A 110,824-nucleotide genomic window follows, 5' to 3' on the forward strand; every position below is an offset into this window, starting at 1 on the left:
CGATTCCATCTCACCTTCTTTTTATCTTCTCACGTCGACTGATTAAATCACAGCAATGTTTCTTTATGTACGTTAGCTCTTGCTTCTACTTTTAAGGGAGCGTTCATTTATTATGGCCGAGAGTGGGCCGGCAAATTCTTCTATTAAAGTAGGTAAACCCTCTGCCCATTCAAAAGTTATAGAAGATTATCCAAGGCTTCTCAATCGCGAGCAATTGCTAGAGCCAATTTTGATGACTTGTCAATACCATGTTCTTTGCATAATCGATAATCATATTATTATAAGCAATATTTGGACCATCATGACACTAGCAGTATGATGGATTTGCAAATGGAATGCGTCAATGACTCGCTTAAGGTAATATGCACCTCGAAAGTGAAAGACTTAAACTTTTGCTCTAACTTTCCTCAAGGAATCTTTCAATCATTCTCTTTCAAAATCAAGCATAAAAATAGGGGGTCACCGTGCAAATTTTTGTCCTAGAGAAACAAATTACCCAAGATTTACCGATATTAGAAATTCAAAATGGCCGCCATCCCTGTGTTAACTCTATGGAGAAAAATAAAAAATTTTGAATTTCGAAAAACTAAGCCGGTGAAAAGTTTTCTTTCACCAAGAGCTTTAAAATGAACCCCCACATGTGGTATATCAGAAGAGAATTGTAAAAATTTGAGAGTCCCAATGTCTGTCCCCGAGGTGCGTTCTACCTTAATACGGAGAATCAAACGTGTTTCCCGTAATATTTTTGTGCCATGAAAACAGGGCTTGTATACTGGGTGAACATTTTGACACAAATTAAGCGACTAGCTCCTCACGCTGTGCAGTTTGGGAAAAAAACATGCCCTTGGCACTTTTTCCTTTTCAGTTGATCCCTATGGCTTTGCAGGCTCACTCCCAGTCCATAATAACGGAATGCGTATGGCGCATAATCAGGGCCGAAATTAGCACCTAACATTCTGAGTGAAATGCATCCGCTTTGAGCCAACCTCAATGCAACTCTCGTGAAATGCATTCCCTTTGAGCCAACCTCAATGCAACTCTCCTGAAATACATTCGCTTTGAGCCGCGACTCACTTAAATCGAACTCCCTGGATTCCATTTGAAGCTCAACTCATTTGAACTACACTGCTTTCGTCTTGCTTGAAACTCATTTTTAGTTGAACACATTCGAGTCGGGGCACAGTCCCTGTGTGTGTGGGCGGGGGGGGGGGACTTGGTTCGGGCAAACCATTATTGGATTGGGTTCCCTGCACTCTGCATTCGATTGAAATGAAGGCACTTTTGAGTTGAGAAAACCACATGTTCATTGGAGTACATTGAATAAGCTTAATAACTTGTGTGGATGGCATTCTTTCTTACTTTATTTGACTTTGAATTTACTTTACTGTAAATTGACGGTGCCAAAATGTGGTTGGCAATAAACCAACCCATCATTAACGTGACTAACTTTGGTCAGACAAAATGAGACGTCACAACGTGTCATACCGATGTCACATGACGTCATTAATATATTCAGGTGTTTTCTGTCGTTGCTGGGGATCTGAAAAAATGACCCGACAGTGCAGTGCTAAATTCCAGTTTTACGGCCGAGTTAACGTTACACGAGGCAACTTGTTGAGGAACGCGACAAGCAACGCCATGTTGCCTCGTTTGTATGAAGTCGTCACGTCGCTCGAGGAGCTAGGTCAGGTAAGGTCGCCTGGCAAACCGATATGCCAGCGACCCACGCTGGTCTCGGGTACCTAGACTGCTCTGCGGGGCTCTCTCCAGCCGTCCGGCCGGAAGGGAGCCCCCAGAGCAGTCTGAGTAACCGAGACTAGACTGGCGATACAGTCGCCTGTCGCTTGGACAGTTGTCTTTTGTACATAGTGCTTCGCGTAGCCTGAGGCAAGCTTGACCTCTACTTATGTTCAGAAAAGTGATTCTCTTTGCGCTCATCGATCGTAACTTGTTAGTACATGTAGTTTACCAAACTCGGACAGGAACGATACATACAAAAATTGCAAAAAATTCGATCAATCAATCAATAACTAAAACAATCAATCAATCAATCTATACATAAACCCCAAGCAAAATCGGCCCCTCTATTAATTCTAATTATTCGGGAAAATTAGTGAATTAGGCCAGAGAAAAAAAATCTTGCTCATGGGAATTTTTGGACGAAGGGTCAAGAGCGGCGAGCGAAATGGTTTTTGTTATTTTAATTCTTTTAGGCAAAAGGTAACCGCGGTTCCTTGAAATTTTTGCCGAATGCTGGCGATCAAATTAATAGTCATGGTGTACTAACAATCAAAAAAAGGAGAAATTTCAGCCAAAAATTGACCCAGTTTGTGTCGTGATTTGCAAAATTCAGACGTCGCAACAACGTGTTGACAGAGCTCAGTGCAGACACGTCGGAAGTCTCATTCAGAATCCCACATGGCCACGAAAACCCGACGAAGTGTAGGGCGACAGGGGCGTTTCTAAAGTATCTCCAATGCAGAAGTATTAATTTGCCGAAATAAAAAAATCCAAACCGGGCAAAGTAGAAGCGGCGATTACGATGAACATTTTTTTCTTTGTGGCCTTACCTTTTAAATATTAGATCAATAAAGTTGCTAGAATAATGAACATAACATTCATTTTTCGACAATATTTTTCGCACGTTAAGCTTTACCATGAGCTGATTATTTACATGTTAATGACCGATATTTTTTCAAACTTTCAAATATTATATTAGGCGTGTATTTCCAAAGTTCCCCTAAATAAACTATGCTGTCATTCAAACGTTAGCCACTCCGGGTTACGTGTTCGTAACAACTCTTGACAAACCTCAAATTGTCGAAGTTATTTTGTATTCATTAAAACCTATATCACTCTGTGCACGTTAACATGACGTTATTTGCATTACTAAATGATACGCATACGCAAGGACGTGCTTTAATCGATACCCGTGAGGCATTTCTGTCATTAGACGTATTTGACCCCCTCCCCCTGAACACTGCATTGTTGCATTGCACCACTATCTGTCACAAAATATCAATCCTTTTTTCAGTGTTGCAGAACAGTTAAAATTGTAATTTCTAATTTATGGTTTGCACATGTCTAAAATCCACCCAAAATGTCACAATATGACACCATTTCAATAGCTAAATTTTCAAGTTACTACAAAACGGGGCGTGCATGACCACCTTTCACATGACCACTGCACGGTTGCATCGCTCACGAGAGTCATCCCTTTTTCCAGTGTCACTGAAAATTGATTTTGAAATTTCATATTGCTTTCACGTTGCTTTACTGTGCTGTAAAATGTTTATCTTTAAATAAAGTAATCATAGCTTTGTCAATACAGAGATTTTTGTGACGTTATCCCCAAGATAATTACTGATAATGTCTCTAAATGTCCCGTATTGTGGCCTCAAATGTTTTCGACATCTATAAATTCCCTAGCATTGCCAAAACTATAAACAACCAAATTACTCCGGACCTTAATGGACTCAAGTAAACTTTCCACGCCATAATGTACACGGCTTAGTTTCTTACATTATTTTGTGCAAAGTTTCCTTTCGTCCCTTGTTGCCCTTGAGAGGGACATTATTCCGTAAATATTTAATTATTAACAATAGTTAAGAAAAAATAATTATCACTTTTACATATGTAGGCCTACTTGCATTAAATCAAAGCGAATGTCCTTCGGTTTTCATAGTAATGAGTCTGTGACTTTGAAATGTGTTGTTACCTCCAGGTTTATAGTTTAGATGTAAATTGTATGTTTACGGCGCATAATCAGGGCCAAAATTAGCACCTAACATTCTGAGTGAAATGCATGGCTTTGAGCCAACCAGTGAGACTGAGTATGGCCGTCAGTACCTGTGATCACAACTTTTCATAGATTAAAATTTTGTTGTCAGAGGCGCTTACGGCAACAGTGCTGTTTGTCACAACAGCTGGATATGATCGGTTTTGTATTCTCAGCTATGTGGAATGCCACACATGTTGCTGCACTTCACTCGCCTCGAGACTAACGCATTATAGCATAAAGGTCACTACAGTACGGGTAAGCCTAATTCAAGATTCACGATTCAAGATTCACGATTCATGTTCTGCAGTTTAAGCTATAAGTACATGCATTTTCACTCAAATTGACTTTTTCGATTCATAGACACTGAGAAATCATCATTAGGGTTCAACGGTGCCTTCTATACGCATAAAGTAGTACCCTGCAATATGATTGTTGACACATTCTACATACAGAGGGATTGGAAAGAAATTACAGGGAGGGACGGCCGGTGTTTTTACAAAAGTGTCCCGTCAAAAGTATTTGCAAGAAAAAAGTGACACTCCCGAACGAAGTTTACATGAGCAACAAACAGTGACCCTCTCCCTATGTGGCGCAATCCATATCAATTATATTTAGACCCTTTCTCTTGCGGCCGTCATGGATTTTAACTTAAAAACTAACCTCATTAGCATCAAAATTAACAATCAAATTTCCCTGCAAATACTTTGTTGATCAAAGAGCCAGGTTCCTATATGCCAAATTTCAAGGTCAAAAGTCCTGTCAAGAGAAAATTTTTAAAGTATTATTTTTTCGAATTTTCTATGACCTTTGACCTTCCCTACACCTCTGCGCCTGAGCTATCGCTTTATCCTATCCTACCTAAGAGTTTTAGAGGACTAGTGTCTATTGAAAAATGACTTGTATGGAACCAAACTGCATACCCAAATTTTGGGGTTTCCCTGACCTTTGACCCTTACATCATTCTGTACATCATTAATTATGCACATATCTAATTCTAGGTTAGCAAATAGAGCCAGAAGTCTGATTTTTGGTGGAAAGGGATAATTACTGGGCCTATAAATCAGTTAACAAATTTCAGTTGCGTGTGAAAATTTGACAACTCTTTATTGGTTCTTTATTGTATATGGAAATAATCACACATAAACTTAAGTAATAAACAATCACGCACAAACAAACAAAAAACAAACAACCAGGAGAATGAGTTTCCTATGGGAACACTTCACTGTTTTTCACAGTAATGAGTCTGTGATTTTGAAATGTTTAGTGATGTCCAAATTTATCGATTACTTGAATGACGCCTTTTTCATAAGCCGTTGATTGAACACGGTAGTAGACTGATTAGGGGACACAGGTCTGTCGTTTATGAGTGGTGGAAGATGATATATGATCCGTTGACATTTCACTAGTTTGGCGCCACATGTTGCCACACTTTATGGACCAATGCAAACACACATGTGCACAAATGAATCAAGCAGAAATCTCAAATTTGTACGACTTTTGAATTAAAGAGAATTTGTCCCGCTTAAAGAGAATCGTGTACATATTTTGCTCGTCAATCTTCTATTGAGAGCACTGGAGGCATATTTAGGGACTTGTCAGTTTCTACTGCCTGGGGAGCGGTGGAATCATGGCGGTTACTTTGTTTTTGACTTTAGTGATGGGGGTCACCATGTGTTTGAAATGCCCAAAAGGGGGGGGGGAGCAGTGTGTTTTTGAATTTTAATACAGGCTCATATTTGCCTAAAATACATCACACATGCTACGAATTTCATTATTCGATTTCGTTTTTGGCGCGCCCTTCGGGCGCCTAACTTTAACATATCAGACATACATTTTTCAGCACGACCTTCGGGCGCGTGACTATATTATATCAGACATATATATCAGAGATATCTGGATGATTTAATATTTTTCGGCGCGTCCTTTGGGAATGGAACTTTAATATATCCGAGATATGTGTCAGAGATATCTTTATGTTGGCAAATTGAAAGTATGTTTTGCAAAGTGTACTAATCATGAAATCGGCAGTTCATATGAAAAGCATGACAAAGTCCTGATCCTTTTCATTAAGGCCACCAAACACTAGATATCCCTATAAGAGATATTTTACTCAAAAACATTAAATATGCCTTTTCACAGATATTCATAGGAATTTGATTTCTGACATGGAAAAATGCAAAAATAATAGAAAATGTTGTGGTCCCGTCAAACAAAATTATTCTATCAAATTTACAAGGCAGGCACCCGTGCATTGCTTTTGCTTTGTTAGCTTCAGATTTTCTCCGCCATACTTCAGTAGAACACCGGAGGAGGCTGCATCAGTGCAAGACAGTGTCACATTATCCGGGGACCGCGACGATGTGTTGAACGGAACCAACGTTTGTAGTTTTGTCGGCGTTTTGTATAAAGCTGCAGTTCTCTTTCTGCATTCATGTTAGTATATAAAAGGGCATTTCAAAACACGTGTTACATGGTTCGTATCTACTCTCATGGAATATTGCAATGTTGACACGCTGCACCTGTTGCCTTATGTCTGGGATGAGATTATCGGAATTAACCAAAGTAGAGGCTATCGAAGACTTGAAGTGTGGTTCAGGCACTCCCGTGTTGCTCTCTATGTTTAAAAATGTGGTGTAGATTTAAAGCTGTTCATGATATGTTTACTTGAATATGACATTGCAGGTAAATCAAAGATCGAAAGAATTTCTAGCAATCATAAACACCAGAACAGCTCTTTGTTGGTTATAGCAATGTTATAAGTTGAAAAACCCGCACAATATCCAAAAAAGTTTTTGCTCTGTGACGCTCAATGGCTAAACTACCCTGTATGCTCTGGAGAGTATGTGCGTGAATTCAGTTTTCTTTTGAAAGTTTCCAAGTTAGGGGATTCTCTGATGTTGAGTGGTAGTGCCTCCCATAGTTAAGGTGCAGCGTATGAAAATGCACGGCCGCCATAGGCGATGGTTTTGTAGGTTGTACATGTTAAAAGTTTCTTGGTGGATAAACGGAGTGTACGAGTTGGAATACAGGAGTCTGGTTGTGAATAGCTTTGAAGGTTAACAGCAAAATTTTGTAGTCATTGGACGAACTGGTAACCAATGGAGATGGGTGAGAACTGGGGTGATTGGCGTAAATTTCCTAGTGCGTGTAATTATTCTCCCTGCAGCATTTTGAGCTCGTTGTAACAGGCCTAATGTGTTATCTAGGAGTCCATATAGAAGTGAATTACAACAGTCAATGGTGGCTGACATGGTTGCATGTATTAAGGTTTGGTATGCTTGATTATTATAGTGAGGGAGCGTCGTAGAGATCTAATGCGGCGGAGAAGGCTGTATATTGATTACCTAGTGTACATGTGATCATTGTTAAAAAGACTGCCGATATTGTGAACAGATGACACAGGTACGATAGGAGCAGAACCACACCAGGCCCAAACAACACTAGCATTCATGACTACTACACCATATAATGTTTATGTAGTGTGAATATATTATATATATATATATATATATATATATATATATATATATATTATATATTGTTATGTAGGTCATTTCCCCCACACTCATCATGACCTGAGTTCAATTAGTCTAGAACATTCTCAAGGTCACTGCCCTTGATGACCTCACAACCTTGAATTCAATTAGTCATGTTTGGAATGTTCTGAAAGTTGATTAGTTGTGTAAGGGAGATAATTTTAGAACAGTAATTAGCATGTCAATAAAAGTTCTAGATTGTTCTTATATGCCTTTATAAAAGGACGTGCACAGCTTCCAGTCAGACTTTGGGATCGTGTCTCTTGTGTGTTACATAAACTCCAGCAGTAGTCATTCTCAAGACTTTTCAAGACCTTCACTGTCAACGCTGGATTTATACTGTGGTCTTTGTGCAGCTTCAAGCCTGCAAGCCAAAGGACTGTTCATTCATCCAACTGACTGTTACAACTCTGAGACTGGAGCTTTGCCGTCCCAGCTGAGATAAGTAGTCTGTACACTTTAAAGCTTGTACTCTATCCCTAACTTAGCAATTAGTTTTATTTTCGTAATAAATTTTGTTTAAACGTTAACTGCTGAGTTCACCCTTTTGTTCGTTTTCTCTGCACGTAACAAATTGGGGGCTTGTCCGGGATACGAATATTTTGAGCCGTTTGACAACATTTTGACAGCCTTTTCAAAACTACTGTATACTGTGAACTCAGCGAAATTTAATCATGGCGGAATTTAAACCAGAGGAAATGGATGACCTTGATCAGGACACATTTGATTCCCTCAGAAAAGACGACCTCATTGCACTGGCCAATTTCCTTAAAGTAGAAGTCAAAAGATCTATGCGCAAGAGGAAATACAGTACCGTATTGCCAAACATCTAGTTGATTTAGGCCAATTTGAGGAATCCACCCTGAAAGATTATGAGCCCGAGTCTACCTCTGAACTCAGAAAATTAGAATTAGAATTGCAGACAAATTTGGAGATCAAGAAACTAGAATTACAAATGGAAAAAGGAGAGACAGGCATTAGAAAAAGAAAAAATACAAATGCAATTAGAAATGGAAGAAAGACAGAGAGAGAAAGATAGGCAGGAAAGATTAGAAATGAAACGTTTAGAGCTTGGACAGTCAGGAAAATTCTTCCCTTCAGACAAGTTTGACATCACTAAGCATTTCAGGTTAGTTCCCCCTTTCCAAGAAAAGGATGTTGATAAATATTTCCTTCATTTTGAGAAAATTGCTCAGAGTCTGAATTGGCCTAAGGAGTCCTGGTCTATGCTTTTGCAGAGTGCTTTGGTGGGTAAAGCCAGAGAAATTTACATTCAGTTGTCAGTAGAGCAGGCTTCAAATTATGATTCTGTGAAGGAATTAATTCTCAAGGGCTATGAGTTGGTGCCTGAAGCTTACCGTCAGAAATTTAGGGATTGTGAGAAGGTGAAGGATCAAACTTATGTTGAATTTGCTCGAACAAAAGAACAACTGTTTGATCGTTGGTGTTCTTCTGAAAAGGTCAGTCAGAATTATGACAAATTACGACAGCTTGTTTTGATTGAGGAATTTAAAAGGTGCATCCGGAGTGACATCAAGACGTTTATCAATGAACAAAGGCAAAAATCAGAGATTGCTAAGATGGAGTTTAATGTTACAGGAGTTTATCTTGACATTAGACATATCAAAGGCAGAGACAATTTAATTGCAGACTGTCTCTCTCGTATTTAGAGTTTATTGTTGTTCACTTTCAAGAAATTTTACTTTAGAGTAAAACAAAATTTGAGTACTTAAATCCTTTCAAGATTACATTTGTAAAAGAAAGATTTTCTTTGAAAAATTTTCTTTTTTTGAAGAGGGGTGTGTTATGTAGGTCATTTCCCCCACACTCATCATGACCTGAGTTCAATTAGTCTAGAACATTCCAAGGTCACTGCCCTTGATGACCTCACAACCTTGAATTCAATTAGTCATGTTGGAATGTTCTGGAAAGTTGATTAGTTGTGTAAGGGAGATAATTTTAGAACAGTAATTAGCATGTCAATAAAAGTTCTAGATTGTTCTTATATGCCTTTATAAAAGGGACGTGCACAGCTTCCAGTCAGACTTTTGGGATTGTGTCTCTTGTGTGTTACTAAACTCCAGCAGTAGTCATTCTCAAGACTTTTCAAGACCTTCACTGTCAACGCTGGATTTATACTGTGGTCTTTGTGCAGCTCAAGCCTGCAAGCCAAAGGACTGTTCATTCATCCAACTGACTGTTACAACTCTGAGACTGGAGCTTTGCCGTCCCAGCTGAGATAAGTAGTCTGTACACTTTAAAGCTTGTATCCTATCCCTAACTTAGCAATTAGTTTTATTTCGTAATAAATTTTGTTTAAACGTTAACTGCTGAGTTCACACCTTTTGTTCGTTTTCTCTGCACGTAACAATATATATTATATATATTTTGAAAGTCGCCTACTTTTTAAGACCATGTTTTCTTAGCTCCGCTGTCAGCAACGCAGAGCTTATCAAAAAGGCTGATTTTCCGTCGTCGTCTGCCGTCCGTCCGTCCGTCCGTCACTAATTGCCTTAGCCTCTGAAACCACAAGTTAGATTGATTTGAAATTTGATATGCAGTTCATTTGTTGTGACCTTACTAAAGTTCATTTAAAATCGTTGTGAAATTTGCATATTTGTAGTGTTTGGCCAGTTTTTGCTAAAAAGTCTTCTTCTCTGAAACCGCATGTCCGATTGCTTTGATATTTGATATGCAGTTTCAGTTATATTTCTTCAAATCGTGGTGAAATATGTATATTTATATTTTTAAGGCCATTTTTGTCATTTTTGGTCAAAAAATCATTTAAACTCGTTTTCTTCAAAACTACAGATCAGATAGCTTTGATATTTGGTACGTAGGTCCCTGGGGATGGTCTTTTCAAATTTATTCAAATTGTGCAGAAATATGCAAATTGTATTTTTAAGGCAATTTTTGTCATTTTTGGTCAAAAAAATTGTTTTTACCAAAACTGCTTGTCTGACAGCTTTGATATTTGGTATACAGGCTCATAGGGATGAGCGAATGTGATATATATAAATTATGATGAAAGCTACAATTTTGTAATTTTTGGGAATTTTCCGCTATATCTAGGCTTTCAGAAAATATATTATTTACGGGGATCTGAGCTATTAATCACTAGAGAATTGTTAGATTTAAAAGGTCAATTTCTTGTCTTTGAACCTTAAAAAGGAAAGTATAGTTTGTTTCGTCAGAAGAGGCATCTGATACACTTAATCATATTGAATAGACTGAAAGATTCGTTGTTCGAGGGTACTGTCTACGCTACCCCTTCCTAAGAGAAGGGGAATAGTCTATACCTCAAACTGCTACAATCTTGTCTGCATAAAATTTCAGTTCGCCGTTCAAATTAGCTGTGCATGCTAGCGATGTGGCTGCTAGTGCTGTTCTGTTGCAAAAGGATAGTCAATAGTCATGGGATAGATCAACCTGTCTGCTACTTTTCATGAAAGTTTACAAATCCCAGAAATAGTACTCTACAATTGAAAAAGAGTGTTTATCTCAGATATTAGCTTTACAGCATTTTGAAGTTTATGTTACTTCTTCAAGTCAGGTGATAGTGGTTTATATTGATCACAACTCTTTTGTTTTATGCAGAAATTAATAGGCAAAATCAGATACTGTTAAGATGGAGTTTATTGTTACAGGAGTTTAACCTTGATATAAGACATATCAAGGGCAGAGACAATTGGATTGCAGACTGTCTCTCTCGTATTTAGAGTTTATCTTTGTTCACACTTGTAATATCATTTGTAAAAATGATATATTTTTTCTTTGATAAATTTCTTTTTTTGATGTACATCATTCTCCGCCAACAATAACCTGAGTTTAATTAGCCTAGAACATTCTTAAGGTCATTCTCCTCCATGACCTTAGTCATGTTTACTACAAGTGAAAATATTTTAGAACACTGATTAGCATATCAATAGAAATTCTAGATTGTTCTTATATTCTCTACAAGAATCACTTAATACAAATATAGGACGGTACAGGTTTTCAGTCAGACTCTTTGAGATCACAATATGTGTTTAAATCAAGACCTTTGCAATCACGCTGACTTGTTCTGTGACCTCTGCAAGCCTCACCCATCAGTTTGGCTCTCTGACTCAACTCCGGAGACTAATCAGGGAGTTTGTTCCACCCGAGCTAAGATAAGTAGCCTGTACATTTTTACAGCTTGTGCTTTATCACTTAATTTAGTGATTAGTTTGGATAAATTTCTTTTAAATACAATCGCTTACATCGTCGCCTTTTTTCTGTCATCACAGTACACATATCGTACATGTGAATGCATTGCTATTATAACTCGCTAATACGGCTTTTGCTTTCAAGCACTATTTCGCACAGTCAACGATCGAGCGAAAGTAAGCCACGATTACTTTTTCAGGATGTCCTATGGACTGCCATTAGCCTCTGGGATACTAATATTTTAAACTTTGCACAGAATGCGAACGGACAGTTTATTTTTTACTTGGATTTCGTTTTGCCTCCAACGACAAATGTGGTGACGTAATGCTATCTTAAACATTCTGGAAACCAGACAAGTATACATTGAAATTTTAAATTAAAAATTAATGACGCAAGACAATTCTCATAAAACTTTCTGTACAGTGGTATTGCCATTCCTAATTTTAGATCTCAACGAAAATAGCAAAGCGCTTTGTAACATGGGAATGAATTGTCTAGTATACCTAAAGTTCGTATTATACAATGGCATGAAGCGATCGTTTGAAAGAAATAATAATATCGGTACTTTGAAAGTTCAGCTTCGGCAATCTTTGAAAATTATACATAGAAGAATTCAACCGTCTTGGTATTAACACCATCCAGGCGCCCAGGCACCTCCAAAATTTTGTGGGTCTGAAAGTAGCGCTACAGAAATGCCTCGATCCAATGTGGGCACAAGTTTCTTCTTGTACTCTTCTATCCGTGTGTTCATTTCTTTTACTCTCTGCGGCATTTTCTCTGCTAGATTAAAACTTTCGGTCGGGTCGTCTTCCGGCGCAGTAAGATAGAAAATAAGTAACGTCAAAAATTAATTGGTAGACTCAATTTGTACACGAAGTTATAGTAACAAAAATATGAATTTGCTGTCTTTTAATGTTCTGTCAGTCGACGAAAAGTTTATTTTTCCCTTGTATCTGTTTCTGATATCACAATGTGTTATCTTCTGCATCTTATCAGGGTTCATAAGATGACAATATTGATTGACTTGTGCACAGGTGTTCAAAGCCTGGTTGCTAAAGAAGTCACCATTTCCACAGAAAAGGTAATACAGGAAAGGGGATAGAGGACAAAAGAAGACCCGTTGCCTATATCTTTCAAATAAATTTGCTACTCTGACTCTATATTCTTAAATTATCATAGACGACATATTACAATATTATGTCACTGGTATGTACGCTTATTATAATAGCGATGACATCGATTACCTATAAAACGACACCGTCATCGCTTCATTGAGGCCAATAACATGTTGATGCTAATAAGTTTATATACTATATCAGTATGCTTGTACTCCTAAAATTAGTGTGAGAGATGCCATGTGACACTGCAAAGTGTTTTTATTGGGCTTACTTTTTAAGTCGTACAAATAAACGCCGTTTCTTATCAAAGATGTACATTCAATTTCAAATTTCAATTTGGTCTCTGGGGGTGGAACTCTGCATGCTACAGAAAACACAGAAAAATGAAAGATAAGATAAAAGGTTTACAAATGATCAGAAAAAATAATATCACACACATGTGTATGTACATGTATGTATGTTTGTATGTATGTATGTATGTATGTATGTATGTATGTATGTATGTATGTATGTATGTATGTATGTATGTATGTATGTATGTATGTATGTATGTATGTATGTATGTATGTATGTATGTATGTATGTATGTATGTATGTAAGGGATTGGTAGATGGAGACATATAAAAAGGTGCGTAGTTTAACAGGCTAGAGAAATTAAAGAGTATGATATGCTGGATATTGCAATAGCTTTATTTCAAATGGTCATAAACGGCGCCACTCTGCCGATGTTTCGTCCATTATCGAGTATGCAAAACCCAGCTTTAAAGGAAGGTCTCGTCTTCTACCTGAAGCTACTATGTCTAATGCCTCACCACAACACACGTTTTGTATTTAGCACTTTTCTACAATTAGAAGACAACTTTCCATTGCGCATGATTGGTGACCTACCTGAAAAGTGAGAATTACCCACTATCAACTTGTAGTCATGAACCCTGCAGAAACAGAAAACCAAACGTGAATTACGCAGGTGTAGATAACAGTAAGCCATTTCCTTTTCATCATTTAGGCAATCTTGTGAGAAACCTGTAAACGTTAACGAAAACGATATTTCACGACAGCTTATGCATAAAATTAAAAAATTATATAATTTCAATTAAGGTAATATGCACCTCGAAAGTGAAAGACGTAAACTTTTGCTCAAACTTTCCTCAGTGAAACTTTCAACCATTCTCTTACCAAAGCAAGAATAACCAGATATGAACTGAAAATGCTCACGTGTTTCATACAGTTATGTGTAAATTTGAACCTTTGCCACATGTTTGCAACTTCATTGAAAGTATTATGATCAACATAATGAACAATAATCACCGCTGATTAATTCTCAAAGGTCATGAAGTATACAAATATGTAATTAGCTGAAATAAAAATATTAAAGTTCTTTGACTGCTGTCATTGTATCACCATTTATATAGCAAGTGTAATTACCGTTGGCCAAGTCCTTCAAGCCATATATGCCAAGCTGTGAAAGCTCATTAGATATGCAAATTGTAAATTAGCTGACATGAAAATGTGAAATGACTTTCGATATTGTTTTAACCAGGTATAATCATCAATGTTGTCATGTTTTGCCAACTTTGATCAAGTAAATCCCAGTATATATCCCTAATAAGCAAAGTTCATTAAATATGTAAATTAGGAATTGACTTAAGTAAAAATGCTTAATGATTGTCAATAATGTTGTATCATGGTACCTGCAATATATGTAGCAAGTTTTGTCAACTTTGGTCAAGTCAATTCAGATATATATCTCTAATTAGGAAAGTTCATTAAACATGCAAATTAGGAATTTGCTGAAGAGAAATCATTAATGACTTTCAATAATATTGTATTACAGTGTCTGAAATGTACATAGCAAGTTACATCAATTTTGATCAAGTCATTTAAGATGAATATCCCTAAGTATGAAAATTCATTTAATATGCAAATTAGGAATTGGCTGAAGTAAAAATGTCTTTTGACTTTCAATAATGTTATATCACAGTATCTTTGATGTATATAGCAAGTTTCAATGACTAAAATCAAGTTAAATTGTGTTGCTAAGTTATCCCTATATACCAAAAATCAGACCTCTAGCTCTATTGGCTGGCTCAGAATTAGATATGTGCATAATTAATTAGGTACAGGATGTGATGTCATAAGGTCTCCCATCATACCAAATATGAAGGGTGTAGCACTTGTGGTTACTTAGTTATGGCCATATATGTATATTTGAGGTCAAAGGTCATCGGGGTCACCTGACATTTTGTCAAAAAATTGTATTGCTGAATTATCCCTATATACCAAAAATCAGACCTCTAGCTCTATTGGCTGGCTCAGAATTAGATATGGCATAATTAATGAGGTACAGGATGTGATGTCATAAGGTCTCCCATCATGCCAAATATGAAGGGTGTAGCATTTGTGGTTACTTAGTTATGGACATATACTCATATTTAAGGTCAAAGGTCATCGAGATCACATGACATTTTGTCAAAAAATTTGTATTGCTAAGTTATCCCTATATACTTATTTTCACTTTGTTTAGTGTGATTAGATATTATTTTAGCTGAAAAAAGGGTCCAGGGAAAGTAAGGAAAATCCAGTATTCCAGAGTGTAACAATTGGCTGAAAATATAAAATTTCTTTCAGTCTCTAGAATCCGAAACTGAATCCGAAACCGAATCCGAAACCGAGTCTAATTTCAGCATCATCTAGCCAGAGTGTAACGTGGGGATAGCGCCCTCAAACCACAGATACCGGCTTCCCATAGACTACCATGTATCAGAAAAATTAAAACTGTGATAACTTCATTAATATGCAAGCCACGCCCACCAAAACCTTTTCAGTTCTAGCCATTTGAATTCTGAAGATGTCTACCAAATTTGACTGAAATTCGTTCAGCCGTTTTTGAGATAATGGGGATACAGACACACGGACACACACACAGACAGACATGGCTAAACCATATGCTCACGTGTGTGAACACGTGAGCAAAAAATCAGGGGTCACCGTACAAACTCCGGTACTAGAGAGACAAATAACTTGCGATTTCTCGATATTTGAAATACAAAATGGCCGCCATCCCTGTGTTAACTCTATGGGGAAAAATAAAATTTTCGATTTTCGAAAAACTACGACCATGAAAACTTTTTTTTTGCCGAGAGCTTCAAAATGAACCCCCACAAGTGGTAGCCTAGGTCCGAAGAAAATCGATAAAATTTGAAGGCCCGAATTTCTGTCCCCGAGGTACGTTCTACCTTAATAGGTAATAGAATACTGGTGGCTGTAAGTTGAGTATCAATACTTTTATACCGAACTACTGAAGTACATCAGTGATATTCGATATATCGTTACCTCGATCCAGTGCCTCATAGTTATTCTACACGTTTAAAATTGGTGAAAACTTCTATATTCTTAAAGTTAATCTTACTTTGAGTCAACACATTGTTGTCCCCGCTAGGAATACCTGCTAAATTATAGAACGTAAATTGAACAATTGTACCGATTTCTCGATCTTCATTTTTTCATGTGTTTTAGTTTCGATTTCTAGCGAAATAAACAGAAACTAAAACTAAAATAATCTGTTCCAATCAATAAGTTAAGCCCTTATAAATTATAGTGTGAAGTTCACTTTATAACCAGCTGTACTGCTGAGTACTTTGCTGATTATGTGTCCTACACCACTACGCCATCACTAAAATTAATTAATTTATGTTCAATAATTTAGATCAAAAGCAAATCCGAATAGTAATCTACCTTATGCCAGCGAGAGGTTTCCTTTCTAAGATATTGTACACAAATTCCGTTCTTGGTGATGGCTCGTTCTTTCTCAAGGTATTCCACACATTTAAACCATCCATTTCAGGATCTGAAGGAATGAGTATAAAGAAATTGTTGTTACGCTGTCCCAATATCGTTTTGAAAGGGTATGCACAAATAAGATCATAACAACGTCTTGAAAACCCTTTCAATATATGGGGCCTCATGTATTTGCGCAAAAAAACCCCCAAATATATTATGTGGCACACATTAATACACATAAATCAATGTAAAGGGGACAGAAAGACAAATAGATATATACATGCACAAAGAAACACTCATTTATCCATCAAATACGACCATGCATCCATCAATCAAGTCATCCATACTTACATGTGTACGTAATATCAGAGTACTTATACCAGTTCACACACGTACACAAAGGTAAATACGGACAGACATACAAACGCTCTACAGTCGTTTTCAATACTTTGTACCCACACATTGAAGCTCTGAAAGACAGACATGGCGGACTGGATATTATAGAAGCTATAATTTACCTAACGTCTCTGCCCCTGCAACAGTCGATAACGTTGGATACCAGTCAACGGCATGTATAAGTCTAAGGGAGGAAAAAAATGTTTGAATTTAATATTTTTGGATAACTGAAGAATTTGTCGGTGGTATAATTTAAGTTCATACAATATGGTTGAAACGACGATCGTATATTTTTATCAAATGCCCGGTTCCTTACTGGTTGTTGACGTAACCCGTCTTCTCCAGCATACTACCATGAATGAAACCGACAGCCCGGGTACCTCCTTCGAACAATGATCCCTTACCTCCGCGAAGAGGCCAATTGTTACCTTCAAATCTTTCATTCTGTGGTGCCCCGTTCTGTTTGGTCAAAACAATGAAGAAAACCATCACGACTTTTAAAATAATTTTAACATTCATATAACGGTTTGATTATCACATTTGTAATGATGATGGTTATGATGATGATCCTCAAGCAATATGTCAAGCAATCAATACAGGTATTGTATCATGATATTTAATCGTTCTTGCCATCAATTAAAAAAAATTATAATAGGAAGACTAAAACGTTATCAGCATGTAAGCATGCAATGTTTATTATCTTTCACTGTACGATTCCAATGAAAACATTAAAGCCTACGATTTCGCAGAGAATAGAGTTTAATATATATATATATATATATATATATATATATATATATATATATATATATATATATATATATATATATATATATATAACATTCGTGAAGAATATGTCAAATTACTGACTGTTGGCTACGCATCTCTGGACAAAAGGCAGGTATAAGATCATGTAACTTACATCAGAGGAAAACACAATGAGCGTGTTATCCAACAATCCGTGCCTTCGAAGAGCGTTTACTACCTTTGCAATACCGTCATCCATGGCTGTAATCATACCTAGAATAGTATAAAGAATTGTGGGAAGACCATAACCAAGTTTGTAAACGTCATGTGATTTTCGGCATGGAATAGAATTCAGACTACACGGGGATCATAAATCTTTCAGATATCCAGTCTAATGAGGAATTAATCGAATCTTTTGCTCTTTTGCCTTTGAAAATAAGTTTTGTATTGAAATGTCTCTACACATGCCCATTATCATTATTATTAAATAACCATGACGTTACTGCAAACATGGACGCTGGCGTTTTGCGTTAAATACGGATTCGGGTTTAACTGTTCTAGCGATCAATATACTCTTGCAATTCACATTTACGATACAAAGAAAGAAATGACCATCGTTCGTCACTGAAGGAGTTAATCACGTCGGTAGGCGAAAGGAATGGGGATTGGTCGTGAGTAAAGCTTATTGCAAGGCGTTTGTAGTTATTCCAATGTCAATTTCTTCATATGCATGTTCCTTTGTGCATGACAGTATCCATAATAACTAAAGATCTTACCCTTGTCATAGAGTAATGCAATTATCATATGGTCATAAGACAATTATCACATGGTCATTTGAACGATTCCACATTGCTTTTAATGCAGTCCGTCAAGTGGTTCAGTCAACGTCACTATACTACCAGAGATATCATAGTAGCAACGAGCATGAATACGTAAACGTGTTGCTTTTCACACAGTCCATCAAGTGGCTTTAGCTGGCACGTCACGACCTATCTATCATACTTCTTGTGCCCTGAGCCATGTACGTGGATGGATATCGGATGGATCCTGGATGGATGGATTAAATGATCATAGATAAATGAAAGAATGCTGGAGAGAGAGAGAGAGAGAGAGAGAGAGAGAGAGAGAGAGAGAGAGAGAGAGAGAGAGAGAGAGAGAGAGAGAGAGAGAGAGATGGAAGAACACCATTCATTTGTCCATTTACGTAAGATTCGTTGTGTATTTACATTTTCTTGCAATACCTACCAAGTTTGATTCTTCGGTTTTCATTGGCAACTGATGGATACATATCAGTGTATATTTCCGGAACCTGGTAAAACATGTTTGAAATGGATGAACGCTCATTAAAGAGACTTTGGTACAAAGTGATTTGGTATTTCAGTATGATTTATATAATCAGTAGGGAAAGACAGCCAGGTGTGTTTATTATTAAGTGAGTATGTTTGATGTCGCCCTTAACTTATCGAATAGTTTTTTACCAGAATCATACGACACAGAATGACATTTTGCCTTGTATTGCTATTTTTGACAGTTTCACAAAAATGAGGCACTCTATGCTCTTGTGTTTTTTAGTCAAACACAAGATCGACAGAAAGCATGCCCGGTGGTATTGAGACACAAAGAAACATAAACTGTCAATCACCAAAACGTATTTACCGACCTGAAGTGGACTGTGGAAACTCTGAAAGGCCAGGTCAGAAAAAATGGCTTGGACTTGTCGTGAGTTTTAATAAACTCAACAGCTTTGCCACTGAACAAATACTAAAAGAAGAGGATGACACCGAAAGGTACCGTTATTCAAGTTTGTTTGAAGATCATTGAGAGGCTTCGAAATGACACGATCAGGACTGTACTGCAAAAGTTCAGGACTATGGTATTACTTATTTTTAATGTCGTTATCCAATTAAGAAAGTCTTACAAGTTTTTACGAACATGGAAATAATTGAGACTGTCTAAAAGGGTGTCTTGGGGTGCACAAATTTATGTCTTCCTCTGCAGCCATAGCATGTGCATTTATTTGCTCGATGTCTAGGATGTCGCATTCATGTTAGAATGTCGAATATACGTACCGTTGAATAAGTTCCGTTTTGTGTTCTGTCAGGTTCAAAGTCATATTGAAGGTCCAAGCCACGTCCTTGTTAATTCAAATGAGAAAAACGACACGCAAAGTTTCGAAATTAGAAAAACGACACGCTAAGAAGCTCCTAACAAAACGTCCATCACAATTTAAAGTTCATTAAACCCCCGTGCGGACTAAATTCAAAAATCTAGCAACATATTTATATAATGAAGACAAAAGACAGAACCGCCTCATGATCTTCTTAACACCTCAGTTAATCCTAATCCCGGGCCTTTTCGAGCCGGGGTTTAAATAAATTATTGTCCAGCTCGTATACGACCAATGGGAAATTTGTGGTGACTGTCGTTTCCGGATGGAGTCACGGTGAAATTATTCCGAAATATAATTTTTACATGATAACATGACACTAGATAAATGTTAGCATTTTACATGTAATGGTACAATGCGGAAAGTTCCATATATTATTTTTTCTCTTATGCAGAATGACTCTTATAGTTACTGGTGTCAAATTATCTCTAGAACTCTACCTGGATACGTACCAAGAACACCTGTTACAACTCTATGATCAGAGAGAAATGGGCCGGCATTAACTGTATGGATGTCAGTACGACTCACATTTTCGGTGATTATTAAGTCAAGATGATGACCCTGCGATGTAATGGCGCCGCGTGAGAGCGACATACAACCACGACGTGTAAAACTTCTTTGGATTTTTCCTCTAAACAACGATTACTAGACACCATTTTCCAGACTCAAGGTACTATGAATATGTTGTGATAATATTCTTGTATTTAATAGTCCAAGTCTGTGGTTTTGAAATGGAACGAAGATGGGAAAGAAACGACGTGAACATCATGGTGGTTCAGCAGCAGAAGGAACGATGTATCGGTGAGAGAATTCAATGGTCGAGATTTGAGTTATTGGATCTGCGGAAAAACCGAACATATTTATCACCAGAACAAGTAAGGTTATTGAAGGAACTCAAAATTCATAAAAGACGTAAGAGGGGGCGACCTGGCGGAAAGAAGACCAAAGAAAAAAATGGGAGTCAACTTCGCAAATCTCCGTTTGATTAGAAGCAACGAATAACTGGTCATGAATAATCCTGCCAAGTGAAAATATCCACCTGGAATGCACACTCAATCAAAAACACAACCTGATTTACTACGAGACTATTTGTTTGACAACAAAATAGACATCTTTGTGATTTGAATAACAACGGCCTGTGCATGTTGTCTTCTTTTCGCGGGGATAACAGGAGAGGTGGTGGATTGAGCTTGGTCACGATGGCCCCATTGGTTTCGGAATCGATAACATCAGCCACGTTAAAATCATTTGAATATCATCACTGGCGGGTGAAAGGTAAAGATCTGGAGTTTAATGTATTAGGCATCTATCGACCACCGTATAGTCAAGAGAATAAGTCAACGGTTAGTGATTTCATAGATGAATTTCTAACCTTACTGGAGTCTTGGCTTCCAGCAAATGATAATATCATTATTGCGGGAGATTTTAATATTCATATAGACAATAAAGAAGATCCTGGTGCGTGTAGTTTCATTGACAGTGTGGAAGCGATTGGACTGAAAATCGGGGTGGATTTTGCAACCCACAAAGAGGGTCATCATCTTGACTTAATAATCACCGAAAATGTGAGTCGTACTGACATCCATACAGTTAATGCCGGTCCATTTCTCTCTGATCATAGAGTTGTAACAGGTGTTCTTAGTAGAGATCGCGAAGGGGTTATGAAGAAGAAGGTTGAGAGCAGAAACTTTAAGAAGGTGAATAGAGACGATTTCATTAACGATCTACACTACATCAATTTAGCTACAAATAAGGATGCTGACTCTATATCTAACCAGCTTCGTAACGAATTGGTGACGATCGTGAATAAACATGCCCCAAAACGTATAAAAGCTGTTGTCGAGCGGAAACACCACATCTGGTACAACGATGACATAAAAGATCAGAAGAAATTACTTCGAAGTAGAGAAAACATTTGGAGAAAGTATCGCCAACCTCACCAGTGGATTGCCTATAAGCGATGTAGGAACACTCTGCACTATATGATCAAAGCTGAAAAACGAAAATCGATAAGTTCTAAGATTTTGGAGTCAAGATCAGACACTAAGAAATTATACCAAATAGTAAACAACCTAATTGGAAAAAAAGATATCAACCCAATGCCAGAAGGGAAATCAAACGAGGAACTAGCAAATGATTTTGCCGATTTCTTCCTGCAAAAAATACTTAAGATCAGAGAGTTGTTAGCAAATAATAACAAATACATCCCGCCATATAGAGAAGTCCCGTCTTTCCACCAATTCGAACCAGTAGATGAGGATACTGTTGAAAAAATCGTCAAAGAAATGCCGACAAAGTCCTGTGAGCTGGACATCATACCAACAAAATTCCTAAAAGACGTGTTAAAAGGAATGGTTCCACACATTACCAAGTTGATTAATGCATCTCTACAACAAGGTGTGTTTGTGAAAGAGTGGAAGTATGCAGTGGTCAGGCCGTTGCTTAAGAAGACTGGACTAGATTTGATTTCATCTAACTATAGGCCGGTTAGCAATTTGGCATTTCTGTCTAAGGTCTTAGAAAAAATAGCGTTACAACAATTTAACGAACACTGTGAACGGTGTCAACTCTTTCCAGAATATCAGTCAGCTTACAGAGTAAATTTCAGTTGTGAAACTGCCTTGCTCAAGATAACTGACGATATTCTGTGGGGAATGGAGGAACAAAAAATTACAGCTCTTGCCGCAATCGACTTAAGCGCAGCCTTCGATACAGTGGACCATGAGGTACTGCTTAATGTATTAAGACAACGGTATGGTATCGACGGACATGTATTGGAGTGGTTTTCGTCCTATCTGAGACCTAGAGGTTTCAAGGTATGTGTAGGCAATGCCTACTCTGACATTAGAAACATCGACTTCTCCGTACCACAAGGCAGTTGTGCTGGACCAACATTATACAGTGTGTATGCGAGTACTCTGAGAAATGTGATACCAACATCAATCGACATACATGGATATGCAGATGACCATGCCTTGAAACGTCTATTTCCAGCTAAGTCTAGGAGTCGGGAAATCGTGGCATTGAAAGATCTTGAAGACTGTTTAAAGGAGGTTAAAATCTGGATGGATGAGAATCGGTTGAAGATGAATGACAGTAAAACAGAATTCATATGCTTTGGGTCAAGAGTACATCTGCAGAAGGTTGTGTCGAAGACGTTAACGGTCAATGAATGTAACATCGAACGGACGCCGGTGATAAAACACCTTGGTTTTGATCTCGACGAACATCTGTCGATGAGGAAGAACATCTCGAGGAAGTGTGCAATTGCCTCAGGAAATATACAAGGATTGAAGCTAATTAAACAGTACTTGAATCTTGATGCAAGGAAAATCCTAGCATCAGGCATGATTCTTTCACATTTGGACTATGCTAACTCTCTTTACGCAGGAATTCCTGAATACGACATAAAGAAACTACAGCAGTTTCAAAACATGGCAGCTATTAAAGACCATCCTGGACAAATAAATATGAAAGTGCCACAGAATGCTTGATGATTCTACATTGGCTACCTGTGCATCTCAGAATTGACTATAAAATATGTTGTTTAATGTTTAAATACGACCGTAACGAAGCACCAGAGTATTTAATATTTATGCTAAGTCCGTCTGTAGTCAGGCGTGTAGGACTTCGGTACGGTAGTAATTCTGAAAGTTCGTACGAGATTCCAAGAACATTTCGTAAAACCTTCGCAGATAGGGCATTCAGTGTTCAGGGTCCAAGAAGGTGGAATGGATTACCAGTAGGTTTGAGGAAAGTAGAAACGTACAAACAGTTCAAGGCAGACCTAAAAACTTACCTTTTTGGTAAATTCTAGGCCTGTATCCATTAGATGCAGTAAGTATATGTACACGGGAGTGGTTTCAGCGTTGGACAGTTAACACTTAGTGTTATGAACACTGTTTGTACCTTTTCATCCGATGTTACATTTTCCTACTCTGTATTGATTGTAAAGCGGGTTGGATAATGGTTTTCGTTGACACTCCGCTATATAAACTAACTAATTGTAAAACTAACTAATTGTAATACCTAGCTGACGAAAATGGGTATTTTGTCTAAATGTTTCATAAATGACTCCCAGATTTACAAGGAAAATTCATATTTTATGCTGTGGTAAACGTTATTTGTATTCCTCGTCATGTTGTTTATGAACGTAAATGTTACTTTGCAGTGTGCAAAATGATGTCTCAATGACAAATAACCTAGAAACTTACCTAATACATGTGTGTAGTGTTTTTCGCCACCGCCATAGAATCCATAAAAGTGGTCAAACCCTCTCCCGTTTGGTGTGTATTCTTTCTTACAAAAACCCAAATGCCATCTGTAGTTGAGATGAGAAGATAATGAGTTCACCCTTTAATGACCTGATACGTGTTGTTTTGTTAGTTTCTTTTAGTTTTTGTTTCATCAAAAGCGAGTTGAAATAAGCATTCCTCATCTTGTCAATATCGACTGTATATTGTGTTCTGCACAGTTAAATGATAATCGAAGCTCAGGTTCGGACTTGTATTCAACTGCCGACATTAACCGCGCACGTGATAAACTGACTAGTTGCACTGCCACATAGAAGACTGGGTATTTCAATGGAATCTGTAATTGAAACACGGCCCTTCCTGAAGAAAAATCGTAAAAAATAGTTACTGTAAACCTTTGAATCGAAATTCATGTACGATCGAAAGTAATTGAGAAATGAATGGAACAGTCATTTCAAATATTTTAAGGCAGCGTTTTTCTCACTGCAAAGCTTGCTATATCTCTAATATGTAAGAAATAGGAATTGCTCATTGCCCTCAGTGAGTTCGATTTACAAGAAGACAAGCCTCAGAGTTGCCGAGGCAAGATGTTCATGTGATAGATAATTATACTTTTATTCAGATTGACAGTTGAATCACTTCAGAGAATAAATTTAGCGAATCATTTTTATTTGCCATGACATTTTTGAACACTGAAACTGCTTTTGAACAATGACCCCCCCCCCCGTCTGTGCTGTTTGCCAAATACATGACCCCCTTTGCAGTTTTCAAATTGAAGGTGACCCACCCCTCGATTTTGCCGGCCCACATCGGCCGTAATAACTAAACGCTCCCTTACGGCGGATCGCCGCTTTTTGACCCTACTTTTACTCGTTTCAGGTTGTTTCGACACTTGTTCGGATCCTTTTGGGTCGTTTTGGATCGTTTTTGCTCGGTTAGGGTTGGTTCGGGTCAATTTGGGTCGTCTCAAAATCTACAAACGCCCGGTTATTGAACCACTCTTTTTGAGAGCGGGGATTTAGCCGAACGGTTCTGTCTGTTGCTTCTCTGCTAGGTACTGCATGGATACCGCATGTTGTGAGTTCGCACGCGATTGAAAACACCGTATATTGTATGCATACATACATACATATTTATATACATGCATAAATACATACATACATACATACATACATACATACATACATACATACACACACACACACACACACGTACACAACACACACACACATACATACATACATACATACATACATACATACATACATACATACATACATACATACATACATACATACATACATACATACATACAAACATACATACATACATACATACATACATACATACATAGCTGCCTATTATGCTCTTACTTTCCCACCATGTATGTCGAATATCCCAGTTTTTGTAATTTTCTCGGCAGTAGCGTGAGATGCAACGGCACCCCAGTTGGCATATTTTGTGTCAAGCCGCCCTCCTATAAGAAAATGAAGGATGAATTAACGAATAAATATACTAATAAATAAACCATAACAGTCTTATGAAGAGTAAAAAATAAAATTGCTGAAAAGGTGAGTTTTACTCGATAAATAGTGCGTGGAAAAGCACAAGCAAAGTAATTACAGCAGAAAAAAATGTTTAAGTTTTTATTTACAGAAAAAAGTGAATTTTTATGTGAAGTTTAGTCGCATTTTCCCTGGACAAAGTCAGAGCTCGGGAAAAAATCAAACCTGGCTGTGTGACTCACGTCAGTGGGAGAACCCCTAGTCTGTGCTTGGCTGGAACAAAAAGGCGGGTTTTTGTCGAGTACCACGACCAGGACAGTGTTTATTCGTCCACTGTTGACGAACAAATGTTAACAGATCATGTACGTCGGTCCGCACATGTATGTACCAGATGCCGTCGAAAATCCCCAATACATTGCACCTCAACGAGCCGATCTACTATGGCGGCTTGATCCAACAAGACTACCATATGGTAGCTGCAATAATTGCAGCCCATGGGCCGTGCGCAGGCTTTTTCTGACGTGTTGACTGTATAGTGCTGGCCCGTATACACACGATTGTGCACTACCTTTGCCAAAGCTGGGTCCAATGTTCAATGAAGCTTCGAGTCAAGGCTTCGCGCAAGGGTTTGGGCGCCAACCTTTACCGAAGATATTGACACCCAAGCTTTGCTGAACCTTTGGCGTTCTGACCTTTGTGAATGCTTATGTTTCAAAGATTCGGAAATGATTGACAAGATTGTTTACGCAAATGTTGTTCCAAGCTTCGATGACTACAATTTTGTCACAGGATTGGTTAGCTACCTTGGACTAGCCCATAGTGCTCAAGTAAGATTAAAACAAGCTTTGTGTTTCCATGGAGCTTCAGGTCGCCGTTGTTGACCTGCACTTCGGGTCAATTGCGATTTTTGTTCAGTTTAATTGAGTAAATTTTGCTTCCGAATCTTGGTAAGTCAGTGGTTTGAAAGTTAAGCTTATCATCATATGCTAATAATAAAGTAATAAAATATATACCAGTAATCAGGCTTTTGATAAAGCAAACGAACGCGTTGAACATTTGTATTCATAGGCTTATATTACGGCCGATATCGCGACACCTTTCATCGTTCACGGTCCTGTACGGTGATTTCATATCGCTGCTGAAGAGTACGGTCCTGGTCGACTGCTTCATGACATACGACAAGTTTCTTGTTTACGATGTTTAATATCGATGTAGTGAAATATATCGAGTATCGCCATAAATGAGCCACAAAAATCCGACTTCACCAATGAAGTGAAAATACACGACAGAGAAGGTGCGCACATTTTACGATTCTACATAGTGTCAGACTCAGAAAGGTCGTGATCCTGTTACAGGTAAGTTTCGGACACAAAGCATATTAAGATACTTCCAATAAATTCAACCTTTTGTGTAGGTCGTTGAAACAAGTTTTGTTATATTTAGGCAAGCTTGAGACGAAAATATACGAGCAGACTATGTAAATTGTATAAGCTTAGGCTACAGTATTACAAAGCCGTACTCACTTCAAGTTTTCCCAAATTCGCTCACAATTTCCTTTCTGAGATGATAATTTCGGCATATTATTATTATTTTTTAAAATAGGACGTGTAAGAAAGGGCATAGATAATTCTTGAAGAAGGACAGACTGGTACAACTAATAACATATCCACCTTGCATTGCATTCGTGGTGTAGATATACCGTATGCAAACTTCGTGCGCGCGCTGAGCGAGGTCGATCTTGTCCGATATTCTGGTGGGACTCGTAACTTTCGTGAAGAGCCGAGTTTATTTTCACAACACGAAAAATTATTCACATTACCCGCTCCAGCCTATATTTCACATCTAACGTCGTATTTGACTTAAAAATAAACATCCTTTAAATAGTAAAAATGGACTATAGGCTGCGTTTAGGCATGAGAGAATGCACACAAAAGCTTTGGCGTGAATAGTGCTGGCGGTCAACGTTCTGCAACCGACGTCATACCCAACATTTGCCGAAGATTACCGAAGATTTGTATCTTCGTCACCAAGGTTGTTGCTAGTGCCTTTATTCGAAACTGGGAGCGCAATTTTGAAAAAATTCAAAGTATTTTTTTTGACCATTTTATTCGTCAAAATAAACAAGCAATAAAAATTTCAGTCTTACTCTTCACAAGACCTTTAAATAAAATCTGAAACTACAATGAATCAGATAAAGGTTGCAATTCTTTCCTGGGATGTTGTTACTGTCGGAAAAATCAAAGAGTTCCATCTGTAAAATGCAAATACGATCAAGAGATTTCGATGCACACATGTTATGTATCATATGGAACGCGTGTAAACGTTATCCTTTGAGTAATGTTTAGTGGAAATGTGACCTTTTACGATCTGAGCAATTTCAGTCCTTTTCCAATAACGATTTATGCCGTCGTGAGGATTTCTGACGATTGACAAAAAGTGAAGTAAGCGCTGCAGAGGCATTATAATGCTTTAATTGTCAAACATTTTGGTGTGATTGTTTATCTGTAATTATGGTATATGTTTTAGGCTCGATTAGACCAGTGTGTTTATCTTTGAACAGACTTACCTGGAAGCCTAATCGGTACGGGTAATATCCACTCATAATAGCTGCCCTGGACCTGAGAAAAGTGCGATACAACTGACGTAAGTCTTCGCAGGCATTTTTTCAACTTTCCAGTAAACTGTTATCCATTAAAAATGTTTTACAAACTGTATCTTGCATTAATATACCGTTCAATGTTTTACACGTAAGACTAATGGGGAATTTTGTATATTGTTGATATACGGCCTGTAACATGTTAAGCTTCGCGGCGTAAAATTGAATTATCTTCTGACACGAAAATGCATGGTCATATGCATATGGAGAGCGTTGACATGCATGTCCGAGAGGTTTTGTGTACATGTGTATAGAACATAATGCAAAGAGAATAATAATAAACAAAAGGGGTAGTTGATAAACTTACTGAAATAATGACACAAAGCTAATTGAAGTCACAGCTATTTCTGTCAGACATGTTGTAATGTCTCAAAAAGTGACAAACAGTTGTGTACATATTTATGTCACCTTCCCCATGAGAACCTGTTATGCGTAGAGTGTTCCAAAATACGCTTTTGAATTTAGTACCAGTTTACCCGACAGTCAGTGCATCAGTGAAAATGTCAATAGTGCAGACTTGTTTGTTCAATTATTCATTGTCAGAACACCATTTTTGCACAAATTCGATAGAAAGTTCAAAGATATTTCTTTCAAACAATTGTTTAGTTTTAGGACAAATAAAATGACGGTAGACTAATTGATAAATTACATATAACACTTACGGACTGCAGGACTGTGAAACATAAGATTGGTTTAGAATGACGCCCTCTCTGGCCAGTTTATCGATCGTAGGTGTGATCACCAGAGGATTGAGGTAGCCAACATCGCCCCAACCTAACGAACAACAAAAGGATAGAAAGGATAAACATTGCACAGTGCAAGTATGCTTATTTTCATAGAAAAATTATTCTCCCCTCATTATTTAATTAAATTATTTCTCTCTCTCAGTAAACAACCCTTCTTTTGTTTACCAAGTTATAAAGTACGGTAAATAAATCTAGGTATGAGATTATCTAGTGATAGTGTGACGAAAAGACCGTGTTGCCTTAATACAAACTTTCACTTTCAAATCGTAACACAGCCGTATGTTCACGTAAGTTTCCTCGCTGATTATGAAATTGTGAGCCTCATAACAAGGCAATCCTGATAATTTTGTATCACAGCAAAGCCAGAGAGGTATTAGAATCGAAATCATCAACAGTGCACTATATTTCTTATCAGAATATATAATTGTATTTCAGAAATGTGTCTTCTTCAAGAGTGTCTCCTTCAAGTTCTGACAATTTAGTGCCATGATTTTTTTAACGTTTTTTTTTATCATTTTGAGGAGGGGGTGTTAAACATCTGATTTAGCGGTTAGTGTAAGGTGTTTTTATAATTTTAATTAGGTCGAAAGTTTTTTAAAGGCCATCCATAGGATAATGGTGGTTTTGCATTTTAAGAGTATTATCCCTATGTTTAGATTTTTTACTTAGTGTTAAATTGGGTAAGATCTACAATCTACTAAATAACGAGGCATCAAGTACAGAGCCCTGTGGGGTACCCCAGGGCTCTGTACTTGATCCTGTACTTTTCAGTCTGTACACCGCCCCACTTGAAGACATCATAAGCATGGTTTACAGTCTCTGTTTTACGCTGACGACTCCAAGTTATACATAACTTGTTCACGCAATACTGCTCCCATTTCTAAAATTGAGAACTGTATTGATGAGATCCGGCTGTGGATGCACGACAACATGTTGGCACTTAATGATGGTAAGACGGAGGTGATAAGATTTTCCTCCAAGTTTGGTGGTGAGAGTCAACCCCGTGCTTGTGATGTAAACGTAGCGGGAGTCAGCATTCATGCATCAACTGAAGTTCGGGATCTTGGTGTTATATTAGATTCATCTGCAACTATGTCAGCCCATGTGGCAAGTTTATGTAAATCAGCTTCATTCGCCTTATGGAAAATTGGTAAGATTCGCAACCTACTTGACCAGAGTTCTACGGAAAAATTGGTACATGCTTTTATTACGTCCAGACTCGACTACTGTAATAGTCTACTTTTCGTCTTCCAAAGTATCAGATTAAGAAATTACAACTTATTCAAAACTCAGCAGCACGTCTTGTTTCAAAAGCTAAGAAATCAATTCATATACAACCAGTATTGCATTACCTGCATTGGCTTCCAGTTCACAAGCGCATAGAGTACAAGCTTTTATGTTTAACATACAAGATTCTGCATGATACGGCCCCATTATACTTGAAAGAACTTTTAAGTGTCCGTGCTCCGGGTCGAACCCTTCGGTCAACCACGAATGATTCATTCAGTCTGTATCAACCAGTATGTAATACAAAGTTTTACGGTGATAGAGCTTTTGCCATCTGTGCACCACGGCTGTGGAATAGGCTTCCATTAAATCTTCGTAGTTCGACAAGTTTTAATGTTTTTAAGTCTGGACTTAAAACACATTTATTTTTAGAAAGTTTTTAATGCTATTTTTAGAGTTTTTTAGATTGTAGCAACATTTTATCAACTCACTGTACTGTACAGCGCCTTGAGATGTCTTTTTTACATGGAAGGCGTTTTTTAAGAAATAAATATTATTATTATTATTATTATGCATATTTTAAATATGAGGAGCTTGTCAGGTCTGGTTCGTCTGGAATCATATTATCCTACTTGAGCATTTGCAACACTGTAAACTATAGGCTTTTAAGGCATTTTCAAGTTTATGCCGGTTACCTTGATGGGATATATCTTAGAGGTGTCAACATAGTTTTTAATAAGTATTATATATATATATATATATATATATATATATATATATATATATATATATATATATATATATATATATATATATATATATATATATATATATATATATACACACCCGTGGCCACTTTAGTGTTTATCAAGGCTACTTGATACAGACAGAAATTCTGCTCGTATAAGGAAAAAAACAGGCCCTGCCAAGGGTTGTACATGAGGGCTAACGATTGGCAGCCCGTTTTAAAAAATTGAGACACGTGATACCACTTCCATTCATGTAAGCCTCTACTATAATTAATTAGTTTATTGAGGCAACACACTTTTATGAGCTCACTGCTATAGCATCAAGTAAAATTGTATGTCCCATGCAGACAGTGTGTCTGGGGAAATTGAAATAAACAAGACTTGTACATGGACCAGTGCATGGTAATGTTACATTGTATCTCAATCTTGAACACAGGGTGCCAATTGTAAACTCTCATTTACAACCCCAGACAGAGCTAGTTTTGCCTTTGTACAAGCAGAATTTCTGTCTGTATCAAGTAGCCTTGATCAAAACTAAATTGGCCACGGGTGTATGTATATATATATATATATATATATATATATATATATATATATATATATATATATATATATATATATATATATATATATATATATATATCACATACATAGACCCAGTTATCCCTATAATATGACGTCACACTATAGGTATACGGTTTACAGGATTTCCGTATACGGTTGGCACTTTTTTCTACTGAAGCTGTTTGTATAAAGCATTCTCGTGCAGATGAAAATTGAGTTGGCACAAAGGAATTTACTGAAAAATGCGGTAAAGGTAATATGTAGCTGAAACGTCAAAGCTTTTGATAGCGATGATTGTGAAAGTTTGTCTCTTTCTTTTCAACAGGAGAAAACGAGAGCGTTCACTGTCGTGTGCTCCCTACGTTTACTACTACCACTGTGTTAGCTCGTCACAAGCCGTAAACAGCTGAGTCATCGCTCAAAATCGACAAATTTATCACCGAACAAGAATCCAATATATATTAAGAATGTGAATTATTAAAATCAACACATCATCCTGTCAGGTGATGGGTTAGGTTCTTAGCATCGGCAAAGTGTTGTATTGCTGTTGAACTTCTGCGGTAGGCTGTGCTAAAGAGAGAATGTTTTACTGTCGCTACTAGTACGGCCGTTACAGACTAAATTTTCTTTGGGGTTTTGATATTGTTTTGTAATTTCGGAACCTGTATAAAGGTCAATGAACGAGACGGCTGAACTCTCAAAGTCTGTGTAAGGGTTAATGATCGTTACGAATTTTCCTTCATCTTGGTTAAAACTCCGCTGTCAGGGACATTCAATGTATTTACGTCATCGATACCTAAGTATCAAGGATACAGGTAGAAACTTGCAGTAGTGTCATCTAATTGTCAAGGTAGTAGAGTGATTTCGATTCATTAATACCCAAATCCCAGACAGGACCCTTGGACGGTTACACAAGGGAAACATTATACAACATGATGTAACAGATGCAGATTGTGTAAAATTTTATATGATCAATGCCCAATGAAAGGAGGTTTAATAATATATTTCTCGAAGGGAAGAATATTTTAATTACTTTAGCCAATCAAGAAATACTAGTTGATTGGTGATTGAAGGCTTGACTAATTCAAATTAATTAGGATGCTACAATTTCTTTTAAAAAAGGGATGATCGCCCACTATTTTCAGTGGGAGGTAGCTGGGCATCTCTGATGTGTAAACTTTACACTTCAGCAATAAACCACCATCGATTGACACCCAACCACTTTGTGAGTCTCTACTCTGTCCAAGATCTCAAAGTACCTCTCAGCAGCGAGTAAACTCCCCAAACCAACGAGATAAGACATAACATGGCAAACGCGGTTTTCAGCAGCTTGTGCCACTTCGTCGACAGCTCGATTGGAGCCGCGGCCACAATGAAGTGTTTTTCATAAGACACAAGTAAAAGCGAGATCGAATGAACGTTTACATGAAAAATATATGTTAAAAGTTTCCTGTTGCGCTTTGTTTATTGTGATTGTTTATGATTTTAGTTTCATTCATAATACGACGAACGGTGATACACTTTTCTTCTCAACTCAAACAGCGTCCAGGCGCTGAGAATATATGCGCACGTGACGATCTTCAAAAGTACTCCTCCGGCCCTCGCCAGTTTCGAGCAATTTAATTTTCCTAGGTGCAGTGTGGTTGCATAAATGACCAACAAGAACGATGTGATACAGTTCAGTGGTCGTTTTATTCATATATTATGACCGAAGTCAGGATTTGACACGATTTTTAGATAGTAGTAAAAATGTCGACTGCAGCATTGCACAGTGTGTTCGTTCGTACAGTGTAAAAGAACGTACAAGCGCCGCTATGAACAGCAAGACAAGGTTAAATTTCTATGCTTTTTTACATTATCACTTTACCTTCAAACACAATTATGCATCTGAAGATACTATATCATCCTCCTTTCCCTTGTCCTCGATGATAACGGTTATATCCATTCAAGTTTTGCATGGAAAATCCGATAGCGAGAGACTACTCTGACGCATCGAGAGGAACGTGCGAACGAATTAATGTGAACGGAAACAGCTGGAGCCGAACAACATCATCCGCCACGCTGACATAATAAAGGTCCAAATTACATCGCACGGGAAAGTGAATTTTATTCGAATAAAAAAGTGGGTCTATGCATGTAATAAATATATAATCTCCCAGTAATTCTCACTCATGTGACGTCATCGAAGGCTCGTGTGTCCATCAACATAGCTGTATCCCTCCTACCGGCTCGGAGGGATACTGTCGCTATGTTGGGGGGTACCCTCGTCCTCGATGACGTCACACTCGTTCGAAATACTGGGATATATATATATATATATATATATATATATATATATATATATATATATATATATATATATATATATATAAACTTACCGAGGTCGTCGGCTAAGATGAAGACGATGTTAGGCTTCTCGAGAGGAACAGCTGAGGACGAATCTCGCTTAAGTTGAACACTATTATGATTTCTCATGACGAAGTAACATGTAAGGGCCAACAAAAAACATACCACAAGACGTCCTTTAGCATGCATCGCTTACTGTTATGCTTATATGCATAAGTTGTGAACGTGAAAGATATTTTATGATCTCAGAGTGAGGCTATGCTAAATATCAGTGAAAACGTCACATTAGGGTAGGATTTCAATAACATATGGCACGAAAGATCATCTCCTATAAAATATTAATGTGTTTTGTGCCTTTTCAAGTGTTTGTTACCAACGTTACCAAATCAGCTAGCAACGCGTATATTTAACATTAACGTGACAGAAATTTGGCTCCAGTCAGGTCAGAAAGACTTCTGACGAGAACTGAAATAGGACAACCCTAGGACAACCCCCCCAACTCCCGCAAAAATAAACAAAACAAAATACCAATAAAGGCAATCGAACTAAATTGAACATTCCGCAACAAATGATTCCAACTCAGCTTTATTAACTTTCCACGTCGACTGATTAATCACAGCAATGTTGCGATTCCTACGTTAGCTCTTGTATTTACTTTCGGGGAGCGTTAATTATTCTATTAAAATAAGTAAAACCCATGCGAACTGCAAATTCCATGACCTGCCTTAGAAGATTATAAAATTCAAAGATCCTTCTCCCTCAAGCGCCATTGCTAGAGCCAATTGATGACTTTGTTAATACCCTGTTCTTTTTGTTTTCTATAGTCAAATTAATATAAGGAGTATTTGGACCATCATGATACCAGCAGTATCATAGATTTGCAAAGGGAATGTGTTAATAACGCGGGTAATACTTTCATTCAGATCATAGTGAAATGGCATCAGAGATATAGATCACATGCGGAGAATTACCTGTATTTACCGTAGTATTTTTGTGCCCTGAAACACGGCTTGTATACTTGGTGAACATTTTACAAATTAAGTGACCGCCCCCTCACTCTGTGCAGTTTGGGAAAAAGAAACATGCCTCTCTAGCACTTTTCCAGTTTCAATTGATACCTGTTGCTTTGCAGACTCACTCCCGGTTCATCATAACTGAATGCACCCTAAATAAGCTGTTACCATCACAAGCGACTAATGGATTTTCATCATCTGATGGTGATAGGCAGATCGAGAATTCTGCAACGTAACGTCAGAGAAGCGGAATTTAAACATCCGTTCTGTTATTTTGATATAGATGGAACAGATTCATATGTCTTTTCAGTGACAACAGCTGGATGTGATGGTTTTGTGTTCTCAGCTATGTGGAATGCCACACATGTTGCTGCACTTCACTCACCCCGAGACGAACGCATTATTATAGCATGAAGACCATTATAGTTCATTTTAAGTATTGCATGTATACCTTATGGTTATCACAATCTAAAATGAATTTGATGTCAGCTCCACAATTTGTTGTGTGAGACAAGCACATTCTATGTGCGATATAAACGATTTAAACCGTGTGTATCACAACACATTTAGACGCTTACTCATTAATTGATTGCTATAGACCAGCATGGGATAAGTAAAGAATTTAACTCCACTCTGGCTAGGTCAAATTTTCTTAAATTTTCACATTATGTTCTTTGAATGCTATATTACAAAACAGCTACTTTGTTTGGCAATAAAATTCTTACATTGTAAATAAGAGGCATTTTAATCTTGCTAATCATGATTTTAATCACTTTTTGAGTGTCAGTCTTTCAACCTTTGCCATTTTAGAATGAGGATAGATCATGCAGAATAAAATATTCGATTTTTTCTACATATACTCTTCTTTCATGTGAAACATTGCATTTTAGAAAATAGCTTCAAGTTTTCGACTTAAATTAAATTTTATCATTAATACCAAAATTGAGGTTTTTTACCCAAAATATACACCCACTTCATCCTTCGAGTAAACTACTGCTACCATACTAAATTTTAGGGTCTTTGTTTTTTGAAAATATATTGTATGAGGGGGTTTCCTTGTCTCTTTGATGAAAAATATTGCTTTGAAAAAACTGTGGTGGCAACATGCAGCTCCACCTTAAACTATGTTCTGACCATTTTGGCGATGTTGAAGTGGAGCTGGCCAAGATGCCCCTCTTTGAATATTGTCATAACGACTTTGAACGGCTTGTGAAGCATCAGGATCAAAACAAACGCTATAATAATGTTATGGACATGATCAAATTGCTTCATGAACTGGATGAGGAAGACACTCCAGGCTTTGTTGCAAAAAACCTTGCTAAGCTACATCCAATTGACATCAACCACGTAGATATTCCTACACTAATGAGAACTGAAGTTTGAAAGATAACAATGCTCGGTCTGAGGTTGGTGATTTGGCGGATGAACGGCATGTTTTGCGATAAGAAATCTGCGAGATGAAAGGCTGTCTTGGTAATTTACATTTGGGAGTTGGAAAACGTGATAAAATCTCACAGGTGGTCCGTCAAGATTCCGCTGAGATATCGATAATGAAATTAGCACCTCCCCGTTGTAATGAGACCCAACGTTCGAATACCAATTCATATGCTGAAGCTGTGCAGTCGCAAGTGGCTGTTGGTAACGTAACATCTAATACAACATTGTTGCCATTTCGCCGGGTACCTACCGGGAATCTGGAAAATCCGTCACCAAACCCGAAGAAAGTGATTTTAAATTGGTAACGCGCCGGCCCAAACGACGTCCCAGCATGTTATTGGGACAGCAAAACCCTGAAGGTAGTTCGTCAAAATCCTCCATTAAAACCGTTTATCACAAGACTTTCCCCGACTGCAACTCAGATGATGTTTGGCTACGTTCGTAAATAACGGTTGGGGGTGGGCTGGAGGAATCGCCATTGAAATCTTACTTTTTTTCAGATGCCCCTTCAAGTCCCCCGTCTATAGGACAAAGAAATTTCAAGTCCCCCAGTTATCATTAGCCGCATATTTATTAGGGATGCAAAGAAAAAATAAATGTATCGGGCAGTGCTGCTCGCAGATGTCCAGCACAACCTGTTATTAGCAGTTTGTAGAGCCATATTCCTAAGGTAAGTTCTTATATTGATTCATTTTTAAACACAGTGGACATTTTTGATTTATCAGTCTAAGCCGACTTGAGTTGATCCAACTCTAACCAGATAAATTGCACCTGTTTACGAGCACACAAAATGACGATCATGAGAGAGTGTGCAAATTGTGAATTCCTTGGTACATTAGATGCCACTTATAAGTTTTACAAATACTGGAAGGTTAAAATTTTTTATCAAATAGTAAATTTAATAATAAATTTGGTAAATTAAAATAATTCCATTTGAAATTTTTTTCTGGCAGCATTGGAGGAATGTGATGTATTAGTATTGTCAGTATTTTTTTATAATTTTTATAATTTTTAAATTGTTTTATGTAACGTCTATTTTTTTAACATTTGTCTTTAGTATGGGTCTAAGGCCTGAAATAAAAATGATAATAATAATACGATCCTTTGGCATTTCAGTAGTTTGGCGCCAAATGTTGCCTCACTTTATGAACAAATGCAAACACACATGTGCACAAATGAATCAAGCAGTAATCTCGAATTTGTGTGGCTTTTGATTTAAAGAGAATCTCTCCCGCGTAAAGAGAACGTGTACATATTTTGCTCGTCAATCTTCTATTGAGGGCACAGGACGCGTATTTAATGCGGTGCGACAAGGGTGCGCCTACACGTAGTGGCTTGAAGTAGACTGAGACAGTGGCACTCTTTTGTAAAGGCCCCCTTACACTGGACATCCTCAAGAAATTTTACTCACAAAGAAATTTAACGTTGCCTTTTCACAGATATTCCCAGGAACTTGATTCTTGACAAATGCAAAAATATAGAAATTGTTGTGGCCCTGTCAAACTAAATTATTCCATCAAATTTACAAGACAGGCACCCATGCATTGCATGCGTTCTGTTAGCTTCAGTTTTTCCCCTTGTTGCCGCCATTCTTCAGGAGAACACCGAAGCTTCAATTTGCATACGTCACACATGCAAATTAGGAGGCTGCATCAGTGCAATGACAGTGTCACACAATCTGGGGACCGCGACGATGTGTTGAACGGAACCATCATGGGGTGTCTCTTGTAGGTTTGTCGGCATTTTGTATAAAACTGCCGTTCTCTGGACTTCCCTTTTCATGTTAGTATATAAAACGACATTTCAAACACATGTTACATCGTTTTTATCTGCTCTCATGGAATATTGCAATGTTGACACACTACACCCGGTGTCCGGGTGAGATTATCGGAATTAACCAAAGTAGGCATTCCAGTGTTGCTCTCATGTCGACAACTGTACAATAGATTTAAATTTAATGTATTATTTGAATATTACATTGCAGGTAAAGCAAAGATTGAAAGAATTTCCAGAAATCATAAACACCAGAACAATTCTTCGTAGGCTGTACGAATGTAAATTAAAAAAAACCGCAAACATCCAAACAGTGTTTTGCTCTCTGATGCTCAATGACCAAACCACACTTTATGCTCTGGAGAGCACATGTGCGTAGATTCAGTTTTCTTTTGAAAGTTTCCAAGATGATTCTCCTATGTTGAGTGATATTGCGTTCCATAGGTAAGGTGCAGCTTATAAAAATGCACGGCCACCGTAGGTGATGGTTTTGTAGGTTGTACATGTTAAAAGTTTCCAAATGGATGAACGGAGTGTACGAGTTTGAATTCAGGGCTGATACGCAGGAGTCTGGTTGTGAATAGCTATGAAAGTTAACAGCAAAATGTTGTAGTCAATCCTGAGACGAACTGATAACCAATAGAGATGGGTAAGAACAGGGATGATTGGCGTAAATTTCCTGATGCGTGTGATTATTCTCATTGAAGCTTTTGAGCTCGTTGTAACATGCCTATTGTATTAACTTGGAGTCCATATAGTAGTAAATTACGATAATCAAACTTAGCTGATGCATGTATTCAGGTTTGGCATCCTTGATTAGTGAGGTGACGTCGTACAGACCTAATCCGGCGGAGAAGGCTGTAGATTGATTTGCAAGTGTACTAAATTTGCTGACTGAAAATGTGATTATTGTTAAAACGACTTGCTGATATTACGAGCAGATGACACAGGTACGAAGTTGAACCACACCGATAATGATGATGAAGACCTCACAAAACTAGTATACATGACTTTGAGACGATGTAATTTTTATACAGTGTGAATATATATAATCTGTGTTTACACACACACATACACCACACACCCCCCCCCACACACACACACACATATATAAATATATCATGACAGTCACATTTGTGAAAGTTGCCCTATTTTAAATGCACTGTTTATTTATTTTATATTTTCTCCATATAATCAGACATGCCAATGAAGCTTTGATTGAATTCGTTCCAAGGTCCATTCCTAAACAACGCCCTCCAAATATCTTTTACACCCAAGTGGCAACCATTTCAAAGTAGCAGATTTCTTGGGGTTGATATGGAAACTTATATAGTTAGTAAGTTAGTTATAGTTCATTTATTTCTCCAGAAAATAACCAACATCGTACATAACACAAGGAGAAAACACAAAAAGTATATCTGGTGAGGGTCATAGAAATAGTTCAGTTTGAACTAGTCATGTCCACTCTAACAAATGGGATTGTACAACAGTGAGTTTATAAGTGTAACGTTATGAGAAACCATCAAACAAGCATTATAGTAGTTTTACAAAATGCCGACTGCAAATAATTGCAAGAGCAAGTACGCCTTTCTGGCAGCTGCAAATAATCGTCTATCTGAATTACATAATTTGGTAGAGAGTTCCAACGAAGTTTGGCAGCATACGTAAAGTTGTGTTTACTCTGTGTCAAATGAACTTTGGGAAGAGAGAAATTGTTTAGAGAAGCAAAGCGGCAGGTATAATCATGGGGAATGGGAGTAAGGTAATGATGTATATCATGGGCAAAATGATCTTTACGCAGATCAAATATGAACAAACATGTGTGAAGTGTACAGAGTTGATGAACATCTAAGATTCGAAGCTGTTTGAATAAAACGGCAGAGGAAGCGAGGAAGTCAGAAAACGTAATCAGACGGACAAGTTTCTATTGTAACAAGGGTATTTATTGGCTCTAGATACGGAGTAAATGTGATGCCCCGCTTTTCATTCGAGGGCTATTCATACCACGCAATTCACTTCTAGCATTTGTATCCATGACATAATTTCGAATCCATATCAAAATAGCCATTCACTGATAAGTATGCTGCAGTATGGTGGATGCGTAGTTGTGTATTTAGAATGTGACCATATCTGCATTTTGGACAGTTTATGCTGCGAAATAACCACTGACAGAAGTGCCGTAACTTTGTGTTTGTGATATAAAGACCGTGTCATCTCTCCTCTTTCACACATGTCGATTAAGTGTCGTATTTTCCTTGGCTGAATGATGAAAAATATTCAGGAATAATTTGTAAAAATGCAAGAAACTATTGTATTTCCTGACTCTTGACACCGACCCTTCGCTGTCACTTGGATAGGGCGATAGCCTCACAGAGTTTTGCTTAAGGTGAAGTACTACAAATTACGTCAAAATTAGGTTGTGGTGTCATTTTCTTGAAACTTTGCACAAATATTCTTGGAAGTTGTGCAAGTGCAAAAATGAAATAAAAAATGGGGGTCACAACGCTCGTTTCCATGGAAACGGACGTTAAAATGGCGTCGTTAGAAATAAATGAAAATGATATAATTCACTTAAACTAAAGAAAGCAATTATAAAAAGCTTAGCAAATGAGTTAAATTTAATAAATACCGAGACTTAAGATCCATATCTATTGAATGTATAGTTTTCATGTTGTTTGTAAAGAAATTTTTACATAAGTATCGATTACAAAATGACGATATCGAAATTATATCACTACATAAATTTCGAACTTTCTTCCTGTCGCTTTGAATGGTTTCATTTGACCAAACTTGGCGAATAAAATCCTGACATAATACCATTTAGTTTACCCTTCTAATAAAAGGGTGTCACCAAGCTACTTTTTACAATATCTCCAGGTGAATGGGTGGTATGCGCCATGTAAATGGGAGAGAAATGTTAATTTTTCGCTCATATTGAATAAAAACCAGCTTCCCAGGGGGTCAAAATATGACAAGGTTATAGGTCACATGTATCTCTAAGAGACTGGGTCAAAAAATAAGGTAAAAGCGCAATTTCAACAATGAGAGGTGATGTTAAATACATGCTATAAAATGTCCCATATTGCGGCAGGCTGGAGTTAAATCTGCGCAGAAACGTTCTAAAGTGTGTGCGCGTCTGAATTCTTCGCACTTTACCTTAAATAATGAACAGTCTGTTAATGCTAACGGTAAACATTCTCAGCTTATCCACTCTGTACGTTTATATTTTGAATGAGAGGGGTAACTGTCCATCTGTAGATTGTCTGGGGTGACAAATTCATATTATTTACGTAAACTTCTGATAGTTATTCAGGGGTTACATTAAGTTTTGAAGTAGGGGGCTAGAATGGAAAAGTAGGCGGCTTGCCACTGCCATGACCACAAAGCGGTCGTCGTCGGGGGAGGGAAGGCCGGAAACCCTGAAAAATGAGCTAAAATTTACTTTTTACAGCTTACAGTCACTTTTCTAGTATTTTCAGCAGAATTGTCAGCAGTGTTCCAGGGCAATTTGTGTTCATATCATAAAAGCCATTTTCTTGGAGATTAGGCTTAAATATGATAATTCATAATTAAAAATGATAAAATGTGGTAATGTTGACTATAATTTGAACAAAGAAAACAAGTCCTTAGAGCATGTAGAGCCTTTATGCTTTTAGGAGGTAAACTATATTAATTCACTATTATTAATGATATAAATTTGATATGTAGATGATATTATACAGTGTTACATCTAGACAGGGGGATAGGGGATTCCCCCTCTGTTGAAATGTTGGCACCCCCAAGTAGTTAAGTAAACGTGGTCAACTGTGATAAATTTTGTTTTTATTCAACTACAGAAGGGGGAATTCCCCTCCCCTTACGCGTTTGCGCATGCGCGTAAGAGGGAATTCCCACTGAGTCACTCCTGTTTACAGATGACCCAGAACATGTCGCTACACGTTCCGATAGGTGTCAGTAACCATAGCAACCCCTGCCGGAACGGGCCACTGATGCTGGTAGTGATATAATTCCGTGACATGTAATAACTCGTTCTGTCTGACCTATTTATAAACACACAACATGTATAGACATGTACGTGAGGGGAATTCTGGGTGAGTCATCACTATCAAACTAGTCTATATAAAGGGGCTTTTACCCCGTGTTGTCAGTCAGTCGACGGAAGCACACACTAACGTAAGTAACGGTATCACAGCTACCTCTTCAGAACCGGAGTCTAGCTGATGTTGAACTCGGGAGTTAACTTGTTCACCCGATAGATAAAATTTTAGAAATTTCCTCCGAACTTAAAATATGTCGGAAGACCGTTACTTCAAATAAAATGAGACGTTTTAGATAAATGGTACTGATATCTAAAGTGTAAGTAGTTGTATCTTTTTTAACAAATGAAATGTTGCCGGAATGACTTTCTTCCGGAGTACGAGTAAAAATATCTAAATCTTTTTTATCTTTATCTATGGTTATGATAATATTGCAAGGTGTTCTTGAATCTGTTTTTATAGCAATATTTCCAACTAAATCATCAAACTCGTCTCCTGTACCTAATTTTATGCATTTGATAAAAACTGTACCATGCTCAATTATTTTCATATTATCAGTCATCTGTTGATTGGCTGTCTGTAAATTTAATTCAGCTGTCTCCTCCCCCATACTCTTCAGACCCAATTTCTTTAAAGTTCCGTCCCAAAATAAATTTACTGGAACCCTGCTAGCTGTATATGAACAATAATTCTCCCCATTATTTATCCACCTTCGCAGTGTATTATCTGTCTTCATTATTGTATTAAGAGGACTAATTTTAAGGTGAATCGGTATACCGAGTAGTGTAATGTATGGATTCTTAGGAGTAAGCCAACGACGAAAATCTAGCAACTTATATTTGTTAACATTGCTATCAAAATAAATAACATTCGGAGTCCCAGGCAGTTCAGAAACTCCACCTGCAATTTCACTATCCAATATATCTAAGATGTTACATGGTACATTATAAGGCATGAATTTCTGACTAACCGAATCCCATGTCAGAGCAAAAGGAGTAGGATCATTTGCAGCCTTTGTAGCGTCTATTGTGATTTCATCGACGTCCTTCAGTTCGGAAAATTCTACAGCATGTTCGTGGGTTTGCACCGCGGCAGAGGCTAAAACAAAAAGTTTTTCACAGTCCTTTTAACAAAGGACGTAATCCTTATTATGATTACCTGCTATCCTAGTATTATTGTTAACTTTAACATCACTTAAATCTTCAAGCTCAAGATTTTGTCCATGAATTGTACCTAGACCGAAGTTACTTGGGCCAGACATAATTATCGTATATACAGTGAAAAATAAATAATACCTTATAATAATATACAACCATGGCTTCAGCTATAGGAATGACAGTTCTCGGTGCTGTATTAAATGCAACGGCATTCACAGGAGGAAATATTATCGGACAAAAGCTAAGCGGGAATGGTGACGCTCAATTAGACATGATAAAGCATTAGAAAAATTTGATCATGATCGCAACGTCTGGTCAGAAAAAAGATTACTCCAGGCTGATTGGGAAAGAGAAAATCAAGCAAAGGACGCGCATGCTGCAGCTGAATTAAGAGATACAGATGCAGAAATCCTGGAAGAAGCAGCGGCGCAAGCCAACTCTACGTCAGGTGAAGCAGCGCAAGCGTTAGCGCAATTCTCAGATTATTATCAGCCCAGTCCCGAGCAAAAGAAATATGAAATGATTTATATTGCTGGAGGATTTGGCGTTGGATGGTTTATGCTGCGTTAGCTACAGCAATTCAATACAAAAGCTAGTTGGCCAGTTATTGAAATTGACTATGTTTCCATCCTGATCTGTTATCCAAATTTGCATTGAACTCATGTAATATGAGCCTTTTCTCAATGGCATTGAAATTGAACCCCCGTTTTTTAAGTCATAGGTGACCTTTTCACTTATTTCTTTTGTATCCTGGACGGTAAGTATTTGTAAACAGTCTGATACTTTCCCCTGTATGTATTTGCCAGAGCCAAATGAAACATAATTTCCAGTAACATCAACGACATCTGAATGAACTATGTATTTAGTGACTGTTAAGAAATCCGCTCTCTTTGGGCTCATAGTACTTTTTATAACGGGGTTGTCCTCAGGTTTATATGAAAAACCGACGAGGTTAGCGAAGTTACCTGCAGCATTAAAATAAACTTTAACATCTTTAGCCAGAGTTAGAAGAACGCGGTTTGTCGGCAGATGTTTTTCAAAATTAATTTTCTGTTTCAACCCGATTGCTTTGTTGAGTGTATCGATATTGTAGTTACCTGGACGTATTGATATAGTCTTCTTCGGTTGCCCATTTTCTTGATATTTTAATATACTATTCGCCCCCGTTATGTTATGCCATGAATTATATAGTGAACACTGTAATAGTCTTATTGAAGTAAACTGTGATATGTCAATGCAAGGGTAAAAATTAACAGTAACCGGTTTGCCTGTTTTGCTTTCAATCCAAATGATCATACTTACTGTATATACATTACAATTTATAAGGTTCTGCAGAAAAAAAATCTTTCTGTTCAAGGAAATCTTTGGTCGCAACCGCGGCAGCAGTCGCTCCACCTAATTTTAGCCACCGAGTCAAATTTGGTCGACTTGGATAGCCCATATCCATTTTCAGAAATTTGCTGGAGATCATTAGATATCCCATCGTAAGTCCCGCGATTACAATACTATCGTACATTGTGTTTACAACTGTTTTAGTATCCATGATTGCTGTCAAGTATATAAAATAGAAAAATAAAAATAATTACGGGGTTAATCCATCTCATGCAATGTAGAGGGACCGAGTCTTGGTGGTTCCCAACCTGATTTCTGCAAATCATGCCAATTACGCTCCCAGTGTTTTGAACACCATTCCCTAGTCGGAACCTCTTGAACGTTTTTTCCGAAGGAAAACTCACTTTCTGCTACCGTTCCGGGCTCTGTTTTTGTCGCTTTCTGAAGCGGCTCACGCGTAAGCACCTTATCGGCATGTTCCCTTTGGAACTTGGTTGCTTAACGGGACAAATATGTTGAGCACGCCTCCAATATAGCCCTAATGCAGTCAATGAAACTCCTATAATTCCTAAAACAAGATAACATTCATTATACCAGCTATCGCGTGAGCCATCACACTGTTGTGGTGGTACCCTATCGGAAGGGTCCTGAAAGGAGCTTATACGGTTTGCTTCAGTCATACTATCATTAGTCTTTGCTTTTCGTTTCTTCTTCTTCTTGTTTTGCCTGTTCCATTCTGCTAGTCGCTTGCCCGCAGCAACTCTCCCTGGATGCTTCGTCAGTAATGTAATTTTCTCTATATTGCGCTGTGGCTCCGTTCCGTAGGGTTCCGAATTGTAGTCGTCAGAGGTGTCGGAGTCGATGGGGTCCCTTCGGAACGCGTTTCCGTTTGCTGAGTCGGTGCTTTCAAAGTTGAATCCATTTATTTCAGGTATTATATTAAACCCGATTTTTTTTAAATCTACATGTTTACCCGTAATTAAACCGGTGGAAACTAGAGCAAGTATGGGCCCAAAAGTGTGGGCTATCCATCCTGATAATCGTTTTATTTCACTGTTTAGAATAAAATCCTTTTTAAGATCAGTGGCATAGTTATCTCGGTCATCGATTGGAACTACCTGACTTATTGCTCTTGCTCCTAGATCTATGAAACTTTGAGTGATATTATCACTTATAAGAGAACTGTATTTCGCTTCATAGACTTTAAAGGCTCGTGTTATGAATTCATCTTTCCACGTTTCCACTTCTCTAACTGTAATCTCCTTGCCAAAAAATAACTTGCTTTGACCACTTGCGATGACGCAGAGTAGTTTTTCACGCTTTGTCTCTATTATGGATTGGGCGTCCGACGCTGCGGTGGTAGTGCGGCTGTCGTATTTGCCGCGGCCGATGACTTTATTAAGTTCTCCATTGTTTTTAGTATGTTATCTATTCTTAGTAAAAAATAAAAAATTCGTTTAAACCTGAATCCGAAATATAGTATTAACATGGTCTGGAATATGACGAGAAAATATAGAAAATTCTCCTCCATTAAAATCTATCTGTATATAGAAACACGAATTATGAGTACAGACCTATTCCCGGTTGCTTTTCAATTGAATAAAAAACATATACCGACAGTACAGCATGCTGATATTCCTTCCAAACCAAACGGGGGAGTAAAACCTATTCTCATGGACTTAGAAATATATGTAACGCCGACAGATAAATTTACTTTTCATCCAAGGGATATATTTAAAGATAACGTAATCACTCATCGATCAGCTAAGAAAGTAATATATGGCTGGGCGGCCCGCACATGAAATACTGGGACCAGCAATTAAATTTCGCTGTATGGTGCAGCACTACTGGTTGTGGTATATCATTCGCCCATCTCTTTGATAAGAAATTTCCGCCGCAAATACGATCATTCTGCCGTTTTCATGTATATTTTACAATAAGTCGTATCCTTCATGAAATGGGCGTTGCACTTCCAGACGATACTGTCTTCAAAGCCAGCGACAATCCGTACAATCTCGTCCAATATGAACTTCTATGTACAGAATTTGGAAATATACGCCCAACGAAGTCCGACTTTCGTTATCGTTTCGGTCAAAACTCAGGTCTTGGATATGGTTATATATATTACACTAATCGTGGCCCCGTTCGACAGCCAAAAGCAATATACAATGGTCATGACTTTTTCCTCTCCGCCGACGGAGGCGTTTATTACACACATACAATTTTTGGAAAGAAAAAACATGTACTGCCCGACAAAGACAGACCACATTTTTATTTCTTCCGAAATGATGGAACGGAGGGACGATACAATAGTTTCATCCCTCTGAAGGGAGACAGGGGACTAACAAAGGCCGGTCTCGCCCGCCTCAATGAAAGCCTTGAAGCCTACGTATATTGTATACTTGGCGCACAAGCAAATATTCGCAGTACCATAGTGGGCGATACTGGCAGTGCACAGCGAGTCCGAAAAGAATTCGGCATTCTCCTTGAAGATGAAATTCGTGATACTGACAAAGTAATCAGTTATAGGCGATATCAAGACACAATAATGAATACTGGTGTCAAACTTGATATGGCTGTTTCTCCCAATTTACTTCTCTTGCCGTCTAAAATGGTTATTCTTTTGGGCCCAGCAATCTCAGGTTATAATAATGAATTGCAATATGCTACAGAATCTATGGTCTTCGGGTGAATGGTGATATAAACACGGAAGTTCGAGAAAGTGCTATACATGAGATGGAAGGGGAAGAGAATTCCGTGAAGTGGCAGGACGCTGTGCCGCCTCACAATGACACGAGTCAGATTCCGAAGGCAGCAAATACAGTCGTCGGCGCGAATCTTATTCACGAATATGGCAAAATTGGTTTGTTATCTTTAGCCATGTTCATTACATTTATGTACAGTATATAGATCTGATGTATGCAACCGTGCCATTCAACATGGCACCGACAAATTCTGGCAAAACAGAATATGTAATGGATCTCCTCACCGGTCCGTACTTAAGGAAATTTAATACGTAGTTTTCATTTGTCCGACATTCATGAACAATAAAACGTATAATAAAAGATTCATTTTTACCGATGATAATGTGTTTATATTTCCGGTCGGACTCGATGCTGTGGATGATACACTAGCCTTCGTACATAAAGAATGGGCCGGCACAAACACTTTAATAATCCTCGACGACTGCGCCTCGTCCAAAGATATGAAGAAGCGCAGTGACTTTTTAGTCAAACTTGGTTTCAGCACAAGACACGACGGATTATCTGTCTGGGTTCTGACTCAACAATATACTAGTATTAGTAAACCATTCAGGGAAAACATACAAATGTTAGTACTATTTTACACACCCAGCAAGACAGACAACAAGACTATTATAAAAGAATATGGAATGGAGGTGTCAGAACGGGAGGTGGGTTCCCTAATCAGGCAATTGAAAAATACACCATTCAGTAAACTAGTATTTCATTTACGGCATCCGTACGATATACAATTTTTCGTATAATATAGCTAATCATGGAACCTGAAGACAACACCGAAGGTACTCTTAGAGAATTATATTACAACCCAAGAACTGGTTTTGGAGGTGTACAAAAATTATATGACGCAGCACGCGCCAGCGGACTAAAAGTTACTAAGAAAGAGGTACAGGACTGGTTAAAAACTCAGCTAACTTATAATCTACATAAACCGGTACCTCGTACTCGTGGTTCGGGCGGGAGGCGCGTTTTCGTTACATCGATAGACGAGTTTTGGCAGGCGGTTCTCGTGGAATTCCCTTCACCGTTCGCAAAAGAGAATCGTTCCGAAGGTAAAAACATTCGATACATGCTGACAGTAATTGATGTGCTCAGTAAATATGCATGGGCTTGGCCGATACAGTCAAAAACGGCAGATGATACTCTTAATTAAGAAATCCGGGAGGCAACCTGACAAACTTCAGACAGATGAGGGGCGGGAATTTACTAACCGAAAAATGCAGAAATGGCTCCAGGAGGAGGCGGGAATTCACTGGTTTCACACCTACAGTGACAAAAAAGCTAGTGTCGTGGAACGTTTTAATCGAACTCTTAAAACGATGATGTGGAAATACTTTACATACAGACAGACATGTGAATGGCTCCCCATTCTACCACAACTTATCGAGAATTACAATTAACACCGTACATGGAAGTATCAAAATGAAACCCGTCGATGTAACGGAGGACAACGATTGGCAGGCATTTTATACACTTTACCCTGAGTTGGCAGCCATGGGAGCTAACCCTGAATTCAAGCCGGGAGAACGGGTTCGAATTACAAAATACAAGACCACTTTCAGGAAAGGATATTTACCAAATTGGGCAGAGGAGATTTTCATAGTTTCAAAAGTGGTGTATGCAGCTGGATTGGGAACGCCGCCAGTTTACAAAATAAAAGATCTGAATGGAGAGGAAATACTCGGCACTTTTTATTCCAATGAACTTCAGAGCGCTGCTGGTGCAGACGAGCTGTACAGAGTAGAACGAATTTTGAAGACGAAAAAAAATTAGAGGAAAGAAATATTATCTGATAAAATGGAAAGGTTATCCAGAAAGTTTCAATAGTTGGGAGCCAGAGGAAAATGTTATTAGAACTTCGTAAGTACCTTTGGAACGCTCTGTAGTTCCTGTGCTGGTACTTGGTAAGTACTAACGTAAGTACTAACGTAAGTAATTACGAAAGTTATTCAATAAGTACCATGGAAGAAGTCTTAATTTCTTGAAAGAAGAAAGTGTCAGTTTACCACCATTCTTCCAACCACCTGGCCAAGTATTTATCATGTATTGGCGTAAGTAATGTTCACTTATTGCATCTTTTTTGGCTGTATGTGGATGAGGTGGTACTCCAGATGAGCATATTAAGTTTGCAAGATCTTCAAAGCGACTGTGCATATTGCCACGAGCTGTTCTTTCAAGTCCCCCTTGTTCAGATTTATCGATAAGTTCTGGTTGAAGTATAATGTACACAACTGACATGAGCCATAGACAAGTAACTTTAAAGTCTTGTACGTAACCGTATGGCTTCATCATATCAAGTGCCTGTAATTCAAACGGAGCATTGTAAGCGTACACAGATTCACAAGCATTAAGAAGTTTGTGTAGGTTCTTGAGTGAGACTCGAGGTTGTTCTAGTTGTTCTTGGCTAGGTGGTAGTAAGCTTCTTCAAGTTCCTCCTCGTCGAAACCCTCTATTAAAAATCCCTGGCTGCCGCTATCGCGTGAGCCGCCCCATGCAATTCCAAAGTCAAAAGCTTGTGGAAAATCTACTGGCCCGACTGTCTCTGTATCAATTGTTGGATTAAGTATATTCTTGAGAACTTCAGGCGTAAGAGATTGATGAATTACCAAACATGGAAGCCTGTAGTCATTACAAATTTCTAAGAAAACTTTTTTGAACTTGTCATGAATCTCTTCTAGTTCTTTTAAGGCTGCTATTTCATATTGTCTGGCTCGAGTTAGAATATTCCGCCTGCAATAATCAAAAGGCATATCTTTGAATATGATAATGAAACTATGTAAATGGTTAAATGCTCTAGAAACAATCTTTTTTCTTCCGACGAAACGGAAACGCCTCGGATTCTAGAAAAAGTTAGATGTTGAATTATGGAAGAGTCACAAATAATGTAGTTTGTGTTGGCTTTCCCAGCCCGACATTGTAAACTAAGAGTATGTTCTATAAACTGGTTCTGAAAATCGGCAATCGAAACTTTCCCATTATAAAAGTCGGCAATGTTGCTAGAAAAACTAGTGTCAAATTCTGGTACGTGAGTCGCCGCCAAATTTACTGCATCGTAACTCTTACCACTTCCAGTTGGTCCATTTATGAATATGTATGACATTTTTGTTCTATATATCATAGAAAAAAATTTTTAAAATTATTTTTCGTAAAGATATATTACGATAAGACAATGGCAATCCTTTCTATTTCAGATGCAATAAAAATACTTGAAAGTGGAGAAAACAATATGCAAATCAGTGACGGCAAACTCATATTTGGTGAATATGTAGATCCTATTATATTTGTAGACAGTGAGCTAGAAGTGGTTTTCAATATCGGACCTAAATATGGATCCAAAGATCCTGCTACATGCGATGAAATGTGTGTCCGTTGGCAACAAAGTCTTCAAAAGTTTACCGACTTAATAGTATTCAGTACCTTAGGTGAAAGTTTTGATGCATCCACCGCTAAAAGTTATGCTGCAAGCCTGGCCGCTCACTCCAAGAATAATTTATTATTTTACAATCCATCTAAAGTGTACCAGAAGCGTGGGAGCGACAAACAGACAAAGTATTTTAAATTTCGGTTTAAAAGAGGAATTCCCGATTTCGCTACATGTATTGATATAGTTCAAGAAATCGACTGTGGTTTTAAAGTAGTGAGCCGATTGCCAGCCAGAGAAAATCCTGCTATTGTACCTCGTAATATCCGAAAAGGTAGTAAGATAGAATTCTTAGCATTTAAACCGCGCTTATTTAAAACTAATCTTTCTTTCACTATAGAGAGGTTATTTTGTGCCACGCCTAAACCAGAAATTCAAGATGCGGAAGAACTAGTCGACTTAGAAAGATTAGGCGAGATATATAAACAAATAAATGCTGCCAAAAATATTATAGTGGATTTTGATGACCTATCATAGAATATTTTATTTTTAAAAAATTTTTAGGATAGTATATATTATAAAGATTATTATGGATGAGAATATTGACCATCGCTTACGAAAAGCATTCGACGAGGCAGTTTTACGAAAAGAATTTCCTGAATTCAAGCGAGTCATGGATATTGACACGCTGGTGGATATCGAAGGTATGACCAAAGAAAAGATGTACTCTGTTTATACAGATATGGAAGTCAAATTATTGGATCCGAAAAACGATAATACTCAAATTCGTACATTGCATGTTAAATTAAAAGATACATACACAAAAGATGTAAGAGGATCGGAATCGGATATAAAACAACAATTAATAGATTGCTACGACCATATGCTTGATACAATTAGCAATCATGTTGAGGGTTCTGGTCTCGTTCTCGAGGAGATACTTAATTTTGAAGTAATACTTGTAGAAGTTTTACTCAGGGCCGCCCGATTCAACTTCCAGGATGGTTAAAAAATAAGCATTGTGTGAGCGATCTTATTCTACCTTCTGGCAGCGAGAATTGTTTTCAGTATGCTGTCGTTTCAAGTTTAAAGTTGGGCGACGAAAAATTTCGTGAAAAGAAATGCGGTCAGACTAGAAAAAACTGGAATACGTACACTCCATTTATGGTCGATGGTCAGGCATCAAACTCCAAGTATTTCAGATCTACGAAAATGATCCTGATCCGTCCGGCATAACTGTGTTATATAGTAGCTGTAGCGGAGCCGAAGGTGATAGGGATCAAATAGCAAATATCTTACTAATAGTCGGCGAAGACGCGTCCCGAAGGAGCCACTTCGTACCAATTACTAAATTAAATCGCCTTCTTAATTCTCGTAATAATCGAAAGAATGAGCGCAGACAGAAGTGTATTTGTATGGTTTGTAAGCGGGGTTTTAAGTCAACAAAAGAATTAGAAATACATCAGGTGTACTGTGGGACAGACACGGCTAAGCCACTTTTTCCTAAGGAAGTGTGTCAATTCGAAGGCCATCGGAAAAAGGTTCCCTGTCCCTACGTCGTGTATGCAGATACTGAGGCAATTATTGAGAAGGACACCGGCTGACACATTCCAGTTTGTATTTCGTATGTTATGATTGAACGATGGCCAGGCCGTTCCGGGCCGAAAGTTTTTAGTAAAAGAACATTCACAGGTATAGATTGTGTTACAGAATTTCTAAAGGATATGAAGAAAAGGGCTGAGAATTATTCGAAATCGTATTATTGGAAAATAAAACCGATGAAAGATACTTCTAATTACAACGATCCAGACTGTATTGCATGTAAAGATCAAGCCGGATACCGAATAGTGAAGGGTGGCGACGATCCTATCGGAACGACTTTTTATTGTGAAAAGTGTCGCCCATCGAGAACCATTCCTATCTACTTTCACAACCTCAAGGGATACGATGGTTCTTTTATTTTACAAAAAATACATGAAATCAGGGATGAGGGTAACGAACCAGAGCCAAATATCATAGCTAAGACGGGCAATGGAGGAATTATGTGTCTTATGAAAACATTTATTTTTAGTGCCTCAATTGTTGTCGATGGGAAGAGGGAGACAAAGAAACGTTTCTTTTATATAAAGTTTATGGACAGTGCTCAGTTGATGTCTGGGTCCCTCGCAAAGTTGGCAAAGACTGTGCCAGAGGATGGATGGACGGCAGTACCACTTTCGTACCCGAACATTCAGCGGGCGAAAGGTTTCTTCCCGTATGAATATTTAGACTTGGTTGACAGACTAGAAGAGGACCAGCTCCCGGAGGGACACAAATTTTATAGCGAATTAACGGAAGAGGGGATTTCTGAGTCTGATCACGAACATGCATTGCGAGTATGGGACGAAGTTGGATGTGAGACGATCTGTGATTATATGGAATTCTATTGTGAGACGGACGTTCTCCTTCTTGCGAATATATTCGAAAATTTCCGTAACACATGTTTAGAAGCATATAACTTAGATCCAGCCCACTATATGTCAGCGCCTTGCTTGACATGGGATGCCATGTTACTTTATACAGGTAATAAATTTAAACTCATTCAAGATGCTGAGCAGATGAATTTCATTCAGAGGGGAATTCGAGGTGGTATCAGTCAGTGTAATATTCATTACTTACAGACAAATCATCCAGCTTACACCGCCACTGGCGGGAATTACGATCCGGAGAAACCGTTAACTGAAATAAAATATCTCGATGCTAATAATCTTTACGGATATGCAATGAGTCAACCAATGCCAATGGGCGGACTTCATTGGATGACGATGGAAGAATTGTTAGAATGGTCTGCTCAGAATGGTGGAGCAGGCTTGGATTGGGGACCCGGCGCTAGATTTCCACCAAGTTTTCTAGAAGTAGACTTAGAATATCCGGCCGAATTACATGAAGAACACGACGATCTACCTCTCGCGCCGCATCACTACGAATTTCCGAGGCACGGTACTCGACTGATTACAAGTCTAATGGACAGAGAGAGATACGTTGTACATTATAAGTTGCTTGAATTCTATCTTCGGATGGGAATGCGACTGAAAAAGATTCATCAGGCGCTTGCCTTTGAAGAGGCGCCGTGTCTCGCCGAATATATTGACTTTAACACTAAAATGAGGGCAAAGGGAAAGACAGATTTTGAAAAAGAATTTCTATAAGCTTATGAATAATGCAATGTTCGGCAAGACAATAGAAGACGTTCGAAAGTACAGAGACTTTAAAATTGTTTCGGGCCGGAACGGTACAGATAGTGGTCGTAAAAAGATTCAGAAGTATAATCCAAAGATGAAACATATAACTCTCATAACTTCCGAAGAGGATGGTGATTCCTGCGACAGTGTCCTACTGGAACTGAAAAGGGATCAATATGAATATAAAAAGCCAGTTTTCATTGGCGCGGCAGTGCTTGAACTTTCTAAGCTGCTTATGTATGAGACGCATTACAATTACTTTCGAAAGCGGTTCAAAGGAATACGATTAGCCTACATAGATACTGACAGTTTTGTTTACAGTGTGCCTCTTCCTTCCCCGGACGTAACTTTCAATGATATAGTTCGGGAAGATGTGGAAAAGAATGGTAAGGAGTCGATATATGATACTAGTGGGATGAAAGACGGAATTCCGAAGATTAATAAAAAGGTGATAGGTAAATTTAAAGATGAGTTGAATGGAGAACCTATTCTTGATTTTGTCGGCATACGCTCGAAAGTGTATGCTTTTCGAACTCCAACTTCCGAGACGAAAAAAAATAAAGGGATAAAAGATGTTTGTGTTAGAAAACATTTGAACTTTGAAGACTATAAGGATCTGTTTGAAACTGGGAAGGACCCAAGTGGGCACAATTTGTACAGTTTGTATGGAAAAAACCTGGAGAAATCCGTAGTGAAAAGCGTAGTAAAATTATGATGGCGCCAAATGATATCAAACGTGTACAGTTATACAATCCAGACACGGGCGAATGGCTGGCAGAAACATGGCCGATAGGACGGAGTTAACTTTCATATCCATTTAATCCATAATGTCGCATGTATCTTTCTAGCGGTGGACTAAATCCTTCTTGTTTTTGTATTTCTAATGCCTGATGAAATATGTCCTGAATAAGTTCTGACCCGTTTTCTGTTGTTGCGCCTTTTTCTTGTATTTGTGTAAGCAGCTGTTTATATTGAACGTAATAATGTTTATATTTCTCTCGCTTTTTTGATACTCCTGTTTTTCCTTGTATCACATCAATAATAACACCTGGTATAGGAGTTAGAGCTAAAAGAACTGGAACTGTCGGAATTGCTGCTATGACAGCTGAACTTACAAGAATTCCCTTAGTCACATTAAGAGCCATATCAATTCGGCCCATTAATTTATAACTGCGACGATATGCAGCGCTAGTTCTTTCGATATAGTCGGCCAACTGTTCAACAATGTCAACAACTGAGATGTGCATTTTAATTTTTACTGTATATGTAAGGATGATAAAAAATAATTGTAGTAATATAGAAAGACAATATGGCAGAAGGAGGAGAAGATTTTGAACTCCAGGATTTCGATAATGCAAATTTAAATGATGATGATGATGCTACTGCTGAAACATACTTTATAGACGATGATAATGCCCCTGCAGAAGCCGGCCCTTCCCAGGCTGGCAGCTTTCCCGGTAGCTCGGAGGCAGATGTTAATTTATATAAACAGTTGGAAAAAAATAAAGAGTATTTGATTGATGATTTCATGAAACAACATAAAATCACTGATCCGTCAGTAAAAGAATATATGATTGTTAAAACTAGAATTGGTGATGATGTAAAACTATATTACAAAAATATCCAGCTACAAAAAAGTTTGAAGGTACATTTTATGCGAAAAACACAATAAAAATTAATCCAGGCGGATATGAGTTTGTAAAAAATGTATTCGGGGGCCGCTCTAGCGCAGAGCCTGAATATGTGAGTCGTACATTGTATTCTGAAGATGTGAAAAACGATAAAATACCGGCTGAGAAGATGACACCAGAAGACTAAGTATATACAAAGATGAACTTACATTCTTATGGCAAGATGCTAGTGGTAATGCAGATAAAATACAAGCTTTTGAAAATAAAATCGAAAAATGGAACAATCTAAACCCCAAATATAGAGCTATTAATGATGAATTAAGGATTGCGAATATGCGTCTTGGCGAGCTTAACAATGAAAAAGTTAAAATAAGGCTAGAGAAAAGAGAAGTTGAAAAAGAGTTAAATGAAATTCCTGAAACGGACACCCAAGGAAAAGAAAAGAAACGACTAGCTGAATTCATAACAAGCGAAGCTAAAATTGACAATCGAATTGAATATGAACATGATAAGATCAGTGAGGCACGTGAAAGTCTGGCTACGACTAGGTCTCTTCGTGATGTAATTTCCGATCCAGAATTATCACTCAGGGTGAAGCTGACAGAATTATTTAAACGAAATGGTATTACAATCGCTGCAATACTAACTGCACTTGGAATGACAATATCAACAATTGCCTTGGCTGTAACTAAAGGAGGACGAGGGGGAGCAGGAACTGGAGCAAACACAGGGGGTTCAGGTCCGCCCAAAATATACACAAAAGCGAAAGAAATTGTAAAGCAATTTGGCGAATGGTTAAAAACATTGGCTGCAAAAAGTGCTGCTGCAATACCAGGTTTAATCGGTTCACTTGTTAGTTTTCTATTAAAAACAGCAGGATCGGTGGTCGGATTTGTTGGAGAACAGCTATGGATATTTTTAACTGGATTAACATTAGTCATTATAAATAAAATTATGTATTAATATATGACCAAGCATGTTTGGTGAAAAGAATATTACAAAGTTTCTTTCTAAAAATAAAGACCTGTTTGGTTTCTCTGTCGAATTGGAATGGTGTAAACTCCGACGAGTAAATCGACATATACTTCGAGCAAATCCAGGTGTCCGACTCAAAGATGATAATCTATATCATAACATATTAGCTTTCATTAAGGAATGTCAAAAGACTAACTTCTTTAAGCGACTAGAATTCATAAACGTATTCCAAGAGGTTGACAATGATGAAATGGAAGTCCAACATCTACAAGAATATTGGGTTCTTCGATTGATTCGCGACACAGGTAATCGATTTATCTTTCAATCAGATGGAAATATTTATGTGAAGATGTGATTTATTTTTGATTTTTTTCTTCTGAGTTACTATATACATTACAAGAAAATGGGATACGATGAATCATTATTACCGTATTTAACCAACTGAATACCGAAGGGAACGAAGTCAGAAAGAACTCATCATGTGATTGCTCATAATCCAAGTGAGGCAGATCCAGGCCAGACACTTATCATACGATGTCCAAAGTTAGAAAGCGGAGTAGTCCTAGTTCCAGATACTTTCGACCTGGTTTTTGATCTCGAAGTAACGGGACATGAAGATAACCGAGTAGTACAAAATGTTGCAAAAAATATAATCGAGCGTATGGTTCTCACATTTGAGGGTCAGGCACTTTTCAATTTGAATAAATATAACCTTATTGAATGTTATCGTGATCTCTTCAAACATAAAAAGGAGAGAACGAACATGACACTGTATGGAATTCAGAATGAAAATCTGAGAAAATTGAGAAGTGGCGCGGTCAATGCAGATCACGCCGTCGTGGACGATATTTTACTTTTTGACACATATAAAACAAAATATGCTATGCGTCTGTCTCATCCCCTCATAACAGGTCATGGAGTTGCATATCCATCAGCGTTAGGGAGTCATATCGAATGGGAAATTACGCTTGCACCCACCTCCCAATTACATGTTAGTAATAATGTTGTTACACCCAATTATAAATTAAAAAACATTCAAATGGAATACGAAACAATTAAGGATGACTCCCTCGTGAGAGAAACTGCTGGTTATTACAACAACGGTAAAAGTTACCTTTACGAACATTTACATTATTTTAGAACAATCCCATTCAAAGAATCAACCACGGTTATCAATGAAAATATAAATGTACCATGACGTAGCATGAGAGGTATTGTTATACTCTTCACTAAAAATCAGAATCAGTCAGAACTTAATAGCGAACTTTTCTTTAATCCATCCATTGAATCTGTGTCTGTAATGATTGAGGGCATTGCAAATAAAATATATGCCCAGAAGATGTTACCAAGACAATTTTGGAAAGAAACACGACGGTATTTTGCTGAAGATAAAGATTGGTGTGAAATTGATATAGATGAAGTCGATTATTTGAAGAATAAATTCTGTCTGTTTATCGATCTGCGTAGTTTTAAAGATATTGAATTTCATGGAAATGGTCTTAAAGTAATGAACACAAAAGATGGTATACAACTTGAAATCCTGAAAATGGATACTTCAGTTAAGGGTGTCGACTCTCGCGATGACAATAAAATCGAAGCTCGCGATGATAATATATTTGCACATGTTTATGTTATCAGTGATGCTCATGTCTCCATTAAGAATAGTAAATTAAATTCTATAGAATTTTAGTTAACTCCCGAGTTCAACATCAGCTAGACTCCGGTTCTGAAGAGGTAGCTGTGATACCGTTACTTACGTTAGTGTGTGCTTCCGTCGACTGACTGACAACACGGGGTAAAAGCCCCTTTATATAGACTAGTTTGATAGTGATGACTCACACGGAATTCCCCACACGTACATGTCTATACATGTTGTGTGTTTATAAATAGGTCAGACAGAACGAGTTTCTACATGTCACGGAATTATATCACTACCAGCATCAGTGGCCCGTTCCGGCAGGGGTTGCTATGGTTACTGACACCTATCGGAACGTGTAGCGACATGTTCTGGGTCATCTGTAAACAGGAGTGACTCAGTGGGAATTCCCTCTTACGCGCATGCGCAAACGCGTAAGGGGAGGGGAATTCCCCCTTCTGTAGTTGAATAAAAACAAAATTTATCACAGTTGACCACGTTTACTTAACTACTCCCCCAATTAATTTGTCAAGGGGACCATTCCCCCCTTTCATGAAATGGTGCCAGTCACACCTTAGAGGTACAAGTAGAACACATGAACTGGTGAAATGCCCCCGAAATTTTCTGGTAAAGGGGGAAAATCCCCCTTGTTGACGCAATCCTGGATGAAACACTCTTAAAATTAAAATTAAGAACCCTGATTTTTGGTATGGAAATCTGTAGATGAAGAACTTTGATACCACTGGGGAGGTAAAAAGGATAATTTATATAACGAATAATGATAAAAAATGACAATCATTACCATATTTCGCAAATAGAATCAAAGATCCTCAAGGTTATATGATTATATGGGTATGCAAAGTAAGAACCTTGATATAGGATATGAAAATTTGTACGTTCAGAAGCGCACATTTGGATTTAACCTGACGATCGATTTTGAAGTGAATTTAGAGGTCTGATCGTATTGTAACCAATCTGGGCGACGTTCTTATTGGTGTCGATAGACCGAAGAGCGGTACATATCATACGTCCATTTGGTTATACTCCTTCACAATTACGCCTACCGCATCGCAGTGCAACGCACATCGGCTTACTAAAATTCCAACTGTAATCGGAAAGTTTTTCGTGAGAAAAAAATCAGGTCATTGCCTTCGAAAACAGTTTAAATCCACGTAATTATCCTTCTCATCTTTTCTTGGTCCACTTCAAAACCGAGGATCGTTCAGCGAAGCTTGACCTTGCGATCGCTTCCGTCTTCATTTGTTCATCGACCATTTTGAGTTGAGATAACGACGGCGGACAGGTGTAGTATGCACGTTTTCATTAGCGAATATAAAAGTCACCAAATAGGAATCGGCAATTCAGGTAGCCAATAGAATCGTCAATTGCAATTCCGATTTTTATTGAGGCAGTATACGCAAGACCGTGCTGCATCGTAGTGCATAGCTGTGGAAACGCAGCTATCTGTTGGCGGGGTAGCGTGAGTTGCTATGCGGGTCAAAGGTTAACCCCTAACCGTGGCGGGGTTGACCTTTGACCCGCATAGCAACTCACGCTACCCCGCCAACAGATAGCTGCGTTTCCACAGCTACGTAGTGCAAGGTGATCGTAGTAGTCGCTCGTCTTCTAAATTTTGTTTCACATAAAAGCCGTTGAAAAGTTTGATTATACAGCTTGTGAAACTTGTCCGTATCATTTCAGAAGGTAAAAAATATTTTAGCTATGAAAGAGTTCAAATTTCCAAAAAAGTAGCCGGCGAAATCGTGAGAGTAACAGGTCAATTTCGCCGGCTGCCGGCTCTTAATGAAACCCCTGTCAGTTATGTTTGTTATTATACAAAGCCTGGTATTCTCATGCGCAAATGCAGACCTCCGGATGTCTTGGTTGATGACGATAGGGCTATAAAACATCAAATAGTGGTTTCACAGTCCTATCTTGCTGAAATATTGCGCCTTACTCATGGAACTCCATTGGCTGGTCTTTTAGGAGTCAGGACTTTTTGTCCAAATTTCTCGACCATTACTGAGTCTTTGACTAACTTACTTAAAAGGCAAGTAAAGTTTGTTTGGTCAAAACAATACCAAAAGGCATTTGATACACTAAAAGCCATACTGCAAAGTGCTCCAGTCTTGTCTGCACCAGATTTCAGCTTGCCGTTCAAATAAACATTAGATGCTAGTGATGTGGCTGCTAGTGCTGTTCTATTGCAAGAGGATAATCATTAGAGAGATATACCTGTCAGCTACTTCTAACGAAAATAACAAACCCGAGAAAAATTAGTCTATTAAAAAAGAGTGTTTATCTTTGATATTAGCTTTACAGCATTTTGGAGTTTATGTTACTTCGTTAAATCAGGCGATAGTAAACACCTATTGCCAGGTCATGAGGGCTATAGCGACCGTCTATTACCCCGAGGGGCCGTGTGTTACCAGAAACATATCGCTATTCCCCGAGGCCGTAGGCCAAGGGGTATAGCGATGTGTTTCTGGGAAGACACGCCCACGAGGGGAAATAGACGAGCGCTATAGCCCGAATAAAGACCAGGCTATAGGTGTTTTATAACACACCACATGTTCATGTTGTATTGTTATATAGTTTTTAATGTGTTTTGATATTTTGCACCGCAACAAGTTTACTGGGCAATGTTTCCATAGCGCTTTCAGTTGTACGTGGTACCACTTTCTTTCAAAAAATATTGTAAGCATACCTAGCGACATCCTTAGTTGCACCTTAATCTTTTCCTGTCGATGAGCTATTCCAGTTCCTATGCTGTTGGAATGTTGGAAAATCTGTTTCAGTGAATGTGTCGTCACCTATCCGGGACGCACATCACGTTCCAGTCACCCGCCATTGTTGCAAAGCTGCAGACGACACTACGGTCACGTGACCGGGCACTTTTCCAAATTTGGTCAGAACTATTTTCCTAGGGAAATAGCTTTTCAAAAAATACCCTCTGACGTAACTTGTGTCGATTTGGTGGGGACTAGACGTATCTATTTTTTCGTCACGTGACGTATTCTGGCGAATCGCGACACGGAATGAACATGTGGCGTGTTATAATGGTTTATATTGATAACAACCCTATTGTTTTTCAGCAGAAATTAAAAGGCAAAATGTCAGAGATTGTTAGGATGGATTTTATTGTTACAGGAGTTTAACCTTGACATTATCAACGGCAGAGACAATTTGATTGCAGACTGTTTCTCTCGTATTTAGAGTTTTATCTTTGTTCACACTTTTGATATCACATGAGTTAAAAAGACAGATTTTTCTTTGAAAACTTTTTCATTGAAGACTGGGTGTATTATGTGAGTCATTCTCCCCAACCATGACCTGAGTTCAATTTATCTAGAACATTCTTAATGTCATTCTCCTCCATGACTATGAATTCGATACTTATGTTTACTACGAGTCAAGATATTCTAGAACAGTGATTAGCATATCAATAGAAATTTTAGATTGTTCTTATATTATCTAGATACAATCACTTACTATAAATACGGGATGGTACATTTTTTTATTAGACTGTTTGGGATCACTTCATGTGTTTGTTTCAAGACCTTCACACTCACGCTGGACTTGTTCTGTGTACTCTGCAAGCCTCGCCTATCAGTTTGGCTGTCTAACTCCGCAATTCCGGAGACTAATCAGGGAGTTTGTGCCGTTGCAGCTGAGATAAGTAGCCTGCAAACTTTCTCAGTTTGTACTTTATCATTTAATTTAATGCTTAGTTTTAATAAATTTATTTAAATAACATCGCCGACTTCACCTCCTTTTTCTGTCGTTACAATACACACATCGTACAAGTGAATGCATTGCTACTATAACTCGGTAATACGGCTTTTCGATTTCAAGAAATATATATCTTGCAACATCAACGTCGATCGAAAGTAAGCCACGATTACTTTTACAGGATGTTCTATGGACTGCCATCAGTCTCTGGGATACTAATATTTACTATACTAATGCGAACGCACCTGTTGTTTTACAATTGGATTTCGTTTTGTCTCCAACTACAAATGTAGTGACGTAATGCTATCACATTCTGTAAGCCACACAAATATACATTGAAATTGTAATTAAAAATAAATGACACAAGACATTTCCCATAAACCTTGGTATCGCCTACAGAGGAGCAAAGTCATAATTAAATCTGTCCTAATTTCGGATCTCAACAAAAACTGCACAGTACTTTGTAATATGGGAAAGGAATTGTCTAGTATACATAAAGTTCATATTTCACAATGTCATGTAGCGATCGTTTGAAACAAGAATAACGTCCGTACTTTGAAAGTTCGGTTTTGGCCATCTTTGAAAATTATACCGTGAAGAATTCAACCGTTCCGGTATTAACACCATCCAGGCATCCAGACACCTCCAAAATTTTGTGGGTCTGAGAGTTGCTCTTCAGAAATGCCGCGATCCAATGTGGGCACAAGCTTCTTCTTGTACTCTTCTATCCGTGTGTTCATTTCTTTCACTCTCTGCGGCATTTTCTCTGCGAGGTTAAAACTTTCGGTTGGGTCGTCTTCCGGCGCGATAAGATAGAAAATACAGTAACATCAAAATGAATTAATATACTAAATTTATACACGCCAGAGTTATAGTAAAAACAATATCGATCTGCTGTTTTTAAAGTTCTGTCGGTCAAAAAGGTTTCAATTCCCCTTGTATCTGTTTCTGATATCACGATGACTTATCTTCAGCATCTTATCAGGGTTCATATGGTGACGGCAATGATTGACTCGTGCACCTGTGTTCAAAGCCAGGCTACTGAACAAGTCAACATTTCCACAACAAGGTAATACAGGATAGGGGTAGAGGACAATAGAAGACCCGTTGCTCATGCCTTCATATAAAATTGCTACTCTGACTTTATATTCTTAAATTATCATAGAAGACATATTACTATATTGTGTCTCTGGTACGTACTCGTATTGCAATGCCGATGATATCCCTTTAAAATTACAACGTCATCGTTGAATTAAGGCCAGTATCATGTTGATGCTAAGTTTATATACTATATAAGTATGCTTCTACACCTAAAATAAGTGTGAAAGATGCGATGTGACTCTGCAAAATGTTTTTATTGGGCTTACTTTTTAAGTCGTACAAATAGACACCATTTCTTATTAAAGATGCACAATCACTTTCAAATTTCATCTCGGTCTCTGGGGGTGGAACTCTGCATGCTAAAGAAAACACAGAAAAATAAGGATAAGATAAAAGGAAGTGAACAATCAAAGGTTTAAAAATGTTTAAAAAATAACATCACACACACACGTACGTATGTATGTATGTATGTATGTATGTATGTATGTATGTATGTATGTATGTATCAGGTTTGCTATCAGGTTGTACAGGCATGTTTTAAAACTAATATGAGTAAGTGGATACACCAATAAACAAAACAGACTAGTAAGCACCAAAAAAAATTAACAGCCAACAGGGCAGACTCTTTGGCAAAGCAATCTTTGAAATTTATCAACAAGCTCTTCTTCTTCAAGGGATGTGTGGATGAAGACATGTAAAACGATGGACAGTATAACAGGCTAATGAAATGAAATAGTAACATATGCCGGATATTGCAATATATTTATTTCCAACGGTCATAAACGCACTGAAAATATTTAGGCGCCAATCTACCAGAGTGTTTCGACTGTATACTCGCCCATTATCGAGTATGCGAAACTCATATCAGCTTTACAGAAAAGTCTTGTCTATTACTTGAAGCTATTATGTTTGATGCCTCACCAGAACACACGTTTTGTACTTAGTATTTTTTCTTTTTCTTTCTTTGATCGATGACCTACCTGAAAATTGAGAATTACCTACTATCAGCTTGTAGTTATGAACCCTGCAGGAACAGAAAACAAAGAGAATGTGAATTACGCAGGTGTAAATAACAGTATGCCATTTCAATTCCATCATTTAGACAATCTTGTACACAACCTGTCAACGTTTACCGAAACGATATTTCAGAACAACATATCCATAAATTAAAAATTAAGTTTTGGTTTCAATTAAAATTTAATAGATACAGGTGGCTGCAAGTATCAATCCTTTTATACCGGACCACTGTAGTGCATCGGTAATGATCTGTTCCAATGAATATGTTAAGCCCTTATAAATTACAGTGTGAATTTCACTTTATAACCAGCTGTACTACTGAGTACTTCGCTGTTTACATGTTCTACACCAAGGCGCTCTCACTTAAATTAATTTATGTTCAATAATCTAGTGCAAAGGTAATTACGAACGGTAATCTACCTTATGCCCGCAATAGGTATCCTTTCTATGATATTATACACAAATTCCTTTCGTGGTGATGTAACGTTCTTTCTCAAGGTGTTCCACACATTTAAACCATCCATATCGGGATCTGAAGGCGTGAGTATGAAGAAATTGTTGTTACGCTATTTCAAGTATATCGATTGAATAAGATGTGCACAAATACGATCATAACAATGTCTGTATTGGCGCAAAAATACATACATGTAAAGTGTTACATATTAATATACATAAATCAATGCAAAGGAGACAGAAAGACACACAGATGTATAAATGCACAAGCCATCGAACTCACATGTTTACGTAATATGAGAGTACATACCAGTATACACAAACAAAAGTAAACACGGACAGACATACTAACGCTTTACAGTCGTTCTCAAGACTTCATACCCTCACATTGAAGCTCTGAAAGACAAACATGACGGACTGGATATTATAGAAGCTATGATTTACCTAACGTCTTTGCGCCTGCAACAGTCGATAACGTTGGATGCCAGTCAACGGCATGTATAAGTCTACAGGATGACAAAAATTGTTCGAATTAATATTTTTTGGATAACTGAAGAATTTATCGTTGGTACAATTTAAGTTCATACAATATGGTTTAAACAACGATCATATATTTTTATCAAATGCCCGGTTCCTTACTGGTTGTTGACGTAACCCGTCTTCTCCAGCATACTACCATGAATGAAGCCAACAGCCCGGGTACCTCCTTCGAACAATGATTTCTTAGTTCCGCGTAGAGGCCAATTGTTACCTTCAAATCTTTCGTTTTGTGGTGCCCCGTTCTGTTAGATCAAAACAATGAAGAAAACTTTCATGATATTTTAAAAATAATTTTATCATTAATAAAAACGGTATGACTATCATACTTGTGATGATGATGATGATGATGATAATGTTCATGCTCAAGAAATATGTCAAGCAATCCATAGGTCTACAAGTACTGTTTCATTATATTTTAATCGTTCTCGCTATCAACACTAAAAATAAAAATAGAAAGTCACAAATATGTAACATTAACGCCTACGATTTATTCCATGATATTTTTCTATGTTTGACGTCATCGTATAAGAGTTTTTTTTTCACGGAACCGTACAACTTCTAGCACAACGCGAGAAGTTGTGCGGCTCCTCGAAAAACACGAGTATACGATGACGTCAAACAAAAATTTCGTTGTATTAAATATTTATCACATAAACAGTCTTCTTATTTTTCTTTGATGCGGATGGATCAAAATGTACATATACCAGGTATGAACATACATATCTCAAGCATACATATAGCTGTTCTTTACTATTATTGTTGTATTAATTCATAACTTCACTAAATGCTTCGGTACATATCAACAAAAATGAGTAGCCCCCTTCTTGTTCTCCACTGTTTAGCAACCCCCCTTGTACCTTTCGCTTTTTTGAGTGACCCCCCTCAGGTTCCCCCGACCCCCCAGGCCATAAATAATGACGGCTCCCTTAGATCGTGTTACTTACATCCGTGGAAAACACGATGAGAGTGTTATCCCAAAAACCATGCCTTCGGAGAGCGTTTACCAACTTTGCAATACCATCATCCATGGCTGTAATCATGCCTAAAATAATATAAAGCGTTGTGGGAAGATTTTAACCAAGTTGGTACACTTCATGCGATTCTCGGCATCGAATAGGAACTTGATGCGCGGTCACTAGTACCGCCTCGGCAGACTCTCTCAACAGTAATTTTGCTGCAGTGTAACTATATCGACCATATTTCTGAGGGTCCGTACTTCAACTGCGAAAATTTGACATAAATAATGATCATCATTTAGAACTCGAGTACTGTAGGGTACTTCTTGTAAGTCTAAAACAATGACAAAAATATCATTTTTTATCAAGAATATTCAGAATCAAAAGTGTATTAATGACAGGGTCTGTAAAACAACTGCGCGAATTTGGCATGGAAACTGATCACCACTCAGGATTCGAGTGCAGTAGAGTACTTGTTTAGTATGCAATATCTAACTTTTATCAAAGTATTCATAATCATAAATTTCTCAATTTTTTTAACTCTTGCTATGACTGATAATGTCTTATTGCCCTGTGGTTCCACATGCCATGACATGTAAACAAATCGCTTCAGGAGCGGCCTTCAGCTGCTCTCGCTGCACTCGCTACCAATACCCGACGGGATGCAGCCAATGCTTTTCCGAGTAATTTACAAAGTGGCGATAAATGTATGATATCGCATGTATTTCTATCTCCAAATCTTTACATAATGTTTTTAAATACATATTTAATATGTAACAGGTCAAACCTGAGAGCGAGCGCAGTTTGAGGGACATTGAGGTTATTATTACCATATGTATACATAGCATGCCAATCACGATGTTCACTGTATATTTTTGCAAAGGTAGAAGGGCCGTCAATATTTTCAAAAATAACAATAGATTTCAGTAATTCAACTTGAAACTGTCCAGCAATCAAGTTGACCAACGAAAATCAATTATCATGCGCAAATTACATGGTTAGATCAGGTTAAAGTTGTAACAGAGCCCCGGAAATGAGGAATACTAAACAAATATTAGAACCGTAAGTGGCACTCCGCAGTTGATTTTGAATTCTCGCGTGAGTGAGCAGTTTGTATTGTATCAACATTTATAAGTCTCGTTAGAGTTGGCGTGTTCCAAAATGGCAGTGCACGGCGATACTCGGTTATTAAAAGTGATCGAAAATATTCATTTTTAATCTTGAAAATGTCCTACTGTTTTTGGAACAGAGAGCTCTCTAGTCAGAAAACTCAATTTTCGGGTAGGAATTGTGGTAGATGGCATCTTTTCAACCTCGTAGGTTGGCGAACCGAGTATTATTAAGACAAGCGTATGTCCATGTATTTAGAAGACTAGAGTATGTCCATGTATCAGGAATACTAAACAAATATTAGAATCGTTCGTGCCACTCCGCAATTGATTTTGAATTCTCGCGTGAGTGGGCAGTTTGTATTCAAAATCAACTGCGGAGTGGCACGAACGGTTCTAATATGTGTTCAGTATTCCTAATACATGGACATACGCTAGTCTTCTAAATACACGGACATATGCTAGTCTAAATAATGCTCGGTTCGCGAGCAGCCTTCGGCCGCATTCCCTGCACATGCTATTTATACCATAAGGAAGCCTTCAGTAATTACTGGGGGGTTGGCCGGGGGAATTCCGTGAGCACCTGTACTGTAAAATATGACCCTTCCCCTAACTTCTTGTCTAAAATGTGACCCTCCCCTTGTCCGACATTGTAAAACTTGGCACTCCCCCAATCACTACAGTTTTCTCCCCTGGAATAACTGAACCAGTATCAGCTTATTTACATAACAATTGGTTTTACAGTTATGTAAGTTAGGGACTGAAAATACAGACAGGAGGGCTGGCGTTTTGGAGGGAGGGTCGCAATTTATCACGCCAGCATTTTTGAAGGATCATACATTTGCGGGGGGTCACCATATGTGCGCAAATAAAAGAAGGTAAGATGTGGCTGATGTAGTGCTTCGCCCAAAAATATCAAATCATAATACATGGGAGTCTATCAGGCAAACTATCGACAATTTTCCCCCAACAAACAAGCTATATATTTACATTCGTATATATTTGATAATTTATGTTATGTACTTTGCTTTAAATGGAAAGTACAATGTGCATGTGTGTACAAGAAATTGGATTTGAGAATTTCACTAAAATATTGATTCATTATACATGTTGGTCTATGAAGAAACTATGAATAATGTTTTCCAATACAAAACTAGGAAAATCTGTGTATTTATGTACGCTTGATTATTGATCAATGTACTTGATTAGACTAGGGTGGTTACAAATGGATGTGTGCCAGAATTTTCAATATTTCACGGAAATGTTCATTCACTATACATGCTAGTCTATGACAGAATTATGAACAACTTTTTTCCAATATAAAACGTACAACTAACAATATATGTGCATTTATAGACATTAGATAATTGATATACACTCTGCCATCTGTCTTTATGTTTTTGTCTCTTATCTTCCATCAGTTTAAACTGTTCAAGGTATTTAATGTAGGATAATACTGTATCTCCTGTGCTTGTGAAGCTTGTCGATAATGTGTATGTATTTAAAAGAATCAATGTATTTCGTCGGTGATTTCCTATTGAGGAAATATCACATGGACAATCCAAGGTTTGGCCCTTAAATCAGCTTGTGTTAAAAGTAACCCACCCCAAGATAGGTTTATAAAAATGAACGTTCCCCTGGACAGATTTCTAAAAAGTGACAGATTTCTAACAAGTAACCCTTCCCCAAGATAGGTTTATAAACATGAACGTTCCCTTGGATAGATTTCTAAAAAGTGGCTCAGATTTGTAAAAGGTGGCTTCCCCCGGCCCACCCCACCTGTAATTACTGAAGGCTCCTTAGGGTCACAGACAAATAGAAAGACAGAATGGCAACGCGGCATGCCTTTTGTTTCATGGTCGTCTCGGTAGACTATGGCCTTTTCATATTAAAATGAGCTTCACAGGTGTTAGACTTTTTGGAGACTTTGTTCTTGGTTGATAATTGCACGAGATTATGCGAAAAGTACGACGAGATGGCATCGTGCTGCCTGTCGCGTAGCAACCATACTTACTTAGTGAGCTCTCAGCGCAGAAACACTGCTTCACGCCGATCAAAACATAACACGCCAGCAGTTTCATAAACACGTCCTTCCATAACCAACTTTTAAAGGACGATATGACTGACCGTAAACCATTGAGTAAAAGCAGACAGTATCGATAAAAGACTTTCAAATTTGGTTCAAACACACTCATTTTATATTTATAAAAATGTGAGAGGATCTTTTCAAGAGGTAAAACTCATTTTCCCGAAGCTCAAAACTTTCCCGTTTCGCCAGCACCACACGACAACAACAACACAAACTTTGCCGACTATACTTTCGCTTAAAAATTGGCGAAAATCCGGAAATTACCGAAGAATGCATGGTCGGCACTATTCGGAAAAGAGAGGCGAGAGCTACTTGAGGCGAGGCGAACATGGAAGGCTTACATAAGCGCTTCACACCTTGAACAATACCCGTTGCTAGTTTGTCTTTCTATTTGTCTGTGTTAAGGTCCTGATACGGGTTTTGCGAACCTCGGTCGTAGAGTGTACGGGCCCTTGCATGCTCGGGCCGTAAAACCTCCGTCTGCAAATTCACTATCAGAGCCGTAGAGATTAATAGTGTAGGTAACTGCCATAAACATCATGTTAGTAAAATGAACGATTACTTAACAACATTGCTTTTAACGCAGTCAATCGAGTGGCTCAGCCAAATTCACTGTACGTAGGTGACTAACATATATATCGTAATAGCGATGTACGTGATTACTTAAATGCGTAGTCTTCCAGTCCATCAAGTGGCTATAGCTGACACGTCACAGCCTATCTATCATACTCCTTTTGCTTTTAGCCATGTACATGGATGGTTGGATGGATCCCGGATGGATGGATTAATTGGTCATGGCTAAATGAACGAATGCTGGCTAGCTAGCTAGCTAGCTAGCTAGCTAGCTAGATAGATAGATAGATAGATGGATGGATGGATGGATGGATAGATAGATAGATAGATAGATAGATGGATGGATGGATGGATGGATGGATGGATGGATGGATGGATGGATAGATAGATAGATAGATAGATAGATAGATAGATAGATAGATAGATAGATAGATAGATAAATAAATAGATAGATATAGATCGATCGATCGATCGATCGATCGGTCGATAGATGGAAGGACGCCCATCGGTTGTCCAATACGTTGACAGTTTGTCTGGTAATTCATGTTTTCTTGCAATACCTACCTAGTTTGATTCTTCGGTTTTCATTTGCAACTGATGGATACATATCAGTGTATTTTTCTGGAACCTGGTAAAACAGGTATAGAATGGACGAACGCTAGTTAAGGAGGATCTGGTATAAGAGAATTTGGTATACAAGTGTGATTTTTTATATAATCGGTAGGGAAAGACGTCCAGGTGTGCGCTTATTACGAAGTGAGTATGCTTGATGTCGCCCTTATCGAATAGTTTTTTACCAGAATCATACGACACAGAATGCGATTTTGCCGGCAATGGCTATTTTTGACTTTGTTTCACACAAAGGAGGCATTCTATGATTTTGTGTTTACAAGTCAAACAAAATGATTTACGGAAAAAAATGCACGGTGGTATTGAGAAACAAATTAAAAAACAAAAACTGTCAACCATCAAAACGAATTTACTAACCTGAAGTGGACTGTGGACATTCTGAAAGGCCAGGTACAGAAAAAATGGCTTGGACTTGTCGTGAGCTTTAATAAACTCAACAGCTTTGCCACTAAACAAATACTAAAACAAGAGGATGACACCGAAAAGTACCGTTACGCAAGTTTGTTTGAAGATCATTGAGAGGCTTCGAAATGACACGATCAGGACTGCGAAAGTTTAGGACTATGGTATTACTTGTTTCTATTCTCGTTATCCAATTAAAAAGGTCTCACGAGTGTTATGAACACAGAAATAATGGACACTACCTGAAATGGTGTCTTAGGATGGACAAATTTATGTCTTCCTCTGTGGTCATTAACATGTGCATTTGTTTACTCGATGTCTAGAATATCGCATGTATGTATGTATGTATGTTGAAAATACGTACCGTTGAATAAGTTCCGTTTTGTGTTCTATCAGGTTCAAAGTCATGATGAAGATCCAAGCCACGACATTCTTTATAAAAATAAGATGAACGACAAAAAGCAAACTTTTGTAGTTAGATAAAATGCAATGGCGCTCCTAATAAAACGTCCACCCCGATTAATGTTCATTTTAACAAATTATTGTCCAGCTCTCATACATCTTAATGGGAAATTTGTGGTGACTGCCTTGTCTCAACGGAATCAAATTGTTCCGAAATAACTGCAACATGATAACATGACAATGTTAGCGTTTTAATGATAAATGCGGAAATTTCCATGCAATATTTTTCCCTCATGCAGAAAGACTATTAAAGTTACTGGTGTTTAATAATCTTTGATTCTCCCTTGATGCGTACCTAGCTGACGAAAATGGGTATCTTATATTCCCAAAATGTTTCGTAACAGACTCCCAGCTTTACAAGGAAGATTCATATTTCATACTTTGAAGAACGTTATTTGTATTTCTCGTCTTGTTGTTTATAAACGTAAATGTTTCCTTGCACTGTGCATGAATCCTTGTATGACCAGATGTGAACTGAACAATGCTCAAGTGCTTCAGTATATATTGCAGTTGTCTGTGAATTTAAACTTTTGCCACATGTTCGCAACTTCATTGAAACTGTTATGATGATCATCATTATCAATATTCACCACAGATTAATTGCAAAGTTCATTAAGTATATCAATATGCAATTGTATCATCAATTTATATAGCAAGTGTAATTGACTTTGGGCAAGTCCTTTGTGCTACATATAAATTGTAAATTAGCTGATACAAAATAACTTTCATTTAAACAACATAATTGTCTCATCGATATACATAGCAAGTTACATAAACTATTTTAGAGTTCCTCTACTCCTATAGTCCTAATTGGGAAAGTTGGTAAAATATGCAAATTTTAAATTGCTGATGTAAAAATGCTAAACAACTTTCATTAATATTTTACTATATTTCTTCAATGTAGGTCGCAGGTTTCATCAACTTTGATGAAGTCAATCAAGATATATCCCCAACTAGAAAAATAAATAAATTTGCAAAATAGTAATAAGATGTTTTGCAAAATCAAAATTGATTTTTGTCAATATTATATCATAGTATTTACGAATTACGTAGGGAGATTCGTCAACTCTGGTCAAGTCAATCCACATAGACATCCCTAATAAGGAAAGTTCGTTAAACACGCAAATTAGTAATAAGCTAAAATATGAATGCAAAATGATTACACTATGTTAGTATCTTTAATGTTCATTGCAAGTTTTGTCAACCTTTGTCTTGTCAATCAGATATAAATCCCTAATTACGGAAATGCATTAATATGCAAGTAAGTAATTAGCTGAAGAAAAAAATGTAAATGACTTTCAATAATGTTTTAACATGGTGTCTTTAATGTTCATATTGCAAGTTTTCTTAACTTTGGTCATGTCAGTCCAGATATATGCCTAATAAGTAAAGTTCTTTAAATATGCATATTAGTAATAAGTTTATCTAAAACTGATAAAGCAGCTTTCGTGAGTGTTATATCAGTGTATGTAAAATACACATAGCAAGCGTCGTCAACATTGATTATGCCAATTCAAATATATATCCTTAATCGGAAAAGTTCGTTCAATATGCAAATTAATGATTAACTGAAGTGAAAATGCTAAATGACTTTCAATATTGTTTATACTAAGTATCACCAATGTGCAGAGCATATTTCGCCTACTTGAATCAAGTTAATCCAGGTATATATCCCTAATTAGGAAATTTCATTAAGAATTTAAGAATTGGCTGAAGTAAAAATACTTAATGACTTTTAATAATGTAGTATCACAGTATCTTCCATGTACATAGCAAGTTTAGTTAACTTAAGTCTAGGCAATCAAGATACATAGTCCTAATTTAGGACGGTTCATAAAATATGCAAATTAGGAATTGGCTATTAAAATGCTGAATGGCTTTCAGTAATGTTAACTCATAGTATTTTCAATATTCATACTAAGTTTTGTCAATTTTTATTGAGTCAGTTTACAAATATCCCTAAGTGGGAAAGTTTATCAAATGTTCAAATTGGCATTTAACTTTCATGTCACACCTTTCTGTCTTTCATGACAGACGGAGAGGCACACACATACATACACCAGTACAACATAAGCTAATGTTTTTGAATACGTGAGCTAAAAATGATGTCTCAATGACAATTAACCGTCATTTGATATGACAGAAACTTACTTCCTACGTGAGTGTAGTGGTCTTGACCAGCACCATAGTATCCATAAAAGTGATCAAACCCTCGCCCATTCGGTGTGTATTCTTTCTTACAAAAACCCAAATGCCATCTGTAGTTGAATGTTTTTACAGATGAGACTATAATTAGTTTTACCCTTAAAGACAGGTACGTGTTACTTTGTTAACTTTTTTTCAAATCTTTGTATCATCCAATTAAGGCGTGGTGAAATAAACAGTCCTCGTCTTGCCAATACTGACTGTATATTGTATTCTGCATAGTTATTGATGATAATCAAGTTCAGATTCGGACTTGAATTCAATTGCAAACATTAACCATGCACGTGATAAACTGACTAGTTGAACTGCCAAATCGAAGACTAGGTATTTCAAAATGATGTCACCAGTCGACACGGAATCTGTGGTTGAAAGACAGAACAAAATTCCTTAAGACAACTCGGTAGAAGAAATTGTTACCGTATTAATCTAAATTCTTGGAAGATCGAAAGTAATTAAGAAATGAAGAGAATAGACATTCAAGCTTTTTGGGGTAACGTTTCTCATCTTATCTAAACATTTGCTTCACGAAACTTTCACGGTCAATTACTGGCCTGTTCAGTGTAAAACTCAAACAACGACGAATTGAATACATAAGTCTTATGTATATATGCATGTATGTATGTATGTATGTATGTATGTATGTATGTATGTATGTATGTATGTATGTATGTATGCATGCATGCATGCATGCATGCACGTACGTACGTACGTACGTAGTATGTATGTATGTATGTATGTATGTATGTATGTATGCATGTATGTATGTATGCATGCATGCATGCATATATGTATGTATGTATGTATGTATGTATGTATGTATGTATGTATGTATGTATGTATGTATGTATATATGTATGTATGTATGTATGTATGTATGTATGTATGTATGTATGTATCTATGTATGTATGTATGTATGCATGCATGCATGCATGTATGTATGTATGCATGTATGTATGTATGTATGTATGTATGTATGTATGTATATATGTATATATGTATGTAGCGAAGACATCACAGTTAAAACCGCTCGGCCAAATCCCCACCCTTAAAAACAGCGGTTCAACAACCGAGCTATTACATGTAAGTTGTTACAATTTTCTGACTGCGCCACCTCCACACACTGTAGATGTCATAAAGCACTCGAACACACATACACACTATCAAAGATCGCACACAAACCTTGTCAAAGCAATTAATACATCGCTTTACTGAGCGAAAGACAGCCTCGGGGACTAAAAAGTCCAACAGCAGAGCTGTCAACCCAGGGTTGAAAATTCAGTATATTTTAGATCGGATATGAACTCACAACGTACAGAACTCAGTCACTCAGCGAAGACATTGCAGTCAAAAACTCAACCTTAAAAAGAGCGGTTCAATAACCTAACTAAGTTGTCACAATTTTTCTGATTGAGAAAACTCTACTCGCTGTATGAAGCCACTTGCACTCACATACTCGCTATTACAGATCGCACACAAACTTTATCAGAGCAATGAATACATCGCTTTTACCGGGTGAAAGACAGCCTCTGGGACAATGCTATCCACTAGCAGAGCTATCACCCTAGTGTAGAAAATTCAATTCAGTAGATATATTTTTTTTTCGCCGAACCGGTAAAATCAAAACGTTACCAGTCCATGTGAGAGATTCAATTTTTCGTCGTCGACAACTGACTTCTGTGGGATCATGGACGTGACACTGGCCGTCTTGGAGAGCGCCGCCGACGATATTTTAGCCCATCCTCAGTACATATATTGCACATAAAAAGAAACAAGCTAATTGGACAGGATGACATATAACTTGAAAATCAACCAATCACAGTAAATGTTGCATGAATTTCAAAGTACAATGTTAATCCCGATAACACAACACGTAACATGGAACGGCGTTGAGTTGTGCACTGTAAAGTTATGTGTTAAGGATAGAACACCAATTAAACGCCTTTTTGTAACACTTTTTGAACGCGTCTAGACGTTCAGAAATTTAACACTACGTGTTCAACCAACGTTCAATTTTTTAACACACGTGTGCAGATTTTGAACGCTACGTGTTCATCAGACACTATATTGAACACCACAGTGTTCCATATCTGAACACACGTTGAACATGAAATTGTTCAAAAATTGAACGCATTTACGCGTTCAACGGGCTGTAAACACTTTTTGAACGCATGGACGCCGTTCAACGATAAGTGTGTTAAAGGCTAGAACACATAATGCGCGCTTGTTGAACACCTTTAATTTTGGGCGTTCAGGGGGTGTTCAAGCCTTGAAATAACATTACAGACCACTGATATACAGTAAAATTATTTTATTCTAAAAATACACAAAACATTTCTAGAGTAAATACAATAATTTACTGTAAAGTGGGCAAATAAACATTGCCAATTTGTATGTAAAGTTTGTCATAGGAAACTACCAACGGTGTTAACACCCTCCTATCAAAAGCATAAGCAATAAAAATCCCCATGAACACTGTAGATCGTTTTAAAAAATATGAACAAAGTAATGACAAACAGGTTTAACTTAAATATTGTGGATTACGTTTTAGGGTTCATACTTGTTAAAATGTACAAAAAATCATCTGAAAAAGCTCAAAATTTGACTTACTATTGTGTTGAAAACACATATATGTATGGAATGCATACTTCATTGTTGTAAGATGGTTTCTTAAAGACATTTCCTCTTGTATAGACAATTGTAAATTTTGAAGAAAAAAAGTTAGTCAAGGCTCTCTAGTGCACATGGTATATAGTTGTCCACATAAAGTAACACAACATGTCAAGTTGTCAAAGTGTCACAGTAAGGCACAACATGCAGAAAGTGGGGAAATTGGTCCTTGCAGGGTAAAACCTTTTTCCTTGTCCAACAAAGTCCTTCATAAACAAAAAGGTTTGTTTGTTTGCAATATCTTTAAATAAACAATGAAATAAATCGGTGACATTTCAAAAATCTACTTCTCAGAAATTAAAAATATATTCGTAAAGACCTTTCAAATTCTGGTGTACCTTGCTATTAATTTTTATACAAATGTTTTTTTACCAAAATTGTAAAATTCACCCTTAAAATAAAAAATGTAGATTTCATCATAACGTATATATATCACATCCTGGTAATCCCTCATATCGTAAAAAGTCTGAAATGTCTTTAATTTCTCAAAAATACAAAGTTCCAAATTTCTGCATAATTTGAACAATCTGAAAAGGCTATCAGTAGAGATCTATGTCTCAAATATCAAAGCTGTTCAATTAGTAGTTTTTGAAGAAGATTTTTAAAAATTATTAGACCAAAAATGACGAAAATTGCCATGAAATATACAAATTTGAATATTTCATCACAACTAGCAAAAATTTGACTAGGGTCATTCTTAGGGACATGTTTAACAAATATTGACGACGTCAGTAAAAGAGAAGAAGATTTTTGCCAAAAATAGCAAAATTAGCATCAAAAATATAAATTTGCATAGTTCATCATAATTTGAACATATGTGATTAGGGTAATCCCGGGGACCTGTAATCCAAATATTAAAGAATTCGTACAGGCTGTTTTGAAGAAAAACTTTGAGATGTACAAATTTGAGGGCAATGCTACACATCCACCTATTTAGCTGACGGCAAAGCTAAAAACCAGTTGCTAAGAACAAGAGACGTGTTGAGCTACAATACAAAATTCTCTTAGGTTTGGTAGCATGCTATGATCAAATAAATATTAAAGGGCATAAGCTTCCAAAGACGTGAAGTCTCCTTTATCAGATGCAAGGGGGAATGAAAAATTGAAGCAGAAAGTGACAGAAAATTCAGAGTGAAAATTTCAGAAAATTCAGTAATTCTGTCAGAGTGGACCTTTTATTACTCTGAATTTTCTGTCGCTTTCAGCTATTATTTTTCATTCCACCCTTGCATCTGATAAAGGAGACTACACGTCTGTGAAAGCTTATCCTCCGGCAACATTTAGTTGATCATAGCATGCTACCAAAGCTTACAGAAAAAAAAAATCAGAAACTTATCAAAATTCAGTTACTGACCCTCGGAAGTTTAAATCTACAGTAGAGATGAACTGAGGTTCTCAAGCTTGTTTCCAGACAGCTACCTGTACACTAATCTTCTTCATTATCTGTACCGCCAGCTTCTTTAACAACTTTTCGATTTTCAGTTATATCCAACTTTTTACATCCTGAAAAAATGCAACAATAGGTAATATGGCGAGATGAGACTTTAAATGAAAAACAAGGAGCTGATTAGGTTAAGGAAAAGGGGATACTTTCATATACAGTGCCTCTTTTCAATACTGTTACAAATATTGGCTTCTTCTTGTCATCAACTGATTAAAGTAAAAAAGCCAAACTCTCATACGCTGAAACAATACATTGCATACTCTACGGTGTTTAATTGATGTTTTACATGCGATTGTCTCTACTAAAAGACATGTGTCAGCTGTGATTACGTAGCGGTACTATGCAAGGCGTATCGATCGCGCTCAGGTCAAGGGTTATCGCTACAGTTGTGTTGCAATGACCCTTGACCCGAGTGAGATCGATCGATAGGCCATGGCCAAAGTACCACTGCGTATTCACAGCTTGTTGTTGGTATACCAGCCACTAAAGAAAAAAGGTTTCTTCACGTAGTTAAGCATTTCAAAGTACAATACGATTAATTTCGAAAGATATAATACAGATGCTTCAAAATCTAATACCTTTAACTATTTTGGAGAGAAACTTACCCTTTCTGGTCTTGCTTCAGCACGATCACGACTTCAGGGTGCGCTTACAAGAAAAATGTCGCAACTTCCGTTTTGATGCATCATGGGATAGGAAAAAGCACCAAACTTGAACACCAAGTGTTTAGAAATAGAACGCCTCTTGCACGCCGGTGTTAAAATTAAAACGTTCATGATGGTTTTCTGATTTTCTTTTCAAATTTTCAAAATTTCAACACGTAATAAACGTATAAAATTATTTTGTATACTTTCTTTTTTAGAAAAAACATGCTTTCAGCATTTTAGACCGGAAATATTTTTTCATTTAGTGGAAATTCGTTACACCAAAATCCGAGTATGTTTGCCGGACAGCGAGGCAGTAGTAAATTTAATATAGCCATTGTAAAGTAAAAAACCCAAAAGATTGGTAATTGTTTCACTGTATTGTGAAATTTCTGTGATGCTGAGTTTTTGAACACTTGAAGGAGATGGTTGTTAACACTACGTGTTCAGGTTTAGAACACCATTGTTAAAGGCACTGTTCGCGATCCCTGGGATTGCCTTTGTTCTGGTATGTAAGAAGATTATGGAGGTGTGATAGCCTTTTGTTTTCCATTGAAATTGTAATCTGGTGGGTAAATTTTATGATGAGACAATCTGGTGCCAACACATGCCTTTAATGATATGAACACTAGTGTTAACAATATGAACACTAGCCGTTCAATTTGAACACCGACACGTACATTTTGAACGCGTAAAGACGCGTCTAGCGTCCGCTATTTTTACAGTGTGAGTAATTACGCTGCGCAATTGTCTTTGCCTGCCACAACTCCCGGCTAAACGAAGAACGCGAGAAGAAACATTACAGGCAAAAGGGAGAATGATACCACGAAAGGCAAGAGGACAATGATTAAATCGTGGAGAATTGAGTTTAAAGATTTGTTAGTCACCAGTTAGAGTCCGCGAGTAGAAGTTGTGGGCCTACTGCAATTTATGTAGAACTGTATACACATCCATTGCAAAAAAACCAAGCTGCTGACATGTACAAAAATATGCGAATGGTGCATTCGTTAAAGGCTCTACAAATGTCAGACTTAAAGCTCTGAAAACACAGGAAGCTTTTTAGTAGAATAAATATGCCAAGCAGTACCGCGATGCAAAAATTGCTGCCCCGGATGACTCGGTAACGAGAAGGACACTGCAGTCGATGAACAGTGTAGCATTTGATAAGCTGTCAAAATTACAATTGAGGAACGCTCGTTCTTTAACAAATAAATCATGATCTATCAGCGACTTCAAATGGCAGTGCACACTTGATAAAAAGAAAGGCGTGGATATGGGTCATACATATCATAAAGATAAAAGTGCCTAACAGTTTTTCGTAGCTGTATCAAACGTAGAACGAGCCAAATATTGAAAGTGAACTCTAACGAGCATGCTACAGCGTTTGTTGTCGGATGACTCAACTGTAGGCGTCAGTCATTCAAAATGAGATGGTGTATGTACGCTTTTAAAGACGAGACATACCACCCCACTGCTGTTTTTTGGGGGACTGTGAGGTTGTAAATGTACTTTGCAAGCAGGCAAAACTGTGTAACTTACGTACGTTGTTTCTCAGACTCATGAGTTTAAGGATACGATTTTATTCTATTGTTCATGGAAACTGACAGTATGCTTGTAAATACATTTTGCATTGTGAATATGAAGTACATACACAGGTATTGTACAATATATACTGTACAGCTGATGTTGTTAACAAATAAAGTCATTTAAAGAGAAAGATGATTCCATCCCGTCCTTCATTTGTAAAAGATAAGGTTATAGTCAATACGTGTGTGTAACTCTTAGCTGAGTTTTTGGCAGGACAGGCAATTTTCTAAATTTACCAGTCCTGGTGACTGGTTGATATTTTCCACGAATTTCGAACACTGCATACATACATACACACATACATACATACACACATACAAACACACACATACATACATACACACACACAAACACGCACATACACATACATACATACACACACACATACATACATACATACATACATACATACATACATACATACATACATACATACATACATACATACATACATACATACACACATACAAACATACATATACATACATACATACATACATACATACACACACACATACATACGTACATGCATGCATGCATACATACATACATACATACATACATACATACATACATACATACATACATACATACATACACGCACATACATACATACACGCACACACACACATACATACATACATACATACATACATACATACATACATACATACATACATACATACATACATACATAGCTGCCTATTATGCTCTTACTTTCCCACCATGTATGTCGAATATCCCAGTTGTTGTAATTTTCTCGGCAGTAACATGAGATGCAGCGGCACCCCAGTCGGCATATCTACTGTCACGCCGTCCTCCTAATAGGAAATGAAGAAAAACTAAACTACAATAAAAGTAGATAAAGCTGGCAACTATTTCCACGAATGCTGTTAGTAAAATAAAAGTGTTCAATCTTGAAAATTCAAAGTACAATTCAAAGACTTCGGTGCATGTTATGTATAATATGGAACGCGCGCATGTAAAACGAATCCTTATAGTAATCTATGGTGAAAATGCGACCTCAAAAATTTGAGCAATTTCAATCCTTATTCAATGACGATTTCTGCCGCCGCTTGGGAGGATTCCTGATAGTCCTATGACAATTCACTGAAACATGGAATGAACCCTGCCCAGGCACTATAATGCTTTGATTGTCAACGATTTTGGTATAATTGTTAAACTATGGTACACATTTTATGCTCGATAAGACCATTCTATTTACCTTTGAACTGACTTACCTGGAAGCCTAATCGGTACGGGTAATATCCACTCATAATAGCTGCCCTGGACCTGAGAAAAGTTAACCGGATTACGATACAAGTGACACAAGTCTTTGCAGGCACTTTTTCAACTTTTCATTGAACCGTTATCCACATATATTGTACTAACTCTATCCTGTATTGTTATACTATTCAAAGTTTATCACGTTGACTAATGCAGACTTTGATATGTTCTCTTTCTTTCAAACAATTATTTAGTTTAAGGATAAATAAAATTCCTGATTGAGGCTAATGATGGTAGACACGTTAAATAAACTACATATAACACTTACGGACTGCATGACTGTGCAACATAAGATTGGTTTAGAATGACGCCCTCTCTGGCCAGTTTATCAATCGTAGGTGTGATCACCAGGGGATTGAGGTAGCCAACATCGCCCCAACCTGACGAACAACAGAAAAGTAAACGAGACACTGTGAGTAGGCTTATTTTCTAGGAAAATTATGCTCTCTCTCTCTCTCTCTCTCTCTCTCTCTCTCTCTCTCTCTCTCTCTCTCTCTCTCTCTCTCTCTCTCTCTCTCTGTAAACCGACTCTTCTTTGTTTACTTATATAGTTAGTTATAAAATACGGCTAACTCTAGTCATGAGTTCATGGTGACACCGTGACGAAAATACCATGTTGTCTTAATACAAATTCTCACTTTCAAAAAATGCTACGGGCTTATGACTGGGTAAACAGCGCGGTCGACAGGCTCAGCACAAATGGCGGAAATTTAATCATAATAGTATTTCGCCCAATATGTGAACTGAATTGGTATTAGAAAGTCTATCTCATCATTTTGTTAGAGTTGCAAGTAAGTTCTATAAGATCGATACTTTACTCTAACTTGCTTTACGCTCAACAACATACTCGGGGAGTGCAGTACGGCACAAAAGTACAAAACTTAAAGAAGCAACCTTCATCAAACACTTGATGAAGCTGCTGCTTGGGAGAAACTAAAGTATAAGAAATAAATTTCACAAGAGATAGTTTATCTTTGTGAAGAAAGATCTACATAAGCTTTGTCTGTCATTCAAATCAAGAAAGCCAGGATTATACAAAATTGTGGATGAAAATAGGATGTCTCGATAAGTGCTGTATTTTTGAATTCTGTAACAAAGTGAAATTCATCGTAAACTAAAAACTTAAAATGTTTGCAGAATCTTTCATTTGCAGGAGCTTTGGGAATTGACCAACCAAAATGCCGATGTGTCTGATATGCTGGCCAATGACTTTACAAACATTATTCATTGTGCACGCAAGAATCTCAAAAAGAGAAATCACAGAAAGAGGAAAGTTAGCAAGACATGGTATAACCATACATGTCACAAATTAAAAAGAGATACAAAGTAAAATAGGAAAGCAACTACACAAAACCCAAAATGACCCAATTTTTAGAGGCTTTTTCTTTCATTATCGGAATTGTACACTCAAATCTTGAGACATTGCAAGCGTTGAAAACAAATTGCATGAGATGGGTCTATCGACATTATTATACTTTGTTAAATCTGTCTTTGCATTCTGTAATTGTTCACACTTAATGAGAGAGAAGAAATGAGTCATTCCACAGTAAAGTGCAACCACTTTGTGACAATAAGGTCAAAAATTAAATTTATTAATCTGAATCTAAAAGTTGAGTGGTGGACAGTACTACAGGTGTGTCATCTAAAAATATTTTTTTTAAGATAAATAATTTCTTTGTTTAAGAAGGAGGGCAAATTGTCGCGGCAACAGTAACGCGTGTAACATGGACAGACATGACATTGTATTGTATTTGATCACATGTATCCCATTATCATCCCTGTGCCAAGTTTGAAAGAAACCCATTAGTCTACAAGAACTAGAAACACACTTCAGAAGATGTTTTAATCTTAATATTATCAGAAGAGGAGGATATCTGATGCAACGTTATGGCAACTGGCAACGTATGTAACATATACAGACACTGGATTGGCTTTATACACAAATTGTGTGTGTTCCATTCTGAATAAATGTACTTGATTGATTTATATATGTATATGTCATGACGAAGTTAAATACCTCAGAATTATGATGTGAATTGTTATAAATTGGCTCTGTGGATAACCATATACCGGTAGACAACAGAGGGAAGACCCCTGTATTGTCTATGGATAACGTATGTAACATTGGACAGACATCATCAGTTCTGTCCAATTCGTTCATAAACGATATGGGCATCTAAGGTGCATCAATAGTTGTAAAGAAAGCTTTCAGTAACTTTCTGATACAGATAGAATTGTCATACTAAAAAACAATTAACATTATTCTATCCAGTATTTAATTAAACTACAATTACTTCCACGCGTGTAACACCGGTAACGCGTGTAACAAAGAGGACACACATCCTGCCATTCAGGTGCTCTCTGTAATGGTGGCGTTAGCAATATTTTTGGGCATAATATTTGGCCCTTTCCCTAGTGCTTTTTTTCTAAGAATAAATTTAGTTCGTAATTGCTTATAATACATTACTACTTTGCATTTGAAATCAATTCAAATGGTATAAATATTGTAAATATCCCTTCCTAATGTTAAAGGGGTACAAAATGTCACAAAATGGTGAGCAAATAGAGGCCATATTTACAAAGATAAAAATCTATAATTTTTGTTGAGCTGGACATACAGCTTTAATATTATTTTTTATATATGTTCATATGTAGTACTACTAAAAATAATATCATTCTGTGTGAATGCTGTTATCATTGAAAAAGCTAGAGCTCCAAAATTGGGAATGTCAAATGTTGCGCTTTACTGTGGAAGAGACTCAAATGTAAATTGTCTACAGTTATTAGGACATTTACCATGCCCTGTCCATTGCGTTTTAATTGGTCGAGCTGAACCACGTGACTGCACACAAATATACAGTAATGGTTTGTTTTCATGTCCGTGAATATGAAAAATATCGTAAACACAGTAACTTTACGGCTAAAACGAAAACTGTGATTTTTACAAAGATCATCCAATCAACAACAAAATAAAATGGAGCATATGTTGGCCAAGTTTAGATGCTTTTTTCAAAAAAGTCTCCTGATTTGCAAAATTTTTGCAGCGCGCGCACTACTCACTGACAGGTTCTGGGCCCCGTTACGTTGTCGTTCGCAAGGGAAATTTACGTAAATTTTGACGATTTTTCGGGGTTCGTTGATAATATAATTGAAATAACAGACTCCGCGCTGACAATTAACGTTTATTTATGGGCGCCGGCGAGAGGAAAGCCAAATTAATGGGCTCGGCAACCCTCGCCCGTTAGTTTTTGGCTTTCCTCTAGCCCTTGCCCATAAATAAACGTTAATGGTCAGAGCGTCGTCCGTTATTTCTATAGTAAAACATTCCTTCAAAACAAAGGTTGTTGATGTCTGCAAGAAAGCCATAGAAAGTAATGAGAAACTAAATAAAATAATATATATATAATATAAATAAAATAAATAAAATAACTGTTTCAAATTTCAATATTTTCTCAGTTGAAGTGGTCGTTATAAGAATATGCTCAGACACCAAAGACTTTGCACTTTATGCAAAAGTGATGTTGGAGATGAATTTCATTGTATTATGATTTGTCAAAGTGTACCTGCACAAGATTTAAGAGATACTTACTGTAATTCTATTTTTGATATTCAGGCTCAGCTGAAACATTTTGACAAGATGTCCTTGTATAGGATAAAGCCTGAGTACGAGGGCTCTTCTGGTATATAAAGTCCAACCCAACAATAAAATGTCGAGGCCGCAGGCCGAGACATTTTATCGTAGGGTTGGACTTTATATACCAGAAGAGCCCGAGTACGAGGGTTTTATCCGACTTAAAAACTATCGCCCCTAACTGATATATTTTCGTTTTCAATGTGTTTACGTCAACCGTCCCCTTTGTCAATGTAACATGTTTAGGATATGTAATTAAACTTTTATTTGTGAAATAGCCTCCCAATGTAATGGAACATCCTATAAATGCCCTAGGGCACATTATATAAATGCCCTAGGGCACAGAAGATTTTTTGTTGCAGCTGGTTTCGGCTGTGTTACCAAATTTGAATATTAAAACGTACCAGATGTCTACAGAATATGACATGTTCACTTTTGATTGGACAGTACTTTACTACGGCGCTGTCATTGGTTTCTGGAATTTGGTGACCAAGGCTTTATGAGTAAATAAAACACCCTGAATTGAGCACTCTGATTGGTCAATCAACAGTAGATAGTTTTAACTTCAAATACAGAATGTCTTGTTCCGATGATTCCTTTGTGCATATCACTACAAAGTTCTTTAATGAGCTGATCAAAGTCTATAACATGTAATTTGAAATGGCCTTTTTCATCTCTTTCTTGCGAAGTTTTTCAATCCTGCAATTCTCTTGTTTTGAATTTCATTTTATGCCAATATCACGTATGTGTATACGGTTAAATAAATAAATAAATAAGTCCCTATAAACAATCCGGGTCACTCTTTCTTCCTTTGTTACGCTTACCCACGGTTGATCTTTACTCAGAAATAACATTAAGTCAAACAATAAAAAGAATGATGCCTAAAATAGCTAAATATTCACATCACTACAGGAGCTCAAGTAATACGTACAAACAGCAGGCGGCCATAATATGTGTATCGATTGAGACTCCTGCCGCCGTGAAGAATCGTACACAGGAAAACGGTGCCATCGGTATTTCAAAGATGGCAGCCACACGTGTTCACACACTGAAAAGGTAAGTGAGATGCCCAAAGGGTCCGTTGCTAATGGCAGCCAAGTAAAATTCTAATATTTCCTGAAATCGACCGTGACGAATTCGATTTCAGGCGTAATTTCAATTTTTGGGGTTACTTTTCATTGAAATGTTGCGTTTTTGTAATTATTATTATGAATTGAAAACAATTTTCAGAGTGGGTTCTGCAGTATCGGTCTTGAATTTCAAACATCGTTTTTGAAAATTCAGAAACCAAAATCGAGAAAACAGAAACGAACGATCTTATATTTCTTTTGGGTGCTAGGGAGTCTCTCGATAAAATGTCACATTTGGGTATCAACAGTGTAGCGAAGATTAAAGGAAAACAAATGTTAACAAATGTTACAGGGTCTGCCTGTCGAGTTGTCATGGCGACAGGTTTCCTGACCGGTCCATTCACGCCCTAGGCCCTATCAGACAACTTCTCTTGCCCTTGTCACCTTCTCTTGTAACGTCTGAACTCGTCGACGCAAAGGAAAGGTTTGCAGTCGACTACATCGTTGTTGATTATGGAGCTGTCTAAAGGTAGTAGACGTTAGAGGGCACTTCTCATGCCGAGTCCAGCTGTCTATTTATGCCAAAATCCAGTAGCTTGACTGGACTAATTGGCAACACGACATCCAACTATGCGGGAAATTTCGGCGATAGTGCGCTATTCCCGACATCTATTCCATCCATAACTTTGAAATACTGAAAAAATGCCAAAAGTTAAAGCAATATCCCCGTTAATATTGGGGTGGCTTAATTCCTATTCCCTGTATTGAAAACTGCACAATATCATAGACAGCATGGACGAGCTTCTTTCTGTATGTATGGTTTATTAAAAATGTATGTGATAAACCTGGCATGAGTAGGTATAATTGGTGAAAGGGGGTATACATAGTGTGGTAGGAGTGGTGGATATGGGAGGGGCTGTCCCGGCTGCTTCTGTAGAATGTTTTAATTTGTTAGACAAAATGGTGCTTTTTGTGCATTCTGAGACGGACGCCCTGTCAAGGCGAAAGAAGTCGCAGGTCACCTCGGCATATCATCGTCAAGTTTCCCAGCAGACTGCAACAGCACTTAGTCATACAGAAAAGACGTGAAGCTTGAAAGACTCCGACATTTTTGTGCAGATTAACTTGTGCAACGCAGACTACATTGTAAAACAAAGTTTGAGGGAGGTCATGGATAAAGCTTATAAAGAAGAAAATCGTGTTCGCTTTTAGCAACGGTAATTTATACATTGAAAATAAACTGTATGTTCGAACTTGAAAGATGTTTTTCAGCAAGGACCATTCTTTCCGTTACATTTTGACACATTTCTTTTCTAGAGCTAATCACGTGACAAAATGTGGAGACCCATTGGTTGTTGGCAAGTTGTTTTAAGGTATGTTAGAAGTACGCCGATACCACTACACACCGCTCACCACTGCATTTTGAGCTTTATTTGTGCGCTATTTTCTCAGATTAGGTATTTTCGGCAGCTGGTAACTCGCTGCAGCAGGCGTTTCAATGACTAAACTGCCCAGTGTATGTTAACTTTATTTATCTCTTGCTCAAAGCATTTTTAACCTGACTTGCCGGCCGACTCCAGGTGTTTATTTGAAGCTGAGTCATGAAGCATGTATATACATATAGTGCTGCGATTGCGACTGGCTGAAATACGTGTAAAATCTTTGCTAATACTAGAGAGTTTTTTAAGTGTTTAATTTTTGTTCATTTACTGGCCATTGAATTTCTAATTTAATTGGGTTTTTCAGGTCCTTCTTACCACAAAATTGTTTCTTTTTCAAATGATTGGTAAAAGTAAAAATATTTCTCGCAATGTGAGAGGATTAGGTGAAAATAAGACGAGAGGGACGGGTTTTTCTTACTTTGTTAAGAAGGGTAATTATAACGTTATATGATTCAGGGGGAGAACTCCACTCAGGAGGAGGAAAACACTTGGTCCAAGTACTTCTCCCGTCACCATATTTTTTCTCATGGATTTTCTGCTGATAGAGGAGTAGTTACTCTTTTTAAGTATGTAAATTGTGTCATCCACAAAGTTTATCGTGATACAGATGGAAGGATCGCTATTGTTGTATTCGATATAGAGAGTAAACCATTTCTTATTGTGAATACATATGCACCAAATTTCGGAAAGGTCTCATGAATCCTGTGATGGACAGATCTTGTGGAATCCATCAGTCTGGAAGAAATCTACTGGTGGTGTACAAAGTGATATTTTCTGACTTTGATTTAGTTGATATCTTGCGTGCAAGAAATCCAACTGAAAAACGTTTAATGGACGCGTTTACGTCCATCTTTTATTCAGAGTTGCTTAGACTACTTTTTGACCGCATGTTATAACTGGATTGTTAAATAACATAAGTGAAGTCTCTCATCATTTCAGTATCTCGTAATGACTGTTAAGGTTATTCCAAAAATACCGGGATTTATGTCCGAGTACTTCGTGCAGCGGAGGTATTATCCGAGAGGCGTAGCGTCGAGGACTATACCGAAGCCTACGATGTACGAGAACATAAACCCGGTATTTTGGGAATAACCTTATTAGTATACACCTTTTAAGTCCAACTTTACAATTTAAACGTCGAAATTAAGGCGTGTTTTGGATGCCCGTCGCGCAATGTACTAAGCGATCGCGAGCAGACTGGGAACGCGTTGAGCGCGTCCGCAATTAGCGCAAAGAACGAAATTTCAACCCGCGCTGCGCAGTGAACATGGTAGAAATATTGTAGGTCAGCGATATAATTTCACTCGAATTCACAGGTTTTGGACTGACAATGATTTAATTTGTGAAGTACTGAATGCTAAGTAAAATATGTTTTTCTAAAAAATGTAAAATTTCCTCTTCTTTTTCCCCCTGTTGCCGTTAAGGTCTTTTGAGGTCAACGGTCAAATAGCGTCCAATAACACCTAAAGTTATTGTACTCCGCGTCAAAGTTATTGGACTCCGCATCTTCTGATACCGAAACTTACTGGACGACGAAACTCCTTAGGTTACAGACGCAGGTGTATAATAATTGAACCATATCATTCTCGCAGTACGGATTGCATAGGCGAACTGCAGTACACTCAGTGTAACAGTTTTCGGACAGTGTAGTTAATTTCGCCCAGAGCCGTTTCATAAATGACGAGCAGTCCGAAATTTTATAACCACACCTTTTGAAACTTTATTGTGTTTATCCTCAAACTGTTAACAGGACGGAAGTGGTATTTAGGGGGTCAAAGTTGCCAAATTGTTGACCCCATGTTGAGTGCGTAGTAATCGGACTGCTATCGCAGTAATCGGACGTCGTATTTTGAATGTGATTATTGTGGCTAAATATTGATATTTTGAAACTTCAAACCCCGATTTTCAATTTCGATGTGTTTAGAAAACTGTTTGTAAAATTTCGTGATAAATTAGTTACGTTCAATCCATGGACGACGCAACTATATTTCGACGTGTATGGTGCTTACATATCGGACATGGGCTGTCTCTATGTGTTGCGTTCGACGCCTTGTATCGTACGATGTGGTTAAATTCACCAAGTTTGTAGCACCCGAAATAGCGTCTACCGAAAAAAAAACTATCCAAAACGAGAAATCAGCGTCACCTGTCATTGACTTTTAGTCAATGTGGCTGAATATATTGCATCGCCACTTTGTCATATTTTTAATCTTTCTTTTGCACATTGTAAATTTCCAGATGCTCTTAAAGTGGCTAGAGTAGTACCCATCTTTAAAAAAGGTCCAAAAGAGAATCCTGCAAATTATCGCCCTATTTCAGTGTTACCTCTTATTAGCAAAATTCTGCAGAAGGCTGTCAATAACCGTCTAGTAAATTATTTTAACAAACATGACTTTTTATAAGCATCAATATGGTTTTCGTAAGAAACATAGCGCAAAGTTGTCTCATAAATTTACTGAGTCACCTGACATCACAAATTGACCAAGGAAATAGTACAATAGGAATTTTCTTAGATTTTTCCAAGGCTTTTGATACCATTGATCACAAAGTCCTCTTAGCAAAGCTCGTACATTTGTGTGAGGAAATCCTTTACTATGGTTTGCAGACTATCTGAATCAGAGATATCAGTATGTGTCTGTAGATTGTATTAATTCTCTTCAATTACCTGTCACATGTAGGGTCCCTCAGGGGTCAATACTTGGTCCTATACTTTTTCTGATTTACATTTATGATCTTCCCAATTAAAGGGATTATTTCGACTTTTGTCTTTTTGCAGACGACTCGAACCTTTTCCATACATATTCTAACAACATTAATTGTATTGAACTTTCACTAGTAGAAAATCACTTGAGAAATGTAACACGTAGGTGTGATTCTAATAGGCTCACCTTAAACATAAATAAGACAAACTATGTATTTTTCCATCAAAAACGTAGAGCAGAGTATTTACATGGTAATCTGTGTGTGAAAAATCGATCTCTAGTTCAGAGGCACCAAGCGTCATTTGTCGGGTAATTATTGATGAGCACCTTACATGGAAACCACACATTTCAGAGGTAAACGCGATGATAAGAAAGAAGGCCGGAATATTATTTAGATTAAGACATGTTGTGCCACAAAATATCCTCACTTTGCTTTATGTATCATTTATTCAACCCCATGTAACATATGGCTTAGAAGTATGGGGGAATACATTTGCATCGTATCTTAATCCAATTTATGTCACTCAGAAAATGTGTATGCGTAATATAACATTCTCTGAATTTAGAGAGCCATCTTCACCTTTGTTCTACAATTTACGTATTTTGGATGTTCATAAGCTCTACAAGTTGCTAGTTTGTACTTTTATGTTTGATTTACTCCACCAAAATATTCCTCACGACTTATCAGATTATTTTCATATTGTAAACCATTACTACGATACCCGCCTAAAGGTGGACATAAATTTAGTATTGCCTAGAATGTATACATCTGTAGGTCAATCTTCAATCTCTTACACAGGCGCAAAACTATGAAACTCATTACCGAATTCTATTAAAAATTAAACACCTAGATATAAGTTCACAAAAGCCCTGAAAGACTATCTCTTACGAGAATGTCTTGCAAAGTATTAATGTGCTTACGTATTTGGTCGAATGCGAAGGTTAAGCGAATTCTATCTGTAATCAGTTACCCAACTTTGTGAGATCTTTTTTAACTGTCACAGTTACTATCTTCTCTTCAAAAAATTACATGTATCATTTATTGGACAGCAGCCCGTAATAGTTTTTGATAATGCAGTGTACATATGAGTTCACGGGGCTAGGCTCGACTAGCGCATGGCCATATTCCTAGCTCCTTATTGTCAATGTATTCTGCGGAATTTGAATTGTATTATGTTTCTTTTTGCTGAAATATGACAATAAAATGATGATGATGATGATGGGTACCTGACTTAATATGCTGTCACAGGACTTGTGAAACGCTATCAATACAGAGCGAAGTGAGTACAACGAACAGCATGTCATTAAATGTCCGAAAACTCAGGTCGTCCGAAAACTGTCACACTGAGTGTATTGCACAGGCGAATTTACGCAGGCATTCTATGCCATGAGTAGTGTACATTGTACAGAATGCATAATATTTGCAAGGCTAATTCGTCAAAGCTCAGCACATTCTTCGGAAGCGAAAATAATGTACAATTTCTGGAACAAAAATAATACAGTTATTTTAAAATTTACAGGCATTATTCAAATATCGCAAAATCAACAGTATTGCTCCCTACAGCAGTACTTTTTCGCCTCGTCACGAAAGAACTTTACAAGTCAAATTGTAATATCATGATTCACTTCCAATTTCACTTCCGATATATTTAGCTTTCTTGATGAGGTGATATTCGAAATCCTTGGGATAATTTTATCTCGCACTCTGTAATGTACGGGGATATATATTATATATATATTATATATATATATATATATATATTATATATTATATATATATATATATATATATATATATAAAGATTATATACTCCCAGAGTCATGAATGTTAGTTTTGTGGGGTCTTTATTATCATTATTGGTGCGCTTCTGCTTTGTAGTTATCTGCTCGCAATATGGGCATTGTCGTTTTAACAATAATCACATTTACAGTCAGCACATTTGTTACACTTACTAATCAATCTACAGCCTTCTCCGCCGGATTAGATCTGTACGACGTCTCCCCCCCCCCCCTAATCAAGGATGCCAAATACACAGATGAAGAAATTATTAAAATGCTTAATTTCTTAATCGACAACATATTTGTTAAGTTTGGCGGTATGACATTTCAACAATCTATCGGCATACCAATGGGTACAAATTGTGCACCCTTCTTGCAGACTTATTTCTGTATTCATATGAAGCAGAGTTCCTACAATCTCTCTACAAAGCAGGGTCTAAAAAACTTGCAAGGCGTTTTAACAACACGCACAGATATATCGATGATCTGATTAGTCTAGACAATCCAGACATATCAAATTACTTACATCATATTTACCCTGATGAGTTGGAAATCAAAGAAACAACAGAGGGTAGGAACTCTGCTTCATATCTCGATCTGTTCGTACAAGTTGGTACTAATGGGCTACACACTGAGTTGTATGACAAAAGGGATGATTTCGATTTTGAAATCATAAATTATCCCCACTTGTCAAGTAATATTCCATCTGCACCTGCTTATGGTGTGTACGTGTCTCAACTTCACAGTTATTGTAGGGCTTGTGATTCCTACACTGATTTTCAACTGAGACACAGCTCATTTGCATCAAAATTACTGAGACAAGGATACACAACAAAAAGACTCGTTAGGACTTTGAAAAAGTTCTACGGTCGATATGACGACATTGTGGCCAAATATGACACCTCGGTCACTCAAATGATTAACGACAGCATTCCCGGCTTTGACTTATTACAGTGATTCATATCCTGTATCTTTTCATACAATATTTAGACAATTTTGGGACCAATCCTGACGGGTGTAGCATGCTAGCAGGGTACGCTTACCCATTCCGGACACCTGGTACCACCACTAACTATCAGTGGTTCAGGATGGTCCTACTTAAATTTGTAAATCACAATTGTTCCATGGTCCTGGTAATATATTACCTTGAATGGAAATGATTATTGGACCAGTTTAATGTCATATTAATACATGCAACTTTTTAAGTCAAACGTGACTATTGTAATTCACTTCTATATGCACTCCAAGTAAACACAACAGGCTTGTTACAACAAGCTCAAAATGCGGCAGCGAGATTAATCACACGCACCATTAAATTTAGCCAATCAGCCCAGTTCTCACCCACCTCCATTGGTTTTCAGTTTGTCTCAGGATTGACTACAAATTTTGCTGTTTACTTTCAAAGCTATTCACAACCAGACTCCTGCTTATCAGCCCTGTATTCCAACTCATACACTCTCTTCATCCACCAGGAAACTTTTAATATGTACAACCTAACAAACCATCGCCTATGGCGGCCGTGCATTTTCATACGCTGCACCTTAACTATGGAACGCACTACAACTCAACATGAGAAATCCCCAAACTTGGAAACTTTCAAAAGAAAACTGAAAACGTACATATTCTCCAGAGCATACAGTCTGATTTAGCTATTGAGCATCACAGAGCAAAACACTGTTTTGGATTTTTGCACTTTTTACAACTTTACATTCGTACAGCCTACGAAGAGCTGTAATGGTGTTTAGGATTTCTGGAAATTCTTTCAATCCTTGATTTACCTGCAATGTAATAGTCAAGTAACATATCAAATTTAAATCTATTGTACAGTTGTCGACATAGCAACACGGGACTGCCAGAACTACACTTCAGTCTTCGATAGCCTCTACTTTGGTTAATTCCGATAATCTCACCCCGGACATCAGCTGTAGCGTGTCAACATTGTAATATTCCATGAGATCAGATAAGAACGATGTAACATGTGTTTTGTTTAATATACTAACATGAAAAAGAAAGTGCACAAAAAGAACGGCAGCTTTATATACAAAACGCCGACATCCTACAGGAGACAGCCCGTTTTGGTTCAGTTCACCACATCTCCGCGATCCCAAGATTGTATGACACTGTCATTGCACTGATGCAGCCTCCTTATTTGCATGTGTGACGTGTGCAAATAGAAGCGTCAGTGTTCCTAGAGTAATGGCGGCAACAAGGGGAAGAACTGAAGCTAACAAAATAGATGCAATGCACGGGTGCCTGCGTTGTAAATTTGATGGAATTATTTAGTTTGACAGGACCACTGCATTTTCTACATTTTTGTATTAATTCTTTTTTAATTTTTTTTTAGGAAAAAATCTAAAAGACGTTCAGTGTAAGTGGACATATACAAAAGAGTGCCACTGTCCTTACTTCAAGGCATTGCGTGTAGGTCAAACTTTTTTCGCACCGCATCAAATGCGCGTCCCGTGCCCTCAATAGAAGATTGACGAGCAAAATATGTACACGATTCTCTTTATGAGGGACAAAGTCTCTATAAGTCAAAAGCCATACACATTCGAGATTACTGCTTGACTCATTTGTGCACATGTGTGTTTGCATTTATCCATCAAGTGAGACAACATTTGGCTCCAAACTAGTGAAATGCCATCGGATCATATAGCATGTCTCTCCTTCTCTGCCTTTTTTGTCAATATTTTTCAAGTTTTAATAGATAAAAAAATGAAATAAAAACTCATTTTTCTCCACTCATAAGCGACAGATCTGTCCCTTAATCAGTGCCACAGTGTTCAATCAACCGCTTATGAAAAGGTGATCTGAAGACGGCGCTGTAGCATACATGTTAACGATAAATTTGGACATTACAACACATTTCAAAGTCACAGACTCATTACTGTGAAAACCAGTCAAGTGCTCTGTTGTGACAAAGTATGACGTCGTCGCCAGCTCCTCTGATCATAACTTAGGGAGCGTTCAGTTATTATGGCCGCTGGGCATCAGTCAAAATAAGTGAACCCCCTACCCATTCTACCAAAAAATTGATGACCCCCTTTTAAGATGACAAAAATTTCATGACCCCCATTGCTTGAGTAAAGCTGCACATAGCTGCGATAGAATCCAAAACAGATCTTAGACTTTTTCAAATGACCTTCCTTACAAACTCACAAGGTGTTAATGCTCAGATTGGGGTTGGACAGAAATTACAGGTGGATCGCAATATTTTTGCGCAAGCGTGTGTGTACAAAATTTTGATATCTTGATTTAATTGAAAATCAGCTGTTGATAATGTTGATTCACTATACATGGTAATATATGAGAAAACTATGTAATACATTTTCAATGCAAAACTATATCTATGCATTTATAGATATTTGATAATTTACAAAAATGTACTTAAATGAAATAGGGTTGCTACAACTGGTATGTGGACAAAAAGTTTGAATTTAGAATTTCACCAAACATGTTCGTCCCACTATACATGGGAGTCAATGATAAAATTGTGAATATCTTTTTTCATATGGAAAACTTGTTATTCTTGTGCATAGACAGACGTTCAATAATTAATATAATTGTATTTGATTAGAATATGATAGTTCATGGTGCATATTATGTGTACAAGAAATCTGATTATGGAATTTCACTGAAAATGTTCATCCACTATACATGGGAGTCTATGAGGAAAGTATGAATAATTTTTTTCCAATACAAAAATAGGTACAGTTTTTTTTTCTAACATTTATTACATTAAACAAAGGGGAAAAACTTACAAAAACAAAGAGCGAAAACAAAAACGACAACAAAACTGATGGCAGTTATGAAAAATATTGAATACATGGATTCCAACTTTTTTTGAAATATTGAAAATCCTTGTCTCCTTTTCTTTTTGATATTTTCTGGGTTTTTTTTTCAAACAAGTCCTTTAAGTCGATAAGAAAAACTGAAAGTCGAGGACGTATTTTCTGAAGTCTACATTTATAGATATGGTACTTTCCATAGAACAAAGCCAAGTTTAACAAGTCATCGTTGATGACCCAGTCCCCGCTTGCTAATGGGTACTTTGATTACGTTCTGTGATAAAAATACTTTGATACAGATGGCACTAAATGGCCAAGAACGAGTTCCATGGTGATGAAAAACATAAAACCAATGTAGGCCACTATCCTAAAGGTCATTAAATGAGTCAACTGGGAATTAGTTGACAGGATGTTGCAAAACATTTTTTCATTCTATCCTAACACTAATAGATAACCGGTACCATATTTCATAAAGTTTAATGTAGTATTTACAACACTATGAGATCAACATCTGTTTCAAGTTTCATCAAATTTGACGTTATATTTGTAGATATATCACTCTAATTAGGAAAGTTCATTACATATGCAATTACAAATTAATTAAAATGACACTGATAAATGTCTTTTTCACTGTTAAAGCAATGTGAGCTAAACATCTGTACAAAGTTTCATGAAATTTGATGCAGTATTTCTGACATATCAACCTAATTATGAAACTTCAATAATTGACATGATACTGCTACATGATGTGAAACAACTGACGAGCATGTATGAAATAGGTCAATGTCCTTGTACCAACTTTGAATGATACTGGTGGAAATACCGGTATGTCTGAGTTATGGCTCAGTACATGAGAAAATCGTAACAAATTTGCCGCCACGCAGCGATATTTGATCTTACTGTTTAAAAAATCAACACGTATATGTATTACATAAGTCATGTCCAGGTACAAACTAAAAATCGTTGAGGCTTGCTAGAGTTATGGCTCTCGACATGAAAAAAACCATAACAAAATTGCTACCATGTGGCCATATCAGACCATATTGAGAAAAAAATCAATGTACTTTTGTATACTATAAGTCAATGTCCTTGTACCAACTTTGAATAAATTTGCTTGATACATGTCTGAGTTATTGTTCAGGACATGGAAAGTCGTAAAAAAATGGCCACAAGGCGGCCATATTGGATCGTATCACAAAACAATTCAATGTGCATAAGTATAACATAGGTCAATGTTCTTGTTCCAACTTTGAATAAAATCAGTTGAGATATGCCTGAATTATGGCTTTGTACACGAAAAAATCATAACAAAATGGCCGCCTGGCAGCCATATTGGATCATATCACAAACCAATCCACACGCATATATATGACATTGGTCAATGTCCTTGTACCAACATTGAATAAAATCTGTTGAAACATGTCTGAGTTATTGCGCTGTACATAAAAAATCGTAATAAAATGGCCGCCTGGTGGCCATATTGGATCGTATCACAAAACAAATCGACATGCATATATATGACATTGGTCATTGTCCTTGTACCAACTTTGAATAAAATCGGTTGAAACATGCCTGAGTTATGGCTCTGTACATGAAAAAATCGTAATAAAATGGCCGCCTGGCGGCCATATTGGATCATATCACAAAACAAATTGACATGCATATCTATGACATTGGTCAATGTCCTTGTACCAACTTTGAATAAAATCGGTTGAAACATGTCTGAGTTATGGCTCCGTACATGAAAAAATTGTAATAAAATGGCCGCCTGGCGGCCATATTGGATCGTATTGCAAATAAATCGATGTGCATCTGTAGGTCATAGTGCGATGCCTTTGTGCCAAGTTTGAACAAAATTGGTTTGGCAGTGTCTGAGAAACTGTTGATGACGGACGGACGGACCGACAGACGACGGACGGACGGACACACGACGGGACCCAATCTATAAGTCCCCGCCGGACTTCGTCCGCGGGGACTACAAGGCAATAAAATTTGATCTATTTGTTGTCATTCCAAACAAAACATCCTTCAGACCAAAGTTAATTTCTTCATTTGTGATGGTACACCACCAATCAATTACATCACTCCAAAACTGTAATACAAAAACACATTGAACAAAAGGTGATCTGTTTTCTCCGTAAAAAGGTCACAAAAAATACACTCAGAATGATCAAGCTTACCAACAATAGAAAGAATGTAATTGTTACAGACAATATTATTTACTATTTTATACTGAAATTCACGTATTTTCACATTTCTTAGAAGCTTATTTGGTAATGTATAGAAATATTTCCACTGATCTTCCGTTATACTAAAACGATTAGAAAATTTAAACTTAACCGTGGGTGGAGTGATATTTTTTCTAATTAATCTTAAGTACATTATTTTGGCTGTGATCTTATCCAGTGATATGCATTCTGAATCTCCCGTACCAACTGACAAATGCAAAACACAGTTGTAATTTTCTTCCTGTAAAGCAGAAATTTTTACATTACGAGGAACACTGGAAATTACAGCATCCATCTGAAACGATTTACTTGATTGTTCTTAACACATCTACCAGTAATTGAATCAAAGGCAACAGGATTTCCATGCTCATTGTAAAGATCTTTGACATACCGAATACCAGAGTTGAAAAATTCTTTTATAATATACAGATCTACCATCGATTAAGATGTTTTTGTTGTTCCATACAACAATGTGACGATTCGGTGTTCAAAGTCTTTGCCAAGCTGCCAGTACTTCAAAATAAAATGTTGGGAGGAACGGTTGCAGTGTAGGCAGGTGAAAATTATAATAGAAAATAAAATCTCCTCCAAAGTCTCTCAAAAAATGACGAAAGTAATATTTCCATGAAGAAATGTTAGTTTGAAAATACCGCTGAACCCAAGTAATCGTGAAAGCTTCAATCATCGTGTTAATATCAGGCATATTTAAACCCCCTTCATCAATATTTGCAAATAAAGTTGACCTTTTTACCAGAGTTTTTTATGTTTCCAAATAAAGGAAAAAATCATTTCATTGGCAGATCTAATAAAATTGACCGGAACAGGAAAGACGGATGCTCTATAAAGAAATTTAGAAATAACAAAAGTTTTGACCACTAAAATACGGCCATATATGGAAATATTGTGTCGACTCCAAGATATAGAGAGTTTTGTATGTCTCTAAGGAGACTGTAAAAATTCTATTGATTTGAGTCTTGCTCACTATATGAAAAATACACACCAAGTGCCAAAACCGCCCCATTTGGCCACTTAATGCCTAAGGGTTTTTCCGAGTTGTTACGTGAGCAGCCCAGCCATAAACCCTCTGATTTGTCAACATTTACTCTGAGACCTGAAACAATTTCAAAACTCTTCAAAGTGGAAAAGAGGCGTTTGGCAGAATCAGTATCCGTCAAGACTGCTGTTGTATCATCTGCATACTGGACAAGTTTAGTACAATTTCCTTCTACATCAATGCCCTTGATGGTGCTATCACCACGCATTGATATAGAAAGGATTTCCAAACCAATTATTAAAAGGTAGGCTGACAGAGGGTCTCCCTGTCGAACTCCACGCGTAACATTATAATAACCAGATGTATAACCATTGTTTATAGTACAGCTACTAATGTTGGAATAGAAAACATTTATCCATCGAATAAAGGAAGTGCCACAGCCAAACGCATGAAGACATCTTTGTAACTATTTAAAGTCAATTGTATCAAATGCCTTTTCAAAGTCTAGAAATAAAAGTAAACCTGGAATGTGATTTCTCTTCGTAAAATACATAAAATCTGAAATAGAGCGAATAGCTTCTCTAATATTTCTACCCTTGACATATCCATACTGATTATGATGAATTATATGAGGGAGTACATTATCAAGGCGTTTTGCAATCGCTGTGGACGCTATCTTGTAATCAACATTGATAAGTGATATTGGGCGCCAATTCTTAAGAAGAAGTTTGTCTTTATCCTTCTAAGGTATAAGAGTGATGATGGCCTGTCTCTGTGAGTTTGACATTTCGCCATGAACATGTGAATAATTAAAAGAGTCCACACACACGTCAGCTATATCTTCCCAAAAATACTTACAAAACTCAGCACAGATTCCATCATTTCCTGTGTTTTTGTTTTCAGCTAAATTTCTCACAATTTTCCCGCATTCAAAGATGGACAATAAACCTTCACATGTTTCACGCATGATATCATCGAGTTGTGGAATGTTTTCATTTCCAAAGAAAAGATCTGCATTTCTTCAACTGTACGTCTTTTTTTGAATACAATTTGGAAAAGTAACGCCACTGTTCATTGAAAATGCCATTTTGATTTGTAATGAACTCGTCATGACCTGTTTTTAACTTCTTCATATGTTTTTTTGAAGATCTGGACTTTTCCAAAGCGAAGAAGAGCTTTGACGATTTTTCACCATACTCATGCCAGTTAATGCGGGACCTTACAATTGCCCCATTTGTAATATTTTCATTAATATCGTCATACATCTTTTTGTATTTTTCATAATCAGCAATGGCGCTATCACGATTGGAAAATTCCCTGGAGAGCAAACTTTCAGCATTTTGCAATTTAATGCTGATGTCCTTTTCGAGGTTCCTACGTTCTTCTGCAGGAGTCTTACTAAAATTGACTGCAAAGTCCGTAATATAAAACTTAAAAAGCTTCCATTTGCATCTAGGGTCTTTCATGGAGCTGTACTCGTTTTTCCAATGGCTGATTTTGCCCTTCGTTTGAGTTACGTAGTTACCATCATTTAAAAGAGCGGAATTTAACTTCCAGTACCCCGGACCCCGATTCTGAACGTCAATCTCTTGAAAACAAACAAAGACTGCGTTGTGATCTGTGTGCACTGCTGGTATAATATCAACGTCAGTAATATCACTATGAAGACCATCAGAAACCAGCCTAAAGTCTAAACGAGACTGAATAAGAGGGGAACGTTGCCTCCAGGTATATTTTCTTACACTTGGATTACGAATGCGCCAAATATCATGCAGATCATACTTGCATAAAATGCGTTCAAGATCTCTCTGCAGCTTGAGGTTTGTAAATGGCAGCACCACCAAACCTGTCCAAGTCTTTGTTAAAAACACAGTTGAAATCGCCACCAAAAAAATGTTGTCTTGAAAAGAAAGTTGACAGTCATCCAAAAATTCTTGCATATCATTAAAAAACAGCATCTGTTCCCTTTCATTATTTGGTGAGTAAATATTTACAAATGCATAAGATCTGTCATCTATAGTACAGCGAGTGATAATTAGTCTTCCATTTTTGTCACAAAAGGTCTCATTTACATGACAATCAAAATTCTTTCTGAAAAGTATGGCGACCCCTTTAGAATGGGCACTGCCATGGCTAAAAATGCAGTGTCCATTCCATTCTTTAGACCATCTGGTGACTACATCTGCTGTACTGTATGTCTCCTGCAGAAAAAAAATATCTCCTTTCTGCCTTTTCAACCACGAAAAAATACTCTGTCTTTTCTTGTTACTTCGAATTCCTCGACAATTTAAAGTGATCACTTTAAAGGCAGGCATATACGTAAAGTATGAGAAAATAGACCAAAGGTATTGTTACCGTGCCATCAGAACACAACAGGAGAACAAGAGACAAAAAAAAACAAAAACAAAAAAAAAGACAAAAAATTGACGAAAACGGAAAAACGGCGATTAAGAAACGAGGTGCAAAGCAAAAGCAATGCCCAAAAACAAAATGAAGGAAAAAACACCCATTTCAGCAAACATGTGGACGTAAGACTTATTTGTCACCAATATCGTTAAAACGAACTAATTTCGAGTCTTTGGTTTTCTTTACAAAGGATATGCCGTTATGAGTCCACGCACTGTACCATTTCCTTTCTTTCACGAAAGTTCTTGCATGATGAAAGATTTCAGCATTTTTCTTGGTCAAATTTTCATTGATGTACACAGTTTTTGAACTTGGATGAAGTCCGATTCTTTCAGTTTTCACCTTCCTCAACTTTATTCTTGCGCGATACAGCTTCCTACTGACGTTGCACGACTTGAATTTGGCGATGATAACAGGCAGTCCTTGTGATTTCCGTTTGATTGGATGGCAGATGTCAATGTCGGCTTCCGTTATGTCCAAATCTAAAACTTTGGAAATCTTCAAGGTGGCATCTGTTGCTGCTTCCGCCGATTGTTCTGACAAGCTGACTCCGCTTATTTCAACTGCATATTTTCTACCGTATTGCTCCAGGTTGTTCATAGCTTCAGCGGTGTCACTCGTAACTTTGGCGGCCACTTCCATGCCGTTTTCAAGCGCCATGATCTTTTCTTCATGGCGTCTTATGGTTTCTTCCATGAAACCAAGGGACTTATGTAAGTCTTGTATTTCAGTGCGCAATTCACTGATAGTGGCTTCAAATTTTTCTGACAACTTCGTGTACAAGTCTTCGTTCGACATCTCACGAGTCGTCGCCATCTTGTCACTATTGTCTTTGTACTCACTAAAATGTTCAGTTGACGATGTATCAGTGGATTTTCTCTTCCTCTTACTTTTTCTTGTCATGATAAGTACTTACATCTCCATATACGGCATCTTTGTTCTTTCTCTGGTGACACATTTTCTTGCTCAAGGCGGATTGGGTGCAAAAGACGCTCACAAAGACGGAGCACCAAAAATGCGTGTGCTCACCATGGCAGGTCAGAGCACTACAACTCAACATGAGAAATCCCCAAACTTGGAAACTTTCAAAAGAAAACTGAAAACGTACATATTCTCCAGAGCATACAGTCTGATTTAGCTATTGAGCATCACAGAGCAAAACACTGTTTTGGATTTTTGCACTTTTTAAAATTTTACACTCGTGCAGCCTACGAAGTGCTGAAATGGTGTTTAGGATTTCTGGAAATTCTTTCAATCCTTGATTTACCTGCTATGTAATAGTCAAGTAACATATCAAATTTAAATCTATTGTACAGTTGTCGACATAGCAACACGGGACTGCCAGAACTACACTTCAGTCTTCGATAGCCTCTACTTTGGTTAATTCCGATAATCTAACCCGGACATCAGCTGTAGCGTGTCAACATTGCAATATTCCATGAGATCAGATAAGAACGATGTAACATGTGTTTTGTTTAATATACTAACATGAAAAAGAAAGTGCACAAAAAGGACGGCAGCTTTATACAAAACGCCGACATCCTACAGGAGACAGCCCGTTTTGGTTCCGTTCACCACATCTCCTCGATCCCAAGATTGTATGACACTGTCATTGCACTGATGCAGCCTCCTAATTTGCATGTGTGACGTGTGCAAATAGAAGCGTCGGTGTTCTCCTTCTTCAGGGGAAGAACTGAAGCTAACAAAATAGATGCAATGCAAGGGTGCCTGCGTTGTAAATTTGATGGAATTATTTAGTTTGACAGGACCACTACATTTTCTACATTTTTGTATTAATTTTTTCTTATTTTTTAGTAAAATATCTAAAGGACGTTCAGTGTAAGTGGACATATACAAAAGAGTGCCACTGTCCTTACTTCAAGGCATTGCGTGTAGGTCAAACTTTGTCGCACCGCATTAATGCGCGTCCCGTGCCCTCAATAGAAGATTGACGAGCAAAATATGTACACGATTCTCTTTATGAGGGACAAAGTCTCTATAAGTCAAAAGCCATACACATTCGAGATTACTGCTTGACTCATTTGTGCACATGTGTGTTTGCATTTATCCATCAAGTGAGACAACATTTGGCTCCAAACTAGTGAAATGCCATCGGATCATATAGCATGTCTCTCCTTCTCTGCCTTTTTTGTCAATATTTTTCAGTTTTGATAGATAAAAAAAATGAAATAAAAACTCATTTTTCGCTACTCATAAGCGACAGATCTATGTCCCTTAATCAGTGCCACAGTGTTCAATCCACCTCTTATGAAAAGGTGATCTGAAGACGGCGCTGTAGCGTACATGTTAACGATAAATTTGGACAATACAACACATTTCAAGTCACAGACTCATTACTGTGAAAACCAGTCAAGTGTTCTGTTGTGACAAAGTATGACGTCGTCGCCAGCTCCTCTTATGATCATAACTTAGGGAGCGTTCAGTTATTATGGCCGCTGGGCATCAGTCAAAATAAGTGAACCCCCTACCAAAAATTGATGACCCCCTTTTAGGATGACAAAAATTTCACGACCCCCCCCCCCCCCCCATTGCTTGAGTAAAATGAGTAAAGCTGCACATAGCTGCGATAGAATCCAAAACAGATCTTAGACTTTTTCAAATGACCTTCCTTACAAATTTACAAGTTGTTAATGCTCAGATTGGGTTGGACAGAAATTACAGGTGGATCGCAATATTTTTGCGCAAGCGTGTGTGTACAAAATTTTGATATTTTGATTTAATTGAAAATCAGCTGTTGATAATGTTGATTCACTATACATGGTAATGTATGAGAAAACTATGTAATACTTTTTCAATGCAAAACTATATCTATGCATTTATAGATATTTGATAATTTACAAAAATGTACTTAAATGAAATAGGGTTGCTACAACTGGTATGTGGACAAAAAGTTTGAATTTAGAATTTCACCAAACATGTTCGTCCCACTATACATGGGAGTCAATGATAAAATTGTGAATATCTTTTTTCATATGGAAAACTTGTTATTCTTGTGCATAGACAGACGTTCAATAATTAATATAATTGTACTTGATTAGAATATGATAGTTCAAGGTGCATATTATGTGTACAAGAAATCTGATTATGGAATTTCACTGAAAATGTTCATCCACTATACATGGGAGTCTATGAGGAAAGTATGAATAATTTTTTTCCAATACAAAAATAGGTAAACATGTGTATTTATGTACTCTCGATTATTAATATTAATGTACTTGATTAGACTAGGGTGGTAAGAAATTGATGTGTTTGCCAGAAATTGGATTTTGGAATTTTACCAAAATGTAGATTCACTGTACATTGGAGTCTATGAGAAAACTATGAATATTTTTTTTTTACAATGCTAGACTAAATTAATTTGTGCTTTTATAGGTGTTTGATAATTGATACAAATGTACTTGATTCAAATAGGGTATTTGAAAGTTCAGATGTTGACAACATTTATGATATTGGAATTTAACCTAAAAGTATAATTTCATTTTTCATGGTACTAGTAGTCTACAGGTAACTGTTAAATAATTTCCCTGACAAAACTTGCTATATCTCTAATATGCAAGTAATAGGAATTGTTCATAGCCCTCAGTGAGCTCGTTTTACAATAAGACAAGCCTCAGAGTTGCCAAGTCAAAATGTTCATGTGACAGATAATTATACTTTTGTTCAGATTTACAGTTGAATAACTTCAGAAAATGAAATCATGCAACGCATCATTTTTTATCTCTCAGAATATTTCTGAACACTGAAACTGCTTTTTGATGGGACGGATACTTATGAAAATTAAGTGACCCCCCTCTGTGCTCTTTGAAAAATACATAACCCCCCCCCCTTGCAGTTTTCAAATTTGAGGTGACACCCCCCCCCCCTGGATTTTGCCGGCCCATCCAGGCCATAATAACTGAACACTCCCTTATTGCGATGGTGGGTTTTTTAGTAGCACAGGAACACTTCTGGTTTGAAAAGATGTTTTTCACTTAGAGTAGCTGAAAGTGAAAGATTTTGTGTTCTCAGCTAAAAGTACTTGGAATATCAAACATCATGTAGCACTACATGTCACAGCATATCGCAGAATGAATTAACGACACAATATCTTTAAAAGTTGAGCTGTTGTTTTAATATAAAACGGATAGATCAAGTCTACATGCTATCAGCTGACAAGCTTTCTGACCAGACAGACTTATCCCATGCTGGTCAACAGCCATCAATTAATAAGTGAGCGTCTAAATGTGTTGTGATACTCACGGTTTAAATTATTCATATTGTACATAAGCTTGCCTAACACAGCATGTCATTGAGCTGACATTAAATACATTTTAGATTGTGATAGCCATCAGCTAACATCCTGCAATACATACAATAGTGATGCTACAATGCGTTAGTCTCGAGGTGAGTGAAGTGCAGCAATGGGTGGCATTCAACATACTAGAATACGAAACTTATCACATCTAGCTGTTGTCTGTGACAAAAAACGCTGTCGCCGTCAGCGCCTTTGACAACAAATTCTTAATCAATGAAAAGTTGTGATCACAGACACTGGCGGCCATACTTGGTCTCAGAGGAACATTTCACTGGTTTTCATAGTAATGAGTCCATGACTTCGAAATATGTTGTTATCTTCAAATGTATCGTTTAGATGTATATTGTACTTGAAGCTTTCGTTAAAGGCACCATATCAACAAACAATTGACCTGTACCATCTATGTCAAAACATGTACAACAGAACGGATGTTTAAAATCCGCTTCGCTGACGTTTACGTCGCAGAATTCTCAATCCGCCCAGCACAATCAGATGGTGAAATCCGATTAGTCACTTGTGATGGCAGCAGCTAATTTAAGGCGCATTCAGTTATTATGAACCGGGAGTGAGCCTTCAAAAGCCACACGTATCATCTGGAACTGGAAAACTACAAGAGACATGTTTTTTTCCCTAACTGCACAGAGTGAGGAGGTTGTCACTTAGATTGTAAAATGTTCACCAAGTGAACAATTCGTGTTTCAGGGTACAAAAACACTACGGTAAATACAGGTAATTCTCCGCATGTGATCTATATCTCTGGTGCCATTTAACTATGATCTGAATGAAAGTTTTACCCCAGGCATTAATATAATCCCTTTGCAAGTCTATGATACTGCTAGTATCATGATGGTCCAAATACTGCTTACAAATGATTACAAATTACAAAAAGAACAGAATGTCGACAAAGTTACTTGTTGCTTCGTCGTGCGAATATATTATATATATATATATATATATATATATATATATATTATATATATATATATATATATATATATATATATATATATATATATATCAGCGGATAAGGCTAGTATCAATCATTTATACACTTACCGAGGTCGTCAGCTAAGATGAAGACGATGTTAGGCTTCTTGGAAGGCACAGTTGAGGACGAATCTCGCTGAAGTTGAAAACTTTTATGGTTTCGCACGACGAAGAAACAAGTAAGGGCCAACAAAAAGCATGCCACAAGACGCCCTTTGTGATGCATCGCTTACTGTTATGCTTGATTGCACAATTATGCGCTCGAAAGATATTTGATGATCGCAGAATGAGGCTAGGCCCCCTATGTTAAATATCAGTGAAAACGTGACATAATGGTAAAACTTTAGTAACATATGGCACGAACGATTATCTCCTGTAAACTAATATGTATTGTAGCATTGCTTCCATTGTTATCACGTCAGCAATGCGTATATTTAACATTAAAGTGACAGAAATGTAGCTGCAGTCAGGTCCTAAAGATGATACACTATTACTACTGACGAGAATTGAAATAGGACAACCCTCCGCAAAAATAAACAACAAAACGCCCATAAAGGCAGCCGAACTACATTGATCATTCAACAACAAATCATTTCATCTCATCTATATTTTTATCTTTTCACGTCGACTGATTAAATCACAGAAATATTTCCTTCTCTATGTTATAGCTCTTGTTTTTACTTTTAGGGGAGCGTTCACTTATTATGGTCTAGAGTAGGCCGGCAAATTCTTCTATCAAAATAGTTCAATCCCATACCCACTCCAAAGTCCATGACCTGCCTTATATTATAACATTCCAAGATGCTTCTCCAAGATGCGCGCCATTCCTAGGGCCAATTTTGATGACTTTGTCGACATTCCGTTCTTTGTGTTATTTGTAATCATTTTAATATAAGCTGTATTTGGACCATCGTGATACCAGCAGTATCATAGACTTGCAAAGGAATTATGTTATGCCTGGGGTAAAACTTTCATTCAGATCGTAGTTAAATGGCACCAGAGATATAGATGACATGCGGAGAATTACATGTATTTACCGTAGTGTTTTTGTACCCTGAAACACGAATTGTTCACTCGGTGAACATTTTACAATCTAGGTGACCACTCCCTCACTCTGTGCAGTTTTGGAAAAAAACATGTCTCCGGTAGTTTTCCAGTTCCAGTTTAGCTGAGAACACAACATCTTTCACTTTCAGCTACTCTAAGTGAAAAACATCTTTTCAAACCATAGTGTTCCTGAGCTACTAAAAAACCCACCGTCGCAATAAGTTATGATCAGAGGAGCTGGCGACGACGTCATACTTTGTCACAACAGAACACTTGACTAGTTTTCACAGTAATGAGTCTGTGACTTTGAAATGTGTTGTAATGTACAAATTTATCGTTTACATGTACGCTACAGAGCGGTCTTCAGATCACCTTTTCATAAGAGGTGGATTGAACACTGTCACTGTTTGCACTGATTAAGGGACATAGATCTGTCGCGTATTAGTAGCGAAAAATGAGTTTTTATTTCATTTTTTATTTATTAAAACATGAAAACTACTGACAAAAAAGGCAGAGAAGGAGAAACATGCTATATGATCCGATGGCATTTCACTGGTTTCGAGCCAAATGTTGTCTCACTTGATGGATAAATGCAAACACACATGTGCACAAATGAGTCAAGCAGTAATCTCGAATGTGTATGGCTTTTGACTTATAGAGACTTTGTCCCTCATAAAGAGAATAGTGTACGTATTTTGCTCGTCAATCTTCTATTGAGGGCACGGGACGCGCATTTAATGCGGTGCAACAAGGGTGGACCTACACTTGATGGCTTGAAGTAAGGACAGTGGCACTCTTCTGTATATGCCCACTTACACTGAACGTCCCTTAGATATTTTACTGAAAAAAAACATGAAAAATTAATACAAAAATGTAGAAAATGTAGTGGTCCTGTCAAACTAAATAATTCCATCAAATTTACCAGCAGGCACCCATGCATTGCATGTATTTTGTTAACTTCAGTTTTTCCCCTTGTTGCCGCCATACTTCAGGAGAACACTGACGCTTGTATTTGCACACGTCACACATGCAAATTAAGAGGTTGCATCAGTGCAATGACAGTGTCATACAACCCGGGGATCCCGGAGATGTGGTGAACTGAACCAAAACGGACTGTCTCCTGTTGGATGTCGCCGTTTTGTATAAAGCTGCCATTCTTTTCAAGTGCACTTTCTTTGTCATGTTAGTACATTAAACAAAACACATGTTACATCGTTCTTATCTGATCTCATGGAATATAGCAATGTTGACAAGCTACAGCTGATGTCCGGGGTGAGATTATCGGAATTAACCAGAGTACAGGCTATCGAAGACTGAAGTGTAGTTCTGGCAGTCCCGTGTTGCTATGTCGACAACTGTACAATAGATTTAAATTTGATGTGTTACCTGACTATTAAGTTGCAGGTAAATCAAAGATTGAAAGAATTTCCAGAAATCATAAACATCAGAACAACTCTTCGTTTGTTTTACGAATGTTATAAGTTGAAAAAACAGCAAAAATCCAAAAACAGTGTTTTGCTCTGTGATGCTCAATGGCCAAACCACACTGTATGCTCTGGAGAGCATGTGCGTGAATTCAGTTTTTTTAAAAGTTTCCAAGTTAGGGGATTCTCTGATGTTCAGTGGTAGTGTGTTCCATAGTTAAGGTGAAGTGTATTAAAATGCAAGGCCACCGTAGGCGATGGTTTTGTAGGTGGTACATGTTAAAAAATTCCTGGCGGATGAACGGAGTGTACGAGTTGGAATAAAGGGCTAATTTTACGCAGGAGTCTGGTTGTGAATAGCTTTGAAAGTTAACAGCAAAATTTTGCAGTCATTGGACGAACTGGTAACCAAGGGATCATACAACTTTAACTTCATAGTTCTAATTGCAAAAGTAAGATAAGTCCTGCGGTTTCAGACACCATTGTAGGTCTTCCCACGAAGTACTCATATGCAGATCCGCAAGATGGTACAGTACATTCCAGAGTTAATTTAGTTTAGATTATATACAACTCTTCCAGCAAATCTTTCGGAGATGCAAAACTGGTCACTTTGAAAAAGTCATGCCTTCAGACCAAGTTTGCATCGAGAGCATTGATTGATGGACAGCTATCTGGGAAAATGTCCGTTGCATAGCAAAGAGACAAAGTAATAGGAATCTATTTTTAGGAACTAACACTATAAAAAGAAAGTCTGATTATCTAATATCTCTTGCAATACATACTTAAATTCATATAGGTATCCTATTGGCAACTGGGGGAACTCGATGAAGTCAGTGGTATTCTGTACTATAGGGAAAGTATTTTGTAATGTAAATTTGCCAGGTACAAAATAGGTGGTACAAGTTGTGTACAAGTTTATTGGATCGAGTATGGTGAGTTTAAATTTTCCATTGTTTTGCGCCTAAATTCATGATGCGAATACTTAGTAGATCGTAGCAGAGCAATTGTTAAGGATCAACAAGTATGGGTTAAAAAACAGTCATTCAATAGTACCCCTAGTAAACCAAGTTTATGGTATCTTGGCATTTGTGACAAGCGCATGCGTAATGACCTTAGAGTGATCTGACTGTACAACGTATGTTCGGATTCTTCTCCTTCTGGTTCCGTTTACATACCATAAATATTTACCAGTTTCTGCTTCCAGAAATACCATACACGATTGTGTGAGTATACGTTCAATTGTAAGAAAATCGCTTGCCTACGAATATGACCAAACTCGCATAATTTGTGTGAAATTTAGCTTCTCTTTGGCAATGTGTCGATATTTACATCTGCAGAGAAAAGATCCCCTGGGGGATAGCATTTAACTTATATCAACAGATTGGTGATCAGTTCAACAACTCTTCGTATCATCATGCTGTTTTGTTTTTCCTCGAGAAAAATTGGTGCGACTCCCGCTCGCTCGTTTCTAAGCCTATGTTTCATTCGAGGGGTATCCATACCATGCAATGCACTTCTAGCATTTGTATCCGTGACGTCATTTTGATTCCATATCTAAATAGCCATTCACTGATCGGTGTGCTACAGTCTGGTGGATGCGTAGTTGTATATTTAGAATGTGACCATATCGTGGTCATTACATCTCGTATTTTCCTTAGCTGAACGATGAATTCGGGAATAACATGTAAAAATGCAAGAAACTATTATTCTCTCGACACCGACAATTCGCTGTCACTTGGATAGGGCGATAGTCTCACAGAGTTTTGCTTAAATTGTGAACAGTCCGCTAATGCTAACGGCAAACATTCTCAGCTCATCCCACTGCACGTTTATATTTTGAATGATAAAGGTAACTGTTCATATACAAATTATCTGAGATGACAAATGCCAAATATTTACGGGAAAGAAAAGGACCAATAGCTGCAATACTGTTCGTTCGTGCTTCGTCGATGGTCTTCCACTGCGCATGTTCTTTACATTAAACGCGTAACATCTGACTTCACTATGATTTCACTATATTT

The 110,824-nt window shown here is 37.4% G+C and overlaps 2 protein-coding genes across 3 annotated transcripts; both read right to left on the reverse strand.

Moving 5' to 3' along the window:
* Positions 1-10,935: 10,935 nt before the first annotated feature.
* Positions 10,936-106,601, reverse strand: LOC139114675 (arylsulfatase B-like). 2 transcript variants are annotated; one of them, XM_070676539.1, is made up of 15 exons: positions 106,402-106,601; positions 81,259-81,370; positions 80,945-80,996; positions 80,421-80,524; positions 73,307-73,413; positions 71,058-71,125; positions 70,649-70,750; positions 18,792-18,855; positions 17,722-17,819; positions 17,116-17,258; positions 16,922-16,983; positions 16,359-16,470; positions 13,512-13,555; positions 12,895-12,987; positions 10,936-12,312 (listed from the first exon to the last, which is right to left on the reverse strand). In XM_070676539.1, the coding sequence occupies exons 1-15, from the start codon at positions 106,556-106,558 to the stop codon at positions 12,134-12,136; spliced, it is 1,497 nt and encodes a 498-aa protein (XP_070532640.1). In that variant the 5' UTR covers positions 106,559-106,601; the 3' UTR covers positions 10,936-12,133. The 2 variants fall into 2 exon arrangements, with proteins under 2 accessions (XP_070532640.1, XP_070532641.1); XM_070676540.1 differs by lacking the exons at positions 10,936-12,312; positions 12,895-12,987; positions 13,512-13,555; ... (3 more) ...; positions 17,722-17,819; positions 18,792-18,855 and adding exons at positions 61,215-62,619; positions 63,191-63,283; positions 63,905-63,948; ... (3 more) ...; positions 65,879-65,976; positions 70,226-70,289.
* On the reverse strand, positions 19,011-33,972 carry LOC139114678 (arylsulfatase B-like). Its single transcript, XM_070676542.1, has 7 exons — positions 33,792-33,972; positions 28,790-28,901; positions 28,038-28,089; positions 25,340-25,443; positions 23,928-24,034; positions 19,616-19,680; positions 19,011-19,307 (listed from the first exon to the last, which is right to left on the reverse strand). The coding sequence occupies exons 1-7, from the start codon at positions 33,946-33,948 to the stop codon at positions 19,185-19,187; spliced, it is 720 nt and encodes a 239-aa protein (XP_070532643.1). The 5' UTR covers positions 33,949-33,972; the 3' UTR covers positions 19,011-19,184.
* Positions 106,602-110,824: the final 4,223 nt, after the last annotated feature.

The sequence above is a fragment of the Ptychodera flava genome, chromosome 16, assembly GCF_041260155.1.
Source record: "Ptychodera flava strain L36383 chromosome 16, AS_Pfla_20210202, whole genome shotgun sequence".
Classification (NCBI taxonomy): Eukaryota; Metazoa; Hemichordata; class Enteropneusta; family Ptychoderidae; genus Ptychodera; species Ptychodera flava.

Bases quoted from the DNA above. Each gene is read 5' to 3' on its own strand.
- LOC139114678 (XM_070676542.1), bottom strand. From the start codon at position 33,948: ATGCATGCTAAAGGACGTCTTGTGGTATGTTTTTTGTTGGCCCTTACA. The intron at 24,035-25,339 runs GTAAGAGCATAA...TCTCAACTACAG, and splicing joins TCGACATACATGGTGGGAAA to ATGGCATTTGGGTTTTTGTA. The intron at 19,681-23,927 runs GTAAGTTTCTAG...TGAATTAACAAG, and splicing joins ACACTACACACATGTATTAG to GACGTGGCTTGGACCTTCAA.
- LOC139114675 (XM_070676539.1), bottom strand. From the start codon at position 106,558: ATGCATCACAAAGGGCGTCTTGTGGCATGCTTTTTGTTGGCCCTTACT. The intron at 71,126-73,306 runs GTAAGTTTCTGT...ATTTTTATAAAG, and splicing joins CCACTACACTCACGTAGGAA to AATGTCGTGGCTTGGATCTT. The intron at 18,856-70,648 runs GTTAGTAAATTC...ATGTTTTACCAG, and splicing joins ATGTCCACAGTCCACTTCAG to GTTCCGGAAATATACACTGA.